Source organism: Heloderma suspectum, chromosome 4, assembly GCF_057233095.1.
Source record: "Heloderma suspectum isolate Gila_16-S chromosome 4, 16-S_ref, whole genome shotgun sequence".
In the NCBI taxonomy this organism is placed as follows: domain Eukaryota; kingdom Metazoa; phylum Chordata; class Lepidosauria; order Squamata; family Helodermatidae; genus Heloderma; species Heloderma suspectum.
In genome coordinates this window covers 145,060,046-145,204,224 of record NC_139461.1, presented here as the reverse complement: position 1 = coordinate 145,204,224, position 144,179 = coordinate 145,060,046, and the positions used below count along the sequence as shown (strand labels likewise).

The 144,179-nt window shown below is 43.1% G+C and overlaps 3 protein-coding genes across 15 annotated transcripts; 1 reads left to right on the top strand and 2 right to left on the bottom strand.

Annotated features, from left to right (window-relative positions):
- Positions 1-820: 820 nt before the first annotated feature.
- Positions 821-4,396, bottom strand: SMIM33 (small integral membrane protein 33). Its single transcript, XM_084850826.1, has one exon. The coding sequence runs from the start codon at positions 4,394-4,396 to the stop codon at positions 4,004-4,006; it is 393 nt and encodes a 130-aa protein (XP_084706952.1). The 3' UTR covers positions 821-4,003.
- Positions 4,397-26,800: 22,404 nt separating this feature from the next.
- On the top strand, positions 26,801-43,873 carry ECSCR (endothelial cell surface expressed chemotaxis and apoptosis regulator). Of its 3 annotated transcripts, XM_084850823.1 has the most exons (7): positions 26,801-26,912; positions 31,004-31,051; positions 32,344-32,457; positions 34,380-34,478; positions 40,444-40,480; positions 42,527-42,609; positions 43,712-43,873. In XM_084850823.1, the coding sequence occupies exons 1-7, from the start codon at positions 26,855-26,857 to the stop codon at positions 43,744-43,746; spliced, it is 474 nt and encodes a 157-aa protein (XP_084706949.1). In that variant the 5' UTR covers positions 26,801-26,854; the 3' UTR covers positions 43,747-43,873. The 3 variants fall into 3 exon arrangements, with proteins under 3 accessions (XP_084706949.1, XP_084706950.1, XP_084706951.1); XM_084850824.1 differs by lacking the exon at positions 31,004-31,051 and having other exon boundaries at positions 43,712-43,862; XM_084850825.1 differs by lacking the exon at positions 34,380-34,478 and having other exon boundaries at positions 43,712-43,857.
- A 3,861-nt stretch (positions 43,874-47,734) lies between these two features.
- On the bottom strand, positions 47,735-141,516 carry FAM193A (family with sequence similarity 193 member A). 11 transcript variants are annotated; one of them, XM_084850812.1, is made up of 17 exons: positions 141,256-141,508; positions 140,784-140,830; positions 132,402-132,546; positions 126,508-126,582; positions 110,672-110,772; positions 110,011-110,259; positions 107,127-107,280; positions 106,846-107,025; positions 99,423-99,674; positions 95,311-95,497; positions 93,419-93,691; positions 89,960-90,239; positions 79,206-79,392; positions 76,289-76,519; positions 72,238-73,018; positions 58,269-58,350; positions 47,735-50,791 (listed from the first exon to the last, which is right to left on the bottom strand). In XM_084850812.1, the coding sequence occupies exons 3-17, from the start codon at positions 132,465-132,467 to the stop codon at positions 50,698-50,700; spliced, it is 3,192 nt and encodes a 1,063-aa protein (XP_084706938.1). In that variant the 5' UTR covers positions 132,468-132,546; positions 140,784-140,830; positions 141,256-141,508; the 3' UTR covers positions 47,735-50,697. The 11 variants fall into 11 exon arrangements, with proteins under 11 accessions (XP_084706938.1, XP_084706928.1, XP_084706930.1 ...); XM_084850802.1 differs by lacking the exon at positions 140,784-140,830 and having other exon boundaries at positions 141,256-141,476; XM_084850804.1 differs by lacking the exon at positions 140,784-140,830 and having other exon boundaries at positions 126,508-126,578; positions 141,256-141,348.
- Between the last annotated feature and the right edge of the window lie 2,663 nt (positions 141,517-144,179).

Sequence of the window (144,179 nt, the reverse complement as noted above, 5' to 3'; positions counted from 1 at the left end):
TACCTGTAACCACCCTCAAAGGGGCAACCCACCCCTCCCTCAGTCATCCAGGCACATCATTAAAATAGCAGTCAACAACAACAGCACCCTTGTCCTTGTGGCTCCTGAGGGGTTTGCAGTTCCTGGCAAAGGAAGTGTCTGAGGTAAAGGCACAGTAGTTCCGATAAGCCTTATTAGCACCTTGCCTATCCATATATGCACAGGCTGGTTTTGCACCTGTGTTGTGTTTTGTTACCCAAAAAATTCTCAGTGCAAATCCAATCTGAAAAAAACACAGGACAACACAGAAAACACTGGACTGTGACAATTTGTCAGCAACATCAACTCAGGACAAAAGGGTTAATATGTAAACAATTAGAGGGAGAGCATCAGTGCATAAATGGGGGTGGGGATGGAAAGAAAAGGCAAAACAAGGAAAATCTCCACCCCAACCCTCACCCCTGTAATTTTCTCACATATACCAACATGTAAGAACTAAAGGCTATGCACTTGTGAATAATTTACCAATAGCTGTGAAGCTGGTTCTGCCCGGAAGCCAGTAAAAAGCATGTTTCTAAGATCCCTCTGGTTAGAATATTACATACATTGGAAAGGTCACTATACTAATCTATGACAAGAAGATTAATCTGGATTCCAGTCCCAATTTAGCCATGAAGCAAACTGGGTGACTGACTCTGCCTAATCACAGGGTTGTTGTGAGGATAAAATGGAGGACTACATGAGCTGCCTTGGGTTCCTCGCAAGAGGAAAAAAAAGGCAGGATATAAATGTAACAATATTTTTTTTAAAAACACACAAAGAGGACAATCGTTTTACTGGATGTGGAAATCTTTTATTGGTTACTGAAATGTACATTATGTTGAATTCAAAAAGTACAGCAACATGTCACAGAGTGCAGAGTCAACACCCCTGATTTACATAAACATATATTTTCATTATGATTGTGGCTACTGAACAAAAAGAAAGAAAGAAAAACAATTTCTAACACACCCTTTCAGACAACTGTTTATAATCCTTATTTGGCTCTCATTATTTGCAATCTGTGTGTCACCTCCTATGAAGGGTTTGATGTCATTCTAGGTAAGAATGCTTGGGTTTCTACTTTCTTCACATGGAGCTTTTATCTTGCGATTGAGATTGCTTGTTCACGGAAGTTTGTGGGCTGTTTACATGACACCGTGTCCCTTCAGGACATCTCCTGCACTAAATGCCCTTTGTTCCATTTTTAAATAGATCACAGATAATGAGCTATCAAATTACCCCATCGTGTTCCGCTTGAGTTTCCTCTGAAAAGAGGAAAAATGGCAAGAAGAAGAGCCAGATCAATGAAAGATAATGGAAGACTCAGATACGGGGAAAGGGGAGGGGGAAGGAAGCGGGTGAAAAGGTGATTTTTGTGATCTTGCACTTAAAATGGAAGCAGAAAGCCCCGTTTTAAATACAGGATTTTAGGCTGGTGTAGAGATGCCTTATGGGGTGTGTATCATCAATCTCTGAAGGGAGAAAAAAACATTTAAAAAGATCAAATCAAGGCTTACTTACATTAAAACATATTTCCAAGCACACCGCTGTGTTACTTAATTGGGCCTTTGTCCTGATCATGACCATGTCATCTGTAGATGTTAATATATGGGGATAATAGTAATACTATACCATCTCGGGTTGTTGTAAGGGTTACTGAGATAAAGTGTGTGAAATTCATTTAAAAGCTATGGTACGATATGTATTTATATAGGAACATAGGAAGCTGCCTCATATTGTCTACACTGACTGGCAGTGGCACTCCAGGTTTCCTGACAGGGGTCTTCACCTGGAGATGCCAGGGACTGAACCCTATCCACCACTTAACAACACCCTCCCTACCTTTTTATTTCCCACCTTGCTATAAGAGGTAGGTTTCAAAGATAGCTAACAACATAACTAAAAGTAACCCATTGACGCAATTAAATATAATTACACAAACAGAGTAAGAACCAAATTCCAATCTACAAAGAGAACAAAAGGTGGAAAAATATGATGAAATCTACAAGCCCCAATTAATAAATTACCAGCTGTATTCTGTACTAATAGACATTTCCAAACAGACACCCAAGGTGGCAAATCTGATCTTTCAGAGGGACTGCAGTCCTATGCAAAACAGTCTGAATGCCAATTCCATGGTCAGCTTGGCCCCATAACAAAGAACCTCCATGATGTCTGAAATGACCTGCAATTTATTCACCAGCATCCAGCTTATTACAAACTCTAGGCACCTGTTCATCCAGATCAGATGAAAATGACTGAAACAGACGCAGGTCCAGGAAGGACTTATTAAAGAGTGGTCTCACAGCTGCCCCCTTTAAAGAGGCTAGGATCACCCCCTCTCTCAAAGTCAAGGAGCCCCTAACCACCTAATGGACCCAGCCAGTCACTCCCTTCAAATAGATGTTACTAGGTATGTAACTGGGCAGAGTTCAACTATACAAGGGGTAGGCCACACCTTTCCAAGCATACTGTCAGCTGACAGAATGTTACGTACCTGTACTGCAAGTGATGTTCGCATTCATGTCGAAAAGGATGTGAGTGAGGATATCTGTGAAACAGATATTCAGCTTTATAGACCACAAGCTGAGTATCAGCCAACAATGTGATGTGGCTGCAAAAAAGGCAAATGCTATTTTGGACTGCATTAATAGAAGTATAGCTTCCAAATCACGTGAAGTACTAGTTCCCCTCTCCTCAGCACTGGTTAGGCCTCATCTGGAGTACTGTGTCCAGTTCTGGGCACCACACTTTAAGAAGGATGCAGACCAACTGGAGAGGGTTCAGAGGAGGGCAATGAAGATGATCAGGGGACTGGAAACAAAGCCCTATGAAGAGAGACTGAAAGAACTGGGCATGTTCAGCCTTGAGAAGAGAAGACTGAGGGAGATAGGATAGCGCTCTTCAGGTACTTGAAAGGTTGCCACAGAGAGGAAGGCCAGGATCTCTTCTCGATCATCCCAGAGTGCAGGACACGGAATAATGGGCTCAAGTTACAGGAAGCCAGATTCCAGCTGAACATCAGGAAGAACTTCCTGACCGTTAGAGCAATACGACAATGGAACCAATTCCCTAGGGAGGTGGTGGGCTCTCCCACACTGGGGGCATTCAAGACGAGGCTGGACAGCCATCTGTCAGGGATGCTCTGACTTGGATTCCTGCATTGAGCAGGGGGTTGCACTCGATGGTCCTATAGGCCCCTTCCAACCCTCCTATTCGATGAGTCTATGAAATGCTTGAGCAGTAAGTCTCATCACACCAACCAAAGGCTCTGGTAGTCCATCTTGGGAATGCACACGGAGAAGAACTCTAACCACAGGATGACTTGGACTTGCATTAAGGTGGCTGTGCCTTCTGCTTGACAGAGGACAGCACTTTATTTCAAGGTCAGTCAGAGGATAGTCCTGTATTTGAAGGTGTCCTCTGTTTGAAGATCTGGCCAGTCCAACTCCAGTTTAAAGATGAAGAACCCTGAGAATGAAGAGCAGGAGGAGCCTGGAGGCTGCCCATCATCAACTGGCACCTGGGGAACAGACAGAGCAGGCACACCACACAGGGCACCTGGTCACAGCCTCCCCCAGAACAGTGAGATGTCTTGTATTCCTAATGAAATTATAGTAGTTTTTCCCAAATTTGTATCTATAAATTAGTACATGCAAATTGTATGCAACTATGTGTCCTCTTTGTCTTTTTTTGGGGTAGTGTGTAAATGTCCACCCTCTACTGCATGGGCACAATGGTATTGGAGAAATATTGTTTCATCATTGCCATCACTACTACAGAGTAGGCCCTGAAATGTGTTCTTCATATTTGGTCATGTTTACTCCGAGTTTTCCTGCACTTTACCTGTTGTCCCAACTGGACGCTAAAGATTGTGAGACAGTGGCTGGGAGTGGCCATGTGGCTTTGACAAGAGCACTAGTCATGTCAGAAGAAACGTTCTATGGGACACCAGGAAACAGTAAGCTTTCCAGAGGCCTTTTCATAGGTAAGTGATCTCTATGATGGTTGGCTCTCCGCTTCCATGCTGAATGTTTAGGCCAGCAGTAGCAGCATTGCTATTCTCCAAAGCCAGAACAGACTGTGTGTTACATTCTCTCTGGGAATCCAGTTTCTTCCAGTCTGCTAAGTGGACCCCATTATCCATGTCCTGTGGCATGGGCTCGTGGTAAAGTGTGATCTGGACTGTTCGTAGCTGTGGGCCGTAGTGCACTGTCACAATGATGATGACAGCCAAGAAGACAAAAATGGCCACAATGATGAAGATCACAGCAAGTCCGTCTCCTTTCCTTGTCATGACAGAGCCTGGGGTAAAATCAACAAAACCCTGGACTTCGTATTGCCTCTGCTGATTGTTTGCAGTGGAGAAATTCATTGCTTGTAGGTTAGGAAGGAAGAGTATTCACCTACGACAAATAAAACATTTTTTTAAATGTACACGATATATTGGGGGCAACATTAACACATTGCTTCAGTTAACTATCAGATATGCTGCAGACAGTGCTGTCCTTATTCTCTGTTGTAAGCTGCTGAAACATCTGCCTCATCATGGGTCAGCAGGTTATATACATTGCAGTAATTGATGGAGCTTCTTCACTTTTCTTCTGGTTGTAACCATTGCCAGAACTTTTTAGATTTTGTCTTAAATCAGAATCTTGGTAGCTGTGTCAGGTCAGCCGAACAAGAATTGCAAGATTCCTGTGAGTAATAACTTTTACTTATGACTAACATTCAGAATGCATACAGTATGTGAGCCTTGGAGTTACACTGGGGCTGCAAGACTTCTCTTGTCAAAGGGGAATTTATGCTCAAGAAGACCCTGACCTGTGGCTTTTTTTTCCTTTTTTTTTTTTTTGTAGAAGGAGGTTGTATCTTGACAGCCATGTTGGTCCAGCAGACCAAAAAAATATAGAGCCTTAGTTTGTAAGTAGTTCTGCAGGACAACCACAGAAGAAGAGGCAGCAGGCCTGCAACCCCCCAAATTTACCATTTATCAGAACATGTGAATTTCACCCTGGATTTTAGGCTCCAAATGACCTGATCTTGTTTGCGGAGCAATACCAGTGCATGAGTGATCCAGCATTCTTCCTTAAAAAAAAAAAAAACAACTTCCAGACTTGGGGTGCTGCCTTTATATACTGTCAACATTGACTGGTAACAGCTCTCCAGGGTTATAGTCAGGAGACTTCCCCAGACCTACTGAGCGATGCCAGAGATTGAACCTGGGACCTTCTATATGCAAAGCATGTGCTCTCTCACTGAGGAACGGCCCTACCTTTTCCCATGCTGCTCCCATTCAAAGATCCCTTTCTCATGGTTGGGTTGTATATTCAGTGACTGAACGTCCATTAAATGCTGCGACTTGTATGAGCAAGCAAATAAATAGGGGCTCTTCCAAAATTCTCCTCATTTGATTTTTCCCTTGGAATTTGGAGTTCTGAATGTGCTGGTCATGTTTTCAAAGTGGAACATATGCATTAGAAAACCTCTGTGGTTCTCTCTTTCTGTGTCACAGCTTTTAATTTCTTTTGTTCATTCACATCTCCCTCCACCCTGTTGCTGATGTGCACATCAACATTAACAAAGCATTGCAAAACAACCATTCTAATTTGACTGCCATTGGATGTGATTTGGTTGATTGCATCAAGCCAGTTTTTGCAGTTTTACCCATGCATTTGTATACATTGATAAAACTTTGCAAAAAAGAAAACGCAATCTTGCTGCAATAATAGGTACTGTCATGTCAAAACTGCTTTTTTTGTGTGCAGGGTTTTATCAGTGCACACATTCACACTGATAATACAGAGCATGGGGAAAATGAACTGAAGGAATAGAATGCTGTAGCAATCTATGCATGATCCAATTCTGGGATTAATTTTAGAAGTTGTGCCTGTTAAACTGGAATTCAGAAAGAGTGCAACAGAGGGCAGACCCAACCACAAAACAATAAAGATACAGAATGGGTGAAGCCCTGCTCATCCATAAATCTATAAGAGACAAGACCAGTCAGCGACCAGAGAGCATTACCAGCCACAGTAAAAATGGAGGAATTTGATTGAATTTATCAATGGGAACAATTTCCTGAAAAAATGAATAATTGTGACTTCTATTTGTGCAGCATGCTATGAGAATAATCTGGGCTGATCTTCACATCATAACCAATATGGAAGTTGAACAGATGTGCTTCCATGTGGTGGAGAAATCCAGAGTGAGCCCCCCCCCCCACCATCCAGCCTGCATCAACAGCACAGCATGGCCGCATCAAACCACACACTCACCAGTGATGAAGGGGGAATTCCTTTACCTGGATTACTGTAGGTGTGCCAACGCAACCTGGAAGTGGCTCATCCACCCAGTGTGCAGCAAGTAAAAGTGAGGGGCAGGACAAACCCTTGTAATACCCAGCCTTCCTCTTTGTCTTAGCAGCAGAGAAGCCAAAGGCTGGCGGAGGATAGAAAGCCAAGTCAACTGGAGCCCGTCTGACAGCTCTGTCATTCTCCAGCAGGGCAGGAAAACTGCCCAGCAGCAGGAGAGGACGGTGGAGGCAGAGAGAGCACTCGGAGAGTTTAAACCTGGGTGCAGCTATAGAGCTGACAGCAGAAATTGCATTCTGGGAATCTCACAGATCGTTATTGGTTGTGATATTTGTTAATAGGAGTGCCTGTTTGCTCTACTATGCTCTGCTTGTATATTTGTAAATAAAGTAAATATTGCAACATCACCAGAAGCTTCCAGAGCTCTCTTGTCCAAAAGGGAATTAAACACTGTGGCACTCTGCCTGGAGCTTTTCAGCACTCAGAGGAGCACGTAACACAATTCACACGCACAAGATTGTCTGCTGCCGGGGATTCAGGTTTAGTTGGGGAGGTGCAAATCTACAAAGCCAGAGTTTTTTAAAAGTGTCTGGGATGTCACAACTGATTCTAAAAGGTTCTGCTGCTTCCTCACCTTGTGGCTTGCTATTAGTTGCCGTCTCATAGGCCTCTATTTTTTATAGCTGAAGGGCAGGGGAGGCAAGCCTGGCTCCTTAACGCTCTTGAGCAGTACAGCTTAGGGCTTTAAGGCCAAGGGAGTAAAATGAAAGCAAGTATTGCAACCAATGGGACCTTCAACAACATGTTGCGGAGCGGAATGCTTCCTGCGCAGGTTTCCAGAAACTTCGTTCCGTCCGTCCCCCCCCGCCCCCGCCGCCAGGTTTTCTTCCCAACGACCCCCAAGAGTCAGTCCGCATTCAGTCCCCTTCGGGCTGCTTGTGGGTTCCCTCCCCCATCCCCCATATAGGGTTTTTTCCTAATCTTTTTGGGGGGCGGTACTTCTGCAAGCCTTGGGGCTCTCCCGAGCCTGCTGACACTTCCCGCTTCTGTGGGGGCGGGGTGCTGTTTTGGCTGCGTAAGGACTGACACTCAGACAGTGCAGGCTGGTGGCTCCGATGCCAGTGGGGCGGTGAATCCGCTCCGGGTTTCAGCCAGAACCAATCAGAAATCTAAAGGAGCTACACAAGGTACGCCAGACCTTGGAGAGCTCCTTTAGAGCTCCGACTGGTTCTGACTGAAACCCGGAGCAGATTCACCGCCCCACTGGCATCGGAGCCACCAGCCTGCACCGCACTCAGAGATGATGTTTACTCCAGCTCAAGTTTAATCAGTTTAATTACTGATTCGTGTTATCCTGTGTGGTTTTCTTGACCACACTTTTAACCCTACCCTGCCTCCAAGGAGCTCAGTGAAGTGTGGATGGGGTTTAATCCTATTGGATCTCAACCCTGAAGGTTAGGCTGACGAGGAGTGACTGGCCCAAGCCTACCCATTTATCTTCATGGACAAAGAGGGATTTGAAACCCAGAGCAATGTCCATGACACCAGGCTGCCTCCCTCACTTTTTCTCTGTGTGTAAAATAAGTGCAGGGCCTGTGTTTGCACCTGCTGACTGACTTGCTTTCAGAGTTAGAAATATGGACCTTGTCTGACTCCTGTTTACACTAGGTCCATAAATCCTCTCAGGCCGCAATCCTAAACACACCTATCAAACAGTAAACACCATGGGACACAGTGAGACTTACTTCTGAGTAGACATGTATAGGATTGCACTGTCAGTGACTCTGAGGCACTTTGGGAGCTAATGGAAGCCCGAAAAGCCTGTCATGATTTAAAAAAACCCCAAAATATTGAAATATGAAGGTACCACTTCCAAAATGCTATAGTGATCAAAAGCATGTCTAAAAGCAATAGCCTCATTTGCAGGCAGTTAGAACTGTGGGAGGTCGGAATTCAGACTTCTTCTTGCTCTTCTACAATCCTAAATGGTAATATACATGGAAATTTATTTATGCCTCAAAACACACCCTTCCCTCCTATATTATACCTCTATACAGAAAAGGTTGAAATGAAAATTAAACTTGATGTAGATCAACTGGAATGTAAAGACACACTAATGAAATAGTAATACATTCTCTTCACTTTTCTGACACTTCCATACCACTCCCCCTGCCTTATTCCTTACCTTGAGGTAGGCTTCCAAAGAGATTGGCAGTTAGGCTGAATGTTGATAAATATCATGGTATTTTTATACATATGAGAAAGCTGAAGCTGAAAGAATATATGTTCCTTTTCAGCTCAAAAGGCTTAATGAAGAGATTTTGCTGTTTTGGTGATCAGCAGCAACTGGGAATTTGTATTTCAGAGTAAAATCTAGAGATTAAGCTTCCATCTGTGAGGGAAACATCAATAATGTACAATTTGTAAACTCAAGAATGCTCTGTTGCTCTCTGGGCCCCCCTTTTTTTCCCAAACTCATTTTGTGTCGGATTTTCCTGTCACAGCGGCTTCAGTGCTGTTCGGAAGTCCATGTGACCTCACTGGGCTGGTAAAAGTGGTCCTGATTGGCAGAAGGGAAAGTAGTGTGGGGCAGGGCTGTGGGAGAGCAGAGGGGTAAGCATGTCTATCTGGAAGTAACTCATTGCTTTTAGTTCCACTTTGCCAGCCCTGCTGTTTTGAAGCTGTGCAGCTATGAAGGAGCACAGCTGAGAAATGGTGGATGCTTGTTGATTCGAAGCTGCGCAGCTAAGAAAGGCTGATTGCCAGGGCAGATGATTTCCATGAACTTGTACTCAGAAGCACTTATTGAGCCCATGTTTGTTGCGGGGGGGGGGGAGCCTGTTGATGGGGCAATTAATATGCATCAAAGAGAACGTGCTGGTCGCTCTCCCTCCTCATTGGCTCCGCACTCGCTGCTCTCAGCACTTCCTGCACTCCTGCTTATTCTGCTCAGTCTCCAGGCGGTGGCAGCGGCTGCCTGCTTGCCTGCCCACCTCATAAATGTGTGTGTACATGTGGAGTTTGTCACTAATATCTACTAGTAAGCAAGTCCTCCACTGTACTTCGTTGTGCATGTGAGGGAGGGGGAGCAAGCCTCCGCTCATTGGCTGCCCCACACCTATGCAATTGCTGATGCTCATTTCTAATTGTGGTGGGACTCGCCCACCCCACCCCAATGAACGCAGCTTCAGTTCCCATATACACCACAAAAGCGGAGGAATACAGCACTGCGTGTACTGTGGACAGAGCTAATTCGGTTCTGTGAAAGTGCAGATTTTGCCCAAATCGCCTCACAAAGTGTTTCCATTTAGACTGGCCCCTGCTCTTGTGGTTTGATAGGTTTTGACAGCCTTAAAAATCACCACTGAAATTCAATGAACTGATATAAAACTCAGCTGGCATCAAGCCCTTGTAAATGATACTTTTAACTTTTTTTTGGAAGAAGAAGAACATATGAATAATAATATGTTGAAGATGATGAATTGAAGTCCTGTTACACTATACAATAATGGGAGTCTATGTTTATGTATGCATATTATGTTAGAGAGAGTTTATTATATTGTTTATACGACTAGATCAACCTTGTGTGGCTGCAGCTTCATGTATTTATTTATTACATTTATATCCTCCCTTTTTACCTCTTGCAAGGAACCCAAGGTGGCTTAAGAGGTTCTCCTCCTCTCCATTTTATCCTCACAACAACCCTGAGAGTAAGTGACTGGTCCAGAGTCGCCCAGTGAGCTTCATGGCTATGTGGGGACTGGAATCCAGATCTCCCGAGTCCCAATCCAACACTCTAACCACTACATCACACTGGCTTTCCTTGTAGCTGGATTTCACACTAGTCCAGTATCATCTGAAGAATGGAATCCAGTGAGATGTACAGGCTCACCCACACCAGGATCAGCAGCCTAGATTGGTAGGTAGGATGATGGCATGGGTAACTCCCATGCAATTCCAGCTTTCAACTGTTTCCTGAGTGGTGTAGAATGCACTCACTCTGAACACATGTGAATCAGGCCTGAGTTTATAAACTGTGGGAGGAGAGCAATGCATGTCTCAAAGCACTCCAGGAACCTTTGATTAGGGCTGAGCTGAAGTATCAGCCATGAACGCTTGGGGGGGATGAAAATTTTCCATTTCTTTTCCATCTCCAATTGTTGTTGTTGTTTTTTCATGATTGTTCATTGCCCCAGTCTGCTGCCACCTTGGCATCATGTTTAGGGCTTAACTTTCTTCAAAAAGATGATCCCAGCTGCTCAGCCAATCTGGGTTCACACATGATAAATGCAATTACATTATAACACCAAAATTGCTTCCATTATGACATCATTCAAGCAAATCACTTTGTCCTCCCTCTGAATGGGTGTAGGGGAGGGCTACAGAAGAGAATGTGTTTCCATTGCCTTGGCAACTGGGCCAATGCAACCTATTTTGCCAAAATACATTAATTAGTCATAGTGCATGGCATCAGGGTCTCCAGCAACTTTGAGCCAGTAGGCACATTTGGAATTTTAAGAGTGTTGTGGGTGCTTTCACAAAATGGCTGCCATTGTGGACATCACTGGTCATAAAACATCTACTTCCAGGATGGCAAACTGCTGAGGCTCAAAGAAAAGTATCTTGCCCAAAAATCTAAGTACAAGACAGAGGCGGTGTGTTCCAAAACACAAACCACTCTTTTTGAACCGTTCTGTGCTCCAACACCCATTTTCCAGAAGGCAGATTGTACTTGGCCAAGAAGGTAAGTACAACAGGTAGGATGCCAAATGACATATTTCCCCCGCAAAGCACAATAAAATACCCACTTCACCGAAGGCAAACTGGTAATGCTCAAAGAAACACACAAACACGCATGGGCAAAACACCCAGCCACGCAAAGAAAACCCTGAGGGCAAAACACACACACCAGACAGAACACACACCACACACAAAACAATCTAGAACACACAAACACACACACACACACACTTAAAACAAACACACAAGCAACACCTCTCCCCAGCATAGGCAAAATCCCTGCTCACTTCCCACCACCCACCCTAATCCCCTAGTATACCCCCTACCACATTCAGCTCCCCCCCCCCAGCAGCTGGGCATTCTTCCAAAACAACAACAACAAAAGTCCTAGGGAGTGGCCACCTGCTATTTTTATTTTCTAAGAATCCCCCTGGGGCCTATGTGGGGATGAGAAGCACTCTTAGAAAATAAAGGTGGTGCTATAGGTTGGGGCTTTGTTTTGCACTACACTACCCTCTTGTTTTTTTAACTGAAAGAATCCTTAAAAATCTGGAGGGGTGGGGAGCCTGGCGGGCAAGAAGGGAGGTGTCTGTGGGCATGTTGGTGTCTGTGGGCACACTGGTGCCCACAGACACCAAAAGCACTACGTTTTCCACAGAGCACCAGAATGTTCTTGGAAGCATGCTGGGTGTGAAAGTGTTATGTCAGAGTGTGTTTACCAGCTTCAGCTGTTGTGCTAGCTATGCCTTTTCCTTGAGAAGCTGGATCTGACCATAGTTGTTCATGCCCTGGGCCCCATCTACATGAGCCTTTTACTCCAGGGCGGCTGCGAGTCCAGGTCCCTTGGGATAGATGACGCAGTCGCCACTTTGCAGCCATCTGTGGTTTTCTCCTGGAAACTGCAGATTTCCTAGGTGGCGTTTTGCTGCGATTTTGGGCGGTTGCTGCAGGTTTCCCTGCAGTTGCGGGCCATCTGTCCCTTCCCCGAACTGACTTCGTATTTTGTGGTGAGCGTGTTGTGGGTGTGCGTAGTGCCTACGTCACTCTGTGATGCCTTTACTCCCCCTGTCCCTTTGCAGCTACACAGTTACAGAGGCACAGAGAGCCATTTTCAGTTATTTAATCACACTTTTGCACATTTTTGCAGCTTCATATCTTCGTTCCGGCCACCATTTTGGAGGGATGGGTAGGCACGTACCACTCACACTTGTGAGTGCGAACCATCGCGAGAGTCTCGGGCTGGGGAACTGACAAACAGATGGTGTGGAAATGAAGGAGCACAGAACAACCAATTTTTAACTAGTGAGGAAGGGAAAGACACAACAGAACGCCTAAAATACAAAACAGCCAATGAACTGTTGCACCCCCATGCTCACGGGACTGCACAGTTGCACATTTAAGTATAATGGCAAAAAAAAGGGCACTGCAAGCCTGTTAGGGAAGCCTGCAGTAAATCATGAGTGTATCGCAGGGGATGCTACTTCGAAGCCGCATTGCTGCGCAGTTGCAACAGGGTGGAGGGTGAAAGTGGTGCCATGTAGATGGGGCCCACTTCCAAACTGGATTACTGTAATGTATTGTACATGAAGCTCCTTTGAAGATGGTTCAGACACTTCAGTTGGTTCAGAATGTGGCTGCCAGAATATTGAACCTTGCAGATCTACTGTATAGCTCCCATATAGCGTTATGTGTATTGATTACCAATTTCTATTGGAAAGGTTCTGTTCAAGATGCTGATACTGACCAATAAAGGCCAAAGTGACCTGTGATCACAGAATCCTAAGAATCCTTAAAAAAAACTGTTTTTTCAATTTGTTGTTTTCTGTTTGTCTTGTTTTTGCTGAAACGTATAATAAAACATTGATTTTTTAAAAAGAGGGGAAAAAAGAATAATCTCCACCCACATGTATCTGCCTGACACAAAAGTATTTTTTTAAATGAATCTGATTTATTACTGCTGGTGTTCCTATTTTAATCATGACTTTTAACTGTAGTATTAACTTCCTATTGGTTTAGATTATGTTTTAACTATTGCTGAATGAATGAGTGAATGAATTTATTACAGTCACAGACCAGCAAAATCAATATAAAACATATAAAGCACTGTTAGAACTAGCACAGTAACAAAATACAATTTATGAGGTTTCTTCTCAGAAGAGAATGACATCATTTTTTTCCTAGTTTGCACTGAAATCATAAAAAACCTGGCAACCCTTCCAGTAACACAAGAAGACACATCCCTTAAACAAATGGATACCAAAGTGGTGAAGCTACTTCCTGGGAAGGCTGTTAATATGGGGAAATTAGCTTTTCTCTGCATTCCCTATAAAAGTCACAATATAAGAGAACGTGCTTGTCAAGGTTGGATCTGAGCTGCCCACAGAGTCCCAAAGCAGCTCTGATTCTGAGGAGGAGAGACAATTTGTGAAGGAGGAACGCTCTCAGACTTCAGAGGCACAGCTGGAGGGGGAGCCCCCCCTTCTCACATCCCTGGGAGCAACAGTGAACCAGGCATGGGAAGGGAGGGACAACCTGAACTTTTAGATGCGAGGCGCAGATGCAGGCACAAGCGGGAGATCGCAGGAGCCGAGCTTCGGTGTTCAGCCGATTGGCTCGACGTCAACAGCTGCGTCCAGAAGCATCACAGGAGAGGGGGAGATCTTCCCCTCCACCCCTTAAGTTCAGAGATTGCCGCGTTTTTCCCAAACGGAGATCAAGCTGTCAGGATGCCCCTGTTGCCTACTGAATTCTCCAATAGCCAAAATCAACGCTCAGACAAAAGGGCTGCTTTTCAAGGCTTTAATTCCATTTATCCTAATGAGGCATACAGATGCTAATTGCTTGAGACTCAGAGAAACTACAGAGGAACAGCCATCTGGGGGTTTCTAAGGGTTAGGATGTCAGTTGATCTTACAGCTGCATTTAGGTTAACCTAACAGCTTCACAGCCGCAAATGGCATAGTGGACGGAGTTGCGTCTGGAGTTAGCCCAGCGATACGGCACGGCAGTGGCAGCCGGCCATATCGCCAGCAATGAGGACCTGGAGGCTGGCTCTGCAGGATTGCTGTACGAAGGAGCCGGCCTGGACAGATTCTGGAGGGAGGCAGAGGTGAGTGCCCCATTCCGCTACGGACTCCGGAGGCTGGATTCTTTGGAATCCAGCCACATTGGGGTCCGTGGCAGAATTCTCCGCCATCCCTAGGGTGGAGCTCATTATCCTTAGCAATTGGTGCGTATCTATCCATAACTGGAATAGTAAGGGCCATCTCTCCCTCGTGAACTCTTTTGGAAGACATAAAATCATCAATTTTGGGCTGCTTAAGAAGCAGTTGAGATACCTCCAATGGCATCAGAGGCGGAGGAGTATTGGAGTTTAAACTTAATTCTTTAAAGGGGAGGGAGACGGGGAGGGGAAAGAATCTTCTTTTCTCTTCACTTCCTTTCCTCCTCCCTTTTCCTTTTTTTCTTTTTTCTTTTCCCTTCTCTCTTTGTTACTGTGGTGTCCTCGTCAGAATATTGTACTGTTGGGAAATTGTAGTACTGATCAGGTTGTTGGTATTTTGGTATTGTTTATTTCATTTATAAAGATAAAATAATACACACACACACATATATATATATATATATAATTTTTTTAAAAAGAAGCAGTTGAGATACCATATAGCTAAAAGAGGTATGTCTCTTCCTGCCCTTCATAGTCTCCACCTAGACTACCCCCTCAGCAAAAGAAAAAAGGGGAAGATGTAATACTAACAGTATGCATCCCTTTAAAAAAAGCTTTTAAAATATGTTAACATTTGTAAAAATAATAGTAAAAAAAGAAAGAAAAAAACATTAAAACAACAACAGCATTAACACATTGGGATATTAGAATATTAAACCATAAGCATACTACACCACACAACACAGACAACTTCCCCTCCTTCTAACAGGGACTTGTCTGTATATCATAAATATCAAAATATCATAATCCATCAAAAGGGGGAAGATTTTCCTTGATGATGACAGGTTCTATAATGGGAAGTGCCAAAATGACTTCAGCGGTTTTTAAGGAAGTCTTAAAAGTGGAAGGAAGGCCAAGCTACAAAGGAAGAGTACAGGCAGGTAGCACAGAATTGCAGGGATGGCATCAGGAAGGCTAAAGCTGAGAATGAGCTGAGGTTAGCGAGGGGTGCCAAAAGCAACAAAAAGGCTTTCTTCAGATATGAGCATAGTAAAAGACAAAGGAAAGAAGTGGTGGTTGAGCTAGTAAATAAGGATGGCAAAATGGTAACAGATGACAAGGAAAAGGCAGAAGTGCTCTGTGTTGGGAACCTACCGGAAGATGAATTGTACTTCGAGGAGTTAGGTATGACCTGTCACAGCTTCCCTTCATGCCTTTACTCCTGAGGAAAAAGCTTGGACACAGCAGCTCCTAGAAGCTGCCAAGCTATAGGGCTGCTTGCTATGAGCAACCATGGGAATATCCCTTTAAGCAGAGACTGCTAGGACTGGATGGTGATGCTGCATTTCCCACAAGTGTAGGCAATCAGCACAGGTGGGATGGATTAAGCCTACAGGATGTGCAAGGCCCTGCTGATGGACTATAAAAGACAGCTGGAGAAACAGGAAGAGAGGTTACCAGCAGATGCCTGGTGTGAGAATCCACTACTAAAAGCTGCTGACTTCACTGGTGCCTCTCTCCTTCTTGTCTCAGGAATTCCAGACCATTGAAGCTGGAGAGGTGCTGTGACTGCAACCTGGAAAGAGACCCAGTCCACCAAGCGAAAGAAGGTATCATGCCGTTGCCCGGGACACACACCATAATTTGGGACCAGTTGAATGAATTACTGGTGTTCATATATGCAATGGATAAAACCCAGTGGATCTATTTTGTAATATTTATGTTGGCCAATAAAGCCTTAGGACAGTTGCCTGCCTTGATCTGCCTTATGTTAGGTAAAATCAAGAACCAAATCACTTTGGCAATACATGCTCAATTCCTACTTTGGCTCAGTCTTCTCCCAAAAGAGTGTCTATGAGCCCCCTAGCAAAGGCGAAGTACAGGCTGAAGGGGCAGGATTGCAGCTTGAGATTGAAAGGCATATGGTCAAAGAACACCTAATTACTTTGAATGAGTTCAAATCTCCAGGGCCAGATAACCTGCACCCTAGAGTAATAAAGGAACTGGCAGAAGAACTCTCAGAACCGCTGTCTATTCTCTTTGAACAATCGCGATGGGTGAAATGCCAGATGACTGGAGGAGGGCTAATGTTGTCCCTATCTTCAAAAAGAGCAAAAAGGAGGAACCTGGGAACTACAGACCAATCAGTCTGACATCAATCCCTGGGAAAATTTTGGAGCAGATGATAAAGCAATCCATCTGTAAGCATCTTAAGAACAAGGCAGTGATGACTCAAAGCCAATATGGATTTGTCAAGAACAATTCCTGCCAGACGAACCTGATCTCATTTTTGATCAGGTAACCTCCCTTGTGGACTGTGGGAATGCTGTGGACATAATATGCCTCAACTTCAGCAAAGCTTTTGACAAAGTGCCCATGACATCCTGATTAGCAAACTAGCCAAAAGTGGGTTAGATGAAACAACTATCAGGTGGATCCACAGTTGACTACAGGATTGGAGTCAAAAAGTGCTTAGCTTATCAATGGGATCTTCTCAAACTGGGGAGAGGTAACGAGTGGGGGCACTGCAGGGTTCAGTCCTGGGCCCAGTGCTCTTCAACATTTTTATTAATGACTTGGAGGAGGAGGTGCAGGGAATGCAGATCAAATTTGCAGATGACACAAAACTGGGTGGGATAGCTAATACTTTGGAAGACAGAAACAGAATTCAAAGTGATCTGGATAGGCTGGAGTGCTGGGCAGAAAACAACAGAATGACATTTAATAGGGATAAATGCCAAGTTCTGCACCTAGGAAAAAGAAACCAAATGCACAGTTACCAGATGGGGGAGACTTGGCTCAACAATACTACAAGCGAGAAAGATCTTGGAATTGTTGTTGACCACAAGCTGAATATGAGCCAACAATGTGATGTGGCTGCAAAAAAGGCAAATGCTATTTGGGGCTGCATTAATAGAAGTATAGCTTCCAAATCCCGGGAAGTACTAGTTCCCTTCTACTCAGCACTGGTTAGGCCTCATCTTGAATACTGTGTCCAGTTCTGGGTGCCATACTTTAAGAAGGATGCAGACAAACTGGACGAGGGCAACAAAGATGATCAGGAGACTGGAAATGCCCTATGAGGAGAGACTGAAGAACTGGGCATGTTTAGCCTTGAGAAGACTGAGGGGAGATAGGATAGCGCTCTTCAAGTACTTGAAAAGTTGTCACAGAGAGGAAGGCCAGGATCTCTTTTCGATCATCCCAGAGTGCAGCACATGGCATAATGGGCTCAAGTTACAGGAAGCCAGATTACTGCTGAACATCAGGAAAAACATCCTTGTTACTATATTTATACCCTGCCTTTTCCCCAGTACTAGGACACACGACAATGGAACCAATTCCCTAGGGAGGTAGTGGGCTTTCCCACACTGGAGGCATTCAAGATGAAGCTGGACAGCCATCTGTCAGGGATGCTTTGACTTTGATTCCTACATTCAGCCTACTATTCTATGATTCTTCTTAATAGTCTGAACAGTGGATTCTCATTCCTCCTCACACCCAAATGGCCAGTTCCAGAAGCACACTCCACATTCTCTCATTTGTCTTACATTAATACAGAAACTTAATATCACAATGACATAAAAGTTCCTACTCTTTGATTCCTCCAGACAGTAACCTCAGGTCCAAGTTCCTCTATTTCCACCAGGTATCCTCCTGCAATCCAAGTCCTCATACCGTGAAGGTAAAGGTACCAAGCAGTCGCTAAGATAGAAATAGCAGCATATCCAATCTTTCTTCAGAGTTCCAGCAAATATTCCCCAGTAAGGCTCCAAGTAAGGGCTTCTATCAGCCTTCTAAGGGGAAGATAAAATGCTGAACCCCCCTAGAGTCTCTGAACCTACTCCTCATAGCCAGATAAGCACAGAGCTGGTTCCTGAAATAAAAGAGGTAGCAGCCAGCCGGTCAAACAAACATTTCCCACAGTCCAGCTGTGTCAGAGTTCCAAAGCTTCAGGGCCAGGGAGTTAAAAATAAGATTAAAAACAATTAAAAACAAATCTTCCCCAGAGCTCTGAGAAAAGCTGCTACTGCCTCAGAGGCCATTAACCGGAAGTTCACAACTGTTGTTTTACATTTTGTATTTGTTTGCCAGCTTTAATTTTTTTAAGGCAGGATATAATGTCAAAACCAAACAAGCTATTGAAAGTTGTGCAAAAGGGATGTTTTTACTTTACCTCTTCAGAGTGTGCCACTATTAACTTTTACATTTTGCAAGTCAGACACTGTTTGCACCATGAAATCCACTTTCATTCACCTTGCTTTCTCACAGTGCCATCAACATTCCAGGAATCAACTTGTAAATTACCAGGTTTTAATTTACTTCCCTATTATAGCTACATGTTTTGGTCTTAATTTGTGTCTCACCATGTTTTTTCAGGAGCACAAGTCGGTGTGTATGGCTGTGTGATGCCTGGGCCCTGTTTCCATGACAACTGAAGGAAAAGCTAATGGAGGAGAACCGTATTTTTTTTTACAAGTTATCAGCTTTGCTGCAATGTGGTCCATGCAGGGCTCCACAAGCAGGTTCTCTGGAGCAGTAAAAATCGCTTCACAGAACATGCTTCTTGGTGGGGGGTGGCAGTGAAGGTCATCTGACTGGCAGGGGCTGCTCAACCAGTAACAGAGGCTTCCCCCCTTCCCCCCCTTTCTCCTTCCCCCCTTCCCCCCCCTTTCTCCTTCCCCCCTTCCCCCCCTTTCTCCTTCCCCCCTTCCCCCCCTTTCTCCTTCCCCCCTTCCCCCCCTTTCTCCTTCCCCCCTTCCCCCCCTTTCTCCTTCCCCCCTTCCCCCCCCTTTCTCCTTCCCCCCTTCCCCCCCTTTCTCCTTTCCCCCCTTCCCCCCCCTTTCTCCTTTCCCCCCTTCCCCCCCCTTTCTCCTTTCCCCCCTTCCCCCCCCTTTCTCCTTTCCCCCCTTCCCCCCCCTGTTCTCTTTTCCCCCTTCCCCCCCCTGTTCTCTTTTCCCCTGAAAGACCAGATGCACCTGCATTTTGGGAGCAAGCCTCAGAGCACAGTGGGAGTTACTTCTGAGTAGACACTAATGGGTTTGTTGTGGGAAAGAGCAGTAAACACAAAGACGGAAACCAGCCCCCATTTTAACCTGCAGGATCTCTATAACGAAGGGTCAAAGTTTCTTCCTAAGGCAATAAACCAAACAAAGGAGAATCGGAGCCTTGAGATTGGGCTGTGCCTTGTCAAGTGAGGGGGTGCTTTGTAAGTTCTGTGGGCATTAAGAGGGCAAGCCTCATTCAGCACAATGGAAGGAAACACCCCTTGACAGGGGTCATGGTGAAAGGCACACCCCTGGGCTTGGCTAGCATACCCGAGGTCAATGTGGGGGTTGGGGGACACAGCAACTATACTGGGGAGAACCTGACTTGAGGAAAAGAATCGGACTTTAAAGGGCCTGTTTCCACCAGCGATTTTACTCTGATCTGGCTGTGTGTGGAGGTCTTTAGGAATACATGACGTTGTGGCCATCCAGCAGCCACCTCGGAGCTTATCAGGGAAAAACCAGATTTCCCGGGACTGCTGAAAATCTGATTCTTTTCCTTGGGTTGGGTTCTCCCTGGTATAGTTGCTGTGTGCCCCAACCCCTGCATTGACCTCAGGTATGCTAGCCCTGCCCAGGGGCGTGCCTTTCACTGTGACCCCGGTCAAGGGGTGTTTCCTGTCCCTGCACAAACCAATTGGTGTCTACCCAGAAGTAACTCCCACTGTGGTCAATGAGGCTTCTCCCCTGAATAGAGATCCTGCGGGTTACAGTGGAGTTTGGTTTCTGTCTTTGTGTTTACTGCTCTATTTCCCACAACAAACCCATTAGTGTCTACTCAGAAGTACCTCCCATTGTGCTGAATGAGGCTTGCCCTCTGAAAGTCCACATCAGTACTTAAAGAGATCCCCCACAATTGAAATGGCACAACTTGAAGCACATTCCATAAATGCTCTAAAGTGCGATCTCGAGGCTCCCTTGTTTGATTTATTGCCTTAGGAAGTAACTACTTCACAGCTTCGTTATAGAGATCCTGTGCAGTATTGTTTTGGTTAGAAAGGGGGCTGGTTTCCCAGGCCTGTGTTCTTCCCCCTCCCCCTTTCCCAGTACAAGCATATCTGTGTCTACTCAGAAATAACACCCATTGTGTTCAATGAGGCTTGGGGCTTGCTGGGAGGCTTGTCTTACAAATGCTCACAAGGGGAAATAACTACTTTGCATCTTCCCTATGGAGCCTGGAGGGGAGGGGGAGCTTCCCATATTGGTTGAGCAGCCCCTGTCACTCAGGTGACTTCACTCCAACCCCCCACCCGACCGGCAAGTAAGTTATGTGAAGCCACTTAGAATGGTGCAATGCACACCCTTATGGAGCCCTGCCCAGACCAAAAGCGGCTCCTACAAAAATGCAGGTGAGCCACTCCTCCCTTCCCCTTCTGTTGTCATGGAAAACTGGCCAAGCAGTCTCAGGAAATCCGGTTTTGCCCTGATAAGCTCCGGGGTGGCTCCTGGAAGGCCATAACGTTATCTGTCCCTAACGACCTCAACACACAGCCAGCTTGGAGTAAATGGCTGGTGGAAACACCCCCCTGAAGACAGAAACGGGATGAAGGGAAGTGTCTGCCTTAGGTATGCTGTAGCAGCCAGATCCCTAGGACTGACAGCGCCCAAAGGAAATTAAAAAATTAGGAACTCTGACTCACTAAAACAGCCAGGTGATTCTGTCCATCTATCAGCCTGTTTCCCAGCCCTCCCCATCCTCCAGTCCTGGGCCACTGAGTTTATATAAGCGCGTGTGTGTGTGTGTGTGTGTGTGTGTGAGAGAGAGAGAGAGAGAGAGAGAGAGAGAGAGAGAGAGAGAGAGCAAGCAAGCAAGCAAGCAAGCGCATGCGTGCTGTGGGGAGGGGGAAGGGAGAGAATGAACCGGGGAAGAGCTTTAAGGTCTGCACAGTATAATAGCGGGAAGAGGAAGCAGCTTACTCAAAGTAACCTAGTACCTTCTTAGTTTTCGTGAACATTCTCCCTGAGGAAGAATTCTGAGTAAGCTGGATGTTTGTTTCCATAATTTTTAACAGTAACTTGGACCAATAAAATGTATGTCTTCAATTTCCTGTGCTTAATTATTGATGCTAACGGGGAAAGACTAGTGGCATCTCTACACCAGCCTAAAATCCTGCATTTAAAATGGGGCTTTCTGTTTCCATTTTAAATGCAAGATCACAACGACTCCCCTCCCCCTCCACTTCCCCCAATAACTGAGTCTTCCATTATCTTTCACTCATCTCGCTCCTCTTCTTGCTGCTTTAACTGTTTTCACGGAGGAAACTGAAGCCAAACACAACAGGGTAATTTCACAGCTCATAATCTGCAATCTATTTAAAAACAGAACAAATGGCATTTAGTGCAGGAGACGCCCTGGAGGGTCAGGGCATCATGTAAAGAGCCTGCAAACAGCCGTAAAGGAGCAATCTCAATCGCACGATAAAAGCTCTGTGTGAAGAAAGCCCAAGGGCTAAACAGTTTTTAAACCTGTTCCATGTTTCTGGAAGCTGATGTGGTATCACCTTTAATTCTAGCTTCTGTCTCCTGTCTTTCTTGGTTATCCAAGGTATTGCTTTTAACAGTAAATCAATATATACTGCAGCTGTTCTAGTGTGTTGACCCTGTTGTTGTTGTTGTTGTTCAGTCGTTCAGTCGTGTCCGACTCTTCGTGACCCCATGGACCATAGCACGCCAGGCCTTCCTGTCCTGCGCTCTCTCCTGGAGTGTGCTCAAGTTCATATTCATTGCATCCGTGATGCTATCTAGCCATCTCATCCTCTGTCGTCCCCTTCTCCTTTTGCCTTCAGTCTTTCCCAGCATCAGGGTCTTTTCCAGAGAGTTTTCTCTTCGCATTAGGTGGCCAAAATATTTGAGCTTCAGCTTCAGCATCTGTCCTTCCAATGAGCACTCAGGGTTGATTTCCTTTAGGATTGACTGATTTGACCTCCTTGCAGTCCAGGGGACTCATAAGAGTCTTCTCCAGCACCACAGTTCGAAAGCATCAATTCTTCGGCGCTCAGCCTTCCTTATAGTCCAGCTCTCACAGCCATACATTACTACTGGGAAAACCATAGCTTTGATTAGACGGACCTTTGTCGGCAAGGTGATGTCTCTGCTTCTTACTATGCTGTCTAGGTTTGCCATAGCTTTCCTCCCAAGGAGCAAGCTTTTAATTTCATGGCTACAATCACCGTCTGCGGTGATCTTGGAGCCCAAGAAAATAAAATCTGTCACTGCTTCCATTTCTTCCCCTTCTATACGCCAGGAAGTGATGGGGCCAGATGCCATGATCTTATTTTTTTTAATGTTGAGTTTCAAACCAGCTTTTGCACTCTCCTCTTTCACCCTCAACAAGAGGCTCTTTAGATCTTCTTCGCTTTCTGCCATTAGGGTGGTATCTTCTGCATATCGGAGGTTGTTGATAACTCTCCCGGCAATCTTAATTCCGACCTGTGATTCATCCAACCCAGCGTTTCTCATGATGTACTCTGCATGTAAGTTAAATAAGCAGGGTGACGATATGCAGCCTTGTCGTACTGCTTTCCCAATTTTGAACCAATCGGTTGTTCCATGTCTGGTTCTTACTGTTGCTTCTTGACCCTCGTACAGGTTTCTCAGGAGACAGGTAAGGTGGTCTGGTATTCCCATCTCTTTAAGAATTTGCCACAGTTTGTTGTGATCCACACAATCAAAGGCTTTAGCGTAGTCAATGAAGCAGAAATAGACGTTTTTCTGGAATTCCCTTGCTTTCTCCATGATTCAGCGAACGTTGGCGATTTGATCTCTAGTTCCTCTGCCTCTTCGAAACCCAGCTTGTACTTCCGGTAGTTCTTGGTTCGCATACTGCTGAAGCCTAGCTTGTAGGATTTTGAGCATACCCTTGCTGGCATGTGAAATGAGCGCAATTGTGCGGTAGTTTGAACACTCTTTGGCGTTGCCCTTCTTTGGAATTGGAATGTAAACTGACCTTTTCCAGTCTTGCGGCCACTGTTGAGTGTTCCAAATTTGTTGGCATATTGAGTGCAGCACTTTAACAGCATCATCTTTTAGGATCTTAAATAGCTCAGCTGGAATAGTGTCATCTCCGCTAGCTTTGTTGTTACTAATGCTTCCTAAGGCCCACTTGACTTCACTCTCGAGGATGTCCAGCTCAAGTTCAGTGACTGCACTATCATGGCTATCAGGGACATTCAGATCTTTCCTGTTTAGTTCTTCTGTGTATTATTTCCACCTCTTCTTAATCTCATCTGCTTCTGTTATGTCCCTGCCTTCTTTGTCCTTTATCATGCCCGTCTTTGCACAAAACGTTCCCTTGAGATCTCCGATTTTCTTGAAGAGATCTCTAGTCTTTCCCATTCTATTGTTTTCCTCGATTTCTTTGCATTGTTCATTTAAGAAGGCCTTCTTGTCTCTCCTTGCTATTCTCTGGAACTCTGCATTCAGTTGGATATATTTTCCCCTTTCTCCTTTGCTTTTCGCTTCCCTTCTTTCCTCAGCTACTTGTAAAGCCTCCTCAGACAGCCACTTGGCTTTCTTGCATTTCTTTTTCTTTTGGATGGATTGAGTTGCTGCCTCCTGAATAATGTTACGGACCTCCGTCCATAGTTCCTCAGGCACTCTGTCTATCAGGTCTAATCCCTTAAATCTATTCCTCACCTCCACTGTATATTCATAAGGGATATGATTTAGGTCATACCTGAACGGTTTAGTGGTTTTCCCTACGTTCTTCAATTTAAGCCGAAATTTTGCAAGAAGCAGCTCATGATCTGAGCCACAGTCAGCTCCAGGTCTTGTTTTTACTGACTGAATAGAGCTTCTCCATCTTTGGCTGCAAAGGACATAATCTGATTTCGATATTGACCATCTGGTGATGTCCATGTGTAGAGTCGCCTCTTGTGCTGTTGGAAAAGAGTGTTTGCTATGACCAGCGTGTTCTCTTGGCAAAACTCTATTAGCTTTTGTCCTGCTTCATTTTGTACACCAAGGCCATGCTTGCCTGTTATCCCAGTGATTTCTTGACTTCCTACTTTAGCATTCCAATCCCCTATGATGAAGAGGACATCTTTTTTTGGTGTTAGTTCTAGAAGGTGTTGTAGGCCTTCATAGATCCGATCAACCTCAGCTTCTTCGGCCTCAGTGTTTGGGGCATAGACGTGAATTACTGTGATGTTGAATGGTTTGCCTTGGATTCATACTGAGATCATTCTATATTTTTTGAGATTGTACCCCAGTACTGCTTTTCCCACCTTTTTGTTGACTATGAGTACTACTCCATTTCTTCTAAGGGATTCTTGCCCACAGTAGTAGATATGATGATCACCTGAATTAAATTCGCCCATGCCTGTCCATTTTAGTTCACTGTTTCCCAAGATGTTCAGTCTTGCCATCTCATGTTTGACCACCTCCAGCTTACCTTGATTCATTGATCTTACATTCCAGGTTCCTAAACAATATTGTTCTTTACAGCATCGGATTTTCTTTTCACCACCAGACACATCCACAGCTGAGTGTCCTTTTGGCTTTGGCCCAGCTGCTTCACTCTTTCTGGCGCTACTTGGAAATACCCTCTGCTCTTCCCCAGTAGTATATTGGACACCTTCCGACCTGAGGGGCTCATCTTCCGGCGTCATCTCTTTTAGCCTTGTGATACGTTCCATGGGGTTTTCTTGGCAAGAATACTGGAGTGAGTTGCCATTTCCTTCTCCAGTGGACCACATTTTGTCAGAACTCTCTGCCATGACCTGTCCGTCTTGGGTAGCCCTGCACGGCATAGCTTATGGCTTCACTGAGTTACGCAAGCCCCTTCACCACAACAAGGCAGTGATCCATGAAGGGGGGTTCACAGTTGTTGACCCTGTTATCAGTTGACCCTGTTATCAGTTTCTAAAGGTGTAATCCTATTCATGGAAGAAACTGAAGCGGAACACAACCGGGGTAATTTGATAGCTCATTATCTGTGATTATTAAAAAATGGAACAAGCGGCATTTAATGCAGGAGGATCACAGCAGGGTCACTGCGTCATGTAAAGAGCCCACAAACTTCCGTGAATCTCAATTGCAGGATAAAAGCCTGGTGTGAAGGAGCCCTATGTGGGCTAGATACTGGAAGAATACTAAATTATCCTTAATCCATAAGTTGCTGCTTAAATGTCTGAACTTAGCAGAAATTGATAAATTAACAGAAAGCATATATAGAACACTTGGAAATCAACACTGCAGATAAATGGACTAATTTTATTGCTTACTGGGATAACAACTGTGGACAGAGGTTGGATAGTAACATGTTCTTGTTATTATAACAAGAAGAATGTCAATTGTATATTTTCTTCATAATTTAATACAAGATATCTATTTTAATTTTGTGTGTGTGTGTGTGTTCATATATATATATATATATATATATATATATATATATAAAAGACTAACAACAGAGTAATATATAATGTATGTCTAATTTCCTCTGTTTTTCTCATTTGACCAACACAGCAATTTCTAGCAATGTTCACAGAAAATGGGTATGTGGGTAGGAGTAGTCACTGGAGAAAATATAATGTATAAGGGAGTAATCCTATGGCCCTAGGCAGTGTCTGAGGGGCCATAGGATATTTAGGATTTGCCAGCCTGAGTTCGGAGACATTGCTTTGACCTCGGCAGGGGGATCTGGAACTCCAAACCCCCTCCAACTCCCACTCGCAGCCAGCATGGAAAGACCCATGCCACCTGCTCTCTGAGGTTGGGAACCCAACCTTGGAGGTGAGGAGAAAGGGGCCTTTCTGTGGGCAGGGAGGGAAGGAGACTGGAGAGGCCAGGATGCAAGTTACCCTGCGCCTCTGCCAGCCTCCTTCCCCTCCAAGGCGCCCCAGCTAGACAGGCAAAAAAGCCCATCTAGAGAAAAATGCAGGGAGGGAGGATGGGGAGGCAAAGATCACCTTCGCCACTCCTCCTGCCCTGCATAGGATGATCAGATGCCTCCGAGGTCAGGGGCTTCCGATCATCGAGGAAACAACTGATAGGATTACGCACTACAGCACTTTAAAAAGAGGGCAGAATTGAAGGCATTCTGTTGGGTAACAATTTCTAAAACATATTTCTGTTCTATACACATACACACACTGTGAACCAGTGAAGGGCTCTGAGGACTGGGCAAGGAGGAGAGGAATGTGCTTGCCCAAAGCAAGCACCTTGGATAAAATTATTACATTTCCAGAGGACCTGACTTCTCACTTGGTGCACAGGCTATTAGTCCCACCTTCAAAACAACATTAGCAATAGAGTTTCTGTACTCTGTTACTATTTTCATTCTCTGCAGATTTCTCATAAGTAAAGTGTAGAGTCTTCCAACAACAACAGTGCTGAAATTTCTTTTGTATTTGGTAAATTCTGTCTCACATCCTTGGAAACTATCATGGGCAAGAGAAGAATTCCACAGCTTCAATCCGCTTGTTGATCCAGACTGCTTCCTTCCATTATTCCACAGGAAGCCATCGGACAATCAGTGCATGCAGGCAAAAGTCTCCTCTCCCGTTGTTTTTTCTGATCACAGAATGAACAGAGCAGTAGGGCACTAAGGAGTGGCCAGTGGAGGCACCATGACAGCTTTAAAACTGCTGGTGCTTTTGTGGATATGGGACTGTGTTCTTCTGCAAGGTAAGGGACTTTATTGCCCCATCCCAGGCATGCCTACTTAGAAGTGAGTCTCCTGTATTCAACAGAGCTAACTCTCTAGTCAGTGTGTTGAGGATCACAGCCTTAATCATGTTCAGTTGGCAGTCAAATGCATGGTTCGCATGCCTCAGTTCCAGTTTTTGGTGTTAATAGTTACACATCTTCTGGATTGGGCAAGACCTCTCTGTGCCTGGGACCCTGGGGAGCTGCTGCCAGTCAGAGGACACAGTGCTGGCTTACGTGCCGACTCAGAATAAATTCATCGAGAGATAAAGTAAAGCATTTCTCTGTATTCATGTAAATTGGGCTCTTTCCACTTGACTGGCTGGAAAAGAACAAATCTGGCTAGAAAAAAATGCAGTCCAAAACCCTCCTGCTGTTGTATTGTGCTATTAACAGATGTTGGCTCTTGGGGATTACAGACTGGCTACTATACACAAATGAAATGATATAGCATGAACTTTTGCAACAAAGGAGTGGCTGGTTCACCAGCCGGATGGTGGTATTTCATTCAGATTTAATTATTTGTAGAAGAAAACCTGATGGAGCTTCTAATTAAAAACAAATGTTGAATAAATATAAGATATGGAAGGCAACAGGCTTTTAAAATAATTTTTGTAAATATTATAATGCGTATGCACATGATATGTTTTTATAGCATAAGCAGTGCTTTCTTTTTGCCATAGTCAGGATCTATGAATTTATGTATTTTCCAAAACATATAAACCACTCTATATCTAAAAAGGATACCTGAGAAGTGAACAGTAAAGAAAAATTAATCAAATATAAAGAATAAAAATATTTAAAATCATGTATTATCAGTAAAACAGTGACTGGTTCTTCAGAAAAATCTTGTAAATAAAAATGTCTTTAGCAGACACTGAAAATAAAGCAATGCTGATGCCTGCCAGATATCATTATTGAGGGATAAAATACATACTGTCAGAGAACAGACCCTGATGTGTGCAACCTTTGTAAGGAATTGTCCTCAAAATCTGACTCATGTTTTAGCTCATAGTATGACTTCTGGACTTCCTCTATTGCATGTGTGCTTGAGAGCTTGTGTACACATGCTTGCACATTCTCACTTGACATCTGAAGTGAGTTTTGGAAGGCTCCTTAAGGATAGGAATTAAAATATGATACATAGGAATACCAACAACAATACCATGCAGTAGCCAGAGAACAATGACAGGTCTGGGGAGGGATTACAGGACAACTATCCTGCACCCCCAGGATCTGTCTCTGCTGCTGCCATTACCTGGGAGGATGCCACTGAACCAGTTTGGCTGGGTGAGAGACCCATGAGAAGCATGAGGAACCCATGAGAAGCATGAGGAACCCAGCAGCCACTTCCAGGAAGAAGGATATCCCCCAGAACCACTGAGGGCAGTGTGGTGCTGCCAGTTGGTTGATCTAAAGGGGGTTGTCCCTTTCGTCATCTCGATAAACAGGAGTGAGAACAAGGGTTCCCTCTTTTTTTCTTCTGTTTGAATACTCAGTCTGGATGGGTTGCCTGTATGTATGTATGTATGTATTGGCCCTCAGTGAGAGTTGTCTTTCCACAATTTCCAGCAGAGACCTCTTGTGGGGTGCAGGTTGGGGGAGTGTATGGGGGTATAGGGAGATATGTATCATGGGAAGTGGATGAGCCAGAATAGGGAAAGGAAGATTAGAAACTTACATGTCCCCCTTTGTATGTATGTTTGTTATTGTTTATTTCCTCTAAGGTGCTCATAAGGTGGCTTCCTCCCATTTTATCCTCACAAAAACCCTGTGAGGTAGCTGGCCAAAGTCACTCCATCAGCTTCATGGCTGAGTGGGATGTAAACCTAGGTCTCCCAGTCTTAGTTTTACACTTTTAATAGTTGCAGCACACTGGTCCTCTCTTCAGGTCCTCCTTCCAGTCAAGGTCCCCTGGGTCCCATCCCAGCAGCCCATCAAGTCTTAAGCAACTCTTGGTTAACGCCAGGTCAATAAATTGGAAGACAGCTACCATTAGGGACTAAATTCTGGATGAACAGAGTAAAGCGAGTTGGGGTGGGGTGGAGACCCATCTTTTTCAGATACGTCCATATGTGTTCTTGGCCTAGCACCCATGTGCAGGGAAGAGGCTGATTGACATAATCTATAAGGATTTAATTTTATTCATCAGGTATCTGGTTGAATGGTCACCTAGTTTCAAATGTGTGTGTACCTGGTATGAGGCTCTTGTTAGTGTGCTGTCAACCCCACTGTCTAAGAGTCACCTTGCCTGAGCTGGTGGAGGAGGTCTGGGTGGGGACCCCCTGGCTGGTTGTCCTGAGGGGTTTCAACATCCATGCCGGGGCCCACTTATATGGTGTAGCTCAGGGTGCCATGGCAGCTGCAGGCCTGTCTCAAATTATAACCTGGCTCCACATGTTTGAAACGGCACTCCCGTGATTTGGGGTTTTGCTCATGTCAGGAGGATTTGATGGGGGGGGCTTTAATATAGCTCCTTTATCACTGGCAGATCAGTACTTGTGGGTTAGACTAATGGGCCCCCTGAAACTCCACAAAGATGGAGGACCAATTGGGATCATCCATTCCCAGACTGATGGATCCTGATGGATTCCTAGTTTTGTCTTTTCCTGCTGATGCAGCAGGTAGTTTAGCCCTGGTTGGCCTCTGGAATGGGGAAATAATCAGGACACTTAACACAATAACTTCTAGACCCCTCTCCCACTCATAAGAGCCCAATGGGAGGGTAATAAAACAGAAGGGAATCAGTTTGAACATCAGTAGCAGAAAATGCATTGCCACTCATTGGGTGGCTGAAAAAGCCATTCCTCATCTGAACTGGTGACTCTAGCCCCACCCCACCCCACCCCACCCCCCCACCAAGAGTTGTGTGGTATCTTAAACACTATCATATTTATGATGGCATATGTTTCATGGACTAGAATCCAGTTCATCAGATTCATAAAGTGTTATTTTAAACTCACAAGTATATGTAAACATATGTGGAGAGAAAAAGAATTTTATTCTCAGGTCAGAAGGGAATGAAGTGCAAAAACAACAACAACCAACAACAACCAACCCCTGTGACCTCACTTCCAGTTTGCACATAATGGCAGCAAATTGTGGTTTTCCTCCAACAGAGCAATAGCCACTTTGGATGGGGTAATTTTCCACCATGAAAATAGTGAGTGGAAAGGATTAATTCCACTCCTCCAGCACTGTAGTCTTGATCCAAATTGCAGCCTCTACCATCGCTGCTTTATACAAACATATGGAAATACAGGAGGTCAGATCCAGGATCTCTGGTTCATCTGGTTTTGCCTGAAGCTGCCCTTAACTGGCAGCTATAGAGTTTTGAGGGTGGAAGTTCCATGTTGTAAATTGCACAGGGTTTTTATTTTCCTTTCCCTGAGAAGGAATCCTTGTATTGTTTTAGAAATGTCTTAATGCAATATATTTTTTAAAAGCAGTAAGATAAACGAATTTAAAATGGAAGACAAAGGTAGTGCATCAATTTAGCTACAAAATTAAATGGAGAACCAACTGTAGAATGGCACAACAAGGGAGAGAAATGGAACAAAAGAGAAAGGAGGAGAAGGAGCCACAAGGGGACAGACGGACAAGGGGAAGGGCATTTGATCAAATATGGAGGATGTACTTGTGTATTGAAGTCTGATGGGCATCGGGGGATGTGATCTGATCTGAAGGGGGCATGAGCATCTGAGTCTAATTTTGCATAGGTCTGGTTTTACTATCTTAGCATTATGCACATACGCTCTGATGAGTGTATAGTGGGGTTGTCTAATGTTAGGATATGGACCTGAAGGAGGTCTGCACATGTGAACTCTGACCGAGGTGTGAAGATTTTTGTTAAGATACAAGAAGAGAAGGAGAAATGTTGCTGAGTTAGGTTGGAATATTTAAACTTTTAGTTATTACGTGGGAAGGAGTGGGCCATTAGGAGGCAAAATGAAGAGAACTAAAATCTGATTTCACAGTCTTTACTTTAGATACCATAAGATGTAGGGAACTGAACACTTCCCTGTAGAAATATATCATAACAGAGTTAATATTTTTCACTTTGCTTGCAGGTTCTGAGTCCAACAAAAATGGAAGCATCACACTTCCATCCTTGACAGGTAGAAGGCACACTACTATTACATGTTATGTTATCTTTTACATAAGATCCTGTAAGTGATCCTGTAACAAAAAACCCTTGTGTGATCCTGACAGAGTATAAGAAACAGAATCAAAACATAATTTTTCTTCTTCAGCCAATCAATTATTAGTCTTTATCCTCCCTTTCATCTCTAGTATCTGCAATACAGGATCAGCTCCATGGGTAGATTCTATGGTAGGGAAATGCTATAGCAACCTTCCCCAACTTCCGCTCCAGATGCCCGCCGCCAGTGGCCATGCTGTCTGGGGATGATGGGAGTTGTAGTCCAACACATCTGGAGGATGCCAGGGTGGGGAAGGATGTGCTGTAGCCTCACTTCTCACTGTGCATAATGTGCAACTGCCTGAGCATACTGTGGTAATAAATATTCCTAAATGTAAAAAATAATTTTTATTTATGTGAGAAAGACAACATAAACTCATTTTGGTGGGTCCCTTTATCTAGGGTTGTTCCAGCACAGCTAAATTCATGGTAGCCTAAAGACCTTTTAGATGGTAAGTGAGCGAGCCACCGCCATCCTGCTCCCATGCTGTGTTTGCCATGATCGCTCTTTGCCTGTCCTTGCTCGGAGGTGTAAGCCCCCGCTGCATCAAAAATGGTAACATTGGACTTGGTCAAAAATTGTAGCAAGGGGAGAAGGTAATAACAGCCAAGGGAGTGAGTCTGGAACAGGAAAACATCAGAATGTATTTATTAATTTAAAACCTGCCTCTCCGCGACTTAAGGCAGCTTACAGCATACTAAAATGCATATTAATAAAAATGTTTTCTTATGTAACTATATAACTATTTATATACATGTTTAATATAACTAGATATGACTATAATTGATTGCAGCAGTGAAGATCCCCAACCCAAGGGGTTTTCTAAAAAGGTGCATTTTGCAGCCCTTCCAGAACGTCAGGAGAATACTTTGCACTCTGGGCCTCCTTTGCCTCCCACAGTGTGAGTGGCAGCCATGCGTGTTTCTGCAGGGGATTCCGTGTGCTGAGGTGAAGGAGAACAGTGGGCAGAAGTGAAGCTGTTGAGGAAAAGCCGTGCTGTACTCTGACATGGGGAGCTGGGTTCTCCCGCTGAAGCCAGCCACCCACAACACCAGAACCCCCAGCTTTGTTGCTGCCCATGTAGAATGGCTCAGTCTCTACCCTGCCTCATTAACAAGATGATGCAGGGCCTTGCTTCGTTTCCTCTATATCTGGTGTATAGCTATTCTCCTCGCTACTTCTCCATTCCTTCCTCCTAATTTCCACAGGTATATCTCAGTTGGTGACTCCCACAAAACGTTTTCAGGATGCACGGACAGATTTTCTCACTACGCCTTCCTCTACAGAAGACAAATCAGCAGCACTAACAGTGGCAGCATTAAGTAAGTAGGGACATCAAGATGTGGTGTTACAGTTTGGAGAAGAAGGAAGTGATACAGATGGCTTAGGTTTGTTGGCATGGGCTTTATTACTATTTATGCTTGTTAGATATCTTATAACAAGTTCTCTGAAAATATAACAATAATACTGTAAAAAAACAACATAAATCTTAGAAATCCAACTCAGCAACAAGAAAACCAAACACACAATAGCAGCACAGTAAAAACAACAACAACAACAAAACAATACAAATTGCAACTGGGAACGCTGCACAGCTGTGGTTCCTGATTGCACAGAGAGCACATGGGCATTGGCTCTTTGACAATGTTGCGCTGCTGGCATGGACACTGGTGGTGGGTGGTGCTGGCAGAGCACTTATTCATCAACACACATGCCACTGAAATCTCTGCCATTTAATCACTTTGCACAATACTGCTATGCTGTCCAATAACGATCACAGTGGAGGCTGGTGGCTCTGATTTTGGTGGGGCTATGGTTCCATTCTGGGTTTTAGTCAGAACCAGCCAGAACCCTAAAGGAGCTACCCAAGGTGCTGAACCCATTTTGGGAATAGAGTTCCCAGAACTGGAGCCACCAGCCTCCACTGACTGATCATTGTTACTGATAGAACATACTCCAAACTATTGTTACGGTGCTGCCATGAGATCTTGATCACCTTGCAGTGCCAAAGAATACGATGTTGTCACTAGCATGGCAGTTGTTACATTCCACTTGTTACAGACTGATCAGTGAAATTTCTTCTGGGGCATTTGCTATCATAGCATAAGAGGACTGCTGTTTTTCCAGTATCTCCATTTGACTTTTAAATGAGGTCAATATATCTATGACAGCCCTAAGGACATTTCTGAAACATTGTGGTAGCGTGTGCTCATTGCTGCTCTTGTTTAGTTTGTGTATGAGAACTCGGAAGCTGAATGTGCAGAAATGGGTGCCCTCCCAAACTCTTTACAAGCATAAGGACAGCTGTCTGGGGACAGGCCTGTTCAGCTGCCCACCCTTGATGGCACCCCTCCCCCTCCCTTCCCCTACCCCTTTTGTTGGCTGCTTTGTCATTTTGGCTTAACAGCACCATTGTCAGATCATCCACATCTGTTGTCACTGATTTCAACAAGATGTTGAATAGAAACCTAGAGGTGGCGGCAATTATTGGTTGTTTATTCCCCCCATTACCAACCAAATGCACAGTTACAAGATGGGGGATACTTGGCTCAACAATATGACAAGCGAGAAGGATCTTGGAATTGTTGCAGATCGCAAGCTGAATATGAGCCAAGAATGTGATGTGGCTGTAAAAAAGGCAAATGCTCTTTTGGGCTGCATTAATAGAACCATAGCTTCCAAGTCCCGGGAAGTACTAGTTCCCCTCTACTCAGCACTGGTTAGGCCTCATCTGGAGTACTGTGTCCAGTTCTGGGCACTGCACTTGAAGAAGGATGCAGGCAAGCTGGAGAGGGTTCAGAGGAGGGCAACAAAGATCATCGGGGGACTGGAAACAAAGCCCTATGGGGAGAGACTGAAAGAACTGGGCATGTTTAGCCTTGAGAAGAGAAGACTGAGGGCAGATATGATAGCGCTCTGCAAGTACTTGAAAGGTTGTCACAGAGAGGAAGGCCAGGATCTCTTATTGATCATCCCAGAGTGCAGGACACGGAATCATGGGCTCAAGTTACAGGAAGCCAGATTCCGGCTGAACATCAGGAAAAACATCCTGACTGTTAGAGCAATACAACAATGGAACCAATTACCTGGGGAGGTGGTGGGCTCTCCCACACTGGAGGCCTTCAAGACGAGGCTGGACAGCCATCTCTCAGGGATGCTCTGACTTGGATTCCTGCACTGAGCAGGGGTTGGACTCGATGGCCTTGTGGGCCCCTCCCAACCCCACTATTCTATGATTACACAGGTGTTATCATCTTCATAGCCATTCTGGTGGTTATTGTGATCATCCTGGTCAGCGTGGTCAGCCTAAGGTTCAGATGTCGTCATTGCAAAGATGCAGAAGGTATTTACTAATGCTTGTATTCATTGTAATAATGCTGAAGGGGTTATAGTCATATCTGATTGTCAGTTTAATTTTATTGATTTAATGTTCTCCTTGCGGTTGTCTGCCATACCCTAGTTCTCTGTTCACCTTTCTTGACTTTGATTCTCAACTTAGTGTCTATTCTGTGTTCTTTATTGCCTATTTAGGGGAGATTAAGATGCATTTTGATTCCACTGCTTATCCAGTATCTGCCCATTTATCATCCTTCTTGCTTCCTTCAATCTTATTGGTCAATACAATTCCACAACTAATGCTGGAGACCATCTTAGTTTTCTCACTGCTCCCATACTTTATAGCTGTGTGCTCCAATATACTTTTTCTCCTGTCTCCCACCATATTTTCTCTTTCACATTATATTCCTTTCTTTCCTCCCCTCTTGTTTCCACAACTTTTGTAATGCATGTTCTCTTAAACGTGCTGGGGCTTTTCTTTCCTCTCTTAACTTTTAAAACCCTTTTTGCTTTTCAGTCTCTCGACAAATTATTACCTATTCTTATCACTGCACACTCTTCTTTTTTTAGAGTGATCTAATACTGTGGACTCACTGCCATCACCACCACAGCATCTTTGCTTATACATCCACATGGTGACTGAGCAACTAAGGCATAAACTTGCTCCAAGGGTGGTTATTTTCATTGTAAGTTCATGTTTGGGTCTATATTGTGTTCTTCCTTGTTAAAGAACATTTTGGTTCTTTAATTTGTTGTCAATTTGTCTCTTAAGCATCTCTTCCACATACCTGGCCCTTTTTTCTGTTCTCCTTCTGTTCTGTCTTTTTCTCCCAAAATGTTTGGACATTTTTTTATTGATCAGTTGTAGCTGTCTGCACTTTACTTGTTTCTTCTTCTCATTCTTCTGATATACCCTGTGCTTGCTTGCTTGCTTGCTTGCTTGCTTATTTATTTATTTATTTATTTATTTAATCGCCCATCTGACCGGTCACCCGGCCACTCTGGGCAATGTACAACAATAAAAACAATTAAAAACAATACAATTCAACATTAAAAACATCACATTTTTAAAACTACCCTAGCCCACCCCAAATGCCTACCTGAACAACCATGTTTTTAATCCATGGCGGAGGCTCATTACAGAGGCGGCATGGCGGAGTTCCCTAGGGAGGGAGTTCCACAGAGCGGGGGCCACCACAGCGAAGGCCCTCTCCCTCGTCCTCACCAGCCTAGCGGTCCTGGCTGATGGGACAGAGAGAAGGCCATCGGAGGCTGATCTTGTTGAGTGGCCTATCTGGTGTTGCTGGAGGTGCTCCTTGAGTGCATGTTCCCCTTTCTCTCCCATCTCCGTTTCTAATCTCTGGGCAGCATCTGGTGGTGTCATTCCACAAACCCAAATAGTGCTAGCGGAGTGCCACCAAATCTTTCAGTTGTGCAAGCGGTTGCACATGATGCTTGCACAACCCATTGTGCAACCAGTTGCGCAAGTCCAATGGACAACAGGTTGTGCAACCATAATGGGGAGCCGCTTGCACAGTGGCCTCCGCAAATATAACTTTAGTTGGGTTCTTCTCTTGCACATAGTTCAGAACCTCATTTCTGCTGGCACAAGGTCATTTGCGTAGTGGAATGACACTGTTGGATACTGCCCTATATGCTCATCTTTCATCTTGCCCAACTACTTGTTTTCTTGATGTCATTCCTTCTCATATTCCGAAATCCAATCTGTCCGATCTTCCTTAGATATTTTTAATGTATCATCTTCTGGAACTGTACAGTTCCAAATGGTGCCAATGGAAGTTTCCTCCCAATGTAGATAGCGGCTTTGGAGGAGGGACATTCATCAGGACTGCAGCAGGGGAGGAAAATATTACACCCCCTTCTTCCCTGCTGAAATCTTTATCAGCCCCCTCCCATAGCTGCTATTTGCATTTTTAAAACATGCATGTTAAATGCATAGACACATTTAATGTCATGTCTAGCTCGGTCCTCTGAACATTTTTTCTTTATCTCTGCTAGTGCTTCCTCTTATTCTTCCTTTCCTTTTACTACTGGTGTTCTTCAAAGTCAGGGGTGGGCAATTTGTGGCCTTCCAGATGTTTTGCCCTACAGTTGCTATCACCCTTAGCCAGCATACCCAATGGTGAGGGATGATGGGAGTTGTAGGCCAAAACATCTGGAAGGCCACAAGTTGTCCACTAACAATCAGAAGGCATTGTGCAGCTACTCTGTCTTGTCTTTCTTAGCATAAGAAAAAAGGCAGTAGAGGAGATGGGACTATGAGGGTTACAAGTGGAAGATATCATCTGGACCTCCTATAAAATTCTGTGAATGAAGCAAGGTGATGGCACCCTGTATCTCCTCTTAACTCTCTATATTCATCTTCTCAGATCTATCTTTTATTCTTATTTTTAGAGTGACAAGATGCAGCTCTCCCTTACTCTCTCAACCCTGAACCTGACCCAGTCTTATCTTGGTACTGTATCTGTTTGCTCTTCTTCTGCCTCCTTTGATTCTATGGTATCCAATCTTCTCTAGTCTAACCTTTCTGAAAGAAAATTCTTGATCACCCTGCCTCACATTCTTCTATGTTCCTATCTTTTCCATGTGCTCTATTTTTGACTCTTCTCTCTCTGTTTCTTGCGAAGTCTTGCTCTTTCATGCAGCTCAGTATGGCAAATCTCTCTCTCTCTCTCTCTCTCTCTCTCTCTCATTATCTCTCTATGTGTCTTTCCACATTCTCATCCTCTGTGAACTCCATACTCAAGTCTGTTGCCCCATTACTCTTCTCTACCTGAGGGTTTGGTCATTTTCCCCACTCCTTCATTATCTCTGCTGGCTATCCAAGAAACTTTAAATTAATTACAGTTTATTACTACTAACTTTATATCTACTAACTCACTTACTCCGTAATATATGCTGTTATGTGCTCTTCTTCCAAATCCATAATTTCCACATCAATCATCATCCCTCTTTAGGGTAGTCTTGCTCAAAATGAGTGACCTCCAGATGTGTTGGACTATAACTCCCATCATGGAAGTGCTTTCTTTATTTAAAAAATTGAGAAAAATTTGTTTGAGATCCATGAGGGATGAGAAAGAAACATTATCTGAAATATGGAGCATTTCCTCTGTCTCACACAGACTATAATCCAAGATTAGTTAATGTGGTCTAGTTATGTCCTGACAGCCTTTAATGTTCTTCCCTCAGAGAGGCTAAAGCATGGTGGGTGAGTGTTTTTTCATTGGGCTGTATGACATGTTAGGCCTACTTAGAGTAGACTCACCGACATGAATGGTGCTTAAGTTAGACTAATATTGGATACAATCCATTCTTTCAACATATGCTTATGGGTTAAGTGGGTATATTGAGTGTATTGAAAACAAGTTGGTATTTAACTACGGATGATGGTAGTTATTCCAGTTAAATCACATGTGAACTTGAGTGCAGGTTACCACCCCAAACCCCCAGAGAGAAATGTCCCTTCCTTTCCTTCATTTTTATATTCCTCCAACCATCCCCTACTTCCGTTATGGTCACAATGAAGTGCCTAGTTTTGATTCCAGTGTTTTGGGTGTTCTTGTGAGAAATAGTATATGTTGTATTAATGAATATGGAGGACACTCTAGTGTGGCTGAATATGCATTCCTATGAAACTCTTTGGGCTCCACCAGCTGAGGCTAGAAACACGCACATGCCAAAAGCCGATTCCTTAGCATACAGAGCTCCCCAAGGTAAATTGAAAATTGATTAGCTTCCTTCCTGAGGAAGTCTCTTTTGTACCGTGAAGCTTGTTTTTCCTACAGATTTTGTTCTCTCTCTCTCTCTCTGGATATACTCAGGCACTCAGCGGTGTGGGATGTTATTTATTATCATTTCATAGCGTATACTAGGGCTGCATGGAACATTTCCAGCCTAACATTTTTGGCACAAAAGAGGAGCTTTTGGAACTCTGAAATTTTCCCTGAAAGCACTTACACACACACACACACACACACACACACACACCCCTACCTCTTTCACATTAGTTTGGATATTTGCCGTATTTTTGCAGCCCCAAACAGCTGCTGTTGTGGCTCCATAAAAAAAACGGGGTCTTTTAACTCGGTGAGCAAATCAGTAATCACATAGCAGATCAGATTTGGCTTCATGACATCAATGAAGGCAAACCAGGCTAATCCAGTGTGAACACACTTAACTTTGTTTGCCCTCAGGGGCATGGTCACCTAGCCAAATCTGACTGGCTGTGCAGATTCACTGGGCATCTCTACACCAGCCTAAAATCCTGCATTTAAAATGGGGCTTTCCACTTCCGTTTTAAATGCAGGATCACAACTGATTCCCTTTACACACGCTTACTTCTCTGTAGATGGCCATTCCCATAGTGTTATGTTTCTGTGAAGACGCAATACACATGCTCCAGGTTCAGTGATACTTGCTCCTGGCTTCCTGCCCCTTTCCCTCCCCTTGCGCATTACTGGTGGATGGGGACTGACACGCAGACAGCCCCCCATGATCTCCCCGGGCCCCGCCTCCCTCTTCCGTGCTTTTGGCCAGTCCCTGCCGCTCAGCCCCTCTGCTGCTCCTCCACTCTGCCGCCCCCTGCTGCCGCTCTGTTTTGAACAGGCAGGCTGAAAATGGCGAGGAGCCAAAATGGCACAGGAGAGGGAAGGCTGCGCCCATCAGACCTTCGTCACCACCTTCGACATCATGACCACGCCCCCAACAACCACACTCAGCACTTCATTCACGCTAGGGGAGAAATACACGAGGAGGACATGGCGCTCCATTCTCGCATATCTGGGAAAATACCCAATTTTTTCCATTTGAGGAAAACACGAGATAGATGGGAGGAAATAGTGGAATAACAACTGGACAATGACGACATCATGTAATGGACCCACACAGTTCAGTGAGTGAGGAACCGTGAATGCACAATAAACTTGAGGTGTAGAGATCCCCACTGGTTCCTCTGGGCAGAAGACTTATTGTGAAATTGTGTCAAAGCAGCAGCTCATTGGGCTTACAAAGATAAGCACACCAGGGCACCACCAGGGCACCACCTACATGCCATATACCTGGGGAGGCTAAGCTCAATGTATATGGGGAGAGAATGCTTGCATCTAAAGATGGAGTAATTCAAAAGAAGGGTGTTAAAAAATGTCAATTGTTAAAAAATGTGAGCCTGCCCCTTTCCTGAATAGAGTGAACTAAATTTGAGGATTTAGTTCCCCCCATCCCACCCATTCTCAAGCAAGCTGTTATTTGACCTGGGGCTTACACCTCACCTCTGCAGCCCCCGGTTGCACCAACCAGTGTTTTTGGAAGGTTTATGGTAGTCACCACATTTGGGAATCAGCTTTTTGCATGCCACTGAAAGCTTTTACACAGCCATCATTTGCAGTAAATGCGCAAAAGGCAACTCCAGAGAACCAGCTGATTTGGCTGCTCATGAATGCTGCACCCCATGTCCAACTTTCAGCCCAACCTACATTTACTACTGCACTTTGACATGCTTTATGGAGAAGCACTACATATTGGTTCAGTTGTGAAGTAGTTGCATTATTGCTTCACAAGGAGCTCAAAGGGTTTAACTGTTAAAGTCAGCCTATGATTTAAAAAAATAAATAAAAGTCAACTCCTATCTATTCATTCTGTTTCCCAGTCCAGTTTGGTTATCAGAAAATAGGTATTGATATAAATATAGATATTCAACAGTTAGGACAAAATTAACAACATTAGGGAGGTGGTGGGCTCTGCCATACTGGAGGCATTCAAGACGAGGCTGGACAGCCATCTGTCAGGGATGCTCTGACTTGGATTCCTGCACTGAGCAGGGGGTTGGACTCGATGGCCTTGTAGGCCCCTTCCAACCCTGCTATTCTATGATTCTATGACTTTATTTAGAATTTATTTGTACACATCTTCAACTTCTAATGTATAACTGTAACAGATTTTTCTATTTTTGGCAGATAAACAGAAACCTCAACATCCAGTGGTGTCTTATAGGTAAACCTCTTAATCTTTTTGTTTTTATTTGCCTACTTCTTAAAAATGACCAAGTGTTTATTTTTGTTCTGCTGCCAATTGGGATAAACACTTCTTTCATCTCTCTGTTGCTCCTGAAATGGGTCCTGTCTGCCTCTGATTGATGCATTGTTCCAAACACATAACTAAGATCTTTACTGAGATTGGGTAACTTTGCCACTCATGTGGGTATGAATTCTGTAAGACCATGCAGGCTAATCCATTCAGGTTGGCAGTCAAAAGTCTTCCTTTCTGTCCATATCATCCAGCCATAGATACTGACATTTTTTTCCCATTTAGAAAGTTTGGCTTACGAGCCTCCCCCCCCCTCGAGAAATGAGGGATCAAAAATAGTTTTTTCCCTTCTTCTTCCTAGTAACCCTTGGGAGAGTCCCAGATAAATTTGATGCCATCTCATTGGGGCTGTTCACACAACACGCTAACCCACACTCAGTGGTTGAGTGTGGGTTATTATAAAACTGTGAGTTAATGTGTTGTCTGAATCCAGGACATTTTCCCCAGGGTGGCTTGTTAATTAACTACCCTGAACAACCCAACAACAAACCATGGGTTCTCAAGGTGGCTTGTTTGAGAAAAATAAGCCACACTGCATGGTTAACAAGCCACCCTGCAGAAAATGTCTTGGGTTCAGACAACACGCTAACCCACGGTTCAGCAAACAACCCAGGGTTCAAAAACAACCCGCACTCAACCACTAAGTGTAGGTTAGTGTGTTGTGTGAACCCAGTCGGTATCTGGTAGAGTCTAATATGAATGTCTGCAGCTTCCTCCCATGTTCCATCTTAAGACTGTAACCAAATAGAGACTCCATGGCTTGAACAACAGCCACTTTTCTCCTCCACCCATTTATTTATTTATTTATCTATCTATACATACATACATACATACATACTTTAACATCTTGATGAAGAGTTCTCGAGAACTTGACACATTGCACAGTATTTTGGGGCCCTTGAGTTGACCTAATAAAAAGTATTACCCTAATACAGCTTTTGTCATTTTTTTTGGCCAACTTTGCTTCTTCTTTTTTAATTACTTCAGTTGAACAGGACTAGCCCATCCCGCTAAGACCTATACAGAAATTAGAGGTTTTAGGATGTTTTTTCTCCTTTTCTTTCTTAGTTTCTTAGTTTTCAGTCATTCACTTCCAGGGTGAAATTACTACTTTGCCGTGTGAGTGTGTGTGTGTGTGTGTGTGTTTCCAGAAGCTTTCCAGTTTCTTAAGGGATGTTTGTTTCCAGCTTTTTACACTCATCTTTGCTGGCAAACTCTAGGTTAGCCAAAAGTTTGATGAGTTTCCTTTTCCTGTAATATGGCTTTCAGTTTTAATGCCTGTAAGGTGAACAGTTGATATAAAGCCACGTGCTTTGAAGACGGGAGACAGGCATACTTCCTTGCTCTCTACCTCCCCCAGGTGTTGAATCTCAGCATGGCACTAAATTAATGAGGCACAGGTAATTATTTGGTGGTACTGTAAAGTCACATGCTTTTTTGAGAGTAAGCCAGGGGATAGAAGGAGAGGGGGCTTGCACACTAAAAGCAAGATGATCCATTACCTCTCTCCCTGGAGGCAAAAAAGCAGCACATTCAGCACTGAGAGTCTTCCTAGCTGTTTGGCTAAGTAAAAGAACTTATCCCAAGACCAATGAAGCACATAAGATGCACACGCCAGGCTCTGCCCTCAACATATTTCTTATTTCTAAAACCAAATCAATAACCCCCAACTTTGGATCAGGCTTCTGACCTACGTTTCCACATATGGGTCGGAAGAATCAAGGGCTTTCCCATAACTTTGGAATCTGTAGGAAGCTTCTGAGCAGAATTCGTTGAGGCTATTGCGATTCACAGTATTGGCAGAATGGAGCTGAAACAGCGAGTGACACATGAATGATCCCCAATGCACTGAGGTGCCCTCTTATGAAGTGTCAGTAACCTGCAGGTAGGAACACATTTTCTGATGAAGCAGCCTGACAAAGTAATGTGCCCTGCGCCTTCTCTTTTTGGCAGCTGCTCTGATGCGGATGCCACAGCTAGCAAGAAGAACATCCTGCTAGTCTCCATGAAGGACTTAAGCACAAGCAACAATAAGGGTAAGTGTGCAGGGGTGGGGTGGGGCCCATGACCCAGAGCTTTTTCTAACTTATGTGCAAGTCTTAGTGGGAGGGACCAGTCGCCTATAGCTTGAGTAATCCAGAGACACACCATTTATAAAGGCAAAAAAGCCTGCAACCCTACCTTTCTCAGTGGGGAAATAGATCCACTACCAATGCAATAGAAATTTTTCTGAAGTGTTTGGAGTCTTCTGTGATGTACTCATTTAGATCACTTTAGTTTTATACTCAAGCAATCATGATGGCAGACTCAGTGATTAGAGCAAAGTCAAATGCTTCCTGAGATTTCTGCTCATATTGGCTATACAAGAGTGTTCCTGAAACCTAGTAGCCATCTTTAATTCCATAAAAGTATTAATATCACTTATAAAGTGCCTAAAATTTACTAAGGGTGCAATCCTATGCATGACAAATCTGACAACTCTTGGCATTCCCCAGCCAGCATACTTGCATAGGATTGCTTGCATGCTGGCTGGGGAATGCTGGGAGTTGTAGGACTTTTTCCTGTCTTAACATGCATAGGATTGCACCCTCAGTATTGTACACAGATTGAAACAAGAAAATCTCTGCCTAGACGATTACAGTCTGAAGATTTGAGGCAAAAGGAAAAAGGCATAGGGAGGAAAGAGGGAAACAACCGAACTCAGGCACCAGTTCTTAGGAGCTGCATATTTATTTGTATAATGATCAGCCTGAATAGAAACAATTCAGGGAGGAGCCAAATCACAGCTGGTCACTCCGCTGAGCCCATGGAGTGAGCCACACTGTCTTGCCTCGCCCCCTGTTGCATCAGGGTGAAGTGTGACGTTAATTAGAATCTGCACACAAGTCCATGAATGACCTCTGTGCTGGAGTTCAGGAAGTCACTACTGTTGGCTATATATGACTTCCTTATGAGCTAAAGTCCTGTATCGACTGCAGATTACTTCTTCTATCCTTTAGATAATGTTGATTCTCCTCACCCCAACTTGTTTTGTTTACCCACTGGTCTAGTCACAGAACCCCCAAAGTAGGAAGATTTCTTTGTATTCTGTACCTAAACCACCGGGGTCTACTAGTTTTGTCTTGTTTGCTTTTCCAGGTGCTGTGAAGACAATGGTTGCACATGAAGAATAAGGAAATGTTACAACGTTGCAATTTTTTTTAGTCATAGTGTGTGTGTGGGGGGGGATGCAAGAATTTCTGTTTGTATCTGGGATATAAACATATAAATCTGCCTTATCAATGAGCCCATTGGTCCATCTGGCCTAGTACTGCTTATTCTGACTGACAGTGGTTCCCCAAGGTCTAAAGCTCCAGGCTCCCTCCCGGAATCTTTAACTGGAGACCATGGGCCGGTTCACATGTCACGATAAGCCATGCTGAGAATAAGCCACCATGGGTTGGTTGTTTGCTTGCCAACCCACATTCCTCCCAACAGACAACTGGGTGCTCTGCAGCTTGCCATTGCTTGTTCCCCTCTTAGTGCTCCCAGCACATATCCCATCGGCCATTGTGGCACAACCTCTCTCATATCTTGATCTCTGCAGAGGGAAACTTTTTCGGCTTCCCACCCCACTCCGATGGTTACCCCTTTTCAGCACAGCTTTTCCATTCACAACTCCCCCTTTCTGCTGCTTTGGAGCGCAAATTCTCCTGTCTGCTATTTACTTTCTTCAGCAGCACAAATCACTATCCCCACTGTATGTGCTGAAATCCCAGTCATCAGCCTTGAACCGACAAGTTTCCGTGTCAGTTTCCTCCCCCACTTCAACACTTCCCTTGACTCCAGACTCCAAAGGAGGCAGCTGAATGGGATGGAGCTACTGGGGGTGGGTAGGTGCAATTACTGCGGGAGTATGTGTTGTGCACTTATCGTGAAAATAGTTTTTTGTATTTTTTTGAATTTTCTAACAGGAAAAAACAAACCCGTCTTCATGGTAAGTAGACATACTCCTGCAGTAACCACACCCATCCACCCCAGTAGTTCCGTGCTATTCAGCTGCCACTGTCAGAGCTCAGGGTCAAGGGAAGTGCCAAAGCAGGGCAGGAAACTGATAAGGAAACTTGTCAGTTCAAGATGTAATACACTGAGAAGATGACATTGGCTGGCAGGAGTTTATTGAATGCCCCCCCCCACACACACACACACACGATCGTGACCCTTTTTCAGAGCAATTACTTCATTCCCCAGCATTTTTCTTTCCTTTTTGGATGCTTCAGAAGTATGCAAATGGGTTTGCAATCCCCCCCCCCAGTCCTTCACAACTTCACAAGTGCACAAATTCACCTGTCTGCTATGTATAATCTGAAGTAGTACAGTTGCTGTGTCAATTTCCTTGTGAATTGCCTACTCCACTTCGGGGCTTCCCTTGACAACGAACTCTGAAAGCGCTGAAGTGGAGCAGGCAATTTACTGACCAAGATGGCGGCCTGAGCAGAAGTGTTTGAGCTCTGCAAAATATAGCCATTTACTCAGCTTTTAGCTTCGAAGAACACTTTTGCAGCACTAGTTTTGCCCTTCTGTTACATCAGATACAAGCTACAATTAGGCAGAGGAGGTGTTTTTCAGAGGACCCAACAGCAAAAAGGGAGATAAGTTAATATGGAATTCTCACAGCGGAAAGTAAATTGGATGACACTAGCAAAATTGAGCTGAGCAAACTGAACTAAGCAAACTTTAAGATATAAATTTTGTCAAGCCATGAGTACTCTTTTTAATGGCCTCCTGGGGATTTATAACTGTCTTTATTTTAATAACCTTTTTATAGCCATTTTTTTAATCAATGCTGGAAATCTCTGTAACAAAATGGTACTTACTAGAAGGGGTTACCAGGCACTAGGTATCACTCCCACCACAGGGAATATCCCTTTAAATAAACAAAAAAGCCAAAAACACACACAATTCATTACAACCAAAGTAGTAGAAGAGGAGGTTAATGATATGATCATACACTCCCCAAATTCCTCAAATTCCGTCTTAGATTGGACCCTGGATTTAAAGGCAATGTTCATGATGCAAATGAGGATGTATCCTCTGTGAACCTCGCACAAGTGCTGGCACCCTCAGGGTTAACTTTGCTACCTATACAGGATAGTCCATTAAAGGAGCTGATGTTAAGTTGGGGAGCTGGCCTGTAGTAATGGCAATGAAAACAAAAACAAGTCCTCCAACCAGCAGGAGGTAACAAATGGGGACAATGTTTCAAAAGTACCAGTTCCAGGCTGGTTCGTTATGATGATTGAAGGTCTTGAACATATCAAATCCTTTCTGTCAGAATGCAACAACTTCCTAACCACACTGGTTGAACTACATCAAAAAGATGGTTCTTAGCTTGGAGGAGCGGGCTCGGGAATGGAGCCAAGCAAAATTGGGGCACAAATAAACAACCCCACTGTTCAGAAAAGGAAGGTGAGCAGGAGAGTGGCTAAGAAGAAAGGGGGTAGTAATGTAAAGAAGAGTAACAATGTTAAAAATGCAAAGACCATGTGATACAAGAAAATGGAGTTTGAGAAACTCGTTAAACTGATTGACAAAAGTCTTAAGCAGAAAGCAGGTCCAAAAGTTAAGAAGGAAACTGAGAACGAGGAACTCAGTGGTGACACTGTTAAACACCAACTTGAAAATATATTTGGCCTCCCCCTACAGCTAGCCTCACTTACATCAGCACAGGATCAGGCCCAAGTGCCCGATATGCAGGACCCTTGGACACTAGCTTTACCGAGAAGGAAACTGGATCAGTTGAAGAGTGCAACAGATTTCAACTGGAATTTAGTACTGAACCACCAAAAGCTGGTTCTAGAGAATTATTCTAAGCCCGAGGGCCTTTTAACTCAGCATGAGTGCAAATGGCACTTGCTGATAATCTTGGATGCAATTCTCCCAGGCCTGTCTACCACAACGGCTATTGCCCATGTAGAATATTTCTGCTATAATTTTACTTATGCACGTGCAGTGGACATCTTTAGTGAGCGGGGCAAGGCCAGAGTTGTTTATGACTGCAGAGATGCTTTTGTTGAGAGTGGTATTTTAATCTCAAGACTATCTGAGAATCTGGCACTGCCTCTGGCATTAGGGCTCTCCCATTCTTTATACCCAAAAAATACACGAGAGAAGGAGGCTTGTGGCCTTACAAATTTATTTGAACCTGATACCATAGAGGGAATTCTTGAAGTGTCCAGGGGAGGGTGTGTATTTGCACAGATTAATCTACCAGTAAATAAAAGTGAACAAAGTTGCATCAGGAGGAAGTTAGCCCTTACACCTTCCAGTGATAATCCTGTGGGAATAATGCCTACCAGCTGGCAAGACATGCAATTCCTAGAAGAAGAGGAAATGGGTTCTCCAGAGAGGAATACTGACTTTGTTGGACATTTGATAAATGCTGCAGGCCCAGTAATCTCAAATGTTAGCAGGCTGAAGGAAGAGACGGGGGGCAGTAGTGAGACAGGCAAAACAACAACAACAACTACAATCAAATAAAAGATAAGGGCTCATCATCAGACAAGATGAATGACCTATGTTGTCAGAAGGGTGAATATACAAACACAGGCCACTCCCTGCAAAATGCAAAGGTGACTCCTGGCCCACACAGCCCTGTCAGAGGAGTGAAGCCATCTACACTGGAGTGACAAAAAGAGTCTCTCCCTAATAATATCTCTATCAGGCTGCCATTAAATAGTGTGACAAAACCTAAAACCCAAGTCATACAGCCCAGGGAATACTGGGCCATATTCATACTCATATTCAGGGAATACATCACCCACGTCTGGCAATAAGACCCTTAGTAGCCATAAAAAAAAGGTGTCCCCAACCAGTCGTGTCCGACTCTAGGGTGCGGTGCTCATGCCTGTTTCTAAGCCGAAGAGCCAGCGCTGTCCAAAGACGCTTCCGTGGTCATGTGGCCGGCATGACTGAACACCGAGGTGCACGGAACACTGTCGCCTTTCCCGCCGAAGCGGTACCTATTTACCTACTTGCAATTTCTTGCTTTCGAACTGCTAAGTTGGCAGGAGCTGGGGCTGAAGACGGGAGCTCACTCCGTCACGCAGCACTCGGGTCTCGAACTGCTGACCTGTCGACCTTCCAGTCTGCAGTTCAGCGTCTTAACCACTAAGCCACCATGGCCATAGTCCCTGGCAATTAGTAGCCATAGTCCCTGGCAATTAGTTTCTGACCAACCCAGACTCCCTGTGCAGCTGGTGGAGCCTGATTATGACCAGCATTTGGATAATAAAGATGCCTCCTTGGTAGGTCCTGCTAAGGACTGGATATCGGTGAGAGAAAGACAAAGTCAGTCTTTAAACCTCCTATCATGGAACATCACGGGATGGAGGAATAAATCGGTGGATTTGGATTTTACCCACTATCTTCATACCTTTGATACTGTTTGTCTACAAAAGACTTGGCTCCTGGAGAAAAACTCTTTAAACTTACAAGGATTCAGGACATGGGAACAACCTGCCCCGAAACCCTTTTCTGTAGGTTGTGGCAGCAGAGGCTTGGCTATCTTGATTTCCTCCACTTTAGAGGTGGATGGAATAGAGGTTGCTGGGGTAGCCCCAATTATTGGCAGGTCTTAATCATTCAAGTCTGTAAGCTGAGGGTCCTAATTTGTGTAAATGTCCACCCTCAACATCCCAAGCCATGGGTTCTCAGGTTGGCTTGTGTGTGGTTAAGAAGCCATGCTGAATCTTCTGCACAGGGTTTGGACATCACAATAAGCCATGCTAACACAAACATGCTCACAACCCACTCTTATGACACACGAACCCAGTCACTGTGGATCGTACCTGGGACTGCTACCTCCTGAATGCAAGCATTCATTTTACGACTATGATCCTTCCCAGCTATGGCCTTCAGCTGGCCAATGAGACTAAGGATTGCATCCAGAGAAAGACACTCATAACAGGGCTGGCGGAAGCAGACTCGCCCTCTTCCCCCAAGGCAGCCCCTTGCTAAGGCTCCCCCTAGAGTTGGGGGACTCTGCTGAATTGGGTGGACTGTGGCGCAGGGAGTTGGCTGCTGCTGGAGCAGGGGGAGGGGGGTCAGCTCCTGCCAGCCCTGTTATGTGTGCCTTTGTCTGGATCTAACCTGAAATTTTGAATTTCTTTTAAAAGTACAGGTTTCTTTTTAGTGTATTCCTACCAATCTTTGAGGAGAAAGTGTGTCAAGTGCTGCTTCCCTACCTTATGTTATTTTCCAGTCATTCGCTGGATAGCTTGGTTCTTTCCATTTTAACAGAACATACAGAATACCTATCTCACGAGAAGAATGGAGGAAGTGCAGGTATCAGATTTTGGTGCATGAGCTCCTTCTCCCTTGCTTCCCTGTGTTAGGAGCTTTGTCCTTGCAGCCCCAGTTGCACAAGTGAAATTGAAATTCCTGGTGGATGTTCCTTGTTGAAATCCTGGACAGGGGATCTGTAAAGGGGATCTGAAAGAATGGTGCTACTATTAATTCGCCCTTTATTCTTTGCGTTCTCCCTCGCTGAGAAGGGTCTGTTGTTTGCACAAAGTGTCTCATCACTAGTTTCCACTGGAGTGCTCCTAATTCTCTAGAAGTGGGGGCAGAGTGACAAGGTCCTATGTTGCATGTCTTGATGAGAACAGTTACCTGGCTAGGTCTTTCATACTCTTGGTCTTGTACTGCAGATGACTACAAAGAATCCCAACTTCTCATTATGGGGAGGTTTGTTTCCGAGGTTCACTGACTCCATAAGAATATTTTAACTTATACCACCTCTTTTGCAGGGGGAACATTACACCATTGTTGGGGGCAGGAGCAACTTCTGAGTGAGGACAAGATTCTGACTTACTTCCATTCCTCCCCTGCCACACTCCAATTCAACCCAGTTTCCTCCACAGTACTGGTGAAGTCCTGGTGGTGAAAGAATTTTCCCAGGGGAGTTTCCTCTCTGCACAAAGTTGTTGCTCCTCTACTAGCTTGGTGTTGTGCTCCACCTGCACCCAGGGATTGGAGAACAATTATATACTACTAAATGGGCATGTCAGGGATGGGATCACAATGGTACTTTGAATATAAATTGAGATATTACATTAATTTCATCTTTTCCTTCTGAATTAATTTATTCTACCTGTTACATTCTGAACTGCTACCAATGTGCAGCAGTTGCCACCTAATAGCCCAATCATACCAGGTAATTGCTTTCCACAGGATTTATTTTGCATATTCTATTCTATTTTGGATTCTTATCTCACCCTTCAAAAAAGGTTTACGTAAGGCACTTTCACAAACACATAAAACAAAATATACTAATCATCTACATATGGTCTCATCCACAATACATTCTAGACCCTGGCTTCCCATCACCTTCCATTATGGCAGCAAACAAAACAGAACAGGATTTTTTTGTGATTACTAATGTATTCCATCTTTCAACAAGAAAGGCATGATTTTAATATCACTTAACAATATGTTAAAAATTAGTCAAGTAGTCTTCAGTGTTAATACAGTTACACAATTTTACTGATTAGATATGCGAGTACTCTTGTTTGGTAAACTTCCTTCTGCAAGTATTATTTACACAAGCTGACTATAAATCAGGGATCAAAACACAAATAGCTTAACTTGTACATTCTTAACACTAGATTGTGAAAAACAAAAGTAAATGCTTGTCCCGGAAGGTTAATTTTTCCATGACACTTTGTTCAGAGAAGTCTATAATAGCAGAAAAGAGCAGAGTTGGATGGATCCATTGCTCTGTATAAAGGACAAGTCACAGCAAAATGGCAAAAGCCACGGCAGCTGAGGCAAACTAGGAATTTTGTTTCAATGCAAGTGCTTAAAATCTTTGAGGCCAAGGTTTCCCCCCAAAACATGCTATTGTTCCAATTCCAACAATGGCAGGCTACAATCAGGTAAGTCCCATTCACAGACTCCAATCACAAAAACTAACAAATGTAAGGAGAAAGCAGCAATTTTTCAGTCTTCCAGAATAATCAGGGAAAAGGCTAAATTATCAGTGAAGATCCACGCAGCACTGCTAATGAAATTGTTTCAAGGTCACAGCAGTTCTCAGCACAGGGGAAAGTGAAGTTAGTCATTCATACTTCATATTGTGTCCTCTACTGGGCAGCAAAGGTGGTTTTCTTCAAGCTAAAATTGGACCAATTGATGGAAAGTCGTTGCCTTGTTTGTCTGGCAGAATCCAAGCAGAACCTGGAGGAAACAAAGAGGAAAGCTATTACTTATCAAGGAACGATATTATCTTCACAATTTCTTTTTATCTGTTACCAAACATTAGCTTTCTAATAACTAGCTATTTAAACTATAACTTATTAATGCTTAATTGTAGTTGCCTTTAACCAAAAAAGAAGAGAAAATGTAGACACATTATCATCACTCTAGATAGGTCAAAAAGTTCTGACATAATTACTATTAAAGATAAAGATGTTTTATGAGAATTATCCAGCCAGCATCCACTTACTAGCAAACAGCCATCACACACACAACCGCAACACTGACATATAGAACTGGGCTGCATGATAAAAATAAGCAATTGTACTTGCCCTTAGAAAATCTAAGATACGTGGTGAAAAAAAGTTTGTGAACCCCTTAGGACTGTAACATATTTCCAACCTAAAATGCTATTAGATCTTAATCTAACCCCATAATCCTAGATAAAGAACAATAGATAACCTGATTAAACAAATGACATACAAACATGATGCTTTTTCAATATGTATTCATCCACAACTGATTCAGCATTCAATATCCATGTGTGAAAAAGTATGTGAACCTTTAGATTCAGTACCTGGTGGCACCCCCTTGAGCAGCAATGACTTCAAGTAAGTGTTTCCTGTAACTGTTGGTCAGTCTCTCACATCACTTTTGAGGAATTTTGGCCCATTCCTCCTTATAGAACTGCTTCAACTCAGTGACACAGGAGGGCTTCCTTGCATGAACAGCTTGCTTCAGGCCCTGCCACAGCATTTTGATGGGTTTAGGTTGAGACTTTGACTAGGCCATTCTACAACATGGAATTTCTTCTTCCACAGCCATTCTTTTGTAGGTCTGCTTCTATGCTTAGAACATGTAGGAAGAAAGCTATAAAGCACATGGTCTTCGATGTCTATATACTAATGCCCAGAGTATGGGAAACAAACAGAACGAACTTGAACTCTAAACACAGGAGGGAAATTATGACTTGATAAGTGTAACTGAAACTTGGTGGGATGACTCCCATGACTAGATTACAGCAACTGAAGGATATAACTTGTTCAAAAAGAACAGGAGGAACAGAAGGGGAGGTGGAGTTGCACTATATGTTAAAAACACGTATCTCTGCACAGAAATACAGGAGGATGAGCTTGGTAGCCCCAATGAGAGCACCTGGGTTAAAATTAATGCAGCAAAGAATAACAGGAACATGGTGGTCAGAGTCTACTACCGGTCACCCAATCAAGGAGAAGACGAGGATGAAACTTTTGAAAAGCAAATTGCCAAGGTTTCAAGGAAGCATGATGTAGTAGTAATGGGGGACTTCAATTTCCCCAATATTTCTTCGGAGACAAATTCTGCAAAACATGGCCCCTCCAAGAGATTCCTTGTGTTGCTGATAATTTCCTCCTACAGAAAGTACAGGAAGGAACTAGAGGATCGGCTATCCTTGACTTGATCCTAACTAACAGAGATGACTTAGTGGATCAGGTAGCAGTTATGGGAACTATGGGGGAAAGTGACCATGTAATACCTGAGTTCTTGGTTCTAAAGGAAGCAAAAGCCTAGTGTAGCCAAACTCGTACCCTGGATTTTAGGAAAGCTGATTTTAATAAACTCAGAACAATGATCAGTAAGGTCCCACGGCAAGCGACTCTAACGAGAAAAGGAGTCCAAGATGAGTGGGAGTTTTTAAAAATGGAAATTCTCAAGGCACAATTACAAACAATTCCAACAAAAAAAAAAAGGCGGAAGACAACAGAAGAAGCCATTGTGGCTTTGTAAAAAGCGTAGAGATGACCTGAAAAGAAAAAAGGGACACATACAGGAAGTGGAAGGAAGACCAAGCAACAAGGGAAGAGTACAGGCAGGTAGCACAGAATTGCAGGGATGGCATCAGGAAGGCTAAAGCTGAGAATGAGCTGAGGTTAGCGAGGGGTGCCAAAAGCAACAAAAAGGCTTTCTTCAGCTACGTGCATAGTAAAAGGCAGAGGAAAGAAATGGTTGTTCAGCTATTAAATAAGGATGGCAAAACGATAACAGATGACAAAGAAAAGGCAGAGGTGCTCAATTCCTACTTTGGCTCAGTCTTTTCTCAAAAGAGGGTCTATGACCCACCTGGCAAAGGCGAAGTACAGGCTGAAGGGGCAGGATTGCAGCTTGAGATCAACAGGCATATGGTCAAGGAACACCTAATTACTTTGAATGAGTTCAAATCTCCAGGGCCAGATGAACTGCACCCTAGAGTAATAAAGGAACTGGCAGAACAGCTCTCAGAACCACTGTCTATTCTCTTTGAGAAATCATGGCGGACGGGTGAAGTGCCAGATGACTGTTGTCCCTATCTTCAAAAAGGGCAAAAAGGAGGAACCTGGGAACTATAGACCAGTCAGTCTGACATGGGAAAATTCTGGAGCAGGTTATAAAGCAATCCATCCGTAAGCACCTTGAAAACAATGAAGTGATGACTCGAAGCCAATATGGATTTGTCAAGAACAAATCCTGCCAGACGAATCTGATCTCATTTTTGGATCAGGTAGCATCCCTTGTGGACTGCGGGAATGCTGTGGACATAATATACCTCAGCTTCAGCAAAGCTTTCGACAAAGTGCCCCATGGTATCCTGATGAGCAAACTAGCTCAAAGTGGGCTAGATGAAACAACGATCCGGTGGATCCACAGTTGGCTACAGAATCGGACTCAAAGAGTGTTTATCAATGGGATCTTCTCAAACTGGGGAGAGGTAACGAGCGGGGTACTGCAAGGCTTAGTCCTGGGCCCAGTGCTCTTCAACATTACTTGAAAGGTTGTCACAGAGAAGAAGGCCAGGATCTCTTCTCGATCATCCCGGAGTGCAGGACACAGAATAATGGGCTCAAGTTAGATGAAGCCAGATTCCGGCTGAAAATCAGGAAAAACCTCCTGACTGTTAGAGCAATATGATAATGGAACCAATTACCTAGGGAGGTAGTGGGCTCTCCCACACTGGAGGCATTCAAGATGAAGCTGCAGAGCCATCTGTCAGGGATGCTTTGACTTAGATTCCTGCATTGAGCAGGGGGTTAGACTCGATGGTCTTATAGGCCCCTTCCAACCCTACTATTCTATGATTCTATGATCATTGTCTTGTTGCATGACCCCCTTTCAGTTCAGGTTCAGCTCATAGATGGATGGCCTGACATTCTCTTCTAGAATCTTCTGATACACTGCAGAATTCATGGTTGTGTCAACGACAGCAAGTTCTGAGGCAGCAAAGCAGGCCTAAACCATCACATCCCACCACCATGCTTGATTTTGTTCTTTTTTTCGAACTTAGGGTTTGTTTTTCACCAAACATAATGTTTCTCAGTGAGATCAAAATATTCTACATTTGAATTGTCTGTTCATGTTGTTCCAGAAGTCTTGGGGATCATCTATGTGATCTTTAGCGAAATTCAGATGGGCAACAATGCTCTTTTTAGAGAGCAGTGGTTTCCTCCTGGCTAATCTCCAATGAACACCATTCTTGTTCAGTCTTTTTCTGATTGTTGAGTCATGAACACTCACATTGGCCAAGGCGAGAGCGACTTGCAGATCCTTGGATGTTACTCTCAGTTTCTTTTTGATTTCCTGGATAATGCGCTACTTTGTTCTTGGAGAGATTTTGGTAAGACGACCGCTCCTGGGTAGAGTGAGTGGTCTTGAACCTTCTCCATTTGTAGACTATCTTGACAGTGAATTGGTGGAGCCCCAAATTGTTAGCAATGGTTTTGTAACCCTTTCCAGACTGATGAGCAGCAGTAACTGCTTTTCTGAGGTCCTCAAGAGATGTCTTTTGATCATGGCATGTTGTGGTTCCGCACAACCGTATGGTGAAGACCAAACTCACAAAGTTTCTCATCCTTTTATAGAGTGGGGCCTCCCAAACTCACCCCTGAAGATCTACCTAATTACTTAAACATCTGATTCTAATTATTCCCTTTAACTATGCTGATGCAACCAGGGGTTCACTTATTTCTGCACATACCCTGACTCTTAAGTACTCATTGTTTGCCTAATTTGTACATTGTTTTATTTCACAAGACACAGAATTGGTTAATATAAACCCTACTGGATATTTAGAAAAGGACTGGCTTTGATTCATGAAGGCTATCATGGTAAAAACATGAAATTTCCATAATTATCATTAGAGTTCACAAACTTTTTCTCACCACTGTGTTTTGTTTTGTTTAAATGTCTCATTACCTGGAAATAAGTCCTAGTGGAACTTAATCTCTGGTGAGCATGCATAAGATTGCAGTCTTCAAAATATTTTACAAAAACCTATTTAAAAATGTATGTTTATGACAGTTTAAACATAATACTTATTTAGTCATTTCCTTTTAAGAAAAAAACCCAGTCTAATAGCCTGAAGCCATAATAGAGAAAGGCAACCGGTGACCCAGGAGTCCAGTTTACACCAAAGCCTTCCCTATCCCAATAACTCCCGTATCACAAGGATCCCCCACCCTTATTATGCACTGTAGCTGCTTTCTCCTGCAAACAAGCTGAAACACAAAGGGCTCTGTAACACCTTCCTCAGTGTAAGCTACAACAGAGGGTTTCAGGATGACATCAGGTGGTGAGAGCCTGTCTGTGGCATTACAGGCAAGGGCCTGCCCTCTGGCAGCAGCAGGTCTTAGGCTTCAGCGGGGGAGCCGGCTTCCTTTCACATGGACTCTTCTCCACCGGGGAAAGCCCGAGTGAAGTCAGCTCCCCAACCAAGGCAGTGGCTGGAGGAGTGCTCGTTCCCGCTGATGCCTCGGTCCAGAAGCCTGTTTGCTCCACCCGGAAAGGAAAGACTGGGCAAAGCAAAGCCCATCAAGGCACTGGCTTTGCTCCTCCTTTGTGTTTCCCATGTGGGGCAGGGCGGGGGAGTGAAATGGACTCAGCCAGCTTTGCTCCTCTGTCAGATTCCCCACACTGAAGACAATGGAGGAGCAAGGCAACTGAGCTGAGGCTCTGTCACTCTCCCTTCTGAGGGGAAGGGCTTCAGGGAGGAGCCTCACTTGAGGCTGCTGACCCCATTGCTGTTTTAGGTGCAGCATAATTTAGGTACAGCTTCAAATTCCTTGTCAGGCCTCTGCTTGGACAAATCATACCCTCAGTATAACTACCTCATAAGCTTGTTGCTAAAGAGAGAGAGGATACATGGTTAACACATGCAGATTATACACACACACACACACACACACACACACACACACACTCATTCATTCATTCATTCCTTGGTTGTAGTTTTCTTGTTAGCACAAAAATGCAAAGATAGAACAGTACAACAGTGGCCTTGTGGACTTGCCAGCATGTCTGTTGTAAAGTGTAAAAGAAGGGACTAATATAACATTGTGCTTTGTGAGTTTCTTTGTCCTACCTGTGTTCCTGTTCTAGAAGAGTACAAAGCACTGTAGTTGTAACCAAACCAGATAAAGCATACTTTGTTGTTAAGTCCAAAGTTACATAATATATGTAACACACATAATGTACATACACCGACAAAGTGGAGCTGAACCCGTAAGCCTATTCAGAGACAAAGAGCGGGAGAGTGACTGGGTTTGCACAACATGCTAACCCAAACTCAGTGCTTGAGTGTGGGTTGTTGTTGAACTGTGGATTGTTTGCTGAACCGTAGGTTAGAGTGTTGTCTGAACCCAGGACAATTTCTGCAGGGTGCCTTGTTAACCATGTAGTGTGGCTTATTCTTCGCAAATGAGCCACCTTGAGAACCCATGGTTTGTTGTTGGGTTGTTCAGGGTGGTTAACAAGCCACCCTGCATGGTTAACAAGCCACCCTGCACAAAAAGTCCTGGGTTCAGACAGAAAGGTCCTGGGTTCAGACAACACGCTAACTCACGGTTCAACAAACAACCCACGGTTCAACAACAACGTTACCATGTTGTGTGAACAGCCCCAGAGAGACAGTTCACATGACACAAAGGTGGTTAATAATAACAAGCCACTGTGGCTTGTTAACCACCCTGCGCATGCCACTCATGGCCCTGCCCAATTTGTGTAATTCCCCTTGCTGGGCATGGCTTCTCATGTCATCTGAACTTGGCAAGGGTGGCTTGTTGGAGTGGTTAACAAACTACCCAGAACCCATGCCCTGTTTTAGGGTGATTTGTTAACCACCCCAAAAAGCCACTCTTCCTGGGTTTGGATGACACAAGAAATTGTGTTGTAAAATCAGTACATGGCATTAGTTCACCTTGTTAATTCCTTGCTGACTAATAGGTTAAATACCACATTTGACTCATGCCAGTAGCATTTTCTCCCCATCAGTTCTTAAGGTTGGGCTTCCCCAATGAATAGTGCAAAGATATTCCAATGAAATTCTTTGACCTACATCTGACACCTCCAAATTACACCAGTTGATTTTATTCCTGGATATAAAGTTTAATTCCTCTAATAATTCCAATATTAGTCTCAGGATTGATTTGTTGAAATTTGAAACCAATATTAGATGCATCATCTGCACACAATAATATTATTTTCTTTACGTCCTTAAATGTGAATGACATGAATATCTTCTACAGTGACAGGACCAGACTCTATGGTACCATTGCTATTATGACTAACAGAGAGAGACAAGGAACATTTTTGCTGAATTTCATATTTTATCAAAAAAGATTCAGAAACAAACCCATTAAACCTGGCCATGCATAAAAGCTTTATCCAGTTAATGCATTCCTTGTCAAACCCACACTTTTGGCACAACTGCATATAATAAGAGCCATAGTATTCCACCAAATGTCCTCTCCATGCCCAGGAACAGGGCGGCCAGTAGTTCAGTCTTGTCTCTAGATATGCTCAAAATCTAGCTAGATGGAAATAGTCCAGCAAAGTTTATTATGCCTGATACATTTTGAGTATACTGTAACTCTACATTAAAGGCGACCTAGGAACATGTAGGTGGCTGTACAGATAACATCTAAGAATACAGGAAGCTGCCTTATATTGAGTCAGATTATTGATCCATCTTCCTTTATTGTCTACTTTGACTAGTACAAGCCTCCACTCAGGCACTACGAAGTTAAAAAAAAGCCAGGCGCATGCAGGATTAATGGCAAGTCCAAGGGTATATTTATTCCCAGGCGATCCTCACTTCGAATGATGTCAAGATCAAATATCACAGGGAACCTTGAGGGCTGACAAATAGGATTGTTCTTTGTTGTTGCAGATGTATTAGAATTGTGTCTTATGATCTCAGCTTTCCTGCTTAATTTCTACATTTTGGATGGTGTTTTCTCTCTTGTCCTATTCTGAATGGGTTGCCTTTAATACTTTATCTTGACAGCAAAGCCCTGAAGATCTCTTCCATCAGTAGAGAGGGTTGCCTGAGAACCACCACACCTCACCAACATGCAGCTCTATCATAGCTATTTGGATATGCCCAAAAGCAGATGCAGAGCTTTTATTCTGGCTATAGTAACAGCAAGGCAGGCACATGGCATTTGTTTACCTTTTAAAATATTCCACTTCCCGCTCTGTTGCGTCCATTTCCGCACTGTCTAGGTCAACATCTTTGGGCAAAAAGACATCATCTGCAAAATCATATGGTATGAACAAGATTAATTTCAGATAGCTCTTTTCTCTAGGAAACAAATGAAAATATACACTGAAGTAAAACTGAAGATTAAACATGCATTTTCTACTAAATGAAATTATGCATTTAAATCCTTCACTTTTAGAACTTTTAATTGGTCTTTAAACAATGTTCAGAAGTTCTAAGTTGTGGGATTTTGCAATATGAAACTTTTCATACCTCAGTTATAACCTCCACACAATCACTATCACGTGATGGCCTGGTAGGGCAGTGAAATGGGGCTACCAAAAGACAATGTAGGGATTTCTATTTATTTATTATTTTATTTATTTCATTTCTATACCGCCCAATAGCCGAAGCTCTCTGGGCGGTTCACAAAAATTAAAACCAAACAGCACACAATAAAACAATTTAAAATATATAGAACATTAAAACCACAATATAACAATACAACCACAATAAAACCTAGCAGGAGTACAGGAGTTTAAAATACAGATTTAAAACAGCAAAGATAAAAATTTAGAAAGCTAAAATGCTAAAATGCCTGGGAAAATAAAAAGGTCTTCACCTGGCGCTGAAAGGAGTACAATGTAGGCGCCAGGTGAACCTCACTAGGGAGCTCATTCCAGAGCCGGGGTGCCACAGCAGAAAAAGCCCTCCTCCTAGTAGCCACCCGCCTCACTTCCTTTGGCAGGGGCTCACGGAGAAGGGCCGCTGATGATGATCTTAAGATCCGGGCAGGCACATATGGGAGGAGGCGATCCTTCAGGTAACCTGGCCCCAAGCCGTTAAGGGCTTTAAATGTTAACACCAGCACTTTGAATCGGGCCCGGAAATGGACTGGCAGCCAGTGCAGCTGGAAAAGTACTGGCGTAATATGAGCTCGCAGGCCAGTCCCTGTTAACAATCTTGCTGCCCTATTTTGGACCAGCTGAAGTTTCCGGACCGTTTTCAAAGGCAGCCCCACGTATAACGCATTGCAGTAATCCAGACGAGAAGTTATCAGAGCATGGATAACTGTAGCTAGGCTATCTCTGTCCAGATAAGGGCGTAGTTGGTATACCAGCCTAAGCTGATAAAAAGTGCTCTGTGCCACTGAGTTCACCTGTGCCTCAAGTGACAGTTCTGGATCCAAGAGCACCCCCAAACTACGAACCTGATCCTTTAGGGGGAGTGCAACCCCCTAAATAAATGTAGAATATATTTCTACATATTCAGAACTCCACAGCAAACAGAAAATATTCTTTCATTTAAAAGAGTATCTTCTCATTAAAGGAGACAGCTCCTCCCACCCCTTCCTGAGGAAGCCTGTGCATGCATGAAACCCTCCTGTAGGAACAGAATGTTATGAAGAATTAAAAGCCCAACTGTGATGAGAGCAGAGTAGGGAATTGGCTCCAGAAGGGACAGTTTCTGAACACTCGTTCTATGAAGACAACAGAGGAGGAAAACTGGCCTCCAGGCAAATTTCCTGCACGCTCCAAATTCAACAGGGGAAAAAAGGAGCACTTGCAGAGAACAAGGAGAGAGATAGCCCCACCCCGCCCTGCCCCACCCTTTTGCTTTAATGCTTACTTTTGGGCTGACTGTATAGCTTGCTACATAACCCGAATTTTCTGATACAGCACAGGGAGCGAGTTAAACTTACTCTCCCAACACTGTATCACTCAAGTGATGGCCTCAAAGTCAGGTAGTCTTGGAATCTGATTATTTGGACCCATTCCAATGTGGGTTCAAAACTGGTTTGGGGACAGAAACAGCCTTGGCTGCTTTGGTGGATGAGGAATGCTGAAGAACAGATGAGGAATGAGACCCTATTAGTTCTCTTGGCCCTCTCAGGGGCTTTCACTACCATTGACCTTCGAGATCACCTGGCTGGGTTGGGTTTGGGAAGCACCGTGTTACTTTGGCTCTGATCCTACCTGGCTGGTCAATCTCATTAGGTGGCGCTTGGGGACTTCTGCTCTGGCCTTTGGCCTGTGGAGTACTGCTGTGCTGCATTCTGTTCCCCATGTTATTTAACATCTACATGAAAATGCTGGGGGAAGTCATACAGAAGTTTGGGCTGCAGCGTTATCAGTATGCAGATGGCACACAGCTCTACCTTTGTTCCACCCACTAAACCCGGGGAGCTTGTGGTACTCCTGAACAGGTGCTTGGAAGAGATTTGGGGATGGATGAGAGTGAGCAAGCTCAAGCTTAATCCAGACAAGACAGAAGTACTTTGGATGGGGAAACTGCAGATGTGGATAGAAGGATTCAGCTGGTACTGGATGGGGTTGCGCTCCGCCCGAGGAACCATGTGCATTGCTTGGGGGCCCTTCTGGACTCGCTGCTGACTGTGGAGGCACAAGTGGTGGCAGTAGCCAGTAGTGCTTTTGCCATCTTTGGTTGGTACGTCAGCTGTAACCATATCTAGAGAAAGTGGACCTAGGCTCAGTTATGAATGCCCTAATTATAGCCAGACTGAACTACTGTAGTGACTCTACCCATGGCTGCCTTTGAAGACAACCTGGAGACTTCAGCTGGTACAGAATGCATCCACTGGCATCCTCGTTGGGGCTAGATGGTCGGATCACATTGTACCAATTCTGTATTAGCTGCACTGGTTGCCACTGCATTTCTGCTCCCAATTCAAAGTGCTGGTGTTGACCTAGAAAGCCCTAACTATTTGGATCCAGGTTATTTGAAAGACCGCCTACACCCATATGAGCTTGAAGAACATCTATGGAGGCCATACTCACTGGCCTCCCACTAAGATCAGTAAGGCTGACATGTACTAGAGAGTGGGCCTTCTCAGAGGTGCCCGTACCCTATAAAATTCCCTCCTGAAACATATACAGTTGGCTCAATCAGTGGCTGTTTTTAAGAGGGCTTTAAACACATACTTGTTCTCTCTGGCTTTTAAATGAAAAGGTTTTATAGTTATATAGCTGTTGTCAGATAATTGAAATTGATTTTTTATTTTAACTGGCATATTTTAAAATTGTTTAAATTTTAAGGTGCTTTTATGATGCGATTGAAACTGAATTGTACTGTTTTTATATTGCAAGTCACCTTGGGGAAATCATGGTCTTGAAAGGCTGCTAAGAAATTTATAAAATATGTACATAAATAAATATGTTGGGGGCTATCACCACTGCCCTCTTCACTTGGCGTAGAGCAGAGGCTGAGTCCCCTGTGTGAGGGGACTTGTGCACCTCCCAACTTGTCAGTCTAAATAAGGAAACAAAGCCAACTACTCAGCATGTTACAACAAGAATCTTAAGTACAGAGAATTCCCACCAAGTATAATACATGTTGTATGAAAAAATCTTTGTATATTTGATTTATACCCTGCCCTTCAACAGGCTGCCAGGGCAGCCTGATTGACAAATAAATCTGCTATTAATAGTGTCAGGGTTTTGAACCCTCCTGGCTGTGTAGTCACCGGACAGAGACTCGATCTCCAAATCAATAAGCTGTTATTTGTGGATCTGTCAGTCTTTCAAACAATACAGATTCAGTACTTGGCTAAACTGCCCGGTTCTAATTAACTTATCTCGAGTTCTCTATGACAGAAGGATTATGGTGGGATAGAAAGTTGCTGTTAATCTAACATTACACATTCAACACAGAAGCTAGAGAGCTTCCTCAGTCCTGCCCTCAGGGTCTCCAGAGACAGGCTAATCTGGTAGAGCATCTCAATTCCCTCATTTGCTCCACCCACTTGGAGTGTTGGCGGGCTCATGGGTCTGCTAAGCCTTCCCCCTCCCCCTCTATGAGTTGCTGCTTTCCTACAGAAGGGAGATGCAGTATCTGTGCTTGGCCAAATGGAGTAGTGTGCCCTTGGAAAGGTTCTTCTCTGTCTCTTGGAGTCTCTTTGGGAATGTCCTCCCCCATTTCTGCCCCATCTCTTCTTCTGATTCTTCAGTCTCTGCAGGGAGCCTGGGCCCAAACCTGACAAACAGTTACAGGAAAGCCCAGGAAAAAAAGGGATAAATGGGGGGATGTTTTTGCCTCCACCCCTACGCTCCCCACCTCTCATTTTTCTAACAGAAAAATGGAAACTTGTTATATGCTAAATTACATATAATGTATTTTATGTGCTTAAAGTTTAGAACCGAATGTAAGAAAAGCATCTATTTCAAACCCCTAAACATCCCCTCCATAGTTGCAAAAGTTATAGAAATGTTACGTCTCTTCATATGATTGAAGAGAAAGTGAAGATTTTTTGGTTTTATTTCACAATTTGTTGCAATCCTATGTTTGCTTATATGAGGTGTGTCTCACTGAGTTCAATAGACTTAGACTCATGAGAGCATGAAGAGGGCTGTCGCTCCATTTAACACTACTGTTCAGTTGATACAATGTATGGGCATGTCCAGCTAAAGTTAAGCACCTTAAGGCTGCAATCCTATACCCACCTACCTGGAAGTAAGCTCCACTGAACTCAATGAGACTTGCTTCTGACTAGACATGTATAATATTGAACTGTCAGTCACACTGATTTCAATGGGAAATTGAATGCACTTAACTCTCCAGCTGAGATAAGTGGAATGTATAAGTGCTTAACTTTGCTCTTACTCAGTAGTTTATGATGTTCATACCTAGATACCATGGAGCATATGAAGCAAGAAATTTGGAAATTATCACTGCCTTGTTGTGGCGAAGGGGCTTGCATAACTCAGTGAAGCCATAAGCTATGCCGTGCAGGGCCATCCAAGATGGACAGGTCATGGCAGAGAGTTCTGACAAAATGTGATCCACTGGAGAAGGAAATGGCAACCCACTCCAGGATTCTTGCCAAGAAAACCCCACGGAACGTATCACAAGGCTAAAAGATATGACGCCGGAGGATGAGCCCCTCAGGTCGGAAGGTGTCCAATATACTACTGGAGCAGAGGGTATTTCCAAGTAGAGCCAGAAAGAGTGAAACGGCTGGGCCAAAGCTGAAAGGACACTCAGCTGTGGATGTGTCTGGTGGTGAAAAGAAAGTTCGATGCTGTAAAGAACAATATTGTTTAGGAACCTGGAATGTAAGATCAGTGAATCAAGGTAAGCTGGAGGTGGTCAAACATGAGATAGCAAGATTGAACATCGACATCTTGGGAATCAGCAAACTAAAATGGACAAGCATGGGCGAATTTAATTCAGGTGACCATCATATCTACTACTGTGGGCAAGAATCCCTTAGAAGAAATGGAGTAGCACTCATAGTCAATAAAAGGGTGGGAAAAGCAGTACTGGGGTACAATCTCAAAAACGATAGAATGATCTCAGTACGAATCCAAGGCAAACCATTCAACATCACAGTAATTCAAGTCTATGCCCCAAACACTGAGGCCGAAGAAGCTGAGGTTGATCGGTTCTATGAAGACCTACAACACCTTCTAGAACTAACACCAAAAAAAGATGTCCTCTTCATCATAGGGGATTGGAATGCTAATGTAGGAAGTCCAGAAATAACTGGGATAACAGGCAAGCATGGCCTTGGTGTACAAAATGAAGCAGGACAAAGGCTAATAGAGTTTTGCCAAGAGAACACGCTGATCGTAGTAAACACTCTTTTCCAACAGCACAAGAGGCGACTCTACACATGGACATCACCAGATGGTCAATATGAAATCAGATCAATTATGTACTTTGCAGCCAAAGATGGAGAAGCTCTATATAGTCAGTAAAAACAAGACCTGGAGCTGACTGTGGCTCAGATCATGAGCTTCTTCTTGCAAAATTTTGCAAAAGAAAAAAAAAAATTTCTTCTTGCAATTTCAATTGGCTGAAATTGAAGAACGTGGGGAAAACCACTAAACCATTCAGGTATGACCTAAATCATATCCCTTATGAATATACAGTGGAGGTGAGGAATAGATTTAAGGGATCAGACCTGATAACAGAGTGCCTGAGGAACTATGGACGGAGGTCTGTAACATCGTTCAGGAGGCAGCAACTCAATCCATCCCAAAGAAAAAGAAATGCAAGAAAGCAAAGTGGCTGTCAGATGAGGCTTTACAAGTAGCTGAGGAAAGAAGGGAAGCAAAAAGCAAGGGAGCAAGGGGAAGATATACCCAACTGAATGCAGAGTTCCAGAGAATAGCAAGGAGAGACAAGAAGGCCTTCTTAAAGGAACAATGCAAAGAAATCGAGGAAACAATAGAATGGGAAAGACTAGAGATCTCTTCAAGAAAATCGGAGATATCAAGGGAACGTTTTGTGCAAAGACGGGCATGATAAAGGACAAAGAAGGCAGGGACCTAACAGAAGCAGATGAGATTAAGAAGAGGTGGCAAGAATACACAGAAGAACTATACATGAAAGATCTTAATGTCCCTGATAGCCATGACAGTGCGGTCACTGAACTTGAGCCGGACATCCTCGAGAGTGAAGTCAAGGGGTCCTTAAGAAGCATTACTAACAAGAAAGCTGGCGGAGATGACAGTATTCCAGCTGAGCTATTTAAGATCCTAAAAGATGATGCTGTTAAAGTGCTGCCCTCAATATGCCAACAAATTTGGAACACTCAACAGTGGCCACAAGACTAGAAAAAGTCAGTTTACATTCCAATTCCAAATAAGGGCAATGCCAAAGAGTGTTCAAACTACCATACAATTGCGCTCATTTCACATGCCAGCAAGGGTATGCTCAAAATCTTACAAGCTAGACTTCAGCAGGATGTGAACCAAGAACTACCGGAAGTACAAGCTGGGTTTCGAAGAGGCAGAGGAACTAGAGATCAAATCGCCAACATTCGTGGGATCATGGAGAAAGCAAGAGAATTCCAGAAAAACGTCTATTTCTGCTTCATTGACAACGCTAAAGCCTTTGATTGTGTGGATCACAACAAACTGTGGCAAATTCTTAAAGAGATGGGAGTACTAGACCACCTTACCTGTCTCCTGAGAAACCCGTACGAGGGTCAAGAAGCAACAGTAAGAACCAGACATGGAACAACCAATTGGTTCCAAATTGGGAAAGGAGTACGACAAGGCGGCATATTGTCGCCCTGCTTATTTAATTTATATGCCGAGTACATCATGAGAAACACCGGGTTGGATGAATCACAGGTCGGAATTAAGATTGCCGGGAGAATTATCAACAACCTCAGATACGCAGACGATACCACCCTAATGGCAGAAAGCGAAGAGGATCTAAAGAGCCTCTTGTTGAGGGTGAAAGTGGAGAGTGCAAAAGCTGGTTTGAAACTCAACATTAAAAAAACTAAGATCATGGCATCTGGCCCCATCACTTCCTGGCATATAGAAGGGGAAGAAATGGAAGCAGTGACAGATTTTACTTCCTTGGGCTCCAAGATCACCGCAGATGGTGACTATAGCCATGAAATTAAAAGACGCTTGCTCCTTGGGAGGAAAGCTATGGCAAACCGAGACATCACCTTGCTGACAAAGGTTCGTATAATCAGAGCTATGGTTTTCCCAGTAGCAACGTATGGCTGTGAGGAAGGCTGAGCGCCGAAGAATTGATGCTTTCGAACTGTGGTGCTGGAGAAGACTCTTATGAGTCCCCTGGGCTGCAAGGAGGTCAAATCAGTCAATCCTAAAGGAAATCAACCCTGAGTGCTCAGTGGAAGGACAGATCCTGAAGCTGAAGCTCAAATATTTTGGCCACCTAATGCGAAGAGAAAACTCATTGGAAAAGACCCTGATGCTGGGAAAGATTGAAGGCAAAAGGAGAAGGGGACAGCAGAGGATGAGATGGCTAGATAGCATCACCGATGCAATGAATATGAACTTGAGCACACTCCAGGAGATAGCGGAGGACAGGAAGGCCTGGCGTGCTATGGCCCATGGGGTCACAAAGAGTCGGACACGACTTAACGACCGAACAACAAGAAACTCCTATTCTTGAGGAAGGCAAGAGGACAGTCATTATCCTTTGGGATACCTTCTCCTACTAGCTAGGAGGCAGGGCTAGCTTGCCAATTGACTCTTCCTTGGAAAGAGTCCTCAATTACCCCCGACCAGATGGGAAAAGATGCAGGAACCCAAGAAAAAAGAGTTAACAATAGAACTAACATGGTAAACAAAGAAATATATGCAAACTGGATTATGTACCAGCAGGGAAAAAAACATAATGTTTCTTAGAGAAGGAGGTAGAAGGCGATAGGAGACTCAACTTCCCCACATATTGTTATTGTCCAGAAGGATGAGTCGATCCCAATAACTCCTTCCTCAAAAACAGGAATTTACAGTCACTATAAAATTCCCATTTTCTCTGAGGAAGGGCGGGATGGCAATGATGATCCTTTAAGGTATATCACAGCAGTATTGAACAGGATTAAAAAAATGTGTAGGCAAATTTTTGGATCATGTGTCCTTACTGTCACAGAACATTTTGCAGAATCCATCGTCTGAATGCTGCATCAACAAATGCAAACACATCCGCCTTGTGATGCTTTGTGAACATGTGTACCAGTGGTGTCCATGTTGCTCATCAAGAAATGAGGGGAGGGAGTCAACATAAGAATGCTGTGGGATCAGCTGCACTTGGCAAGGAATGCATGATTTTTGAGGCAGCACTTTATTCAGAGAACTAACACAATATAGTCATTTATCTATGGAAACAATGTGTTCTGTCCTAACAGGAGATCGAAGAAGGACACAAATACAGATTCGGTCCTACAGTGACCTCCAGTTCTAGATAAGTAAAACAAGGGCTCCATCTGACATCCAGTTCATGCCAGGCTTGTTCCTGTGGATGAACAGAAGTAGGACAAAAGGAAGAGAGAAGATCTTGTGAATGGGGAAAATTGAGCTGACCATTGGCATAAAGGCAGGATCTGGCCTCAATACTATCTTATCACTGTGAAAAGAACATAGCTGTGGATCAGGCAAGAATGCTCCTGCTTCTGAAACCTTTCTAGCGAAAGTGATAGCAACTATACATGTCATCTGAGGGGTCATCTTAGCCCCTTTACTGAAATTGTAGTCACAGGCTCAGAAGGTGACTGTTTTCAGCACCCAGTTTAAATTTCAGTTGGGGAAAAAATGTGTTGTGGGAAGACTAATCAATATATCTCCCTTCAGGAAACACTAAATGCGCAGATGTGCTGCAATTGATTTTCTTTTAAAATCCATGATACTGTTGAGGGTAGCAGCCTGGCTTCTTAGGTTGTTACTATTGAGCCCTTTGTAAACCATCCTGAAAGAATTCCAAAATCACAAGTATTACAATGTTTGATGGACCTCAGATTCTGTTCTGCCCATCTGGAGTATCTCACCAGCTTTGCTGTGAAGACAGAGTGAGAGAATGTGAGCACAAGGGCTTCCCTGCCTGTCAATATAAACCTTTGCTGAGGTGTTCTCTGCACATCAGGACATTTTGTTGTTGTTGTTCAGTCGTTCAGTCGTGTCCAACTCTTGGATCTTCCACGAAGGGTCTTCCACGAAGGGTCTTCGTGACCCCATGGACCATAGCACACCAGGCCTTCCTGTCCTGCGCTCTCTCCCGGAGCGTGCTCAAGTTCATATTCATTGCATCCGTGATGCTATCTAGCCATCTCATCCTCTGTCGTCCCGTTCTCCTTTTGCCTTCAGTCTTTCCCAGCATCAGGGTCTTTTCCAGAGAGTTTTCTCTTCGCATTAGGTGGCCAAAATATTTGAGCTTCAGCTTCAGCATCTGTCCTTCCACTGAGCACTCAGGGTTGATTTCCTTTAGGATTGACTGATTTGACCTCCTTGCAGTCCAGGGGACTCGTAAGGGTCTTCTCCAGCACCACAGTTCGAAAGCATCAATTCTTCGGCGCTCAGCCTTCCTTATAGTCCAGCTCTCACAGCCATACATTACTACTGGGAAAACCACAGCTTTGATTAGACGGACCTCTGTCGGCAAGGTGATGTCTCTGCTTCTTACTATGCTGTCTAGATTTGCCATAGCTTTCCTCCCAAGGAGCAAGCGTCTTTTAATTTCATGGCTATAGTCACCGTCTGCGGTGATCTTGGAGCCCAGGAAAGTAAAATCTGTCACTGCTTCCATTTCTTCCCCTTCTATATGCCAGGAAGTGATGGGGCCAGATGCCATGATCTTAGTTTTTTTAATGTTGAGTTTCAAACCAGCTTTTGCACTCTCCTCTTTCACCCTCAACAAGAGGCTCTTTAGATCCTCTTTGCTTTCTGCCACTAGGGTGGTATCGTCTGCATATCGGAGGTTGTTGATAATTCTCCCAGCAATATTAATTCCGACCTGTGATTCATCCAACCCGGCGTTTCTCATGATGTACTCTGCATATAAGTTAAATAAGCAGGGCGACAATATGCAGCCTTGTCGTACTCCTTTCCCAATTTTGAACCAATTGGTTATTCCATGTCAGGACATTAGGATATGTCTTTTGCATTAGGATATGTCTCTCCTGTTGGAATACCAGGCTACTTTCACTGCTCCTCCATGCTTCTGAGGTGGACCAAGTGCCCTGAGCCATGATCATTCAGATGCCTCCTGCCTCCCCAATCCAGATAGGCCATTGTAATGAAGATCTGAGTTACTTTCTGGAGGCTGACTCCCATGATGAAGCAATCCTTGCTCACCTACCAGTTTATGGACTCCTTTAGTATTCTTGTGCTCCTGTCTGGCTATTCCACCTCGGAAGGGTAGAAGAAACTGTTAGTGGGCTGGGCATGGACCCAAGAGCTGTATCGGTGACAAAAGATTTCCCCATGCTGAAGAGCTGATCTGGCACATCAGATCAGTCAGCTTGTTCTGCCTCTTTTCTGATACGAACATATGTAACTGAGCAGTGCTGAGACTTCAGACAAACTCCCAGGTGGTCCAAGAACTGTACTGGTTGTAGAAAGCTCTTCTCCCAGATCACTATGAAACCTTGCTATTGCAGGTAATCGAGGGTTAGTTGTATATTCTTGAAACTCCTGTCCTTTGAACTGGAACAGATCAGGATGTCACACAGATAGGGATAAAGAAACACTCCCTGCAGCTGTAGGTGTGCTACTGCACATTTCCCCTTGTTTTGAAATGATGGCAACACTAGAAACTTGTCCCTCATTTTCGAGGTGAACACAGATGCACACATGAGGGGAACTGGCATCCATATACCAGCTCCAGTGCCAGATATTTTGCCTGGTCATTACATTGGTTGCAATGGCTCTAGATACCAGCTGGATTGTATCCAGGGAAGAATCAGCTAGCAAGGCCACTGATAGAGACATCTTTTATGGCCATTCTTCACACTCTTGAGTAGGTTAGAGCCTGTGGATGCAATCTTTTCCATCTAGCGCCGATGAAGACAGAATTGGTGGCCAATGCTCTCAGTGATACTGAAGCCTCAACATTTTTGCATAATGCAGTCTCTGCTCTCTTGTCACACCTGTCCTTGGGGCCACCCCACCATCAGGAGGGAGGACTGCTAAAGAGGATAGTGCTGTGACATGAGCAGCTGTAGAGGGGATCTTGATGTTCTCCACAAGGGATTCTGGTAGTGAATACAGCTTGTTGGTCAAGCAATGGACCATCTGTTTCCTGCCTGGGATGGACCAGATGATTTTCCTGTGAGGAGTAATTTGGGAAAAGGGCACCATAAGAGGCTTAATTGGCACCTGTGGGAAAACTCCCATATCACAGATGGAAGACAGAATTAAGTCCCTTGTTAGTCTCTTCTCTGAGATGTAAAGTTTTAACTGCCTTAAGAGAACCTTAGGAAAAGTCTCAGTCAGGACCATGAGCCGAGCTGTTTGCATCCGGGTCAATGTCTTCTGACAGCCTGCTGGCCTCTGTAGGGGGCTGGAGACAGAAGTTCCATGTGCCCTAGGGAGGAAACCGCACTTCTGCTGTCTTGGCCTTTATAGCCAAGAGGTCTTACAGCTAATTGACCCCCTTCTGGGGCTGCTACACCCTTGTTCTGCATATGTTTCGGAGCTAGATGCAAATGTCCACCTTTGGGCTTGGGCTGTGGTGAGAAAGAACTGCTGCTAGAGTTGCAGGAATCCCTCCTGGAAGATCTGAGCTGGATCTACACTACTGCTATCGGTACTGAAGTGCACCGATAACTGTTGGGGCACATTTCACATTAAATATACTGCTACTGTAGTGTTATTTCCTGCTTTTTATTCCACATTATCCAAAATACTGCAACAGATGTCATTGTGTGTTGTACACGGTATAAACGTGCAAGATAGATATAGCATTACCATGATGGGATTGTAATGCTATGATACAAGGTATAGATCTGGCCCAGGACTGGACAGCCTACTAGATGAGGAACTGCACTTCTTCCTGTGCTTATGCTTGGAGTGACTCTTGTGCTGCTACTTACTGTGGAATTTACATGAACTTTTGCATCCTTTTTCGCCATTCCTTTCTGGAGACTGCACATGCGCTGATCAACCCCACTTCACTGTGCTGTTTCACAACAAGCCCAGAGCAAAAGGGTAGCCATGAAGCTGCTGCCTGAACTTTGCCCTTTGGTATCTTTCCTGCTCCCTATGCTGAGAAGAGGGAAGCAGCTTGCTGGTTGTACCAGGAGCACAGGGCCAATGATGCTGCCACTTGCACCACTCGCGCACACCAGGGCAGATGGGAAAAAGGACAGTTGCTGGGGGTTGGGACAGACAGACTGTCACCCCCTCCCATGCCTGGTAATCAGTGGGCAGTAGGCCCTACTGAAGATCCTTCCCACTAAAACGGGTGAAGGGCTTAACCCTACTCAGGATGTTTTGGAGCGGGAAGGAGAGGAGACAAAAGAAAAAACAAGAAAAAAGGAAAGGAAAACCACAATTTAAATTTGGGACCACTTGGCTTTTATGGGACTTTGGTGAGACCATGCTATCCAGCTTCTAGACAGAACACGGAAGGGGAAGTTGGAAATCCCTCCCAAAGAAGAGTCAGTCATCAAGCTGGCTAAGCCTCCTAGCGAGTGGGAGGGGATATCCCACAGGATATGACTGCCCTTCCTCAAAGAATTTAAATTTGCTTATGATTTCTGTCGGCTGGAATCCTGCACAGCGTACACAAATAGAGCAGGGCACAGAACGGCCTCTCATTGGTCAGAGTAGCCCCCTCCCACACCAATGCTCACTGTACTGCTGTCATGCCAAGTGCACTGCATCACAGCAAGCCCATTCCTCTAACTGGAGGCCCCTCCTTGCCTCACCTTTGGGCAAGCCACACTCTTCCCAGTCACCCAGCACACAGACACAAACATGTAACAGGGATGCTCTAAGGCTACTGCTCTTGCATGTCACATGAGGCATGGAAGGACAGCCGTGTAACAAACACAGAGGCACTATTGCAGGGACGGGAGGCTACACACACGCTTGGGTTTAGCTTGGGATGACAAAGGCCCTGATATACAGGAAACATAAAGGTGGAGTGAAGCATGTGGAAAATAGAAGTATAGAGCAACTAGACAGCTTTTTATACTAACAAAGCTGGAGATAGATGGTGTACTGTTTCCCACCTACCAAGGAACCCGTGAGCTTTGTCTAAAGATGGAGGCAGTTCTGAGTAAAAGCTGGAGTTTATATTCTGAACCATTTGTTTGTTTCTCCATCCCAGCAGTCCTAGGGGCAGTCCCAGGTGCAACCTGAAACCATTATATCCCCTGGTAAAGCCTAATTTGAACCTTCACCCACATTTCATCTTAAGACGGTGATCATGCAGACATCATGACTTCAGCACTGTCAGACTCCCCCCATCGTCTCATTTCCCCACTCCCAGCCCAGAACCCGCTCTTTGTAACATTTTGCCTGATGAAAAAAGAGATCTGTAGATTTCAAACTCTTGCACGTTTCTTATGATCTTTGAGTTAGCCTAATAAAGGTATTGCCCTAATTTGGATTTTGGGATTTTTCTTATGGCCAATACAGCTACCTTTGCTTTTGGGGAAGCATTAGAACTGTTCAAAGAAAACCAATCTGCTGGTTAAATACAGGCTTACCAATTGACGAGTTCCCTTTGTCACGTTTCTTTTTCTTATTTTTCTTGCTCTTGCCTTTTGGCTGAGGACAATCTTGTAACAGCAACTTGTTATGCAGTTGTTCACTTGGAAACAAGGAACCTCTCACAAAAGGTGATTTTGTTACAGGATTCAGTTGCTTTGTTTTATTAGTGCTTAGTTTTTTCTCGTCCTTTTTGGAGACACCAAATGACTGAAGTTCTGCCACTTGAGTCTTGGATTGAATTTTGTTTTTTATTTTAGGCTGAATATCAGTCATTTTGGAAGGCTTTTTCAATTGTTGAGCAAACAGCTTACTTATTTGTGTTATCTGCTGTTTGTTTTTATCTTCTGTGTGATGATGCATTATATTAAGGAGCAAAGAAAGAGGCTCATGTGATTTCACTGCCATCTCTGGCTTGAAGAGCAGCTTTGAGTTTTTATCACTCATTGGATTAGGCAGCTCATAGAAACTGTCAGACGCAGGCCCATGTTCAACATGGTTTACATGTTTTGATGCTGAATCAGATGAAGTTTCTATTTCTTCCAGTAGTTCATTCTGAATGCTTTCTGGGGAGTTTGGGGAAGGCTTTTTCACTGCTTGACAATTCTGAGCATGCACTTTCACGTTCTGACAGTTTGTGTTCATTCTCTCTTTTTTCTTGTTCTTTACAACTTGTAACTCTTGCAGTTGTTGTGCCTCCTCATCTTCTGGGTGTTGCTGTTCAAGCCGCTGATGCTCCTGTTCTCTAGCATCTGTTTCAACGTGGACCTTTTCTTTTAACTGTGGAGACAACAATTTGTTTTTAAAAATGATGATGGAGATTCCAAAATTAATTTGATATAGGTCCAAAAATATTTTTGATATGACTCATTCCTTAGCACAATGGACATCACATTTACATATTACCACAACATGAAATAGATTTATCATGTACCTTCTCACACATTGACCTGGTTTGCACAATCACCGCTACTCACCGTGGCTTGTTTAAGCTATGGTGGGCTGCGGCACATGCCGGGTGGTTTTTGAATATTCAGGCCACAGCTTGTTGTGTCATCTGAACCTGGGTGGCGGGGGTTGTGCGAGGGTTAAACAACCCTCACATATTGTTGTTGTTTAACCCTCACACAACCCCTGCCGCCTGGGTTCGGATGATACAACATACCATGGCTCTGGCTTGAATATTCAAAATAGCTGCCTGCGGCACTGGCCACAGCCCACCATGGCCATAGTGGGCTGTTTGATGGGGTGAACTGGCCCAAAGACTCTGTAAAAAAAGGCACACAGTTTACATTGGCTTTAATATAAACATTAAATCCAACATTTCTATAATATTCTCTTTTGGGCATATTTCTTTATTTCCTTTGATATTCACAATTATACAAAGCAAAGCCTGCAAAAGGTGGGTTTAAAATACCTTGAGGAAATAAATAATAGGTAAATATTCTGGGAACTATCTTACAAATCAGTTGTTATAACTCAGTGGGAAGATATTCACTCTGCCTCTCAGCCCAACTGCAAAGCAGAAAGCCAACAGGATATTAGCGAATTAACTCTAACACCATTTATCTTATTGTCCCTCAAAATCAATTTCACCTGAGCCAACAAATGTGCTGCAGCCTCATAATCATTTCCTATATTCCTATGCATGATAATAATCACTCAACGGGCAGTCATGTGATTGTTTTTTGTTTAGTAAATAACAGCCATGAGGAGTCATGATCTGGATCTGGACTACAGGAAGTGCAAAGGGCTAAATCACTTCTCTCACACTGCAGTCCTGATCTGGATTGGCCCCACCACTGAGGCTATTCACTAAACAAATACCAGCCCTGTGACTGCAAGCTATAAAGACTATTATCATATGTAGTTTGGCCCTCAGAGTATAGAACAAATGTGTTCTGAAGTATTACGAGTAAAATTTACTTTAGAGCTGAAGGAATTCAATAATAAGAATTGTTTTCCAGCTGATGTTAATCAGGAAAACTTCCCCCTTTTCTAGGGATAACCTTTGGGGCATCAAATATAGAATTCATATTCCTTAACTCCTTTAAGCTAATAAAATAGTTTCTGTATGAAATTTCTATTAAGCATACATTGGGTTCCTGAATCCTCAAATGTAAATCTCTTAGCATAGTTATCTGTAATCCTCCTCCTCTTCCTCCTCCTCCTTTATCAGGAGGAGTAAGATAAATAATATACATGTCAAATGTTCTTTCGGCAGAAGTATTATCTGTCAAAATTCCATCTTGTTCAGTCTTAACGCAGAAATGTGTTATTTACCTTTCTTACAGTGCAATCCTATCCATGCTTACTCAGACGGAAGTCTCACTGAGTTCAATGGGGCTTACTCCCAGGTAAAAGAATTTAGGATTGTGGCCTTATCCATTCAGTAATATGAAAATGGAAATGGCAATTAATCAGATACTGAAGAAAGGTATTTCCTCTGGAATTTGAAGAGAAACAAGGCTGACTATATTTAAAGTATCAATCAGCTGGTCTGCATCAGAGGCCTTAGATAAAATTACTATAAATTGGAGGCTGCTTGAATCAATAAGTTCATGAAAATAATTTTGACAAAATTTTAGTTTGCACAGTTGAAAGAGACATTACAGGGCAAACCCAAATTAGCTAGTGGTAAACATTTGTGTATGTTTGCAAGTAATAACAATACTGCCATTTTACCAACAGCTAAAGCAGTCAGTTAAAAAAATCCATAAAAACCAGAGTACCATAAAAACAGCCAAATTATATTTGCACATTGTCTGTGTGCAATGACCAAGGACACACTTTTGCACTGCACTTTGGCTGTACACCTCAGCGCGAGCTAAGACATGGCCTCAGCTGCTACCATGAAGAAATGCTGAGCTGTCTGATGTGGGCCTGGAGCAGTAGAGATGACATCTGGATAAATTAGAATGTCAGCTCTAAATAGCAGGCCCTGTGGAGGGCCAGCAACAACAGGATCCTGCTCTCGGGATGTAGTATACTCTTATTCCCTCTCCCTTCTGCTGCTGGTCGCCAGCTATACACACACTTCAAACATTTGTCTGATTCAAGTAATGCTAAACCATAGTTTGGCATTATGTCCAAACACAACCACAGTCTCTCAGCAAATCTTGAAAACAAGCTTGTATATAAAGTGAGAAGGGTTTAATTGCATTTTAAAAACTGTTGGGGTTTCACTACATGCATTTGCACGTAACAGTTTGTCCCTCAGTTTTGTATTCATTTATTTTAGACACAAGTATCAAGCTATTTTCATTCATTCATTAACAATTTTATCCTACTTTTCCTCAAGGACGGCCCAACGCAGCTTACAATGAATAAAATATAAAAACAATATCATACTCATAAAAAGCTAGAAAACACATACAAAAATAAGAATAGCAGAATAAAACAACCATGAAAATGCTCACTAAAACAACTTCCAGAAGAGTTAAAAATTTAAAACCCAACAACATTCCTGAAAATGAAGGTTCAGTGTGCAACAAAAAATTATTAATGAGAAGACAAGTTAGGGCGCAATCCTATGGCTGCTAGACGGCAGCTAGATGGCCATAAGATTGTTCAGTGTTCGGGAACTGACCTCGGCCTTGTAGGTGGCATGGATCATCCCTGGGCTCTGCGCTTGGAAGAGCAGCATGGAGTGGGACAAAAGGAGGCGTTCCCAGGGGCAGGGACAGGCAGAGCGGAAGTGCCAGTGCGACACTTCCTATGCGTAGTCTGGCCTCCCTGCCACCCGCTCCAAAGTCCTGTTGCTAGCCAGCCGAAATCGTCCATCTAGCCGCGAATGCAGGGTAGCTGGAGTGCAGAGGAGAAGATCCCCTCTGCGCTCCGCCCACCCTGCGTTGGATAGGCGGTTGCCTCTGAGTTCGGAGGCCTGCTCCCTCCATTACTTCCCTTGGAGTAATTAACTCTTTTACACTCTTTAATGAGGGAAAGCAGTCTACTAAAAATAGCAGATCATCTAATGACATCTTTAATATCTCACTGCCTACTTTCATCCCTTTCACTGAATGGTTCCCTCTAATACAGATTTAGGCTTACCTTTTTTTGCTTATGCCTTGCTCTTTTGGCTGTCCGAGTGCTGCTTACAGGCTTAGTTTTAGGGCTGTTTATAAACTGTAGCAAGTCTTCTACTTTTCGATGATCAACTACATTTTCCTTATCTGAGATCAGCTCTGCTTTCTTGGGTTGTCCTTCTTTCCTCTTTGTTAAACGCAAGCGAAGTTTTTCTCTCATTTCAGCATAATTTCTACTAGTTGGTGCTGCTGGTGGCTAATAAAGAATTTTAAAAATCAGAATAAACAGAGTTCCAAAATTCAACAATAGTCCAAAATAGGTCTAATATAGTATCAGAACTTTACACAACCTAGTGTAATAATCAGAAGTACAGTAACAAAACATTTCAGATCAGACATGAAGCTCCAACTTAATCAATTAAGCTATTATACTCCTTGAACTTGAAAACTCTGTACTAGAACAACTCTGTACCACAACTCTTTTAATAATGCATTCACTAACAGCTGCAAAAACGATCATAGCTAAAAATGGGAGAAGAAGAATTGTTGTTGTTCAGTCGTTAAGTTGTGTCCGACTCTTCGTGACCCCATGGACCATAGCACGCCAGGCCTTCCTGTCCTCCGCTCTCTCCCGGAGTGTGTAAAATTGGGTCAGAGTATGGCAAAAGAAACAATTATTCAGTGAAACTGTGAGAGATGGAAGGCAACATATATATAAAATAAATATAAGAATATTTATAAGAACTGGTGTGCTTTCATTAATTTTTAGAAACAAACAAATATATGTATATTAACTAATTTTCAAACTTTAAAATTTGTTTGTGATTCCTTTTGTTTAAAGTAACAAATAATATCAGAACCCGGGGTCATCCCATGAAGCTGAATAGTGGAAGATTCAGGGGAGATAAAAGGAGGAACATCTTCACAGAGCACATAGTTAAACTTTGGAATTTGCTACTGATGGCCACCAACTTGGATGGCTTTAAAAAAAGATTAGACAAATTCATGGAGGATAAGGCTATCAATGGCTACTAACCCTGATGACTATAGATTACCTCCAATATCCAAGGCAGTGTGGCTCTAGATGCAAGTTGCTGGGTAACATGAACAGGAGGGTGCTGCTGTTGCACTCGTGTCCTGTTTGTGGGCTTCCCATATGCATTTGGTTGGCCACTGTGCAAACAGAATGCTGGACTAGATAGGCCTTTGGTCTGATCCAGCATGGCTTTTCTTACATTCTTATTGTTCCAAGGCTCTGGCATTTGTTCAACTCCGTTAATGCTGGGAGATTTCGAAACAAGCGCCCCCTCCTCATCTCCCCTCTCTGTGCAGTGGGATGATCTCCTGGCAGCCAGGACAGGGAAAAGCAGACAGGAAGGAAACTGAGAAGAAGAGATATCCTCCCCTTCTCATCCCTTTCCTGTCCCAAGATTTACTGAATTCTTACCTAATTTATCTATGTCCCTGGAGCTTTTAAAACTATTGCAGGAATAGCAATGTTATATAAATGCTAAGTATTCAGGCTTACAGAATTTTGGTTACAATGGGAAGCATGGCACCATTCTCTGGGAAGCACGAAGAATGACCAAACTTCCTCCCAATTTTGAAGCAGTTGCACAGCTGTCCCTGCCCCCGCCACAGCAACAAGGTTGGGTGGATGGCTAGAGATAGTCTGGCAGCTGGAACACCTTGGCCACCCAGGACAAACCAGAAAGACCCCAATCCCACCTTTTCCTGCTCTAGGGCGTCTTGATCACTGCTTAGCAGTGGGGTTCTGAGCACAGCTGCCCAGTATCAACTGAAAAGGGAAATGGAAAAGGAAGGAGGAAAGGGGCTCCCCACCACCACTACAGGAAAGAGAGGGTGAGAGTGGACTCAGAGCCCCTCCACTAAGCATCAATTAAAGCAGATGCTTCCTGCCTGTCTTTACCATAGGAAAGGGGTTTCTTTTGCTGGGGGTGGGGTGCTTCCTTTGCTTTTAAGTAGAGATAGTTGCCCCCACCAAAGTGGCACTGACTGGAACTTGGCAACCAAATTTTTAGCTTGCCCAATAACAACAGTTAGTATTATTTCTCTAAAGAATTAAAAGTGCATACATATACTTGTTGAAAAACCTCTACAGATATGCCTTTCTGATGGTCATGAATGTGGAGTTCCTTTTAAATGCAAACTTAAATTACATTTTATAAAAAGCACAGTACCACTAATTTGTTTAGATATATTTTTCCACCCATTCACCCACCCCATCTCTTAATCACAGAATCATGGAGGGTGCAATCCTATGATGACAGTTGGCAGCCTCTGAACTTGGAGGCTGCTGAATATCCCATGCAGGGCCTCCACTCTCCGCTCTCCAGCTGCCCTGCATTTCTGTGAGACAGACAATTTCACCCATCTAGCTGCGGTGCTTCGGAACGGGGGGAAGGAGGCTGGAATGACTATTGTATGGCTGATGTCCCAGGACCTTCCCTCCTCGCACCTGCGGGTGCCCACTTTTCCCATCCCCGGGCTCCATTTCTGAGTGTGGAGATGTAGCCAGAACTGCACTGACTACGAGGGGGCAAGGAGTGCAGTTTCTGGGCTCTGAGGTCAGAGCCCTGTTTCCAATCCTGCAGCCCAGAAATTGAACAATACTATGCCTGTCTGGGGGACACAAAGGATTGCTCCCTAAGCCAAGGAGTGACCAACAAGCCATATCAAGCCCTTTGATGCAGATCAGGGGCACACATTCCCTAGGCTTTAGAAGTGGTCAGAAGTAGTGAGTCTTTCTCTACCTGCTTTTGACCTTCTCCAATGCCCTACATGAAGTGAGAATTAACTAATTAAGTTGGCAGCTCTAGCTAATTCAGTAAGTTTTGCAAATACAGTCAAAATAAAAAATAAAATATACAAGTAGCAGTAACAAATTTAAAAATAAAACCTGTGTTAGACAAACTACTTACTCCTCCATGGCCAAAGAATTCACAGTAGCAACAGTCACAGTATTTTCCTTCTTTCTGGTTTGTGGATGTTGAGGTGCTTGAACTATGCTCTGAACAGCTATCTTCATCTTGGCTCTCCTCACCATCATACTGTTGATGGTCGTATATACTGCTGTTCTCACAATGATGGCCTTCACAGTCAGGGTCACTACATTAAAGAAGAAAACTTATCTTTGAACCCATTCTAGACAGCAACAACAACAAAATAATTGAGGACAACACTCCATATATCTGATGAAGTGGGCTCTACTTTACAAAACTTATGCCACAATAAATCTGTTAATCTTTAAGGTGCCACATGGGTTTTTGTTGTTTTTGTTTAAACAACACAGCTACACTTCTGGAACAAAAGATCAGTAATTAATACCAACATGTAGGCAGTGTAATTTCAGTGACTCTTCAAGACCTTGATGTAAGAAAATAAGGTTGAACTTAAAACGATTTCTTGGGTTTTTTAAAAGGATCTGAATAACAGATGAAACACAGCTGACCCCATCCCTCCCATTAAAACCTACTGTAAAGGGAAAACACCGTTCTTGGGAACAGAACCAGGATCTAGCTATGGGAATGCCAACAGAAATCTAGGAAAGAAGAAAATAAGAACCTGAAAATAAGAACTCCACTACAAGACAAGAAAGATACACCTCTACTTTGCAGAAATGTGGCAAGGGTTATACTTTACCTGCTTCACTTGTTCTTCATATTCACATGGTTCCACCGCCCCTACCACTAAACGTAATACCCAGTGCCTTCAGCCAGCTTCCAGTAGCAAGAGTACAGTATGTTTTTTTCCCAGCTGCCTGAACAGCCAACTCTCGCAGCCTGATCTAACACACACTGACCCGGTTCGCACGTCACAGTGGCAAATCATGGGTTTCCTACACTTGTAATCTATAACCTAGCACTCATGAGTTTGGTAGTATGGTACAGAGTTTTAAATGGACTATATGGCTACGCACTGTTACCTCACATTTACAAATTGCAACCCAGGCCATGCCAGGTCCAGGAGTAAATTGCATGCACGGTGTGGCTTTGGAAAATTCCTGCCTTATTGGGAGAAGGGGGGACCAAGAAGCAGGGCATCTAATACGCATGGTGGGTCAGGAAGGAGGTAGCAGGCTCAATGTTCCTTTGTTTGCACTCAGCAGTGGCAAACCTTTCTACAATGAAACACTAATGCTTTGCAACTGATTAGTTTAGAAAAAGGATGATTGAGGGGGAGGGAGGGACACCTGATAGTTTGATGAGACCCAAATGTGGCCTTATAACTGAAGAGAGTACAACCAACAAGCACCTCAGTATCACACACAAACAATATCATGAACACTGAAGCGGGCATGGTGGGTGGGTGGTGTGAAGGCACAGCTGACCACTCGAAGGACCATAGTTACAGGTAAGCAACCTGTCCTTCGTCTTCGTGGTCTCTGTGCATCACACATATGGGGGAGTAGCAAGCTCACTTACCGGAAGATGGGTAGGTGTCCTAATGTTATACTGAAGAAAGAACAGCACAACCAAAGCAGCAGTTTGCTCATGACCTCACATCTAGGTGATAATGCCGCATGAAGGTTGATAGTGTCGACCACGTCGTAGCACAGCATAACTCCGGAATGGAGACACCCCTGTCAAATGCTATCAATGTCACTGTGGCTCATATGGAATGTGCTGTCACCTTACCCAAATCCAGGTTTGCCAGCTGATAAGTGAGGGCAATTGTTTGAACCACCCAAGAGGCCGGTCTCTGGGATGATATCGGTAGACCCTTTTTGTTGCCCCATAAGACGCAAAAAGTCTAGGGGATTTTCAAAAAACTTTGGTCCTGGACTTATAGAAAGCCAATGCCCTCCGAACGTCCAAGGCATGCAATCTAGACTCCAACTCCTATTTGGGGAATTGAAAAAACACAGGTAAAATAATGTCCTGGTTAACATGAAAAGCAGAAACTACTTTCTGTAAAAACTGTAGATCAGGGTGAAGCTTTATCCTTGTGGAAGACCATATGAGGATTGTCCACTTGAAGGGCTACAAACTCACTAGCCCGATAGGCAGATGTAACCGCTACCAAAAAAGCCACCTTCCAGGACAATAAGCAAAAATCAACTGTTGTTAGAGGTTCAAAGGCGTAGTCGCAAAAGCCTGAAGGACTACTGACAAGCTCCAGCTTGGTACTGGCAGTTTAACAGGAGATTCTTGACTCTGCGAAGAAATTGTCAGGTATGAGGGTGCAAAAAAACAGTAAAACCCCCTACTAGGGCATGTGAAACCAAAATTGCCACCAGATAAGCTTTTATAGATGAGAATTTAAGTCCCTTTTCAAATAAGGACACCAAAAACTGCAGAACCTGAGGAAGTGAACAGTTTACTGGGTCTTTCCTATTTGCATCCACAAAGGCAGAGAACTTCGCCCATTTAAGGGCATAAGAGCGTTGAGTCGCTGGCTTCCTAGCTGCCTCCAAAACTGCACGAAGTGGCTCCGTGATCTCCAGCACACCCAGTGACTGTGGATTCTCCATGCTGTTAAGCGCAGTGTTTGGAGATCGGGATGTCAAATCTTTCCATCCCGTTGGGACAAACGATCCGGTCTCACTGGGAGCCAACAATACTGGTGTTGAGCCCGCCCCTGCCTTGGCCACCACGGGGTGATGATTATGCAGTCCGTGTTGTTGTCCAGTATCTTTGACAACCCGAGTTAGCAGCGGAAACGGGAGAAAGTAAAGCCCTTTGTTCCAGCTCAGGAGGAAGGCATCCCCCAAGGAGGCTAGACCTATGCCCGCTCTGCTGTACTCCCCATCGGTTGAACAGGTTGTGGACAACTTTGGGATGGAGCTGCCACTTGTGTGACGCCCAAAAGGACTGACTTAGCTGATCTGCTAAAACGTTGCCTGATCCGGCAAAATGAACAGCAGTCAGGGAAACCCCCCTTGCAATGCACCATTCGAATATGTCCAGAGTCAGCCTCACCAATCGAGCTGACTTTGTTCCCCTTTGTGTTTCTGGATGCTACTTGTACAATCCTGCCCAGGATGTCCAGCACGAAAGCCCTCAGTGCTTTTTGTACCGCCAGCTACTTGAGGAAGTTTATATGTTTGCCTTTTTCTGATCTTATCCAGAGGCCCTGTACTTTGAGAGATCCACAATGAGCTCCTCACCTCTGTAGAGATTCATCTGTTATTATCACTCTTGAAGGGGACGGATGGTGGAAAGGCACTCCTGGAAGAAGGTGATATAGGGACATCCACCAGCGGAGAGATTCTCTTATCTTTCCGGGGAGCCTCAGGCGAGTATGTTGTGCATCCCCTGTGGGGTGGAAGACTCTGGCGAACCATAACTGGAGGCTCATCATACAAAGGCGGGCAAATGGAACCACTGCAGTCGTGGCTGCCATCAATCCTAAGAGTCTCTGAATTGTGAAAGTGGTGATGGTACCGAAGCTAACAGCCTGCTTGCTAGAGTCACCAGTGTGTCTGCTAGATCCCGTGGGAGAAAAGCGCGACCTTGATGTGAATCCAGAAGCACACCTATAAACTGGTTGAATTGAGTCGGTTCCTGTCAGGGTTGGATCTGAGCCCATAGAGTCCCAAAGCACCTCTGATTCTGAGGAAGAGGTAGAGTCCATGGGAGAAGAACCCTCTCAGGTTTCAGAGGCGCAGCTGGAGGGGGAGCCCCCCCCCGCTCACATTCCTGGGAGCAATAATGACACTGGCATAGAAAGGGAGGAACAACTTGAGCTCTTAGACTTGAGGCATAGGCAGAAGTGAGAGCTTGCGGGAGCTGAGCTGAGGCGCTCAGCCCGTTTGGCTCTATGTCAGCAGCTATGCCCCGAGGCCCCACAGGAAAGGGGGAGAAGTTCCCCTCCTACTCCTTAAGTTCAGCGAGTTGCTGCGCTTTTCTCCAAACGGAGACCAACTGACGTCCTAACCCTTAGAAACCCCTGGTAGGCTGTTCCTTTGTCTTTCCTCCGAGTCTCAGGCAATTAGCATCTGTAAGTCTCATTAGGCTGAATGGAAATAAAGCTTTGGAAAGCAGCCCTTTTGTCTGACTATTGATTCTGGCTTTGGAGGGCTCAGAAGACTACAGGGGCTTTCCTGACAGTTCCCATGCAAGACCTCTGGACATTCACATAGAGCCCAAGAGCATCCCGAAGATCATGGGTGACACTGAACAAAGGAGGCTCCATTGTGATGGCATCACTAGCAGCCAGTCGTCAATGTAAGGAAAGAGAGTGACTCCCTGCACCCTGAGGTAAGCATGTACCATGGCCATGCACTTCATAAAGATTCGTGGTGCTGTCAAAAGGCTGAATGTAAGAACACGAAACTGGTACACCCATGTTCCAATGGTGAAGCAAAGATAATGCTGACTTGACTTTTCGATCGCTATATGGAAATACGTGTCTTTGAGATTGATGGATGCGTGCTAGTCATCCTTCTGCAGCAGTGGCAATATGGTAGCCAATGTGGTCATACGGAATTTCTTTGACGTGATGAAGAAATTTACATCGCACAGATCCAAGATCAGGCGAAGCCCTCCATCCCTATTCAGTATGGTAAAGTATCAGGAATAAAAACCTTGCAGAAGTTGATGAGTTGGTACAGGCTGGATCGCACCCTTCTCCAACAGCGAAGTGACCTCCACTTCTAGAACATCTGATGCAGGTGTTGACCATACCATACCAAAGGGGGACGATGACTTGATCTTGTATCCCTTGCTGATTACTGAAAGCACCCCTGAATCTGACGTGATTTGTATCCATGCTGGAAGAATACTGCAGAGATGAGTCCCCAAAACCTGAAGGGGTGCCTGCTGGTGAAGGAGCACCCTTTGTGAGTCAAAGATGATTCTGGGACCCAGGATCAGACTAATGGCAAGTAGATCAGAACTTGGATGAAGCATATTGCCACCTTGATGCAGATGAATGCTGCTGTTGCTGCTGCCATTGGTAGCACTCGCCTTGCTGTTTCTTTTGTTGGAATCCTGGGTGTTTAAACCAACATCAAGGCTTGAACAGGGCTGGAGATTGAGCAAGTCCCATTTTCTTTGCCTTAGTTTTCGCCTTTTGGACAGAATCCATGGTGTCCTCTATAATTGTGTTAGAATCATAGAATAGTAGGGTTGGAAGGGGCTATAAAATCATTGAGTCCAACCCCCTGCTCAACGCAGGAATCTAAGTCAAAGCATTCCTGACAGATGGCTGTCCAGCTTCATCTCGAATGCCTCCAGTGTGGAAGGGTTAAACAAACCCATGCCATAAAAAGGGGGATCCTCAATTCTGGACCTGGCTTCCAGAGACAATCCAGCTGACCTCAGCCAGGCATGCCTCCTGAAAGCGACTTCCCTGATCATCACTTTCGCTCCACAATCTGTCTGATGATGAGCAGTGTTTATCTGTTGCCTCACCACCTGGGTTGCTTCCACCTGGAACATCCTAGCCAGTTCTCTCTGATCATCATGTAAGTGGTCATAAAGCGATCCAACTTTTTCCCACAGGAACATTTGGTATTGTTGCCTGATAGTCAGCGACCCAAAGACTCAACGCTGCAGATGAATAAATTCTGCAGCACGTAAGGCCGAGTCTTTGCCCCTCTTTATCTACAGGTGCAGAGTCTTACAGGGACGACTCTGTGTTGATTCAACAATTATAGAGTTAGGGAACAGGTGTGTAAACAGAAATTCAGCATCTTTTTCCAAAACTCTGTACGTGCTCTTCAACCTCTTTGAAGTAAGGGTCATGGACACTGGTGTTTTCCACAACTGTTTGACAGTTTGTAGCAGTGTTGGCAAGAAAGGAATGGCGACGGGCATCAACGTTTCTACATTAACAACGTCAAACACTGGGTCTTGTAGCCTTTTGATGGGCTGCTGGGTTTCTATCCCAAGTGACTGCACCATTCTCAGGATCTGCTCAGAGAAATGTCCCAAGTCTTCTAAAGGCGAAATTGGGTCCTGTGATCCAACTACTCCACCTGGTGATGAAATCGACAGAGCTACCGAGGAGTAGGAAGCAGAGTCAGATTGACAGTCATCTGTGGCAGAATGTGGAGATGCCTCTGGATGAGACGGGATATCTCTAGGAATACCCTAGGAGATGCTGAAGCAGTAACCTGAGGAAGTACTGGAGGCTGTGGAGCCATCAGTGGTAAAGGTGGCAGCATCTGAGGAACCAGATCAAGATCAGTTTCCTTCTGCCGGTATGTCTTCTGCTGGAGGATGTGACAAAGTAGCCATCAGAATGGGTCTAGGGTGATGTGAATCCAAGTCCATAAAGTCACAGAAACGATTGCGGCGTCTCCAGTCAGCCCAATAGTACAAGGAGGGAGAGACCACTCCAACTGTGTATCCCCCAATCTGACATCAGCAAACATGAACGATGTTGAGGATGAGATATATAAGCAGGATCCATCCTATAGTCTCAAGTGTAATGAATTGAAGATCTAGATTCAGGAGAGTCCCGATGTCAAGGTAAGTATGCAGGTGGTTGATGTAGCTGGTCCTGTTTCTTGTCAAGAGGAGGAGGAGTTGAATCTCTCTCTCTTTTGGATATAATAATTTTTATTTTTTTTTAAAAGAAAACATAACACAACAACAACATAAACATACAATACACATACACCAACACATCTAAGATTGTAAGATATCTACCTTTGACTCCCCCCACATAACAAATGTTCATTATCATTTTCTAGTTCTTATCCTAGTTGTATATCACACACTGAGTTCACAGACATCATCTCATCTCTCTCCCAACTTTAACAACAACAAAAGAGAATCAACCATCTCAAAGTTCAAAATCCACACACACAGACATCATTTTTCTCTATTTCTTGTACAAATTCTATTCGAACACCATAAGGTTTCCAATCTAACATAAATTTAGTTGTTGATCCTTCTTTAATTATAATAGTAAGTTTTGCCATCTCTGCCAGCTCTACCATCTTCATGATCCACTTGCTCACAGTTGGCATTGTTTCATTGTTCCACTTTTGTGCATACAATAACCTTGCAGCTGTTGTCATGTAGAGAAAGAGGGTTCCCCCCTTCTCTTTTACATGTTTATCTCTTAGTCTCAATAAAAAAGTTTCTGGCTTTAATTCTATAGTAGTCTTTAATATTCTTTGAGCTAAAGACTGTATTCGTTTCCAAAATGTTTTAGCTTTTTTACAAATCCACCATAAATGATAAAACGTTCCCTCTTGATCTTCACATTTCCAGCATTTTCCAGAAACACCTTTATGCATTTTAGACAATTTAAACGGTGACATATACCATCTATACATCATCTTACAAAAATTATCTTTAAGACTTGTACATAAAGTAAATTTTAAATCTTTTCTCCACATACTTTCCCACTCTTCCATTGGTATATTATGACCAACATTTTGTGCCTATTTTATCATACAGTCTTTTACTTGTTCATCCTCTGTCTCACATCTTAACAGTAATTTATACAGTTTAGCAATAACATGTTCATCATTTGTACACAGTGTTGTTTCAAACTCAGATTCTGTTTGTTCAAATCCACCATTTTTCTCATCTATTTTAAACCTTTCTGTAATTTGCAAATATGAAAACCACTGACATACATGACCACCTTCCAATAAGTTTTCCCTTGATTTTAACGCATATTCCCCTTGTGACAGTTCCATTAAATCATTATATCTTATCCATTTATGCATGCTATTGAATTCGCTTCTATGCATTGCTTCTTGTGGATATATCCAACGTGGTATTTTTTGATAGAGCCTTAATTTATATTTATTCCAAATTCTTAACACAGCCCTTCTTATACAATGATTATTAAAATCTACATTCACTTTTGTTTTATCATACCACAAATAACCATGCCACCCATATCTCAATTCATGTCCTTCTAGTTCTAAAAGTCTTCTATTTTTCATTGTCACCCATTCCTTCATCCACATCAAGCAGCAGGCAGAAAAATAGGTTTTAAAATCTGGTAATCCCAAGCCACCTCTTTCCTTTGAGGAGGAAAGAGGAGTTGAATCTCTGATTTCTCCATCAGATGTCGAGGCAATCTGTATTGTGTCGATCCTTGGTATCAACACCTCCATGGTCCCAGGTATCTGTATCGGCATCATGGGTCTTCTTGGTATCGGTGAATTTAACAGAGGTGGCAATGGCGGAAGATCCTTCGGACATTCTGCCTGTGATTCTTCTTCTTCTTCGGGTCTGAAGTCTTAGGTATCTGAGCCTTTTTTGACCATTTTTGAGCTGTAGACAGCATAAGGGGCTTCTCCATCCTGCCTATGGCTAGAGCTGGCATGGGAGGAGAGGAGGGGGTTTGGTCTCTCTCTCTCTTCAGTTTGGGGTACGCGTCAATCTTTTGCAGAGGCAGGCGCCTGTGCCATTGGAGCTTCAATAGTGGCCAATGCCCTCTTCCAAAGCTCTGCGCAAAGTCTGTCCGCTCGGTTTCTGTGGGCCTACTTTGAGAAACTGTGGCAGAGCAGGCACACCTCTACCATATGTCCGTCTCCCAGACAGAAGAGATGAATGGAATGCTTATCCGACAGCAGCAACTTACTCCCCCACTGTACTTCCGAAAGTGCACCTTCAAGTGCACCTTGAGGCAAGCAACGTCTAATTGAGGATCACTCTCTTCTCGAAAACAAAAAATAATATCCAGTACAAAGTAAAATAAACTTCCAAAGAGTGAAATAACGATATGGAGAAAAAGATACAGACAGAATAAAAACCTCAGCACAATTTCCAACGCAGTCCTAAAATGGAGAAAGTTCCCAACAAGGCAGTCAGCAATCAAAGAAGAACTGAGGGAATAGGCAGAAACCCAGCTGGACATGCACAATGGGATGGTGCGGGAGGGTTCCCAACAAAACTTTCTCAGCTTTAGAAGTTTCCTGAACTGAGGCTCCGTGCAGGTGCAGAGCCCATATGTATGATGCACAGAGACCACGAAGAACATATGCCAGACAGGCTGACATCTCCCTGTTGGACAAAATGTCTGGAGTAAGGATTATTTGTACAGCTGCAGGCATGTACAGGACTCCACAGGATATTCAGAGAATGTACACAAACATGTCAGACAAGTAAGAAATTCAGATACACTTAGCTGAAAAGCATCACCAGACAGATCATTCAAAGGAGGCACAGATTTCTAAGAAAATCTAGACATGTAAGATGTGATAGCTTCATCTGCTACCTTAGCTATCTTATTTGCCAAGTTATATGTTAAACTTATATAGTGGGCTAGCATATGAACTGTAATAAACCCAGGCTTTCTGCCTGTCCCATCGTAAACCAAAGTAACTGAAATAATAACATAGAAAAAAAGAGCAAGAGAAAGGTTGATGATGATGAATAGGGAAAGTGGGAAGTAGAGGAGATGGAATACAAGGTCTACCCAAACAGCTGAAATTCTGAATTTAAATGAAGTGTCTATCCAGATAGAGTCATAGGTATCCAGAGCCTTACATTTGTGATATGTTACTGGTTCCTTGCCACTGAGATCTAATATGGCTTCCTACCTATAATTTTATTTTGGGAACATAATTTGATTTCCAGTGTTGGAAAACAGTTCTTCCAGCTACTAAGGATGCAATCCTATACCCACTTATCTGGGAATACGTCCCACTGAACGTAATAGGACTTACGTCTGAGTAGATGTGCACAAAATTGCTCTGTAAGGCAGTCTTTTGTATCCAGGACTTTGCACGTTCTAATCACGCCCAGATACTACGGTTATACCTCAAGGCTAGATGATAAAGGAAAATGTGGATCAAAATTAATTTATATGGGTTTCAACCTCTTGCCAGAATTGGGCTATATTGCTGTTACACCAATACATTTGTTAGTTGGCCTTGCAGGTTATACATGAACTTTAGTGATGTTGGAATGAGTTTGAGTATTGTTTTGTATATTTATGTTTTGTATTATTAGCCACCTTGGTGCCTTTCTAAGCCAGAATGGCAGAATATAAATATTTCAAATAAATAAATAGAGTAAACTGGCATGCAGTTCCCTGCATCTGCAACATCTATCATGATCAACAATTCCACATTTTTTAAAAAAAGACAACTGTAGTTTTATTTCTATGGGAAATAATCAAGACAGCTTAATAATAATAGAAGTAACAATCTAACAATGTGGTTTTAATTATCTTAAGAATCCAATCAAGGGTCATATCTATATAGCTCAACTTAACTATAGAGAAATATACATCATACTGCAGCCCATAAATTGGATCAATAAGCTGTCATTGTTTAAGAAAATATTTAAGCCTAAGGGAATAGTAACAATCTAATAACAACTGCAAGGCAGCATTTCAGGTCTCAATACAAGCCACCAGTAGTGGAGGAGATCGTCAAATGGTGGCTTAGGTTTCATCCTAACGAAGTAAAGTCTTGGTTAGGATGAAAAACAGCAGAAAGACAATGTTCCAAAAGAGATTATCTGCTGTTTAAAGATTGCATAGGTGTATCCTAGTTCATCAACATGCCGAGATTGAGTCATATCTCCGGTGACAATGATTACACTTGGATTCAAGTAGAGGAAGAGAAGTTAAGCAAAGTTAATAGTATGAATGAGTACAAAAAGTCCAATCTCAGAAAAATTAACCGCTCTAATGCTGCAGGTGCTGTAAGCAATTAATTCCATAATTAATCACATACTGTGGTTGTGTTGCAATATCTTGTATTTTATAGCGACTTTTAAATCAAATGTGAAGGCAAACAAAATCTCACCTGCAAACACTTGATGGAGCGCTAATCAAGCTCTCTTTGGCTGAAGGAGGTGCAACTGTTGTGGGACAAAGACCTGAATGGGAATCCACAAAGGAAGGAGTAGTCGTGATAACTCTGGAGAAAGATGGAGCATGAGGGCTTGGGACATGGGCAGTAGAAGCTGGAGAAAGCACCACGGGAGAAAGGGAAGGAAGCAGTGCTAAACTAGCGGGGCTGTTTTGTGGTGCAGCTGATCCAGAACACCTGTGATCCTCAGAACTGATACTGTGGAACACGTCACCTAAACATGAGAAAGAAAAGTTACTTAGTTTTCTAAATTAGAGTTAACAGGTATCTTCATTGCAGTGGCAGCCATTTTAAGTAATCTGGTTGTTTTTAAAGTTTGAAGGTTAAATTACAACAGTATTTCATGGGGATGTATTTTTAAAACAGCTATTCTAATTAATTCTAATTAATCTCTGCATTTTAAAATGCATGGTGGACTGAATTGGGGCTTTAGTTTTAACATGCCCTTTGGCACTCCATTTGTTTATTCTATGGTATTTCTGAACATTATTTGGTCAGTGCCTGGATGAGAGACTGCCTGGGAACCCCAGGCACGCTGCTTTGAGTTCCATAATGGAAGAAAGGTGGGATTTGAATGTTCTAAATAAAGATAATTGTAATGAAATTTGGTCTACATGATAAGGACGTAGTTCTGTGTTCCAAGCAGCCAGGAAGAGACTGGATCATGGGAACATGGGTGCATGATCATGAGGACATCAGTATGCTGATGATGGCCAACTCTATCTCTCCTTCCTATCTAAATCCAAGGAAACTGTTCTAAATTGGTGTCTGATGGTGGTAACGAACTGGATGAGGGTGAACAAATTGAAGCTTAATCCAGACAAGACTGAAGTGCTCCTGGTCAGTAAAAAGGCAGATCAGGGAACAGGGAACTTAACCTGTGCTGGATGGGGTTACACTCCCCTTGAAGACTCATGTTTACAGTCTGGATGTACTCCTGAATTAGCCCTGAACCTGGATGACTAGTTTTCAGTGGTGATCAGGACTGCATTTGCACAGCTAAGGCCAGTATGCCAACTGCGCCCAGTCCTGGAGATGTCAAATCTGGTCAAGGTGAAACGTGCCTTAGGGTGCTTCCAGATGGAGGGTTCCTAGCACTACTAATCAGAAGGCAGTGTACAGCTATTGCATCTTTTTCTCTTTAATTGATTTTCTGTGTAGAAAATAAGATGGAAGTGATGGGAAAACACAACAGAATTACGAGTGGAAGGCTGGGCAACCCCCACCCCACCACAAAATTCTGTGGAAAAAGGCAGGGTGATAGCATGATAAAAACCTCATCTGGAAGTACCCTTAGTTACATCTCGTTTGGACTATTGTAACACACTCTACGTGAGGCTTCCTTTGAAAAGTGTTCAGAAATTTCAGATGGTCCAGAATGTTCCGGCCAGATTGCTGACTGGGGCCCATTAGAGGAAACACATGACTCCTTGTTACAACAGCTTCACTGACTACTGGTCTGTTTCTGGGCACAGTAAGTGCTGGTTATGACCTCTAAAGCCCTATACAACTTGGGACCAAGCTGGCTGAAAGACTACACTGTCCATTCTGAGCTTGCCTGGGATTTGAGATCCTCATGAGAGGATTAAAAAAAAAAAGAACTTGAATTTATAATGGAATATCTTTTCTTGAGAAGTTAAATGGCACAAAAGCATGAACACAGATTTGTTATGAAGGGAGGAAGCCATGGCTGGGCATTATGGGGCTGGCCTGTGCTTTGAGGATACAAATGAGTTGAAGGAGCAGACAGAAATATTAGTAGAGAGAAAAAGGGGCAACGCTTCAAGAAATCAATGGATTGTATGTCACTGAAGGAGCAAGAGACAGTGTCAGACAGGTTCAGTTCTTGGATGCTACTGAGATATATCTGCCTTCTGCATAAGAAGGGTTCCAAGACACCTATGTTGGTGGCACTATTTGTCCTGCCTCCTCTTTATAAAACAGCTTTGAGAGAGAGAGAGAGGGAGGTTCCTTCAGAACCAGATGTGTGGAGAAGAAAATACAAATTTTCCATTATGGCATCAGTGCCCTGTGTTTCATGAAACCCAAGCCCACACCTTTAAATTAACACTGGTTAAGACTGTATTTTATTTAGTCCCTACTACACCAATATTCCTTAGCTAATTTTAAAAAAATAATTTGGGTGTGTGTCTCAACAGTTCACTGTGTATTGTTGATACTATACTCCAGTAGATAAAGACGGAGAACTTAAATGTTAAGCCCTTATTTATGAATTACTGAATGCCTTTCATTTCACACAGAAAAGTCAGCTTCTTGCAAATCTTACTTATTCCTCATAAAAAATAAAATAACTTCAATATTGCTCATTTCTTTCCAAGTAAGTTTCCAATACTTATCAGTTTTAACATTTGCTGCTGTTAATGTTCTCCTGTTTTAATCTCCTGAACTGTTGTTTTAATTTGATGATTTTCTGAGCTTCTCTGGAAAACTTTTAGAGTTGAAGAGTGGAATATACATTTATGTAAATAAAAAAATAGTTAAGGGAGCAATCCTAAGGATTGTGCCCTTGCTGCTCAGAAGCTCCAGAGCTCAAGAGGCTTCCGAGATTCCTATGCCCTGCTGGGCTGAAGCCAGCAGGGCAGGAGGAGCAGCAGAGGCACTCTTTGCCTCCCCATCATCTGAACGCCTTGATTTTTGCTAGATGGCTTTTCAGCCCGTCTAGTGAGGACACTTTGGAGGGGGATGGAAGGAGGCTGGAAGAGGCTCAGGATTAATCATACCCTGGCCTCTCCCGTCTCCTCCCCTCTCCCCACCCACTGAAACGCCCCCTTTTCTCCCTCTCCGAGGTCGACTTTCAAACCTCAGAGAGGAAGCCAGTGCGATTCTTTCTGCACTGGCTGAGAGGGGTCAGAGTTAGATCTCCAACTCCTGCTTCCAAGGTCAGAGCGCTGTCTCAAACCTCAGAAGGTGTTTTCCAAGCCATCCTATGGTCCTGGGATGCTCGCACAGGGACCATAGGATTGCTCATTAAATCATCTTAGCAGCCAGAAATCAAATTGCACAAGTCTCATCCATAAGCCACTTACTAGTAAGTATCAGTCAAGATGAGGAACAGCACATGACTACTGCCATTACGGCACAAGACTTCACAGTGATGGAGCGTAGCCTGATCTGATAACACTGTACCAAGAGGAGGCCTAATTCCCTCCCCTGGGAGACTTGCCTAGTGTTGAGTCTGTTTTCCCTGTATGCTGGATGAAGACATTTTTATTTGACCAGACTTTTAATCAGATTAAACTTGTTTTAAAGCTGGAATTTTACTTGTTCTGCTGGCTTTGTTTTGTATTGTGTGATTTTAAAATTTCATGTAAGCTGCTTTGGGAACTTTGTTAGCTAAAAGGCAAGATAATAAGTGAATTAAATAATAATTACCTAGTGATGATGATCTTTTAGATGAAACTTTAAACTGGTTGTGGCTTGACTGTACTGTAGTGGCAGTGCATGAGACCGAAGAGGTTGCTGAGGAAGTTGCCATAACTACTTCGTTAGAATCCATAAAAGCATCTTGAAAGTGATAGAGACATTTTTTCTTTGGAGTATTTTCCATCTTCTTGCTATCAGTTACTGTCATTACTTCATCTTTGGATGTTATAGGAAGTACACTAGGTCCCAGTTCCAAGACAGTTGATGCTACTAAATCATTCCCTTCAAACAGAAGAAACATAAACTAGTTAAATTGTGTGTGTTGCTCTCTCTCTCTCTCCATAGACACATATATATATAGGAATAGCCATTCTTGCTTTTTTGTCTCCATAGCATTTTATGCAACCTAAAATCTGTTTAGCTCTGGAAGAAACTAATCAAGTCTGCACAACTCCTCCTGCACTCCATCTTACAACTATTACTAACTACAGCTTTTAGGGCCTTAACATCATGCCTCTTTTGTTTGGTTTAACATCCAGCTTGAAGAAGAGTTCTGGAGAACTCAAAAGCTTGCTCATAACTTTGTGGCATTTTGGGTGATACTAATAAAGGTATTACTTTACTGTCGCATTTGGATTTTTTTCTGAGATGAAACTTTGAACTCTCATGTCACAATTAACCTACACAAAAACTTCAGCTAATTATGAGTTGCATACACAACTTTTTGTAACATGGACCTCTTAGATAGGCAGTTAACTGTAACAAACACTGTTCTCCTAAGGTGAAGGCACTCTTTTCTGTCTAATTCTAAGCAGAAGGAAATGCCTATGTGGTACATACTGCTTTGATTAAAGTTTTAACTGTAATAGAGTGGAATTCCACTAGCAGAGTATAAATATGATCAGTTTAGCACTTTTTTGCATCTCTCATTTATCCACTAGAATTTCCCTCAACTTTTGTTCTTCAGAACAGTATGCCTATGTTGTAGGCTCATTGCTGGGGTCTCTGCTTGTCTGCATCTCTATATGACTGTTTCTATAAAACTTGAGCCCTAAGAGACTAACCCTTGATGAAGGGTGGCCACCAATACTCTCTATAGCAGGGGTGCTGAACCTCTTTCAGCCTGAAGGTTGAATTCCATTTCAGAGAAGCTCTTGGGTTGGCATTCCACTAGCAGGTAGGGCTGAAGGCAAAGCACCTCCCACTGACAAAGCATTCCAGAGAAGAACAATGGACCAATGAAAAGAACTTAAACATGCCTAACTTTGTACAGGATTATGGCCATTACTTTTAGGATCTTACACCTTTAATAAAAATGATGCTTACAAATATTTCTTAGCAGTATAAAACATCCCAGAAATTGCATAATATAAATGACCAAAATAGTGCAAACATCTATACTTTCTTGTCCTTTGATTGACTAAATGGAGAGGAGGAGGATAATGTAAGCCGCCTTGGGTTCCTTGCAAGAGGAATAAAGGCGGGATATAAATGCAATAATAAATAAATTAAAAAAATAAATATTCTGCTTGCAGAATTAAAGATAATTCCCCATCACTGCAAAAAACTAAAAGCCTGCCCCTCACATCAGAAAAGGAAAGAATGAAAGGAATGAGAGTGGAGAGATAGGACTGAGCTAATTATAATTTTCCTATATTTATATGACTATTGATGGTAAAGTCTATACACAAGCCTACAGTCCTGACAATACCAGCATATCTGTAAATATCACGGACCAAATGGGCAGCTGAATTTGATTCTACTTTCTGTCCTATTGTTCACACACTATAACACTAAAAGGGAATCAATAGTAAATCTAGTTCTGTCAAGAACAAAGGGATTTACTATGATATCTAGAATCAAAATGCCATTTTCAGAGTGAAGCAGAATTATACCCTCACCGGGAAGTGCATCTTGCAAAAAGGTGGAGGCATTCCAGTCCTTCTCATTCATTACTTCTGATCCCCAAATGCTTAGAAATTTAGAACTCTTCCAGTCTGTAGTACTTCCAAAACCACTTGGGTAGATATAATCTTGGAATGATGTACCGAGGACTTGCTGATTGTTTGCATGATTCTGAACCAATGCCTACAACAAGAGTATTTTCTAATTAGCATTCTGCTTGTTCATATCCACGCCAAAATTATTAGGCACATTCAAGGGAAAATGTTGCAACTGAGATGTTGGGTAAATGCTCCTATATCCTGCTCGGCCAAGTAGAGCGGTAAGGCTACAATTGCAACCCATATACGGCTGTAGTTCAAAAAGGCCTGGTTCGGGCCTGCTTTGCTCTTCACTTTACCCACCATCTTCAGCTGTGGAAGCAGCTCTCTCATTTGAAAGGCAAAGACAATACTGCCATGAGGGAGAGAAGTGAATCCCAGTGTTACCATTGTTGCCCAGCCATTTCAATTTTACATGCGCCACTTAGAGGTCTGGAGCAATCAGGCTGATAGAGGACTTGGATGACATGCTGGTTGCATATCCATCCCCGCTTTGGGGGTTGTTGTGCTGTGCCAACCCGCTGACTGTGGGCTATGCGAAGGTTAAAGAACCCTTGCATAACCCTAAAACAGACCAAGGGTTATGTAAGGGTTGCTTAACCCCCGTATAACCCCCACTTGCCAGGCTCACACAACACAACAACCCCCAAGCGGCAGTTGCATATTCAAAATGGCAGCCACACACACCGCAGCCTCATTGTGGGTTAAATAGCCCACGGTGAGCTGTCATGTTTTGCAAGCAGCCCCAGTGACTGGTTAGTTCAAATCAGTTTGTGAAATTTAGTTTCTGCCCCTTGTCTCTTAGGCTCTGTGACCCTTAGAATTTCTAAATCAAGACCCCGAAAGGGCCCCCCGACCCTTTCGCAGTGTCACAGACTTTTTCATTAGTGTTAATTTTCCCATCCTAGTGCTGTGATTATGGCAAAAGCTGTACCGGATAGAATTTCATTTTCTACGGAACACTAAAAAGTAGAGGTGCCTCTACGCTTGTATACCTGTGCACTCTGGGCTTGCTGACTCACGGTACTCCTGTTTTCCTCTCCAGCATCAACTCACAGATCCTTACACACACAATGAGGTTGAGCCCCCGTGTTTCCTTGGCCATTTCTTTCTTCACTTCCAAACTTCCACTGCCCATCAGACTCCTGCTCTTCAGTTGTGTTGCCTCCGAGAGCATATCCCAGTTACTTTAGCCACAACTGCTAGACTTTCAACTGGCCACCTGCATGCTCAGCACCTCTGTCTCTCCCTCACAATTCCTGCCAAAAGCACACATATTCTTGTTCTTTGCTCCTGTGGCAGCAACTTACTTCCCTTTCATCCAGTTTATGAAATGAAGCAGGCACAATTCATGTTGCTGGTTCATACCTTTAAGGTCAAGGGCTTTAAACAGTCTGGGACTAGGATACTTTAGGGCTGGTAAGTAGTTTTGTTTCTGTGTGGCAGATTGGTTCCAGAAGGTGGTGCTAGAGGATTATTGCTCTTTCCCATGTTACTAGGGATGGGGGAGAATTTCTCCCCGAAACTTCGGGGGGCCGAGCGCCAACGCATTCAGTCCTCTAAAGGTTGTTCGGGGAGAAATTCTCCGCCCCCCCCCGACTTACCTTTCACGAATGTCCCTCCCGGCGGCGGGTCCTGGCGGCGGTTCGGCAGGTCTTTGTCAGGGGCAGGGGCGGTGGCGGCAGCCGGTCTTTCGACTGGCTGCCGCCGCCGCCATTACAAGCAAAGTTAAAAAAAAAACACGCCCCTGTGATAGGCTATGTTAATCGTTACGTAGCCTATCACGGCTAGATCTGCAAAGTCAGCCGTGATAGGCTATGTTAATCGTCACGTAGCCTATCACGGGTGACTTAAAAAAAAAAAAAGCGCATACGGCTAATGGCGGCCCCCATAGGGAGCCGCCATTCGCGTTCCTTATTTGGTCGCTGTAGTCTACGTAAAGATTTACGTAGACTACGGCAAAAATAAGGACAACACAAATAGCATTGCCCTTATTTTCACCATAGTCTACGTAAATCTTTACGTAGACTACAGCGACCAAATAAGGAACGCGAATGGCGGCTCCCTATGGGGGCCGCCATTTGCGTACGCGCTTTTTTTTTTTCTTCAAAGTCACCCGTGATAGGCTACGTGACGATTAACGTAGCCTATCACGGCTGACTTTGCAGATCTAGCCATGATAGGCTACGTTAATCGTTACGTAGCCTATCACAGGGGCGTTTTTTTTTTCTTTTGAAGTTCGCGGCTGGGGAGACGGGTCGCTTCTCCCCGGCCTGAATTTCGGCAGGGCGAGGTGGGAAGCCTCCCCCCCAGCCTGAATTTCGGCCGGGCGAAGAGGGAAGCCTCCCCCCCCCGGCCTGAACTTCGGGGGGAGCAGCGAAGCGCCTCCCCCCCACCGCGAAGCAAGCTGCGAGACCAGGTAAGTGACTTTCGTGCACCCCTATGTTATACATGTGTATGCCATGGAGTCCTGCAGGGCAATATTTTATTGCTGTTTAACTCTACATGAAACACTGAGTGATCTTCTGGAGGCTTGGTGTAGCATATTATTAGTATTTTTATTTTTTCATCAAATGCAGGTTAGGTGATGAATTTGTTGAATAGGTTCTGCGGTAAATAATGAACTGGATGAAAGCCAATAAACTGAAGCTCAGTTGAGACAAGATAGAGGTGCTTTCAGTAGGTGGTTTGTCAAAGGAGGTGATATTCAACCTGTTCTGGATAAGGTTGCAGTCCCTATAATGGTCTGGATAAGGCTGCACACCCTATAATGTTCACTGTTTGGGGGTGCTGTTAGATCCAGCCCTTACTCTTGATGCTTCTGTGGCAAGAAGCAACTCTTACAGCAGAGGAAGATGTGCTGACTGCAGCCCCTCCTGGACAGAGATAGGCTGGCAACCACTATCTGTGCACCAGCGACACCATCTTTCCAGTTTTAACATAGCTTCATGGGTTTCCTGTCCATTTCTAGGCCCAATTTAAAGTGCTGTTTTTAACTTTTAAAGACTTTGGGCCCTGGATACCAAAAGCTCTCTCTGCCTGTCCCTTAACATCATAATACCCCTGGCCAATGGGGACAGCCATCTTTCCCCCTCCCCCAACAACGCCCCTAGCAATGGTGCTATGTTATGACATAGCACTGTTCTCATTGGCCCACTGTACGGAACAGAAGAATGCTGACAAACTTCCGATTGTAACTCCACCACTGCATGAAGTGGAGAAAGAAAGAGAAAGAAGTTGAAAACCCTCTGCTGCCTCATCTTATATGAATAAGCCTCCTGCCCCCACCAAAAATTATTAGAATGGGCGACACCCACCACTTTCTCAGGGGCAAACATCCTCGCAAAAATGTGTGTGTATGTGGAGATAGTTGGCCCAGCACTAGGTAAGTCCCTAGATAAGGAAAAACTCTTAAGGAGAGAACAGACTCCAGAATATACTGTAGAACCCTTCAACCAAAGGCCCCCTTCTGCCAAGGAGATCCTGCTAGCTGCAGGGAAGACTGAGGGCCCCATCCCTGAATAAATGTACTTGGGTACAGAACTTAATATAGACCAGATAAGAATGCTACCAGAGGACCCATCCAATGGCAATAACTGCCATTGTTAGAGAGACCAGGGAACGATCGATGATAGAATATCCTCAGAATCACATGGTTTTACAGAGAGAAGGTGATTTGCAGCTTGCTGTATATATGTCCAGGCAGCCATGTATACATCTTTGCAATTGTAGCACTGCACTCTTAAACAATAATCTCAATACAAACGTAATGTTACTGAAATGTAATTCCTTTAGTACTTCATTCCATAGATCCATGTTGTTTCTGGTTTTAAAAGAACTCAAGTAAATGATTTTTGTAAAAGCTGTTATCTGCTATAAAATCAGTCTCATTGATAATGATTTTGATAACTTCTGCTTCTCAGTGAATTAGCTAAATACTTGAACTGATTAAATGCAATTATGAATAACATTTCCTGAAAGTCTGAAGACAACTGCTTTGACAGTCTTACCTTATTCTGTGCAAAGGGGGAAGCTGTATATAAGGAGGGGTGAATTAGTGGAGGAGGTAGGTGAGGAATAGCGTGAAGTGGTATTTGTCCATGGATGTGAGGATAAAGATGAAGAGCAGGGTGGGCAGGTTTTTCTGGGATCCTAAACTGATGCCCAACAGGAAGAGATCTCATGTCAGTGTCTGAAGAAGAGGGGCCTGGGACTTCCTGTTTGCAGACATGGCACTCACAACAAGCTGGTCCCTGATCAGCCTGCCAGAAATGAAAAGAGAGCATGCAATTTTAACAGCACACCAACATTAGAGAAACATTTTCTTTAACTTTAGAAAAAGAATAAATTATTCAGGTGCAATTTGTGTGTGTGCGCGCGTGTGTGTTAAGTGATACATATCCAATTCAGCATGCTATAATAACCAAGGTTAAAACTATTTGAACTATTTCTGGTTTCATACCTTGGTCTCAAACCTAGTCTGTTTAAGTAAGGTAGTATAATGCTGGTTGACCTGTACCTTCCGGTATTAAAGGACATATAATTTCAAGACCCCGATAGCCCTATTCCTTACCTGAAAATGGCATTAACTCTGCAATCCTATGTATGTTTACAGAAGTAAGTCTCACTGAATTCAACGGCATTTACTCCCAGATAGGTGTCCATAGGATTGCAGCAAATATATGCTTGGAATAATTTACGTAGTTAATTTTTTCTAGTTACTGACACCATGGCCACTGGCCTGTGGTGTCCCTCAGGGTTCCATCTTATCCCTCATGCTATTTAACATGTACATGAAACCATCTTATCCCCCATGCTATTTAACATATACGTGAAAATGCTGGGAGAGGCTGGCTGGAGTTTTTGGGGTTGGGGCCACCAGTATGATGATGGCACCCAATTTTATCTCTCCTTTCTATCCAAATCCAAGGAAGCTGTTCTAGGTCTAAATCAGTGTCTGATGTTGGTAATGGACTGGATGAGGGCAAACAAACTGAAGATTAATCCAGACAACACAGAAGTGCCTCTGGTTACAAAAAAGGCCAATCAGGGAATAGGGATTTAACTTGTGTTTGATGGGGTTACGTTCCCTTAAAGACTCAGGCTCCCAGTTTGGGTGTACGTCTGGATTCGGCCTTGAACCTGGATGCCCAGATTTCAGTGGTGGCAAGGAGTCCGTTTGCACAGCTGAGGCTAGTGCGCCAAGTGTGCTCATTCCTAGAGATGTCTGATCTGGCCATGGTGACATATGCCTTAGTTACATCCTGTTTGGACTAGTGTAACATGGTTTATGTGGATCTGCCTTCCAACACTGTTCAGAAACTTCAGCTGGTGCAGAACGTTGAGGCCAGACTACTGACCAGGGCTGGTTACAGGAAGTATGAGACTCCTTTGTTACAAAAGTTTCACTCACTACTGATCCGTTTCTGGGCAGAATTCAAAGTGTTGGTTATGACCTATAAAGCCCTATGTGGCTTGGGACCAGACAACCTGAAAGACTGCCTTCTCCCATATGAGCCTGCCTGGTCCTTCTGCAGAGACCCTTCTTTTGAGACCACCACCTTCAGAGGCATGTTTGGTGGAAACGTGAAAGATGGCCTTCTTGGTGGCCACTCTCTACAGAGTAAAATAAGGCTCCTGCTCTGAGAGACATGTAATCTAGCTGGGGAAAAGATAGAGGCATGGGAAACAAGGAATAAGTGCGACAAAATGAAGTTACAAGGACTTGCATTCTGTTTCGGTTGGGGAAAGATAACTAAGAAGTTAAGACAAAGGCATCACAGAAAGTATAGATTTTAAAGAGATATTTGAAGAAAAAAGTAGTGCCATGGTAGCATTATGACAAGGAGTACCAAGCCTAAGGAACCACAACAAAAACCTGTGTTAAGTCATTTAAGGTAAGAAGAGACCATGTATGTTGTGGATCCAGAGGGGGTGGGAAAGAGAGTTCTCATCTGGCAGATCCCCTTCTTTACTAGGGTTTCCCCAGAAAAGAATTATGACACGCTACCACCAATCAGGTTAAACTTCCTGACACACTCTAGTCTCTCCAGCAGTTTGGATGTTTGAATCGAAGCCCTTCTGCCAAAGATCTCTCACTTCAAGCCCAGTTCTAGGGAAAAATAAAAAGGAAGGTACTGTCAGGAGGTCACCCCTGCCGCCTTCTGAAATCCTCAGGTAGCCAGAATCAACATGCAGACGATAGGGCAAGGCTTTATTCCCATTCAACCTAATGACGCTTACAGATGCTAATCACTTGATCCTATGAGTGAGACTTAAGAGAGCTGCCTACTCGGGGGTTCTAACCTTAGAAATCAGTTGATCTCTGTTTGGAGGGGAAAGCGGGAAACCTCTGTACTTATGAGCTAGGAGGAGAGAGTCCACCCCTTTCCCGTGGAGCATCGGGGCGCCGCTATTGCCATCGCGCCAAGTGGGCTGAGCACCTCCTCTCAGAGCCTGCCATCTCGTGCTTGATGGTGTGCCGGCGCCTAGTGTCCAGAAACTGCTGTTGCTCCTCCCTCTCCCTGCCAGGGTCATTATCACTCTCAGGAATGTGTACCGGGAGGGGCTCCCCCTGGCTGCTCCTCTGAACAGCGCGTGGGTTCCTCTCCCATGGTTTCTATCTCTTCCTCAGAATCAGAACTCCTTTGGGGCACTCTGGGCTCCAATCCAACCCTGACAGGTACTTTGGATTAACTTGCTCAAAAATCAAGACACAGAACCTTGTGAAGTATCCTAAGAACACAAGGCATAGCCTAGCAACTGTGCAGTCCTGCATGTGGTGAAGATTTAAGTGAGAAGTTCCCTTTTAAAACAATGCAGCCAAATGACCTTATATATGTAAAAACTGTCTATCTGGGAAGGAAATGGTGGGGCTTTGTTATGTTAACTGTTGTTTTCTACGAACACCATTTTATATATGGTTGATCTGTATGTTTTATATATTGTTTGGACATTTTATTGTTGTGAGCCACGTTGAGATCTTTTTTGAAATAAGCTGAGTATATATTTTTTTTAAATAAACAATAAAAGACATTGAGCACAAAGCCACAGGATGGGCTTTGAACTTCGGGAACTTGTGCTTGACATGGGAGTGGATGGTGTGGGGCAAGGGGTGTCACCTAATCGAAACTATGAAAGATTTGAATGGTTTTGGAAGCAGAGATATGGTCTGAGGTACAAAGGCAGAGAGAAGTTTGCAATAGTCAAGGAGAGAGATGTCCAGGCCGTGAAAGTTTTAGCTGAGGGGGCAGAAAAGTTGAACTTTCACAATGGTGTACAACCCACCTATTTTCTTATGGATTTATTTGATATCATTTTAGAAAAGAACTATTTTCAATTTAATACTCAGTATTTTCTAGATTAAAGGAGTGGCCATGGGCAGCCCAACTGCCCTGAGTATTGCTAATCTTTTCATGTCAGCATTAGAAAATTCCATCATTCTGAACGCATCCACCAATCCGTACCAGAAATACTTTAAATTTTATGGACAGTACATTGATGATATCTTTGTTGTGTTTACACAAATTGCAGAAGCAAGCAACTTTTTTCTGTGGATTAATTCTATTGATGAGAATATTAAATTTACTTGCCACATGAATTGTCTTAAAATTCCCTTTTTGGATGTCATGGTTTATGTTAACAGTGGTACAGAAAAAAGTGGCACCGACTTGGCAATACAGGATATAGGAAGCAAAGAAGTGGAAGAAGTTAAAGATAAAACCACTCTTGAAAGACCCCTTACTGGTGTATGTTCTAGCAGATTTTCTGCCAAGCTGTTGTGCCAGGATGGCACACTATCCCCCTGAAGAACAGGTGAATAACCCAGGCAAGTGGACTACATTCTATGGGTGCTTGGCTAACTGCACACATTTGGCTTTATAAGAGAAAGCTATCTAGACCCTTTACCAATACAGCTTTAACTGTAATTACTTTTTGTGAACTGCCCAGAGAGCTTCAGCTATTGGGCAGAAGAGAAATGAAACAAACAAACAAACAAGCTGTAAAAGAGGATGGCACATTATGGACAATAATCACACAAAGGGCCTCATGATGTCAAAAGGGTTTGTTGTTGTTCAGTCATTCAGTCATGTCCGACTCTTCGTGACCCCATGGACCATAGCACGCCAGGCCTTCCTGTCCTCCGCTCTCTCCCGGGGCGTGCTCAAGTTCGTATTCATTGCATCGGTGATGCTATCTAGCCATCTCATCCTCTGCTGTCCCCTTCTCCTTTTGCCTTCAATCTTTCCCAGCATCAGGGTCTTTTCCAGAGAGTTTTCTCTTCGCATTAGGTGGCCAAAATATTTGAGCTTCAGCTTCAGCATCTGTCCTTCCAATGAGCACTCAGGGTTGATTTCCTTTAGGACTGACTGATTGGACCTCCTTGCAGTCCAGGGGACTCATAAGAGTCTTCTCCAGCACCACAGTTCGAAAACATCGATTCTTCTGCTCTCAGCCTTCCTTAGAGTCCAGCTCTCACAGCCATACGTTGCTACTGGGAAAACCATAGCTTTGATTATACAAATCTTTGTTGGCAAGGTGATGTCTCTGCTTCTTACTATGCTGTCTAGGTTTGCCATAGCTTTCCTCCCAAGGAGCAAGCGTCTTTTAATTTCATGGCTACAGTCACCGTCTGCGGTGATCTTGGAGCCCAAGAAAGTAAAATCTGTCACTGCTTCCATTTCTTCCCCTTCTATATGCCAGGAAGTGATGGGGCCAGACGTCATGATCTTAGTTTTTTTAATTTGAGTTTCAAACCAGCTTTTGCACTCTCCACTTTCACCCTCAACAAATGGCTCTTTAGATCCTCTTCTCTTTCTGCCATTAGGGTGGTATCGTCTGTGTATCTGAGGTTGTTGATAATTCTCCCGGCAATCTTAATTCCGACCTGTGATTCATCCAACCCGGCGTTTCTCATGATGTACACTGCATATAAATTAAATAAGCAGGGCAACGATATATAGCCTTGTCGTACACTTTTCCCAATTTTGAACCAATCGGTTGTTCCATGTCCGGTTCTTACTGTTGCTTCTTGTCCCTCGTACAGGTTTCTCAGGAGACAGGTAAGGTGGTCTGGTACTCCCATCTCTTTAAGAATTTGCCACAGTTTGTTGTGATCCACACAATCAAAGGCTTTAGCATAGTCAATAAAGCAGAAATAGACGTTTTTCTGGCATTCTCTTGCTTTCTCCATGATCCAGCAAATGTTGGCGATTTGATCTCTAGTTCCTCTGCCTCTTCGAAACCCAGCCTGTACTTCCGGTAGTTCTCGGTTCACATGCTGCTGAAGCCTAGCTTGTAGGATTTTGAGCATCACCTTGCTGGCATGTGAAATGAGCGCAATTGTATGGTAGTTTGAACACTCTTTGGTATTGCCCTTCTTTGGAATTGGAATGTAAACTGACCTTTTCCAGTCTTGTGGCCACTGTTGAGTGTTCCAAATTCGTTGGCATATTGAGTGCAGCACCTTAACAGCATCATCTTTTAGGATTTTAAATAGCTCAGCTGGAATAGTGTCATCTCCGCTAGCTTTGTTGTTACTAATGCTTCCTAAGGCCCACTTGACTTCACTCTCGAGGATGTCCGGCTCAAGTTCAGTGACCGCACTATCATGGCTATCAGGGACATTCAGATCTTTCCTGTATAGTTCTTCTGTGTATTCTTGCCACCTCTTCTTAATCTCATCTGCTTCTGTTAGGTCCCTGCCTTCTTTGTCCTTTATCATGCCTGTCTTTGCACAAAACGTTCCCTTGAGATCTCCGATTTTCTTGAAGAGATCTCTAGTCTTTCCCATTCTGTTGTTTTCCTCGATTTCTTTGCATTGTTCATTTAAGAAGGTCTTCTTGTCCCTCCTTGCTATTCTCTGGAACTCTGCATTCAGTTGGGTATATCTTCCCCTTTCTCTCTTGCTTTTCGCTTCCCTTCTTTCCTCAGCTATTTGTAAAGCCTCATCTGACAGCCACTTGGCTTTCTTGCATTTCTTTTTCTTTGGGATGGATTGAGTTGCTGTCTCCTGAACAATGTTACGGACCTCCATCCATAGTTCCTCAGGCACTCTGTCTATCAGGTCTAATCCCTTAAATCTATTCCTCACCTCCACTGTATATTCATAAGGGATATGATTTAGGTCATACCTGAATGGTTTAGTGGTTTTCCCTACGTTCTTCAATTTAAGCCGAAATTTGGCAAGAAGCAGCTCATGATCTGAGCCACAGTCAGCTCCAGGTCTTGTTTTTACTGACTATATAGAGCTTCTCCATCTTTGGCTGCAAAGGACATAATCGATCTGATTTCGATATTGACCACCTGGTGATGCCCATGTGTAGAGTTGCCTCTTGTGCTGTTGGAAAAGAGCGTTTGCTACGATCAGTGTGTTCTCCTGGCAAAACTCTATTAGCCTTTGTCCTGCTTCATTTTGTACACCAAGGCCATGCTTGCCTGTTATCCCGGTGATTTCTGGACTTCCTGCATTAGCATTCCAATCCCCTATGATGAAAAGGACATCTTTTTTTGGTGTTAGTTCTAGAAGGTGTTGTAGGTCTTCATAGAACCAATCAACCTCAGCTTCTTCGGCCTCAATGGTTGGGGCATAGACTTGAATTACTGTGATGTCGAATGGTTTGCCTTGGATTCGTACTGAGATCATTCATCGGTTTTGAGATTGTATCCCAGTACTGCTTTTCCCACCCTTTTGTTGACTATGAATGCTACTCCATTTCTTCTAAGGGATTCTTGCCCACAGTAGTAGATATAATGGTCACCTGAATTAAATTTGCCCATGCTTGTCCATTTTAGTTCGCTGATTCCCAAGATGTCGATGTTCAATCTTGCTATCTCATGTTTGACCACCTCCAGCTTACCTTGATTCATTGATCTGACATTCCAGGTTCCTAAACAATATTGTTCTTTACAGCATCGGACTTTCTTTTCACCACCAGACACATCCACAGCTGAGTGTCCTTTCGGCTTTGGCCCAGCCGCTTTACTCTTTCTGGTGCTACTTGGAAATTCCCTCTGCTCTTCCCCAGTAGTATATTGGACACCTTCCGACCTGAGGGGCTCAACTTCCGGCGTCATCTCTTTTAGCCTTGTGATACGTTCCATGGGGTTTTCTTGGCAAGAATACTGAAGTGGGTTGCCATTTCCTTCTCCAGTGGATCACATTTTGTCAGAACTCTCCACCATGACCTGTCCATCTTGGGTGGTCCTGCACGGCATAGCTTATGGCTTCACTGGGTTACGCAAGCCCCTTCGCCACAACAAGGCAGTGATCTATGAAGGGGATGTCAAAAGGGATAGGTAGGCAAATATTAAAGGGTCACATCAAAAGGCTGAGAAAAGCCCACCTTTTCTATACAAAATTTTAAAAGAAACACAGAAGAACATGGCTTTAAAGTTGATGTACAGCAGTCCTAAGAACTAAAGGATCTGTACCTGCTGAGTGGGGTATGATGAAAGAGGACTGTCTGTTTTGGCTTCATCCTTCCTTATCATATTTCTTCCAAGCATTAAATCACCTTCTTGAATTCTTGCTGGATTACTGCCATTCTCCCCATCTGCTTCTTCTGCATCTGCTTCTGATGAACTGCTACTAGCGCTGCTCCCCTGGGGAGACTGATCAAATAATTTAAAGGCAAAAAATATATACCCAATTCATTGAAGTTCTCATTTGACAAATACGTTTATGAAGTACATTTATTTCAAAATAACAGTACCTCAAACATTAATGTCATGTTCTTGACTCCACCATTTAACTGTTTCTGGATTCCATTCACATTTCCTACAACATCAGCATTATCATAGTGATTAGTGGAGTACATATCACCAAGTTTTTCTGATATTGGTGCAACGTCTTCGTTTTCAATATTACTGTGAAGAAAAAGCCTTATTTATGTAACATGCTCAGTAAGCCACGTACTAGAAATGAAATTAAAATGTACAATTCCCACTGGTCTAGAGTTGAGAATTTTCATATAGAAGTAGGTGGTTCGTGGTTGTTTTTAATACCATGCCAGTGGAATTTGTAACAGAAATGTGTACCAAAGCTAAAAGACAGAAGTTCTTGGTGCGAACACTTAGATGGTCATGCCCAGATTTTCAATTTAAAAGGGAAGCCCTATTGTATTCTAGCCCTGACAGTACAGATTCAAACACATTAGGCAGACTCAGCAGTGTGTGTCTGTCAACACAGCTGGGAAATGCAGAAAGGACCCATGAGCCCTGGTAACAATATTTCCCAGGGTGTTTTGTCACCCACAATGCTGCTCTTGTAGCGTTGCCATCACATACATTTCAGGAAGACAGGGAGAGGGCAAAGCTGTTTTGGCGTGGGCTGGTGGTGGAGCCAAGTTAACTACAAACAAAGCAAAACTTTAGGAGAGGGGTTGGCTGGGGGTTAGCTAGTAATTAGCCTGGGGGTTCTAAACTTCCCATTTCAAGACTTTAGCTGCATCACTAGATTATGCTTCCCCGTTATTCTAATTTTAATGTTTCTAATAAAACTAATAATGATACCTACGATTTAGTAATAGGCTCATATATGGAGGGGAGGCATGCAGGCTTCATTTGTGTTGAGAGCATGATAAAAAGCACTTGGCAAAAAAATGAACCACCAGTGATATGGTCTTCTTCATTAAGTTTGCCATGCTTTTTATATTAAAAACACTTATTAAAACTAGTATCAACAGGAGTGACAGTTTGTGCTTCTGATGAGATCAATATAATGCTATATTTAAGGTAATTAATAGTTCTAGTTTTTATTTTATTTTTTTCCTTTCTTTCTTTATTACATTACTATACATTTCTGTCCTGCCCAATAGCTGAAGCTCTCTGGGTGGTTCACAACAATTAAAACCATAAAATCTAACAAGTTAAAATACAATTTAAAAGTTTAAAACTACAGTATAAAATAATAAAAATATCCAAAGTAAACCTAGCAGCAATGTAAAGATGTAAATACAGTGACATATTTAAAACAGAAACTGTTTTTGTTATTTAGGAGTTATTACTATTATTGTAATTGTAATGGATCATATTTATATTTTGCTGGTTTTATTTATATCTGTTCCAACCTGGTTTTGGGATGGAAACAGCCTTGGTTGACCCAGTGGATGACTCACACCAGGTAATGGATGGGGAGAGGGGAGTGCAACCTTGTTGGTTCTCCTCGATACTATTAGCCATGGAATCCTGGATGTCTATCTGAATTGGCTTGGGAGGGATGGAGTTGTGCTGCTTGGGGACTTTTGCTGTATCTCATGGCAGTTTCAGGTTCCCCGAGATTCTATCTTGTCCCCTATGTTTTTTAATATCTACATGAAACCACTGGGGGGAGTCATCCTGAGGTTTCGGATGAGGTGTCATCAATATACGAATGACACTCCTCCCTACGTTTCATTTCCATCTACTCATTCTTTTTATCCGTCCTTAATCTCCCACCAACCAACTTCATAGGATGACCCAGGGTTCTAATAAGAGAGGGAGAAAAATGTTTCCAAATCCACTTTTTTCCAGACTTTTTACTAAGCCAAACAGTCCCAGACATTGTAACCTTTCCTCCAGCTCCTTGATCATTTTAGTTGGCCTTTTCTGCACCTCTTCCTATTGGGTGCCATTGTGTATATGCTGTTCTCTGATTTTAATTGTTAACCTTGATTTTATCATAGTTTAATAGTTGTTTTTATCATTGTTTTATTGCATTTTGTGGTTTTACATTTTGTATGCTGCCTCAAGAGTGTTTTCCCTAACAGAAAGCTTACAAGTCTTTAGAAATAAATAAATGTTCCTAGACAAACCACAAACCACTTCCAGGGTTAGACTCTAAAGCAGGGGATAAATTCAAATATAAATAAAATATGAGAAAAGTTTGAGCACTAAACTACAGGAGAGGATAATGCTGCAATCTGCCCTCAACCCTTGAAAGTAGGATTGCACTTTCAAGGATCCTTGTAATACACAAACTTTCCTTCTGTGTACCTCACCAGTCATAATGGAGTGTTGGTAGTAAAGTCACTTTCTCATTAGAAATGACCACACTGCCCTCTGACAGTATTAAAATCTTATAACATGAATGCAAATTAAAACAATAAATGTTGCTAATTCAAAAAATAAAAGATCTGTTCTGAGCTTGATGTTTATTCCTACAATTCCTAGCAGCTTTAGAAGTTAAAATTGTTGTGCAGAGTTAACTGCAAGTTTTTAGAATAATTTTCCTAATATGAAATTATGCCCTCATCTAGCTTTCTAGTAATTGCTACAATGATACAAACAACAACCTTCAAGTCATCACCAATTTAAAAAGATACAGTATTTCTAAATCTGATGTCCAACAGAGCCTTGTGCTTTTACATATACAGCAACGTTTCATCTTTGTCTTCTGACATGCAGTGCTGTGTGTTGCATCAGGGGCTGTTCCCAGGTTTCGTTTCTTCAGTTTAAGGAGCAGCTTGTTAGGCAGCACTGGGAACTGCCCCTAGAAAGGGGCAAGAGCCCATAAATCCCACTGCACATGGAGAATTGCCTTTTAGATTTGCATTGCCTTTTAGATTCTCATTCCAAAATGTCACATTTTGCTATGATCAAAAGAACAGCTACACTTACAAAAGTGGTCCAGAGCTGTTATCTGCCAGAATGAGTGATGGTCTGTCTATCTGCTGGACAGTAAAAGGGGAACTGGAACTGGACCCTGAGCTTCCTGAAGACAAGCTAGGTAGGTGGGTTTCAGAAAAATAATCTGGAGCAGAATCAAGTTGTAGTGGTAGGTGGTTACTATGGATGTCATCGGTAACTGGTGAATCCATGATTCCACACATCAGAATATGAGAAAGACTGCAGTCATCACAAGTACATCTGTTCATGAATTTAAAATATCATAAATGTTATTAGCACCACAGATTTTATTCAGTTCCTTTAAGTTAGCTGTAACTAGCTGAGAGTTAGCTGTAATAGTGAGCAACTAATCATGCACAGCTACTGGTGGCCCTGGATACAGATCGCATTCTCATCAAAAATGCATCCAGCCAAATCATTAAGGCCTGGATGAGCATCATGATGTGGATGGAGATATGCATCCAGATTCATAGATTGACAATATATGTGAAAGGCTGCTTATGTGCATAGATCTCTCTCACTGGATTGAGGCCACCATATTTTACACTATTTAATGTCCTATATTATCCAAACTAAAAGGGCTAATATTGTATTATGAAATCATATTAAAATAATATGTAACTGATATAACAGCAAAATGTTATATACTCACTTGCGCTTGTAATTGCAATTGGGACAATCAGAAATGCTCAGTCGTGATGACAACAGATGTCTCATGGTGTCTGTGAAGTTATTTTCTCCGGATATTGCTTTCTTGCCATTTAATGAGAATTAGCAAGAGTTTAATATATACTGCGAATTATTCTCAGTACAATTTTTATAGTTGACAAATCAATATAAAAATCTTTTCTTTTTAAAACTATAACTTCAAAATGAAACTGATAACTCAATAAAACACAATTGGATAATAAATATACTGCCCAAGATTGTTTTTAAACCCAACTATAAAATACTAACTTAGAAATAACAAATACTAATGATCATCTCCTAAAACAGCAACACCTGAGAGAACAATCCTATGTCCCCTAGACAGTGTGTGGGGAGCGATAATTCAGATTCCTGGATCTGAGTTCAGAGACAGACCCTGACCTTGGACCCAGGCGTCTGAGTGCCCCTCCCCTCCCCCTCGCAGCCGGTACAGAAAGAACTGCACCAGCTGCCTCTCTGAGGTCACACAGGTGACCTCAGAGAGGAGGGAAAGGGGGCAGTTCTGTGGGGGGGGAAGGGGACTGGGGAAGCGGGGATACGAGCTATCCCCAGCCCTCTCCAGCCTCCTTTCTTCCCTCTCCACAGGGGTCTAGCTAGATGAGCAGAACTGCAAAGTGGGAGAAGCACAAAGGTGAAGATCACCTCCACCCCCCTCCCATTCCACATAGGATGTCTGTCAGCCCCCAAGTTCGGAGGCTGACAGGCCCCCAGATAGGACTGTGCTCGAAGCTGTCTTAAAGACCAACTACAACTCACATGTTCCCCTTGGGTGAGTATAAATTGCCCCCAGATGAAAAGGGTTTATCAAGAGCTTCATGTTTTCTGCTTACTTCAACATGAGTTTGGCCTTTTAAATAAAAAAATGAATCCCTTATACATGCTGAGTTCAGCACAGGGAGCATTCAGAACTTGTGATTCAGTTTGGTGTGTGAAGCTTCCTGATTTGTTTCATAAACACCAAAGTTATTGCAGCTGCCTTTTGTGGTCTTTTGTAGCTAACTAAGAACCTGTAATTGATCGCATGATTATCTGGGCTAGACTAATTACTTTCTGCCTGCCCTGAAGCTGAGCCATTTGAAATATGTTAGGTTAGTCATTTGGGAATTCTTTGTATTTGAAAGAAGTTGCAACAATTTCTGTCTTAAGAGTAAACAGATGGAAACATGCTACAGATGTTGATGATGTCGGCACTGCTAAGTTGATCGTGTTATCACATAACACTGCTTTTGTAAAGGATCACGGAACTTATTTTGAATACATTCAAACTATAACTGAATTGTCACTATTTGTACTTTTTGCATTTCATTTCCCTCCAACCTCACTGCTTACAATTTCCCACCACCACTCATGTGTACGTGTAACTGCATTTAAGAATTTTCAATGCATCCACAAAAAGTTAATGCCATAATAAATTTGTTAGTCTTTAAGGTGCCACAAGACATATCTTGAAGACAGAAATAGTAAGAAAAAATCTACTGCTTGGTTCACTTTTTTATCCTAATCCTCTGACCCAAGAACAGCTTTTATATACCAATTACATTTAAATATATGGTATTAAAGGATTTTTTCAAGAAGTTTTTATTTTCTATCTGAGCCAGTGGCTTAGTAAAAAAAATTGTGGGCTACTAATTTTTGTGGACAGATTTGCAAAGTTGCTCTCATATTGTTTTTAGTAAAAGATGAGAACTCCAACACCAGTTTAGAGTAATGATATGAATTTGGATTTTTTTTAACCCTTTAAATGCACAGCATGGACAGAGAAGATATAGTGCATTTGTATGTATGGACTGAAGTATGGTGGAGAAAAAAAAAGTCTATCCTTGGGCATAGCTCCTCAATATATCACAGGACTCCACCTTTTCTGGTGAAGCAGTAAAGACAACAGCAAGGAGTCTATAGCCTCTGACAACTACTGGCTGTTCCTCAGGTCTAGCAAGGCCTATATAGTTGGTATGATCATCACAGGATAGGCAAAGCTGTGCTGCTAGCCACCATGAAGCAGTCAGATCTGCTGCTCTTCTTCAGTCTGAGCAACTTTCTGCCAAGGGAGGCCACTAGACTATTCCTCTGTGCTGCTTGCCTGACTATACCCATCTCTCCTGTGACTTTTTTTCCTTTGTACATAACATGGCTTTGTAGGAAGGGGAAATTCATGCCAAAACGAATAAACAGAAATCATATTTTCTTATGGGGGGTGTGAGTCATTTGGATTTTCCACCATAGGGTGCCATGCTCTTGTGTCAGCTCTAACCCCCAAATCAGAGATGCAAGACTTTGATCCCTTATTAATCAGTAGCAAGGATAGGACAGGTGCTTCTCTGGTATGAGCCCCTATAAGTCTGACAAGGAGTGGGGAGGGGAGGAACTAGGTGAAGACCAGATGCCAACTATCTGTACTGACATCTATGATGAACCACTGCCTGTCCTCACTCATGTCCCTCTGGACTCACCACCATTCTCCCAAAGCCCAGTGCCACCCCTTAAATAGTAACCTGAGCACCTGGAGGCTAGCTGGACACATCTATGGCCAAAGAAGAATCCCTCTCATGCCATTCACACAGATTTCTTTCTCTGCACATCCTGTAAGGTATAGCCACACTCACAAGACAAATTGCATTTCTCTCTCCAAACCAAGCTGAGATCACTATCTTTTCTCTCACAGGGCAGTATTCCTTGGTTAAACACTTACAGACTGGAAAGGACACCATTGTGATGATGAAGTATGTTCAGCTGGAGGTCAGGAATGTTTAGAACTTAGCTTCTTAAGGGTCAGAAACAGCCATATAAGTTATTTGCTCTCATGAAAGGTATAATTAAAGTCTGACGGGTAGTTCCTCTCACATTCTTAAATGAGGACTTCTTAAAGAATCCAGTTAGTAGCTGCCAGAGAAAAATGCCAAAGCAGGTGGAAATTCCTGGATGGCTATTGTCCAGGAAAGTTAAAATAGAGCAAAGCCTGTCAGTAAGAAGAGGTGCAGGCTAACGGTGTTGCAGAAGTTTTGATAGTGTTGATTGCACTCCTCCTCCACAGCCACCCCTGGCCGCAAGGGCCCCAAAACATCTCTTCAGCAGGGGGAAGGTCGTGGCGGCAAGCACTCTTACTCCCTGGCAGAGCATCTTTTCTCAGTGGGGACTGGGACTACAAATCTCAGAACCTCTGGTGGGAAATTAACATTCTACACATCATTTTTGCCAAAAAGAAGGCCTCTAGTTCCAATGTTAGCTAGTGCCAGGATCTCTCTAGCTTGGCCTGAGTTTCCACAAAGATACCAAAGAGGACCTGCTGAAGAAGCAGTTACAGGACTAAACAGAGATTGTGATAGAAGTCTGGAACCTTGAACTCAGAATCATATTTTGGGTTTAGGTTTGAACTGCCTCCTAAATAGAGCAAGAGCCTGTGACAGTTTTGCACACCCAAGATAACCGTTTCCAGCCAATGAAACAAATGGGCTTTTGCACTTGAAAGAGACCTTTATTCGAAGCAATTTGGGGTGATTTACACCACAATCATAAAGATGTTTACTCAGCAGTAAGCAGGGTTGATAAAAATCAATTATTTAAAAAAAATTTAAAAATCAGATTTTTAAAATTTAAATTAGATTTTTGTTATTTGAATCAGATTTTGAAATTTTCTTTAAACAATTAGTAAAAAAAGAGCCTAGGTCAAAGATATCATCATGAATACTAATTATACAACTTCTAATTATATTCTATGAATATGGTAACAGCAGTTAATGGAGATGGGAGATAATCTGATCAGTCCTATTCGGCATTGCAGCTGGTGCACAGAATTGCATGCTCTCTGTCTCTGTCTCAAGGCCTTGCCTCTCTCTAAGTGCAAAGATAGAGAAGGTCAGTGAATAGAGAACTTGGGGAGGTGGAGTAGATTTGAACAAGGAGGACAAGTCTGGATATAAATGCAATGGATAGGGGAGGGGAGCAGAATGTGAAACCAAAACAGAACATATTCATGCACTCCTGACTCCTGAGGAAACTTCTGCTGCAATGTATCCTCCACAAAAATCAGTGTGCATGTTTTGTTAATGTTGTTGTTTGTTGAAGAAGAAAACTAATCAGAAGAATAAACACTTACTAGTATAATTTAAAAGCCTGTTTGGTGGTGGTAATTCTGGCACACCATGACAAAAATATGATTAACTGAACAGTTGGAGCTAGTTCATCTCCTGAATGACTTCACAAGTTCATTCTGCTTTAGTACTAAAATGACCAAATTATCATCCCATTTTTGATGAAAATTTATCTGAAAACAATCCAGAATAATTGCTTAGTTTGTACCTACCTTCTAATAAAACCTACATCTGAATATATATGAAGGTTATATTAAAAACGTACTTCTACTAAAAATGATTACATAGAATCTTCCTCACTAGTGATTTAAACTGTGATTGAAATCATTAAAATTTAGTCTTCAAAGAAGCGATTTAAATCAATTTGATTTAAATAAATCAACCCTGGCAGTAAGTCCTACTGAAATCAATACAACTTATTAGGGAGTAAGTGTGCCTAGGGCTGTTGCTTTAGGCCAGCCTTTCCCAACCTGTTGTTTTGGAAAATGATCAGGAATGCTGGGAGTTGTAGCCCAAAACATCTAGAGGGCATCAAGTTGGAGAAGGCTGCTTTAGGCAAGGCATCTCAAAGAGCCCCCAACCACCTTTAATTTACATTATAATGCATGTGGCTGAAAGCTCACTTTGTGTAGAAAATGTGTTATAATACATAATATATAATGTCCAACCTAATGTTAGTGTGAAATCAAATGATTTCCAAGTTCCCCCAACCCCCAAAATACATTCCATTTATGTAAGAAGTTATATGGTTGGGACCAATTTGTGTGGAAATGCAATACAAAATATGAAGTCTGGAAATATTTTAGGGGGAAGGGTCCCAGGTCAGATACAATTTTTACACAAAAGGCCCTTTGCTCATCTTAAGGGACATGACAGAAACCATTCTGAGAGGCTGTATGAGGCATCTGGAAACCAGATGCCAAAGATCAGATGCCAAATTATCTTTTATCCCCACCTGGGCAGACAGGTGTGTCTCACATGCAGGCTGGCCTTAAGACAAAAGGAAACAAAACATCTCTTCGTATGATAAATTCATAGCACATTGCAACTGGGTGTGACCAGACCTACAAAAGTTATATGATCATGATATGACTTTGCAAGTGCAAAACAACCTTGACGATACAAGGAAAAGGAACCCTACAGTTCTTCAATGCTTTGGGGAATAACCTTGAAGAATCTAGCAGGCCCCATATAGACACAGAATCTGGAATACTAGTTCAGGATCACTGGAATAATTTATTTCAACGTTGAATTTCAACTGATGCAAACATCTGCATCAAATCCTGTCAGTTTGAAATCTTCTATTTTGAAAAGTACTTGAAGAGCAGACCTCTCATACCTGATGTGTTCTTCAGAGAACTCAGAGCTTTTCTTGATACATGAAGTATACTAAGTGAACATTCTTCAGTACTGCATGAGATTCTTGTGGGATATGAAGAGTTCTGCAAGGCAACTGAAGAAGGTGTTCAATTGGAGATACAGCAAAGTACTGGATAGCTTACATAAATTTCTTACATTTCTTTCATCAATTCTCAAGGAGCATTAGGAAACTCTGGCCTATACATCTAGGGCCTATCAAGGCTTTCCATTCTTTTCTTTGCATTTAATCAGCCTAACAAGAGGGTTGATGTAATTTCATCATAACATGCTGAAACCAGAGGAATCTCATTCAGGAATCAAAGCTGAATTCAACAACTGCACCTTTGCAATCTGAAGAACATTTCACTGAGTCCTATTGATTTCACTCTGGCACAGTGAATGTTGAGGCTGTAAGCAGGCTGAGATCACATTTGCTAACTCCATTTCAACAGGAATGGTGGGGTCAAGCCGTGAATGACATCAAAACCTGCCTTCTTTTGTAATCGACCAATTTGGGGTTGTTTTTGTTTTTTTAAACAACAAGAGTTTTCAGCCTCAAAGAACTTAAAGGACATAAGGTTAGTAACTGATGACACAAAAGAGCATCTCAATGCTTTTGATGGCAGTGTGAACAAGGAAATCTCTTAAATATCAATTCTGGAAAGGCTGCAAGGATTGCAACAAGGGTTTTTGTCCTGAACGCTGAAGAAAATGATAAGAGCTGTCAGGAAGCATTCATTATGGAGTAACAGATCTTTGTATACATTAATACCAATCTTCAGCTGAGATGGCTTATGTATCCAAAATGTCATTCCCCCCCCCCCACACACACACACACAAGGGAGGTATCTGCAGGCTCAAGGGAACCCCAAGGTTTCCAGAAATACCAAAAAACTTTTAGAAAAAAATGCTAAAGGGGGAAGGACTCCCCCGCCCCCAAACAGCCAAGGGAAGCCGGAAATTGCTCAGTGACGACAGAATGCTGACAGACTGTTGAGAGGGGGAAAATGTTGTAGAGGGGGACATGGAATGGAGTTGCGGGTCCCAACTGTATATACTAGTGGTGATCTCAATTCTTCAAATACTCCAAATACTAGATGTAGCCACACAACACCATCTATGCACAAGAGGGAGGTATCAGAAGGCTTGGGTAAAGGTTTGCAAGAATATCAAAAAAATCTTTAGATTGGTGCAAGGGGGAAGAATGGAAAACTAGGAGGGAGTAGGAATGGAATGGAGTGTCTGAAATCCTAAACAGGAAAACTCCATAGAACATCATTTTATTGCAGGTCCCACTTGCCCTAGTAAATCCAAGCATCTAGCATGCAATGTAAGATGTCTACTTTCATTTCAGATGTATGAAGACAAAGAAAAAATGCTGACAGAAAATTCTTCAAATGAAACTGGAGAGGCCTAAAGGGGAGAATCTTGCAGATTGTACTTGAAAGAAAAATGTTGACAAGGCATAAGTGTTCACAGTTACCACCTCACATACCACTTGTTTCATGTCCTACTGATGGTTTGATGAACAAATGTGACAAGTCCTTTCTATTAAGGCACTTTGAAAGTTGTGTGACAAGTAATCCATCACTTACTGCGGTTTGTGTAATTGTAGATAATTTTTTTTTTCTTTATCTCACTGGAGAACCGCCAATCACACTGAGTGAGGCAGCTTTCTCTCCACAGTCTGTGAAAACTGTGCAGTATAGCTGCTGAATAACCTGATGTACTAGGCAGAACTATTTCACCATCTATCAAAGTGCTGGAGTGAGACAAAAGATGTGACACAGATGATTAAGGGTTTCAGTTTGTAATTTCTGATGCAGTTTAGCAAAGACTAGACGACTTTCTGAAGGCACTAGGGAATAACTTCAAACAATCACAGGTTATATACACAATTGAATCATGGTAGGCTGACATTGCTAAGCACCAAGGCAATTTATGCCTCAAGTAATAAACCTATGATAGTAATTTAGGAGTGTAAATGCAAGCTGGAGGAGGGTAGTGGGTAAGAGACTGAGCTATGTATTGGCAAGTCCATGGTTCAAATCTCATGCCTGCCCTGAACTCACTAGGTGGCCTTATGTAAGACACTTCTCTCTCCGCCTCTACTCCCACCCCCACATCTATAATATGAGAAGAATACTAACTACTTTACAGATTACAATGTGTACATGACAAACAAAAGTGCTATATAAATGCTATTATTACTAAATGGAAGAATTACTTGAAAATTCCTAGAGGTCCAGATGTGTTGCTAGAAACCACCCTCCAACATTTTGAGATAACCGTTCTTGCTACCCATTTGGGCCAGTCATTGTGTGACGTCATTCCTACTTTTCTTGCAATGATCATTCTACCATTTTCAAGAAAGGCAAAGGTGAAGCCATTTGCCATCCTAGAAAGGAATCAAAAGGCTCAGGCTAACAGAAGTCATAGAAGAGGAGGTATACCTGGATTAAGAAATTAGTCTGCACTATATAAGGTAAAAATGGAGTGCAAGAAGCTCATTTCAAGGAGGATTTACAAGCATTCTGAAATAGACTTCCATTTTTTGTGACAGGAGAAGTAGTCTCCTTTGTTAATTTGGAAGCTACTTCTCCACTGCAAATCATTGTGGATATATATTTTGGATTACTGCATGTTTTAACATGAACCTGAACCAATTCATTCTTTTCTATATGTAATTAAATTATTCATATTTTTATTGTAAACTGCTTTGGGGTCATTTTTGATGAAGGGTGATATATAAATTACCTAAATAAAATAGTTATTATAAACAGGTCTCTTTGCCATTGGAGATTTGGTACCAAAATAGACAAATAGAGTTTTCTATAGTTAAGTCCCAATTCAGTCGGTTGAATTATTTCTTCACACACAAGAATGTAAGTTTTCAAAGGGTTAGAGCCCCATTTTTGTTATGGCAGATCATATAATGTAGGCTCAGTTATATAAACAGCACTCTCTATTTAGGTACTTAGGCTGCAATCCTATTCAGATAGGCGGCCATCTCCAAACTCGGAGGTGACCACCTATCCAATGCAGGGCAGCAGAAGCATGAAGGGGATCATTCCCTCCATGCTTCTCCTGCCCTGCATTTTCAGCTAGACAGATGATTGCGGCTGTCTAGTCGCAGGAGGGCAGAGCGGGGGAGGAGGCTGCTGTACGACACATTGGATGTGTCATATAGGCATTTCCACCCTCCCCGCCTCGGAATGCACCCTGGAATGCCCCTTTTTGGCCGCTCTGCACTCCTCTTGCAAGTGCAGAGGACAGGGCTGTTCTGCTCTACCTCCGAGCCGGCGTAGAAGTGGGGGGAAGGTCGGTTCCTCGGATCGCGGGCTCCGAGGTCGGTTCCCGAAAAACACCATATCCTATGGTCATCTAGCTGCTGTCTAGCGGCCATAGGATTGCTCCCTCCAAAATACAGAGTTAGCTATACCTTACTTAGTTTAAAAGTGAGTTACTTATAGCTCTATTTTTGTCAGTGTTTTAAAAAAATATTTAATTCTTTTCTGTACAGTAGTGAAGGCAATGCCGTATTCAATAAATGTAAAAGCTTTATTTTAAATAAGTGAGCTTTGCATATATGATTCACCCACAGAAATGAGTGTAAATACTCAATGTTTTATTATTTATTTACTACATTTCTATACCGCTTAACAGTAGAAGCTGCCTGGGTGGTTCACTGTTGCAGCTTTTAAGCTTTTTACTGACCATCTGCATAGCTCATTATATTGGTCAATCTTGAGACTTATTGATAATATTTTTAATTTATTTAAATATTAAAGTATACAGTAAGAATATATGAACATATACAATCAATAATTCATAGATAAAGAGAAATGAAATCAAGAATGATAAAATAAGTCAACCGATAACACAAATGAATTATCAACTTTTCTTACAATATTTTACACGAATATCTATACACGCAACCTGGGGGTATTCCAATAAAGTAGAAATCTACTCCACTGTTTACTACAGTAGGGACATTTATGAGAGCAGTGGCTAGTCATTTGTTAATTGCTTAGAATGAGTTCTTATAAGTATATCTTGTTCCTAAACGTAGAATTTAAATGTTTGATATCAGTAAACTGTTAATATGATTAAGACCTTGGGTGTCTAGTTTGAGATTTGACTGTATTACGTAATGCAATTCACTTCATTTATAGATCATCACTCCTCCATTTTTACCCTTCTATGCAGATCCTTACAGAACATTTATAGAATTACCTCTATAAAGATGCATAAATAAAATGAATTATTGAGCTTTCAATTTTTTTAAAATTTACAAATGTTAAAAGTAGTTATGGAAGCTGTTCATGTGATTTAACTGGGGCGGACTTTGATCATACAAGCTGAATCACATCTTGAATCCTTAAGTAGAAACAGATTGTTTCAGTCTTGCTCAACTTCTCATTTTGATGTGTTCATAAATAAATGTGGATTCTCCTATATTTAATTCTATAGCATCTTTGCACTCTGGCTTCATGATTAAGGCATTTGCCAAACTGGACAAGACCAGCATCCTACTGAAGCTCAGTTTCGTATCATACCGGCACAATGGACTAGTTCGCACAACACAACAGCTCACCGTGAGGCTATGGTGTGCGTGGCCACCATTTTAAATATGCGCGCACCCCCCCCCCCGGGGATTGTCATGTCATGCATACCTGGTGAGCATGGGTTAAAGAACTCTCGCATAACCCTAGAACAGACCATGGGTTATGCAAGGGTTGTTCACATAACTCATGCTCACCGGGTTCGCACAACATGCCAAACCCCGAGTGGGGGTTGGATATGCAAAGTGGCGCCTGCTCATGATGGCTTAAATAATCCACAACGAGCTACACCATGTCATGCAAATCAGGTCGATGTTTGTAGTCAAGCCTATCAATAACAGCTCAACAGAGATGTTGGAACTGAAGTTTGTTAACTACAGCCTCTCTGGCATTTGGATACAATCTCTTAATGACATATCAACTTTGGAAGAATATCAGTATATTTGGGACATTGTGGACTAAATGTTTAATAACTAATTTTTGTATATTATGTTGCTACACTATATCAGGTGGTCCTTGATTTATTGTGAGGGCCCCCTTCTATTTTCTGTTGAAGCTAGGCTTGATATGTTTGCAAAAATGGTCACGCTCAAGGGAGGCTGTTCCATTGCAGCAAAGGGATCAAAGGAAACAAATGTTCTCCATGTGGTTCTGTCACACACTTGAAGATTTGGCACATCAGTTCAGTCTGTGGATTTTTGACCAATGCATTGAGACATCCATCAATTTCCCATCCACCTCCACCCCAATCAAGTGATTGGGAACTACTTGTAGATAAAGTATGTTTCCTGCTGGTTTGAGGGAGAACAAATTCCATCAGGACGTTCTTCTTAGAATCAACAGAGAAACTGAGGAGGGTGAGGACAGCAATGTAGAATGGGAAATCCTGGCAGTGATGATGATCAAGATGATGGCGTGCTCAAGTGAATTTGCTATGAACTGTGCAAGAGCCATATGTCATAGATAAAGTTCTTTTCCATGTTCAGTATGAAAGCTCAGATTCCATTTTGGTAGCTCTTACCTTAGTATCATTAAAAATATACAATATATTGATTGGGATTGTAAACTGATACAATTTACTAGGCTCACTATGCCCTGTACATAATCTATATGTTTTACTGTAAATGAGTAAAAATGTTTAGGAGAACTATTTGCTTAATTGACTTGGGAAACATTTCCACACAAAATGGTAGATTTTAAGCACGTACCTCCTGAAGTGAGTGCACATATGCGCACACGTATGAGCACACCTTATGCTAGTCATGAGAAAAATGTCAGATTGAGGAATGGCCCCATAAAACATGTCAGACTTTGTTTTATACATTATGATACACGTCCACAAAAATCAGCATTTGTTTCAGCCACATACGTACCTCTTGATGCAAAAGAAGATATTGGGGTGGGGCACACTAAAGGTATCCAATTTAGTTAAACCCTGTTAAAATCAGTACACATTCCTATATAAAATGGTGTAGGTTTGGCGTACATTATGAAATCAAGAGTTTCTTGTGGTGGTCTATAATCGAAACGGCCACAATTTTGCTTCATGAGATTCACATTTCTTGTACACATGAGTAAGAGCAGAATTTATTGCTTTTAACAACTGCTTGGAAAATAGGTACATTTTAGGTGGGCAAAACCATCACAGGCTCTAAGAGCCACTGGAAGAGTTCCAAATTCACTTATCTTGAGAGCACTAGGCCCACTTCTTTGGGGGGGGGGGCATGGAAGGTTCCAGGAGCTGAAGCAGGATAGTTTAAGATGAAGTAGACCCAACGTATCAGCAGTGCTAGACCAACAATATGTATGTACATTCAGTGGTGTCCACACACAAATTCTTACAGTTTTAAGTCCTACTCTGGCCCTAAGGCTCAGGGCAGCACAGAGTACTCAAGCTAAATGTTATATAAAATTAAAAGTTTAGTTTATAGAGCTATACAACAAACACAGCCCATATTTATTTCTGGCCATCAAATTCTTCTCAAATAAGACCAATTTACACTCTCTCCAAAAACAACTTTAATCAGTCGACCAGGATATCACAGTCAAGAACCGCCCAGAGAGCTTCGGCTATTGGGCGGTACAGAAATGAAATGAATGAATGAATGAATAAATAAATAAATAAGAATACCTCACTGCTTATACTTTACACACTGTGAGCATTATTAAATGGCTATCCTTGGATAAATAAGGTTAGGACATACCATTTCAAGCAACAGATCAAACACAGTTTCCTGAATTATGCCCAGAAGCTATGCTGGAAAATCAAAGGAATTAATGCAGTTCCATTGGTACAGGCGCTAAGCACCCTATGGTCCAGTTTTATTGGATGAGTTTCAGTGACTGAGGCCTGAGGATGCAGACAAGGTGCTTGCCCACGTCTGGTCCACCACCTGTGTGCTCGACCCTTGCCCTTCATGGCTTATTAAATCAAACAAGGAGGGGTTGTCTGGCTGGGTCCAGGAGGTTGTAAATTCCTCCTTGAGAGAGGGAGTGGTGCCGGCCACTTTAAAAGAGGCGATAATCAGACCACTCCTGAAAAAGCCTAACCTGGACCCAGAGGATGTTAACCATTATAGGCCAGTGGCCAACATCCCCTTCCTGGGCAAGATGCTTGAGCGGGTGGTTGCAGGACAGCTCCAGGCACTCTTGAATGAAACGGATTATCTAGATCCATTTCAATCAGGCTTCAGGCCTGGTTTTGGAATGGAAACTGCCTTGGTCGCCCTGTGGGATGACCTCTGTCAGGAGAGGGACAGGGGGAGTGTGACCCTGTAGATTCTCCTGGACCTCTCAGTGACTTTCGATACCATCGACCATGGTATCCTTCTGGATAGGCTGTCTGGATTGGGAGTTGGAGGCCCTGCACTGCAGTGGTTCTGCTCCTACTTGGATGGCTGATTCCAGAAGGTGGTGCTGGGGGATTATTGGTCTGTGCCATGGCAATTATGCCATGGGATTCCACAGGGCTCTATTTTATCCCCCATGCTGTTTAACATATACTCCAGTAGATAAAGGTAGTGCTGGGGATTATTGCTCTGGGCCTTAGCAGCTATGCTACTGGGCTCCACAGGACTATATTCTATCCCCTATGCTGTTCAACATCTACATGAAACTGCTGGGAGAGGTTAACTGGAGGTGTGGGCTGAGGTGTCATCAATATGCGGATGACACCCAGCTCTACCTCTCTTTCTCATCAAACCCAGGTGAGGCAGTGGCTGTTCTGAATCAGTGCCTGGGCACGGTAATGGACTGGATGAGGGCCAATAAACTGAAACTCAATCCAGACAAGACGGAGGTACTGTTAGTGGGTAGTTCATCTGCCCGGCTAGGTGACAGTCAACCTGTTCTGGAGGGGGTTGCACTCCCCCTAAAGGATTGCGTTCGTAGTTTGGGGGTGCTCTTGAGGCACAGGTGAACTCAGTGGTATGGAGCACTTTTTATCAACTTAGGCTGGTATACCAACTACGCCCTTATCTGGACAGAGATAGCCTAGCTACAGTTATCCAAGCTCTGATAACTTCTTGTCTGGATTACTGCAATGTGTTATACGTGGGGCTGCCTTTGAAAACGGTCCAGAAACTTCAGCTGGTCCAAATTAGGGCAGCAAGATTGTTAACAGGGACTGGCCAGAGAGCACATACTGCGCCAGTACTTTTTCAGCTGCACTGGCTGCCAGTCCATTTCCTACACCTACACTGTATTCTTTCCAGCACCAGGTGAGGACCTTTTATTTTCCCAGGCATTTTACCTTTCTAGACTTTTAGCTTTGCTGTTTTAAATGTGTATTTTAAATCCCTGCATTGCTGCTAGGTTTTATTCTGGTTGTATTGTTATACTGTGGTTTTAATGTTTTATATATTTTATATTGTTTTATTGTGTGCTCTTTGGTTTTAATTTTTGTGAACCGCCCAGACAGCTTCGGCTATTGGGTGGTATAGAAATGAAATAAATAAAATAAATAATAAAGGAATGTGTATGTGCGGGCCTGGCTACATCAGAGACAAGAAGTTAGACAAAACTGGAGAACATCCAAAGCCATTCAGTGAAAAGGGGAGACTGAGTCTCAAGATGTAAAAACTAGTTTCATTCTTCAAATTAGCCCTGTACCCTATATTTCTGGGCGTTCCTTGGCGGTTAAAATTAGACTACAGCCTGCAGAGATCTCTGAAAAAATGTCTCCAGGTTTAGTTTTAGTTTAGGTTTAGTTTTTACATCTTGAGACTCAGTCTCTTCTTTTCATCGGGTACATCATAGACAAGGCACTGGATGCTTAACAGAAGTCCCATGTACAACACACTATTGTCAGTACCTTCATATCACACATTCACACAGTCATTTGCTCTTTCCAAGACTTGCAGTGCAATCTATCCAGAGAGTTGCTTTCTCAACAGCATTATCAGCATATATCTCCTCCATCACTTCTGCCCGTTCTCTAGATTCTGAAGTCTCCATCTTACACTCATTTCTGTCCTCTACGCCTCACTCTTTTTGCCCCAGTCTCCCATCTATTTGCGCCACTCATCCCTATGCCTAACTTTCTACAATAATTATCACCACTTGTGCTTTTGGGCATCTGAGCATTTTTGGAGGAAATCAAGGCAACAGACCCAAATTGACTTTGCTCACTTTAACTGCACTATCTGGCCAAGCACCATGACCACCTCACCCAAATTCACACCTATTCTAAATATTCCTAGAGTTTATCTGTGCTTGATGCTTTAAGGCAGGGGCGAACCATTTTTGGCCCTAGGGGTGAATGATCTTGGGACACGACATCGGTGGCCACATGACAGCAGTGGGCAGGGCAACTACTGCTGACCTGCCCCCCCCCACACACACATACACCTTCCCAGATGCCCCATTTCTCAGCTTATTCACGGACCCTCTCCATTCCTTTAAGAGCATCTATCTGTACCCAGAAACTTTCTACGTTGACCTGGTTCCCACAATATGGCAGACCATTGTGGGTTAATTAATCCTCAAGGAGCTGTGGTGCATGCTAGCTGCCATTATGAATATGCAACCCCTAACTGGGGGTTGTTGTGTCGTGTGAACCCTGCTGGCGGGGGTTATTGGAGGGCTAAACAACCCTCACATTCATGGTCTGATGTAGGGTTATGCAAGGGTTGTTGTTTTTAAAGGCTGAACTGCTCTTTTTTCCTCCCATCTTTTCCCAGTATCCATCAACACCATCATCTACCCTGTTAACAAGGCATGTAGCCTTGGCTTTATCTTCAGTTGCATCCCTCCTCCATCAATCCACTTGACAAAAGGTACTCTTCTAAAAAGCTAGTAGCCTGTGTTTCTATTCTGGCCACGATGAAAGAGACTTCCCTTCCTCTGCAACCAACATGGAAATGCAGCCTAATAACCTCTTAGCAAGCTAGTAATTTTTTTATCTAGCCTATAAAACTGTGTAGCTTTGTTTACAAACCTGTTATAAAGGTTAATTTTACAGCATTATAGAAATTTGTATAGGCTGTAGGTTTTCAGTATATTCAAAACAATATACAAATGAGACAGAACATTACGTTAAATGTGCACTGACAGTGTTGGCTGTTTGTGGAGCACACGATGGGGGCACTTGGAGAAAAACAAATCTCACCAAACACCACAGAAGGGATCTTCCACTTCTTTACATATAAAGAAGGAAACAATCCTATGCACATTTGCCTGGATGTAAGCTCAACTGAACACAGTGAAACTTACTTCCAAGTAAACATGCATAGGATTGAGCTGTGTGTGATGCAAGTATATAGCTTTACCTCTTCTATGAAATGCCTCTGTTTAAAAACTTCCCAGTCTTCTTTCAGAAAGTGTTGTTTTGTTCTCATTGCTACCTGGAACAAAATTAAGCCAAGTTCACTAATCAAATGCAGTTTGATTTCTACTTCACTGATTTCAGAATATACATGCTCATTTATGATAAACATACTACTTTCAGATCAAGTAATGCCATAAGGAGGCATTACATAATCAATTGTATTTGGAGGCAGGGAAGAAAAAATATGGCCCATTAAATTACATGTAATCGAGTTTGTTTCTACCTTCTGTAATGTAGAAGTCTGCTCTTCTGCTTACACAAGGCTAAACTTAAATTGAAAAGCAAGCTACAAATAACATATAGCTACTATGATTAGAAAGAATACATGATAACAATTATGATAAAATATAAATACCTGTATATATATCCAATAAAGTAGTATGTTTTACATGATCAAACAAGATGGACTGGGCTCATTATGGCAAGTATTCGCTGAAGCTCAATGGAACCCCCAATGATCACTTCAGGTGCTCAGGTCAGCTGAGCAGGCTTACCTGACCTTTGTCCACAAAATGGTTATCAAAGGTCTTGTACTAGGACCTGAATGTTTTGAGGATATTCACCTCCAGAATCAGGGTATGGGATCAAAAGATGCCTTATGTTCATTTGGCCGGGGCGGGGGGCAGAAAGAAGATGGCGATTTTTCATTCTGAAAGCAGTGCCTTGTGTTTCATAAAATCCAAACCTACAGCTGCAAACGCACACTAATTAAACCCTTATTTTGGTTAGCAACTTCAATAAAAATATCCCTTGAAATGTGTAGGTGTGAGCTTGTCTTTAGAATTCACTTTCTAGTTGTCACTGTACTCCAGTAGATAAAGGTAGTGCTGGGGATTATTGCTCTGGGCCTTAGCAGCTATGCTACTGGGCTCCACAGGGCTATATTCTATCCCCTATGCTGTTCAACATCTACATGAAACTGCTAGGAGAGGTTATCCGGAGGTGTGGGCTGAGGTGTCATCAATATGAGGATGACACCCAGCTCTATCTCTCCTTCTTATCTAACCCAGATGAGACTGTGAGTGTTCTGAATCAGTGCCTGGGCATGGTGATGGACTGGATGAGGGCCAATAAACTGAGAATCAATCCAGAAAAGATGGAGATTCTGTTAGTTTATTTTTATTTATTTATTTCATTTCTATACCACCCAATAGCCAAAGCTCTCTGGGTGGTTCACAAAATTAAAACTAAAGAGCACACAATAAAACAATATAAAATATATAAAACATTAAAACCACAGTATAACAATACAACCAGACTAAAACCAGAATAAAACCTAGCAGCAGTGCAGTAATTTAAAATACAGATTTAAAACAGGAAAGCTAAAATGCCTGGGAAAATAAAAACGTCTTCACCTGGCGCTGAAAAGAATACAATGTAGGTGCTAGGTGAACCTCACTAGAGAGCTCATTCCACAGCCAGGGTGCCACAGCAGAAAAGGCCCTCCTCCTAGTAGCCACTCGCCTCACTTCCTTTGACAGGGGCTCACGGAGGAGGGCCTCTGAGAATGGTCTTAAGGTCTGGGCAGGCACATATGGGAGAAGGCAATCCTTCAGATAACCTAGCCCCAAGCCGTTAAGGGCTTTGAATGTTAATACCAGCACTTTGAATCGGGCCCGGAAATGGACTGGCAGCCAGTGCAGCTGGAAAAGTACTGGCGTAATATGAGCTCCCTGGCCAGTCCCTGTTAACAATCTTGCTGCCCTATTTTGGACCAGCTGAAGTTTCCAGACCATTTTCAAAGGCAGCCCCACGTATAACGCATTGCAGTAATCCAGACGAGAAGTTACCAGAGCATGGATAACTGTAGCTAGGCTATCTCTGTCCAGATAAGGGCGCAGTTGGTATACCAGCCTAAGCTGACAAGAAGTGCTCCATACCACTGAGTTCACCTGTGCCTCAAGTGACAGTTCTGGATCCAAGAGCACCCCCAAACTACAAACGTGAACCTTTAGGGGGAGTGCAACCCCCTCCAGAACAGGTTGAATATCACCTAGCCGGGCAGATGAACCACCCACTAACAGTACCTCCATCTTGTCTTAGTGGGTGGTTTGTCTGCCTGGCTAAGTCATATTCAACTTGTTCTGGAGGGGGTTGCACTCCCCCTAAAGGATCGCGTTCATAGTTTAGGGGTGCTCTTGGATCCAGTATTGTCACTAGAAGCACAGGTAGACTTGGTGGCTCGGAGTACCTTTTATCAGCTTCGGCTGATCTATCAACTACATCCTTATCTGGACAGGGATAGCCTAGCTAGTTATCCATGCTCTAGTAGCCTCTCATCTGGATTACTGAAATGTGTTATACGTGGGGCTGCCTTTGAAAATGGTCCGGAAACTTCAGCTGGTCCAAAATAGGGAAGCAAGATTGTTAACAGGGACTGGCGAACATGATCATATTATGCCAGTAGATTTCTATTTGCACTGGTTGCCAGTCCATTTCCAGGCCCAATTGAAAGTGCTGGTATTAACATTCAAAGCCCTAAATGGCTTGGGGCCAGGTTACCTGAAGGATTGTCTACTTCCATATATACCTGCCCAGACCCTAAAATTGTCCTCAGCGGTCCTTCTCCGGGAGCCCCTGCCAAAGAAAGCCTAGTAGGTGGCTGCTAAGGAGAGCCTTTTATGTTGTGGCACCCCAGTTTTGAAATGAGCTTCCCAGAGAGGCTCACTTGGCACCTATGTTGTGCTCTTTTCAGCGCTAGGTGGAGACCCTCTTATTTTCCCAGGTATATCAGTCTTTCAGTTTCTGTTTTAAATCTGTTACTGTATTTTAAATCTTTGAATTTCTGCTATGTTTAATTTTTTAGTTTTTCATACTTGAAAAACAAAAAGTTTTAAACTTTTATATTGTATCTTATCATGTTGTATTTTATAGTTTTAATTGTTGTGAATCGCCCAGAGAGCTTCGGCTATTGGGCGGCGTAGAAACGTAATAAATATATAAACTTAAAATGTTTATCCCTTATTTAAGAGTCACTTATTGCCTTTCCTTTAACCTAGAAGAGTCAGTTCTTTACAAATCTAAAAGGTTCCTTAGATCAAAGGAAACAGCTTCAGTGCTGCTCACTTCTTTCCACACTAGCTTGCAATACTTGAGAGTAAGCCTCTGGCCCCTAGATAGCTTCCCAAGAGCTATAGGATGCAGTGGATCTCCTCCTCCAAGACTGGAGACAGTGGTTTGGCCTCGGAGGAGGAGATCCATCTGCAGATCTCCACCCCCTCCAAGCCACCGTGGAAACTTCAACGATGGTTCCCTCTCCTGAGTTCAGAAAAACAGGTGTGGCAGGGGTGTGGAAGGATAGGCTGTAGATCTGAAGGATCTGGCCTCTCAACCCCCCAACCACACCCTGGAAAGCATTTAGATGTTTAAAGAGTGTATCTAAATGTTTCCCTCCCGTTTCTGGCAGTGGGAGAAGCTGATTTTTTCTTTGTCTGTAGATGGAGAAAAAAATACAGGAAGAAAGATGGAGACAAATACAGGAAGCCCTGCCTCCCACCACACTTCCTCCTGTTTATTTAAGAAATGTATTTCCCATTTTTCATTATAAAATAATCCCAGAAGGGAGAACATGCAATAAAACACAGTAAAATAATAAAACAGTGACAAAATATAATCAAACAAACAAGAACAGTAACAAATAGATATCAGTTTACACAATGCAGCAGCAGAAGAAAATTCATTCAAAAGCCTGAACAAACAAACAGGCCTTCAACTTGCGCTGAAACCTTGTAAGGCTTTGCACCATCCATATATGATGGTGGAAGGGAGTTCCACAGTTGATGTGCTTGTATTGAGAAGGTCCTCTCTCTGTTGACAAGCCAAGCAGATATTGGAAGCTGTGCTCAGAGACCACACAATTGCTCTCTTAGTAATCTGCTGCTGTTAATGTTCTCCTGTTTTAATTGTTTTAGGCTGCTTGTTATTTTATTTTAATTTGATTTTTTTTATTTAGTCTGGAAACCTTTTAGAGTTGAAGTGTAGAGAATATGTATTTATGTAAATAAAAAGTTAAAAATACTTAAATCATTTTAATAACTAGCTACCAAATTCTATATGCCTTATCTGTGAACTTCACTAGTAATGTGGTAGCCAAAACAAGAATAGTGTGTGCCACAGGAATATATTAGGATATGCAACTGGTGCCCTTAAGCACAGGACTTCACAGTCCTACGATAGCCTGATTTGATAACACTGTACCGAAGAATCACTATTACTTTTTCTGTTGCAACACCCAAGCTTAGAAACACCTTCTCAGGGATATCCATTTTATCCCCTCCTTACTGGCCTTCCACTACAGTGGTAAAACTGTTCTGTTTAAAAAAACCTTTAAAGTCCTGACTTTACCACCTAGCCTATGGGGTTTTTTACAATTATATTTGATCACTGTCATGTTTTTTGTTTTGTTTATGTTTTATCTTTTGGTCTGCCATTCTGTTTCATTTTGTGATTTCTGATTTTACTGTATTTTATGGTTTTTGTTGTGAGCCACCTTGAACTTTCATAAAGAAAAGGCAGACACAAAAAGAGATAAAATATCTAAACAGAATAAATAATATGCTAAAAGAAAGTATACTACCATAAATCACATCTACTCTTACAACTCAAAAAAAAGAAGAACAATCCAATGTATCTGGCTCTTTCACTTTTTTTTTACTTACTACTTAGCACACAAAATGAATTCCACTTGACGGTGAAGACTCAGTTATCATGTTTGGATGATCATATCTTGCCTTAATAAGGTTCTTGGTTCTTGTGTGGCTGCCCAGCAAAAAGCGCACAAAAATATATTTCCCCTCCTACACTTTCCAGTTAATGCCTTCCAAGCACAGCTGACATGAGGCAACAGAAACATTTCATGGCAACTTTCCACCAACAAGCTGTGAAGTGGTAGGAACAGCAGAACTAGCATCCCCAACTCCTCCAACCTCTTGGAGCCAGTTCTTGACCTCCCTTTGGCCCATACGGCTGCCACTTCCTGACCCCCTACAAAAAGCAACATATATAAGATAAATAACTAAACTAAAGGGATGTTCATATACACGCGCACACACATAAATATTGTATCAATGAATCTAGTTTTAACAAATATCCAGTGATGTGGGGTGGAAAATTTTCCAGAAATGTTCAGGGCTTTTTTTCATGATACTTTCTCAATGTCATAAGTTTATCGTAACAATGAATGTATGCCAACTGCAAATACAATATTGGGCAAGTCTGGCAATTTCAAAGTTGTAATCAATGTTTTTCAGGTGATTCGTCCTAGCAAGTATGCAAGAGAATACATATATATCCTTGAAATACATATATATATATATATATATATATATACCTGTGTGAAATGAAACCGATAAGTAGTGACAACAAAACTGAAGGAGCCCCTACAACCGGTTCTTTGGGCTGCTAACATTAATTAGTGTCAACAGTTTTCAATACCTTTGATTTTTTCCTTAAATTTCAACAATGTAAGGGAAGTATATGTTATTCTCTTTACATTTCTACAACTATTCAAATACTTGTCTACATAATATATCATTTAAATCACATGAAGTGTGCTTTAATTTTTCCACCTCAAATTTTTCAGGTCAAAAACTTGAGGTGGATTGGGGCAAAAAATTAGCAAATTTTGTTATTTACTAAATACAAGTAAAATAAATGTGCTACATTAGATCACTTTATAGGGCATCTGAACATTTTCTGATGCAAACAACCTATGCAAATTAGCCTCACTCAAAATTTTCTGGAAAACCTTCATCACTGCATATATCTTTACACACAGAATACTTTGTTTTAACTTCTACACTTCTGATAAGACCGCCCCCCATATAACATTCTTACCTGTTCATCAACATAATCATCTATTCTTTTCTGACATTCAAGCCATGCCTCAGCAACTTGCCCCATCTCCTCTTCCAACTTGCAATACCGTTGAAGCAAGGCACTATATGTATCTTCACTATAGAAGTCGTGTGCTATTCCAAGTCTAAAAATTAAGATAGCAATAGGTGAATAGCCTGAACTAAAACAAATTAAGGGTGCAATCCTATGCATGTTCAGGGAGCAATCCTATGGGGATAGGTGGCCACCTCTGAATTCGGAGATGGCCACCTATCCAATGTAGGGTGGGCAGAGTGCAGAGGGGATCTTTTCCTCCGCACTCCAGCCACCCTGCATTCATGGCTAGATGGCTGATTTTGGCTGTCTAGCTGCAGATTTTTGGAGTGGGGGGGGGAGGCTGGACGATGCATAGAAAGCATCATACCAGCACTTCCGCGCTCCCCGCCCTTCCCCACACCACACTGCTCTTCTGAGCATGGAGCACAGGGACGATCCGCGTGGCTTACGAGGTGGTGGGGAGGGGGTTCCCGAAAACTGAACAATCCCATAGCTGTCTAGCATCCATAGGATTGTGCCCTTAGACAGAAAAAACAGTCCTACAACTCCCAGCATTCCCCAGCCAGTCATACTGCCTGGGGAATGCTGGGGATTGTAGGACTTTTTTTCTGTCTAAGCATGCACAGGATTGCCCCCTAAAGTATTTAATAGCCCTAGCTAGTAATTTATCATATCCAGGAAGTCTAGAAAGACTGGGAAGTTACCAAGTAAACAAGTTCAAATCAGAATTCCTGTTTATTGCTAAAAATCTTTGCAGACAAGTTTAAATATCATGAATATTCGCTAGAGATATTTTGGGACTAACTAAGCCCAACTCTTACAAGTATCAGAACAAACTATGATGGGAAACTTACCAAATCTCATTTTTGAGATATAAGGTTCTCTTTGTGTAAATTTCTATACTATATTTAACTCACAGCTTTGTGTCTCCCATGATCTATGATAGCAAGCCATTAGGGTCTTTAAATAAGACTTGGCTTTAAGTCTAGATGATCACTGACATTTCTGGTCAGAAGGGGTTGCTATTTCTATTATCGCTAATCAGTCACTTCCAATACATATAGTATTGTACACTCTGCAGTATTTTAATTAGCTTAGCTGAAATTATTACATACTACAGTCTCAAAGCTGGCATTGGGGGGAGCAGATTGTCGATTCTTCCTTCTGAGGTCAGGACGCTGTCTCTGACCTCAGACTGGAGAGTCCAAACTATCCTGTGGCTGCTCAAATGCTGTCTAGGGGCCCTAGTATTAGCCTTAAAGACGGCACTTCACCCGTCCTCCATGATTGCTCAAAGATAATAGACAGATACAGAGAGATAATAGACAAAGATAACAGACATAATAAGATAATACATTATCTTCTTATGAATCCTCTCGTACAGCCTTCCCCAACCTGGCTGGGAATTATAGGAGTTGCAGTCCAACACATCTGGAGAGTGTCAGGCTGGGGAAGGATGCTCTAGTAACACAAAGTATGGCTAGAAATATGACAAAATTTGAAGGTATATTATTATAACATATGGTCAACATAAAGGATTAATCTAAAATCTATTCACATCTTATTGAAATAGATGCAAATACATCAGATGTATTAAAAATAACATGGGAAGATATTGGGATAACTGTAGAGCAAAATGTATGGGATAAATTATGGATGACTTAATGAAAGAAATCCTAATTATCCTTAGGGAGAATTTGTTATGTTGTTACACTTATGGTATATTACACCAGTGTGTCTGGCAAGAATAGCAAACACGAATAATTCAAAATGTTGGAGAAATTGCAATCAGCTATTAATATGTGGTGGTCATGCCCTGTCATGTTACGGTGTTGGAACGTTATATTCTCAAGAACGGCAAATACTGCACATGAGCATTGGCACTGTTAACAATATGGGAAGAAGAAAATGCAAAAATGACATCTAAGGAATTAATCGTGTTCACGGCTGATAGCAGCTTGCACATTAATAGCTAAAACCTGGAAAACTGCAGAATGTCTAATACTGAAGTCTTGGCACATGGCACAATGGCAAATAGCCATGGCAGAAAAATTGACTTACTAACTGAAATTAAAGGCAAAGTCAAAATATCTGATTCTTATAAAATATGGCATGATTTTATTGTATATACAAATCAGGAACACACAGAGCAATTATGTGTCAAAGCCTTTCCTCAGATTATGGAAAAGAGACTAAGGGAGCAATCCTATGGCCCCTAGACAGCATTTGAGCAGCCACAGGATAGTTTGGACTCTCCAGTCCGAGGTCAGAGACAGCATCCTGACCTCAGAAGGAAGAATCGACAATCTGCTCCCCCCAATGCCGGAAGCCAGCTTGGAAAAACATGCTCCGGCTCCTCTCAGAGGTTGGGAAAAGAGGCATTTCGGTGGGTGGGGAGGAGACTAGAGAGGCCAGAATACAAGCTATCCTGAGGCCTCTCAAGTTCCCTCCTCTCCAAAGCGCCCCAGCTAGACAGGCAAAAAAGCCCATGTAATGAAAAACGCAGGGCAGGAGGACAGGGAGGCAAAAATCACCTCCACCACTCCTCCCGCCCTGCACTGGACGCTCCTAAGCCTCCAAGTCTGGGGGCTTACAATCATTGAGGGAGTAACCCATAGGACCATGCCCTAAATATAATTTGTTATTATAAAGAACCGTCAGAAAACCTCCAAGCACTCAATGGATTCCACCTACATTTTTATCTGTAAAGAGGAAAAAACATTAAATGTAAGTTTACATTTCAATAATTAGATTTAAATTCAATGTGTTTATCATTGTAAATAAAAATAGTAAAGCATTTGTCAATGAAAGAAAGACTTGGACATTTTTCAGTTACAGGGGGTCCAGCTTTCATAGATCAGAAAAAAAGTCTAGAAAAAATAATATAGCCTGTGTGATTTATGGGGAAAAGGGGGGCTTCAATATTCCCCAGGTGTGGCGGTATTATCACACTTACAAATTAGTATGGCTGTGACAGTGATTTAAAGAGGTGAATTTACAACACAGATGTCCTGCAGAACAAGTTTCCACGAAATTAGATCTTACAGATTTAGTTTGTCAACATTAGCAAGATATGTATTACATTGAGTATAATTTTAAAATCACTACTTGGCTGCATTAGATAAATATCAAAATAAGGTGGCATTTCAGTAAGCTCAATAGTAACATTTATTATAGATGAACATTGTAATTTAGATGGAAATCTAGGAAATGTTAATATTTGGTTGAACTACGATATGGATAGGTATGAACTGATGCTGAAAGTAGTTAATCCACAATTAAGGTTTAAAAGAAGGGGGAAGGAAGAAGAAGACCACCTTTTCCAGGTTGAATGGAACCTTGCACAAGAATGCTCCTAGGGGTTAAGGTACACTACAACATTTTGTTGGAGGTCTCATTTGTAAATTCCCTATAACTGAACTCTTGTTCCTTCAGGAAATCCAGGGCTGAGCTGTCTCTGTCCTCCCTAGACATTCCACCTCCCTAGACATTCCTGAGGGAGAGATAGGACAAGCAGGACCACTCCATCCGCTTGCCAGGGACTACCATTTCTCTCCTATCATCAATCATCATCATTTATTTGTATGTTGTTTTTCCAAATTATGCTCAAAGCGGCTCACAAGAGAAAACAAAAGAATATAGGTGTACAAAGACATAGAATTATAAATATATCAAACACATTTCATATTATATCCATGTTCCAACCAAACTCTATTCAGGCATTCAGAAAATAGCTTACCCTAACATGCAAGCAGGGTGTGGGGTTGTGCTACAGCCTCCCCACCATGTCATATGCATTATGTAGCCCACCCCCCAGCAGCTGTACATAGGGAGGGAGCCTACATCCCTATAGCTATATGTGTGTTGGCTGCAGACATCTGCACTGTACAGAGAAATGCCTGGAGGGGCCCTTCACATGCAGGCTGTGTTGGGGGTGGAACTACATGGCACAGTGTTAAGGTAAGCCAACTGTTGACTGCCCAAATGGGGCTACAGATATTACGCACAGAGTTCCACTACAATCCTCAAGGAGAAAGAAGCAATTTTACTCTCAGTAACTGCAGTCTCTCCCTTTGCCCTACAGAGGGACAGGAGACTGAGTCAAGACTACACTGAGTCAAGGCTAAACATTAGGGTTGCACCTCTCCTCACACACACCTACTGTGCATCCAGGCCCAAGGACGACTTTTTCCAGCCGCTGACTATTGCTCAATGCACTCTGTGCTTGTCTCCCATTGCTCTTCATAGGCCACTGTCCTGCAGATACAGGACCAATCCCTGATCCATGCAGACATCATGACCAGCAACAGTGACCAAGATGATCCTGGCTGTTCCTCCATGAGGTTGTCTATCTACTAGTTCCAGGCAGGTTCCTGCACCCTTGTGTGACAGACAGTTATGCAACAGTTGAAGCTAACATGGAACTGGTGCCATCAGGAACACTACACCTGCTATTAATAGAGCCACTATCCAAGGCACAAGAATCCTGCTGAGGGTACTGGGTAGCAACCCATGTCTTTTCCTTTCAGGACTTACTCCGTGCCAATCGATAAAGGATGCAACTTTGCCACACGTGGTGTTCCTTTGGGGCCAGGGATTGATAGATAGGATCCCTTTCCTACAACTTAGCATGATCTGGCTTCAGCTGGCCTCAGGATGGTGGGACTGTAAGAGGGGGAAAGGGGGCATGATGGACTTAGAGGCAGTGGCCCCTCTTCTCTACTCACTTAGGTACCATGTGCTGCGATGTATTAATTGTCTTAGTAAACAGGCAATTAAACTTGAGGGGCATAACATGACGGATCCGTCATATCAACCAAATGCGCCCGCAATATTCGCATTAGTTCAGCTCCTGAAGTTTAACTGCATGAAGAGGAAATTCAAACTGAAACCCAGTTAGACACAGAATTGATATTGAGGCACCACTTCAAATTTACATTCCACTGATGTTACATGCTACAGCAGGAGAGAAGACTCATTGACAAGTTCTCTTGTTTTGGTCTCAGCATTTCATACAATCGTGTGCGACCTCTCCTCTCAGATGGGACAAATGTGTGTATCAGCAACACCACAGTTGCCTGTTCACCTAGTTTATACAGAAATGTCTTTGTTATAGCAGTAGTGGACAACATGAGACTACAATTCCAGCTCAAGCAATGCAGTAGATTCTAATGTAGCACCCTTCTCACATAAAGAGAGCTTCCCCTATTGGGCGGTATAGAACTGTAATAAACACATAAAACGAGAGCACGGAATGTGGTTCTTTGATGCTCAACTGTGAAACAAGTGTTAAGATAACTAGACCACTACCACACTGATGTACCTCTGACCCTGTCATCATTCCAGTGACCACAATCACCACTTTGGCACATCCTCCTTACATTTCATGTGAAAAGGAGGAATAAAAACATTTATTTAAGGTCAACGTAGCTACAAGAATTCCCCATGGTTTACCCCCAAGCTGTTCACCAGCCTGTGAAGAATTAAAGCCTACACTGAATGGCACTGCTGCCGCTGTTTTGTGATGCTATGTGCACCAATGACAGATGTTGTTAAGAATGCTTAACACGATGGACAAACACCATCCATAACCTTTGACCAGCCATTGTATGTAATTGTTAAACAACTTCAATGGGAATAGCCTGATAAGTATGAAAAAGATAATTTTCTCATTCTTTGTCTTTCATATAGAGATGAAGCCTTCGAAGACTGCAGGTGACTGGTTGTAAGGAAGTGGTTGGATGGAAACTTTGCTAGAAGCAAATACTGCAAAATCTGGACGAGCAGAATAATTACTTAAAATAACTCACACTGGGAACACATGACATGTATACCGGATTAAAGCTGCTTCACTGGATATCCTACAGCATCATGCCTATAAGCAGTACATGGGAACAAAAAGTGTTCAAGTGAAAAGAACCACATGGACTTCAATACTTGGTGCGCACAAAAGAGAGGATCCTCAGTTTCAGTGCTGGTCAACTGTATGGTCATTGGAGCTTTGCATTTTGGTGTATGCATTCTTTGCATGTTAGAAATGACAAGTACCTAGCTGCTCTAGCAGCGCTCGTTCCATGGCTTTTTACTCTAGACCACAACAATTATGCTTGGTGGATTCCTAAGGGCTATGAATTACCAAGAAAGCATCCAGAAGTTTCACTGGCATTTAATACTGGAAAATACAGAGGACAGAAGAGAAAGTGTACATTCTCAGCCATTCCTATCAATCAAGCACATAAATAGTTGAATGCATGTATCAAGGCCAAAGGAAGAACTGTCACACTAGCTGGAAAGCCATCAGCCCATAGACACTGACTAGACGGCTGCTAGAATGATAGGTTAATTTGAAGAGGTAGAGCACCAAAATAAGATGAAGACAGGTAGACATCATCATGATCAAATGCCAAGTGTGCAAAAAGTATCTGAAGATGTCAGGTCTCTTGTGGAAACGCTTTAGGAATTTGGAAAGCCATTTTGTCCTTCACACCCAACAGATAGCAGATTTGTCTATAGTCAGGTCTATTCACAGTGTACTGAATGTTGGACCTTACGTCAAAGAAAGGGAAATACTGAAAGCTACCTTGAGTAAAAGGTGCCCTAAATTATCCTGCTATCTCACAATAAAACATTTCTGGAACAGTTCTCTAGGGCATATGTAATCTGAATACACAATGTAATCTGGACACATTTCTTTGTAAGACTGGCTTATAGAAATGAAGGCACATTAGTAGGATTACTAAATATGAAGCATTTAAGCTCTTCTTATGGGAATATGGACTCTCCTAAACAAGATTAGGGCAGCGTAAGGAATTAGAGACAGAAACACTCTACACTGTGAACATTCAAATGGAATGTTGCCATAGCATAACAGAGGCAAAAAAATAATAATCATTTGCTGAATATTGTGTGTATGTCACCCATAACCAGCACTCCAGATGGCCTAAAAAGGAAGGACAGTTCTGGGAAGGATAAGCCATTCTCCCTACACTGTTTCTACCACCATTACCAGTCACTCACTTCCATGCTATTCTAGCCTGTTTAAAGACCAGAGTGGCAGTTGAAATGCCCCACATTTAAGTTTCCTACTTAGAAGCATGGTAAAAGCAGCTAAAAGTTACTCTTTCCAACACCCATGCATACAATATTCAGAAGAATGTTTTTCTTAATATGTACATAGGAAACTTTAAAGAGCCCCTGAAAAACTGAAGAAACCTGCACCCTCCAGATCTTTTGTGAAGCATCCCTGTCACAATGCCAAATGGGCCTGTGGATACTGCTTTCCTATTGCCAGGCAACCAGTGCTACACCTGCAGCTGAACCACAGTCCAGGAACTAGCGCTGCACAGCCCTCACCTCTCTACAGCACAAAAAAAAAGGTGGGGGAGGGGGTCCCTGCAAGATCAGTATTTAAAACTTTAATAGCTGATGCACACTTTTCTGAATTAAAATTGGAGATATACTTTTTTAATTCTTACATCTAAAAAGGTTTGCTTCTAGAGTATGTAATAATTATCTGCCTCAAGAGAAGTTTAGACCTTGTTTCCACAAAGCACTTATCTGACCATGCTACCCAATTAGAAGGGAGAAAAAAACAGAACAATGATTCATGCAGAGAAGCAAAAGACATCTGTGCAAACAAGTAATTGTGCTGTGTGTCTACATCAGGAGTGACCGAATTACACAGTCACATCCAATGTTGAGACACAAGAACAATTATTTGCCCCCAAAGGAGGCCAACTAAAAGGAGACAAGGAGAGCAGAAAGCCATACAGAGATGTAGTAAGTACTAGCATCCTCCTGGAAGCCTCACAGAATCCTTTATTTCTCACAGTGGTTTGGGAATTTCTCCTCCACAAATTACTTTCCAGATATAAACATGCAAGTTTACTGATAATTCCCAAGAACATAACTGAATAAAGTACTATCTATTCAGACTATGGATGAAAAACAATTAACAAACAGGGGAAGGGTGAAGCAGATATCGAGTTATTTTGAGAAATACTTTACATACTTCCTCACATCTGCAGGACGAAAAAGACACACCCTGATTTTACTTGAACTGGACTCTCAAAGCAGTTCCCAAAGCCTTGTTTTAAACGAGAATGCGCCTCTACCATCTTGAAGGTAGTTTTAGACAAACATTTTTTTTTTAATAAAGAACTTCCCAATCCGCATAACATGAGGCCAAACTATGCGAGCAAAGGGTGTCGAGGATCGCTACTCTAGAGATGAGCAAAGGAGAAATAAAGCCACGCTACTGCCTGGAGAAAGAATAGGCCTGCGGGCCCCTCTGCAGCTTCAGAGCAGCAAAACGCCCAATATCACCTCCAGCAGTGAAGTCTTGGCCTTCTCTGCGCTGCTGCGTGAAGCGCCTGCGAGAGAGAGAGACTCAGGCAACAGACGTCTTAGAAAACGCCCCTCAGGAGACTAGATACAACGGGGACTAGACGACTGCCCCCACGCAGAAGAAACAGGCCCCGGGGGGGGGCAACAAGGCAACGACATGTCGTCGTCGTCGTCTCCCCCCCCCCCCCCGGCCGGCCTCAGAGCAGACGAGAGGCGCAGACAAGCAGACCGGCCCCGAGCCGTCCTCGGAGGCCCGAAGTCAAAGGGAAGGGAGCGGGTGGCTGCGCTAGGCCGTCCATAAGGCAGCCCAGGCATCCAGCGAGTCTCCCCCACCCCTCAACAGCGGCTTACGGAGGAGGGCGGGAGGGAAGAAGCGCCCAGGCAGCCTCACAGTCGAGCACCGCGGCCGACAGGCCGGAGGACTCCGTGAGCCTTCAGCACCGCATCTCACCTCAGGGACTCTCCTCAGCGGCAGCGCGTGACTAGGCCAGAAAGCGAGGCTGCGGAGGAAGACAAGGCGACGGCGCGGCGAGGAGCAGTTCTCGCCGGCCCCGCTTGCGCCAGCCCCTCCCCCTTCTCCAGGTGCTCTGCGCGTATCGCCCCGCGCGCAGTGCCGCGGGCTGCCTCCTGCTCCGGTGGCGGGAGGGCTGCCTCGGTAGGCAGAGCGCGATCGAGCAGGCGCTGGCGCTCTGGCGCTTTCCTTGCGAGAGGCGGAGGGGGACTACTGAGGCTTCTCCCTGACGACGTCACCGGGCCCCTCCGGGGTCCCTCTCGAACCCGAAGTAGTCGCGCGCCTTCTAGAGAAGCAGGCTTGGTGCCACAGAATGAGGTGGTAGAGTTCTGGAGAGGCGAGGGGCGACTGTACCACTTCAGGCTGCAGGGAGCGCGGGGATGTAATTTTGAACGCTCCTCCATGTAAAAAACAAAATACTAGGCCAACTTGCCCCCTGCTATGCTAATTTTCTACTTGTTGCCTGAAGTAGTATTCCACCTCCTCCTCATCGGGGAGGGTTCCCAACTTTAGCGTCTATGCGAGGGGAAATTGTTTGCTTGGGTATTTTAAAAAGTGTTTTATGACCTGCTGAATCCCTGTTCATTGAGGCTGAATAGAGCAGGGGTCCCCAACGCAGCACTCGTGGGTGCCATTGTGCCCACGGGCCTCAAATGGTGCCTATGAAGCTCTCCAGTCCCTGCCCCCTTCAAAAAGTTATTTTTAATAAAAGCCTTGAGAAATGTTAGGACACCAGATTCTCCTTCCCGTTCCTGAACTTCCTACTGATCAGCTGTTAGGCGAGCAAGAAGAGAATGAAAGTGTTGCTTCCTGGCCCCACCTAATCTTCTTGGCCCATACAGACCTTTCCCCTTTGATCACTCTCCCCTGCCACCTCTTTTGTTGTTGTTCAGTCGTGTCCGACTCTTCGTGACCCCATGGACCATAGCACGCCAGGCCTTCCTGTCCTCCGCTCTCTCCCGGAGCGTGCTCAAGTTCATATTCATTGCATCGGTGATGCTATCTAGCCATCTCATCCTCTGCCGTCCCCTTCTCCTTTGGCCTTCAGTCTTTCCCAGCATCAGGGTCTTTTCCAGGGAGTTTTCTCTTCGCATTAGGTGGCCAAAATATTGGAGCTTCAGCTTCATTATCTGTCCTTCCAATGAGCAGTCAGGGTTGATTTCCTTTAGGATGGACTGATTTGACCTCCTTGCAGTCCAGGGGACTCGTAAGAGTCTTCTCCAGCACCACAGTTCGAAAGCATCAATTCTTCGGCGGTCAGCCTTCCTTATAGTCCAGCTCTCACAGCCATACATTACTACTGGGAAAACCATAGCTTTGATTATGCGGACCTTTGTTGGCAAGGTGATGTCTCTGCTTCTTACTATGCTGTCTAGGTTTGCCATAGCTTTCCTCCCAAGGAGCAAACGTCTTTTAATTTCATGGCTACAGTCACCGTCTGCGGTGATCTTGGAGCCCAAGAAAGTAAAATCTGTCACTGCTTCCATTTCTTCCCCTTCTATATGCCAGGAAGTAATAGGGCCAGATGCCATGATCTTAGTTTTTTTAATGTTGAGTTTCAAACCAGCTTTTGCACTCTCCTCTTTCACCCTCAACAAGAGGCTCTTGAGATCCTCTTCGCTTTCTGCCATTAGGGTGGTATCGTCTGCATATCGGAGGTTGTTGATAATTCTCCCGGCAATCTTAATTCCGATCTCTGATTCATCCAACCCGGCATTTCTCATGATGTACTCTGCATATAAGTTAAATAAGCAGGGTGACAATATGCAGCCTTGTCGTACTCCTTTCCCAATTTTGAACCAATCGGTTGTTCCATCTCTGGTTCTTACTGTTGCTTCTTGAGCCTCGTACAGGTTTCTCAGGAGACAGGTAAGGTGGTCTGGTACCCCCATCTCTTTCAGAATTTGCCACAGTTTGTTGTGATCCACACAATCAAAGGCTTTAGCGTAGTCAATGAAGCAGAAATAGACATTTTTCTGGAATTCTCTTGCTTTCTCCATGATCCAGCGAATGTTGGCGATTTGATCTCTAGTTCCTCTGCTTCTTCTAAACCCAGCTTGTACTTCCGGTAGTTCTCGGTTCGCATACTGCTGAAGCCTAGCTTGTAGGATTTTGAGCATCACCTTGCTGGCATGTGAAATGAGCGCAATTGTGCGGTAGTTTGAACACTCTTTGGCGTTGCCCTTCTTTGGAATTGGAATGTCAACTGACCTTTTCCAGTCTTGTGGCCACTGTTGAGTGTTCCAGATTTGTTGGCATATTGAATGCAGCACTTTAACAGCATCATCTTTTAGGATTTTAAATAGCTCGGCTGGAATACTGTCATCTCCGCTAGCTTTGTTGTTACTAATGTTACTAAGTGGGCCTAAGGCCCACTTGACTTCACTCTCTAGGATGTCCGGCTCAAGTTCAGTGACCGCACTATCATGGCTATCAGGGACATTCAAATCTTTCCTGTATAGTTCTTCTGTGTATTCTTGCCACCTCTTCTTAATCTCATCTGCTTTTGTTAGGTCCCTGCCGTCTTTGTCCTTTATCATGCCCGTCTTTGCACAAAACGTTCCCTTGAGATCTCCAATTTTCTTGAAGAGATCTCTAGTCTTTCCCATTCTGTTGTTTTCCTCGATTTCGCCACCTCTTTACCTTGCTCTTTACCCCCTTCCTAGCTTCTATCCTTGCCCTTTCTCTTGCTATTTATCTCTCCCTCTCAGTCCCTAGCTCTGCTCTTTCTCTCCCTCTCACCCCTTTCTCTCCCTGTGGTGAGGAACAGAGTGGCTGAGCCTGGGGCTAAAGTAGGGAAAACGTTATCTTTCCTTTTGGAGCCAGGGGCATTTTCCTTTCCTTTGGGGATGGGAAAAGGTAGA

Excerpts from the sequence above, each read along its gene's own strand:
- SMIM33 (XM_084850826.1), bottom strand. The coding sequence starts at position 4,396 with ATGAATTTCTCCACTGCAAACAATCAGCAGAGGCAATACGAAGTCCAG.
- ECSCR (XM_084850823.1), top strand. The coding sequence starts at position 26,855 with ATGACAGCTTTAAAACTGCTGGTGCTTTTGTGGATATGGGACTGTGTT. Across the intron at positions 26,913-31,003 it reads GGACTGTGTTCTTCTGCAAG|GTTCTGAGTCCAACAAAAAT; the intron begins GTAAGGGACTTT and ends CTTTGCTTGCAG. Across the intron at positions 40,481-42,526 it reads CATCCAGTGGTGTCTTATAG|CTGCTCTGATGCGGATGCCA; the intron begins GTAAACCTCTTA and ends TCTTTTTGGCAG.
- FAM193A (XM_084850801.1), bottom strand. The coding sequence starts at position 132,614 with ATGCATAGGATTGCACCCTTAATTTGTTTTAGTTCAGGCTATTCACCT. Across the intron at positions 110,260-110,671 it reads AATTGCAATTACAAGCGCAA|ATGTACTTGTGATGACTGCA; the intron begins GTGAGTATATAA and ends ATTCATGAACAG. Across the intron at positions 79,393-89,959 it reads GCTCCATCAAGTGTTTGCAG|TGACCCTGACTGTGAAGGCC; the intron begins GTGAGATTTTGT and ends TCTTTAATGTAG.